The 116,485-nt window shown below is 41.2% G+C and overlaps 3 protein-coding genes across 3 annotated transcripts; all 3 read right to left on the bottom strand.

The window, feature by feature from the left end:
• Nucleotides 1-562: 562 nt before the first annotated feature.
• kif2c (kinesin family member 2C) lies at nt 563-7,499 on the bottom strand. Its single transcript, XM_070918733.1, has 22 exons — nt 7,439-7,499; nt 7,239-7,333; nt 7,001-7,102; nt 6,452-6,500; nt 6,329-6,364; nt 5,433-5,573; nt 4,993-5,106; nt 4,545-4,642; nt 4,314-4,409; nt 4,164-4,218; nt 3,853-4,015; nt 3,440-3,530; nt 3,275-3,338; nt 2,920-3,011; nt 2,671-2,813; nt 2,104-2,317; nt 1,750-1,860; nt 1,515-1,582; nt 1,299-1,377; nt 1,121-1,201; nt 919-1,012; nt 563-717 (listed from the first exon to the last, which is right to left on the bottom strand). The coding sequence occupies exons 1-22, from the start codon at nt 7,497-7,499 to the stop codon at nt 656-658; spliced, it is 2,109 nt and encodes a 702-aa protein (XP_070774834.1). The 3' UTR covers nt 563-655.
• Nucleotides 7,500-23,698: 16,199 nt separating this feature from the next.
• On the bottom strand, nt 23,699-51,437 carry ptch2 (patched 2). Its single transcript, XM_070918521.1, has 23 exons — nt 51,288-51,437; nt 49,437-49,629; nt 40,083-40,272; nt 39,910-39,979; nt 39,723-39,814; nt 37,228-37,336; nt 37,031-37,117; nt 36,790-36,911; nt 35,665-35,812; nt 34,418-34,549; nt 34,183-34,338; nt 33,985-34,077; nt 33,772-33,897; nt 32,547-32,934; nt 31,911-32,435; nt 31,255-31,397; nt 30,951-31,131; nt 30,575-30,855; nt 28,955-29,092; nt 28,282-28,424; nt 24,825-25,230; nt 24,146-24,719; nt 23,699-23,944 (listed from the first exon to the last, which is right to left on the bottom strand). The coding sequence occupies exons 1-23, from the start codon at nt 51,432-51,434 to the stop codon at nt 23,910-23,912; spliced, it is 4,479 nt and encodes a 1,492-aa protein (XP_070774622.1). The 5' UTR covers nt 51,435-51,437; the 3' UTR covers nt 23,699-23,909.
• An 11,645-nt stretch (nt 51,438-63,082) lies between these two features.
• eif2b3 (eukaryotic translation initiation factor 2B, subunit 3 gamma) lies at nt 63,083-93,161 on the bottom strand. Its single transcript, XM_070919193.1, has 12 exons — nt 92,901-93,161; nt 92,278-92,443; nt 90,112-90,269; nt 82,747-82,906; nt 82,337-82,448; nt 75,164-75,253; nt 72,056-72,192; nt 71,582-71,772; nt 70,983-71,045; nt 70,629-70,777; nt 66,659-66,762; nt 63,083-63,316 (listed from the first exon to the last, which is right to left on the bottom strand). The coding sequence occupies exons 2-12, from the start codon at nt 92,423-92,425 to the stop codon at nt 63,264-63,266; spliced, it is 1,365 nt and encodes a 454-aa protein (XP_070775294.1). The 5' UTR covers nt 92,426-92,443; nt 92,901-93,161; the 3' UTR covers nt 63,083-63,263.
• Between the last annotated feature and the right edge of the window lie 23,324 nt (nt 93,162-116,485).

Here is a 116,485-nt window from a genome sequence, read left to right as displayed (position 1 = left end):
AAGTTAACTGATGCTAATTAACTGAAAAGTTAGTTGACAGCTGTGTCCTTCTACTTCCACCTGTACTTCAGGCTGGGGATCAACTTACATTTTCAGTTGTGGCATAGGTGTCAATATGAGTATTTTCCACAAGAATCATTTGTTTCCAACTGCCAATATACTCAGCTAAAACAGTGTTTAATTATGGATTTATTCAAGTCCAAAAAGTACTTAACCGTACACATGTCACACTTTCACTGGGGCTTATGGGTGGCGCATGTTCTCTAGTCTGTCTTGTCAAATATCTGATCAAATAAACGCCACTGATAGAGGTCTTGCGTGTTTTCTTAATTAAACAAATAACACAGTTTTGTTTTAATAGTATTGCTGCTGCTTCCACATTAGCATCAAACTTTGCTCATGGTGTTGGACATAGGAAACAATCCAGTATCTATCCGCCACTGGATGTCATGGCAAAACATGAAAACAGCCACAGCGAAAAGTGCGGCATCCAACAATATACACCAGTAGTTCCCAACTAGTGGTTTCTTAAAAAGACGTTTGTAATGAGTTAGTGTCTGAATACATTTTATTTAATAAAGTCATTAATACAATAAAAGCAAAGGGAATTGCTTCAAAACAGACAGACAAACTTTGTCCAACCGGTGGGCTCATCTCAGTGGTTCAGCCTCGTCATTCTCTCTTGATCCACAGCAGACTGCAAAGCCAGCAACACGTCTGTGGATAACAGGTAAGACTGAATAAGTAATGGTAAAGCACATGTATCCAACTAGATTTTGGTCCTTTGTGTAATACAGTTTTGTCCCGGCAGCATGGTGGCACAGTGGTTAGCACTGTTGCATGGGAGGTGATTCATTTTGGAATATATTGCTAAACTAACGGACAGAAAACCAACATCAAGCTGTGGTTTGTACAAACCCAATAACTTCCGGGTATGATCCACCATGTCAGGAAGTCCTGCCTCGATGTTGTACGAGGTTTGCTCCATTTCCTTGACAAAACCATTTACCCTCTGAGAAACAAAAAAGTGATATACGTGTGAGGACAAAGCCAATAAAAAAAAGAAAAAGGCATCATCACTTGTATGTTGTAAAGAAGACCAGACTTAAGAAAGCTCTACCTTGAGCTCTACATAGACTTTCTCCTCCAGCTCTGCCACTTGGGATATGGCATCATACACACTGGTATCCGCAACAGATTCCTACAACACACAAAAGCAAACAGCAACATTTTAGCAAATTATACATAGTATATAATCAACATAATTATGATTTGGGACTCATCTTGTGCAATCTGACCTCCTCTGTGGAGCTATTTACAGGCTCTTGTGCCTTCGCTGCTCCGCTGGATGTGGAATTGCCATTCAGTTCCTTCACTCTGCCAAAGAGCAGAAAAGGTTTCAAGTTTTATCTTCCCAGGCATTATATTCTTTTCATAATAAGAAAAGACAGTATTTCCATTACAAAAAGAAAAAAAAAAACTATTTACTATAACACCATAAACTAAAGATGTACCTGTCAGCATAACGTAGCGTGTTCATTGTATATTCACATGAAGCCATGCCTGGAGACACCATAGCAATCTATGGAATAAGGGAAGGGAAAACGTGTACATACATTCTGTACTATACTCACACCAGAGTTTGTGCTTGTTCGGCGTGCATTTGCATAATCCGCTATAATGTATAACCCGACCATAATACACCGTATGTCAAACTGGGTGTGAGCCAAGTTCAGTGTTTTAACGTACCATGCAGGTCCTGGACTTTTCTCCAATGAAGGAATCCCTGAGGACCTTGGTCAAAGTGCTCATCCGGAAAGGAATGTGGTCACTGTTCATCCCCAGTGAACGAATGCACTCCTACAGGACACGCGAGTGGACAGACGGGTATGTTAGGTGTGATTTAGGTGCTGTGCATGCATATTTAATACATGGACAAAGTTGTGAGGATGTCAGAGAAGTTAAGCATTTTATCATTTTATCTTATGGTCTCAATTGGAGAGTGCCATGTTTACTTTATCTGCACCCTAGCTGAGGTGACAGAAAGAAAACGGACTCTTCTTACTTTGTGTCCACAGCTACTTATTTATCTAGTGTGTGTACCTTGAGAGCCAGCAGGCTGCGGTTGATCTCGGCAGTCTCAACCAAAGTGCTGCGGTCGTTGCTGCTGACATCTGTGCCGCGCTCATTGCCAGCCAGATCGATCAATGAAAATTTGCCGTGCAGCGTGGTGGCACGGTCATTGCGTCGCAGGACGATCTGGAGGATGGCGTGAGAGCGGGATGAGTTGGCGTTGGCAGAGGTCTGGCCTGATGTTCTGGAGAGACGGAAGGAAAAGGAAAGCAACCACGTTAATGTTACATATTTTGACACAACTGTCAGAAAAATAAGAAAATTCATGAGTGATTCATTATTGTGTTATTACATGGTTTGTCTTCTCAACTGCTAGGCTAAAAGTATTTATTTTTCTATTGAACCAGAAGTTGCATTTGAAGTAGTGATGTAAAAGTATTGTAGGATTTTAGTTTTGGGTTGCTATGTTAAAAAACAAGAAATGAACACTACATATTTAGTGCTCTTTCAGTCGACATTTCGTTTTAGAGAGGTATGAAAGTTTGACGAAGTACGTACCATGAGATTGCAACATACACGTTCTTAACACTCAAGTACCTGCATGCACTGCCCATCTGTATCATCTTGATGACCTCTTCTGCTGTGGACACGTAGACCTCCTCCAGGCCTACCACCTGAACCTGCTGTCGCTCGTCCTCCAGAACACGGAGCTTGGCCTTCTTGTTCAGCAGGTCATACACCTAAGATCAAAAAATATAATTCCCTTTAAGGATAACTTGAATATGCTGATTTATATGTCAAACATTCTCAATACATGTGTTTATGGAGGTAGGAGGTTTTTCTTACTTTTCCATTGTAAATCTCAAAGAAGCTGACGTAGGCAGAGAGATCCAGGTTAGCATACCTCCTGTGGTTGAGATTGGTGAAAACATCCTGGGCTACAAGGGAAAGACTCAACATTATTCAAAGATAAGTTCTCAGTTTGGACCATCCTGAATGTTTTGTAGTTTAAAAGAGTAGAGCAATATAAATGCAACGGGACTCACATCCTGCGTTAACTGGAACAAATACAAATTATGCAGACAAAAACAAATTGCTTTTGATTGATTCCCCGTTAGCTCGTGTGGGATTTCACATTTAGATCACCATCACCTCCCATGTGAAGTGCATAGAGAGCCACTGGGGATGGTTTCGGTCCTACCTGCCAAGGCGTAGATTCCTTTAGCGCTGTTCTGCTGCCTCCCTGTGAAATCACCTCCCATAGTCTAGGGAGAAAATGTGCCAAAAAACAAAAAATAAGTACATTTCACAAATGGAAAATACTGTTTCAAGACAAGTCAACCCCATACAGTAAGCAGAGACTCACATGAGTCTTCCCACTTCCCGTCTGGCCATAAGCGAAACACGTTGCCATACCACCTTCAAAAATGGACTGCACCAAAGGTTTGGCTGTGAACCTAAAGAAAAAATCTGTCAGAAGCTGAATTCTTTAAAACCAAGAAAAAGACAACAATCATAGCATGTATTTATAAGTACACTTTCTATTTCCAACCCTTCATCTTCAGACACATTACTGAACAGATACTACTACTTATTAATCACTGCCAGCTACACTTTCCTAAAAACCAAGTTATTTACAGCCTGTCAGAAAAACACCGGACAGATGACAATGCCTTTAAATCATCACACAGGAGGAAATTCTGAAAAAAAAGAGCTTGTAATCCCCCCTTTTTATTTAGAAACCTAGCTGCTAAATAAAAGGACTAATGAAGTAATTACTTGTAGACCACTTCGTTGGTGGTGGTCTCATTGAAGGAGTAGTCAAAGTGGAAGACTTGGTTGTCCAAGTACTTGGTAAGGTCCACCTTCTGTTTTGGCTCATGAACCAGCAGAGCACCTTTTCCAGGTACAGACACCACATCTATCTCCTTTTTATTAATCTCTGGAAAACACAAGAAGGTCAAAGTCAGCATTAAAAAAAAAACCCAAAAATTGATTATTAAAATAATATTTTTGCGCAGCGTCATTAATTACTCTTTTATATTCAGATGATAATGTATACAGGATGTTAGACGGCACTCCCAATATACCTTGCTTGTTAAGGGGGCGCTTGCGAACGCACACACAAATCCTGTGAGGTTCAATCTATAAAAACACAAGACATGCTGTAAGTGTGGGCTATAATGGCGCACCAGCATATAGCTTCATACAAGGCACATGCTTCTTAAGTCCAAACTTACATGGTCAGCAGCTGATAAGGGGGTTACTTCCAAGGTCTCTCTGAAGTCTTGGATCATCTCATAGAACTTCTGGTTTGGTCGAGAAGCCTCTCCAAACTAGAAAGAAAAGGAAACAAAGGGGATGTAAATTTAATGTGAACTTCTCGTGTCTAAAAGTTCTAACCAAGTCAAACTTTTCCAATTAAAATAAAAAAAGAGATAAATAGCAGAATGAGTAAAAAGAAATCTCACCTTTCCCTTCTTGTTCTGCATGTCAGGGGGCTTTACAACACAAGACAGCCTTTTGCTGCCTTTGTTTAGCTCTTGGGGAGCCACAGATTTTCTTCTGCCTGAAGAACATAGGAGATAATAACATCTAATAACACCCAATTACCTCACATCTCATCGTCACCATTGCAATATCCAACATATTGTATGCGCCTCATATCATGCACCTCCTGTTCTTATTTCTCATAGAATATGGAGTTGATATGATCTATGTGCGCATAATTACTAAATAATTTTGTCTAAAAAAAACAAAAGAAAAGAAAAACAACAATCCTTTGCAGGACAGAAAGGGAGGATGCACTTGTCACATTAGTGTGTAGAGCTTTCTTCCTCTGTCTGTGGGATATTTCTATAGATCCAAGTAATCAGTGGATACACACATCATCATGTTGGTGCAAAATCTGTTACTGACCTTTGACTGCAGGCGGAGGCATTCTCTCGGGTTCATCATTTTCCTTTATTGCCTCACGGACAAGCGACTGTGCTGGTTTGGCCTCATTCTTTCTACGCTGCTGATTAGGAACCGCTAGATAAAGCAGGAGAATGCACTTGAGTTCTTAAAGATGACAAATATTTCAAAATTACTGAACAAAGAAAACACTAAGTTGTACATGGAAAATACCTGAAAGTCTACTCTAATGCATACAACATATCTTTTGATACTATGTGTCATGTGACTGGGCATAATGTGGATGTGCAAAATATACTGTATGACCAGGATTCACAATCACCTGTCAAAGAGAATACCCAAATGTTAAATGAAACTAACATTTGGCTTGCATCAGTTTTTTGGAAAATGTTCTACTTTGTGAATTTATTTTTCAATGATGTTTTCAGAAGATCACAACCAACCAGAGTTTGTGAGGACTGATGAAGGGGGGAGATCAGGGTGGATTATCTCTGGGTTTTCCCGAGAACACTCAGGAACTGGTGCTGGAACAGAGGTCGGAGCCTGGAACAAACATGTCTGCCTGACTTGAGACCGATTGGCAACTGAAAGTAAGACAAATCCAAGTCAAACAGCTGCAGTATGAGTGTCAGTGTCTTAAAGTTGGGAATGTTAAATATTGCTAGCATTGTTCATTTCCGGGGTTAAATGTATTCAAACCCTGATACAATGGAAAGATAAACCATGTCTTTGGTCCACCAAATCAACAAGTGACCATAGCAACAAGTTTGCCATTCTAAGATGAAACGAGATCCTTCAGAAACCCAGAGTGACAGAGAAATGAGCCATAAGAGATTATCATAGGTACAGAAGAGTGTAAGATAAAGTGCGACAGTTAGTGGTTAAACATTTGATTATATTTGCATATGAAAATATTACTGACTGAAGATAAATAGTGTTACTTTCAGTCAATTTAAAAACTGGGTGTTGTGTCATCACAGAGACAACACAGAGAAATGCTGTGTTTGTGCTTTGTTATCAGTTCTGATGCACAGCACTCCTTTCCCCTCTCTTTATTCCCACCCAGAATTTAGAGCAGATAAATCGACAAAAATGGACAGTGCTGCGTGCCCAGAATTAGACAATACCCAAAGTTTGGGTATTTGCATCCCTGTGCCGCTAATCATTAAATTAATGCAGATGATTGCTTGTGTGTAATCAGTGGCCAGGTCTGAGCAGAGTTCAGCTCTCCAAGGATTGTGGATTTTCTGAATTTACACCCAAATCCCATTAACAAAGGAGTGATTCGAAAAAACGACTAATTTGGTTTAGAGAAGAGGAACATGCATGCCTTGCCGACCTGACTCTTCAGCCTTGGTGACTGCTGGAGCAGAGGCTTTTTGGAAGGAAACAAGTGGTTAGGAAAACAAACTTTAGGACATGGCAATCTAACAAAAAACAAAAGTACAATATATTTACATACAGGAGGCAGGGCCAGGAATCCTGGATGAGCGCAGTCGACCCTCATACTTCTACAGAAGAGACAGAGAGGGAGGGAGAAATTGTAATGCAATATAAATCATCTGTACCATTCAACTTTGACATTCTTTTGTAATTTATTGAGTGGGCCAGATTTATGTTGTAGGAGACACAAAACAAGGAAGTAGCTCAGACAGGATTATCAGATTCAGAATCGGGTTTATTGCCAAGTAGGTTTTCAGATACAAGGAATTTGCTTTGATATGTTGGTGCATAAATAAGCTTAGTAAAGAAAAAAGAAAAGAAAAAGAAAGTACTGTCAAAAAAGCAAGCCAAGAATACAAACAGACAAATAGAAATAGGAAGAAATATTACAAAATAAGAAAAATCTATACAATATATCTTATGAAAATGATGAGCTGTACAGTTTGATTATAACTAAACATTTGAAAAGTGTAAATGCTGAAATCCTTACAAATATATTCCAACCTGTTGACACTGATAACAAGCTGCTCCAGATCTTTGTTATGTGAAAAAGTAAGGTGGTACTTGCCTTGTCTGGAGCAGGAGGGGGCAAGTCAGCAGCTTTGTTGGTGACAGCATTTATATGATCCAAAAGCTCTGGATTGAGTGCACACAACTCATTCACTTCAACCTATATCAGCCAAGAGGAGAAATGCAGTAACCTTAATTTAACTGTCAACGGGATATTTCAAAAGACATTCAGTATGGGTGTTTATGAGAGAGTTCATATCACTAATGTAACTTTCTGTGTTTATGGACTTACTGACCTCCTTCCCCCGGCAGATGTTCCTCTCATGCCACTCCACCATAGCAGTGGACTTGCCGGCATCGACGGACTTCACAGTTGCCAGATGCACTCGACCTGGTTTGCACATAAACAAACAGCAGGTCAAAGTGAAGCTTTGTTAACGACATACAGCGTTATTATTTGGAAGGTGAAAACTGCAAGAACTCAACATCAGCTCACCATCACTTCGACTGATTTGAACAGATAGTCCCACAAGAAGTCTGGACAGGCTGCTCTCCATTTTATCCGTCTCTGTCCTGTCACAGAGAAATCAAGACTCAGGTAGGCTAACGTTAACGTTAGCGTTTTGGTAACGACCTAAGTAACTCGCACTATTAAGCAATTATGTTATGGTCGCTATACAACTACATCCTCCTGTCATCAATAAATGAACAAACAATTAACTATGATCGTATACTTATTATTTTTTTTGTTTATTTTTTCTCACCAACTAACGACAAAAATCAGCTCACCTTCGTGCCAAATTCACTGCCGCCCAAGATTTAAACTGGCATGACTTCCGGGTATTTAGGAATCTGATTGGTTCTCGTCATCGTATGCGTCCTTCTTCTTCTATGGCTTTTTTAATGTAAAATCCAAATTGGCGTTATACTGCCACAGCCTGGATCGGTTAGGATCTGCCTCTAATGAAAATCAACGGTAAGTTAAAAATCACAAACTGTAGGCTTCCTGTTTTAATGCAAACTAGCCGTCAGGGGAGTACAAGTGTCGTAATACATGCAAATATAACTAAGTAGCCTCTATAGGTGTATACATAGGCCCATCACAAATGCTTTTGAGAAGTCTACTATACATTTTATGACATTATACTTTTGCAGCACAAGGATACACATCAGAGAGAAGAATAGTTTTTACTTTACTACACTATTCTGATGTTTTAGTCACCAATTTGCAGAAAGAGGTTATATATGCAAAACACATGATGAGCTCATAATATTTGATGCACTGTTAACCACCATATGGAGTAATTAGATTTCCCACAATATTAAAATATTTCTTACAGCTGATATCTTTGATTACCCACAGTAACAGTGGGTAATAGCAATAGTGCATAGTTTAGATGCAGGAGTAACAGTAATGTGATACCAACAAAATGTCTACATGTAAATAGAGTTTAAGCTTATTTAAATCTGTTTCGTGGGAAATCATTTTCTGTAAGTAATGCCTGTTTACTGAACAGCTAACTATGTTCAGGAAGAGAGTTTTCAGATCAGGCGAATATTACATATATGCAACTAAAACAACAAAATAAAAAGTGTAAGAACAACATTACAATATAGTCATATGGATAAGCATATTTGCAATTTTCCCAGTGGTACAATTACTTCAGAAATGACACTGTTCATGACGGTGTTGTTGTCACCAAACTTCTGTAAACAACATGTCTCGAGTCTCGAGTAAGAGTCCTGACCATGGATGCAGCAGGCATAGCAACTGCTATGATTTTAGCCAGGCTAAAATCTGCTGTCTGATGAAATATCTCTGCTCACAGAGCTGGAGTAGAAGGTCAATGTGTAGCTTCAGGTGTGATTCCTAAGCTTCCTGGTGATGCATCACGAAAGGCTTTTTCTCATTTACTACATCATTGCCTAAGATAATTTTTCATATTGTTACTGCACTGCAGTCACACACACCTACTAATTACATATTTCAGATATGTGAATCCATGACTTGATACTTCCACAGTAAACTTTAACTGTTGCTGTGCTGTTTGCTGCTCAGTTGTGCCCAAATTCTGCTAAACGCTGATCCATTTAGCCTTCAGCATTTCATCCATGTAACCACAGAAGCCCTGTATTTGTCCACATGCTCCCTCCCTCCCCACACCTATCGCAAAGCAGGCACAACAGGTCAGTCCCCCATGACAGCAACAATCAGGGACAGCTGGAGAATGACCCATAATGCAGTTCATCCTTGCTTTCTGCGTGGGAGGCTTCCCATTTTTCCTCTCTTGTTTTTGCCCCCCAGCCTCCCCACTCCTCTGTGCCCACACCCTCTCAGCCTCCAAACCTCCTAACTATACACAAGCCGGACTTATGTATACACATTCCCCCGCAAGCGAACGCTGACACATGACAAATCAAAGGTCTAATAAACAGCTTGTGCTGAACAATTTCCCCCCACCACCAAAGGATGAAAAATAAACAAATCCCTGTCGGTTTGGCCCGGCCAGGCCATTTGGTAGGTCTGTCTGTCGATGACTGGGTGGCCCAGGGCTGCTCGGTGTGAGGCCTGGGATGGAGCCACAACTGTTTCCTGTGAGCAGCCCAACCCCCAGAACCTCTCCACAACTGGCTTAGTGGGTGGTATTCCCCCTCCTCCTTCTTCTCCTCACATCCCCCAAACTCCTACACCCTCCTCTCCTCTCCTCTCTCCCTCAAACACTGCTCTCTTCCCCGAGCGCTCCTCCCCCCTTTTCGTCCCTTCCAGTCAGTCGGTCCATCCATTCTCACAGATTCAGTCTCCGACTAAGCACTTCCTCAGTGGCCTCGAGTGGATGCAATAGGATAAACACGTTTTTAAACTTCTGTGTGCTGCATTAAAAAAAATAAAGTTTCTCGTCTGTGTGTTTACTTGTGTTTTTGTACACATGTCAGCTCTACAATGACATTAATAGTGATGACATTGTTTAAAATGATGCCATGTGGGCGCTTGAGCTCAATATACCTTCATCATTTACTGCCAATTATTAAATACTATTAAGAAGGAGTGATTGTTTTGCCTGCATACATCCATAGAAAACATTTGATCATTACAAACAACATCAGGTGTTATCAAAGTCAATTATATCCTTGCCAAGCTTTTAATTTTCTCTGTCTTTTATGTCTCTCTTTGAATTTATATTCAATGAAAACTCACACTTCCTGTTTTAAATTATAGACTACAAAGAGAGAGATCATCTGTGGATGTGTGGGCATCCTTAAATGTTGTTATGACTCTTTGAACCTCTATGGTATTTGGATTTATTTAATTAATTGTGATACATTTATTGGTTTCAAGTAAGTCATTAAAGTGTTTCCATGTGTATGTCTGTCTCTGTTAAGTTTGTATCAAATCTGAGTATTCTGGTGGTCTTTATCTTATCACAGCATCTTACACGAAGGCTATAAGTGACATTATGGTGATGATTAATGTTTCTTTTATTCTTGTCAGATTTATAAGACAATGTGCACGTTTACATTTGTGCCACGGTTGTACTTAGATGTAAAAGCATTCAACAGCTTTTTGTTTTTTTTAAGTTTTGTGTGCGTTCATTGCATAAGAGTTTGGGATCTTACTCAGCCTGTCATTGATTAGAGTTATCCATTTCATTTGATCTATCTGTACATAGCTGTGTGGAGATTACAGTCACGCAAAAGCAGCAGCAAAGTTTTGAGGCACTGGTTTCTCAGTCTGTAGGGTGGTGGTGGTGATTTTGAGGAAGAAGGGGTCTGTTTAACTGCTCCCCCTTTTTCCATCAGTCCAAACGCATATTTTCTCAGTGTAAAGAAAATTGGCAGAGGCCAAGGCTCTGTTCCCCTATACAGACTAAATAAACACACATGCATACAGTACGTGAGCTGAGCACACTTTACAAACCACCCAGGAAGGTTGACAGACTTGGAGAGGAGCAGGGGAAGAACAAAGAGTATTAAACTACTAACCTCCTATCACTTTCTTTTGGTTTCAACTAGAGTAAATAGTTTTAATTATGTCATTCTTTGACAAACATAGCATTTGATATCCATACTTTATGTCTTTAAAATTGCTTCAATTCAATTGCAAAAACCCCTCAAAAAGGGTCAGCTCTAGTCATTTTGGCTCATGGAGAAACTCTCAAATGCAGTAGACTTTTGATTTTTGACAGCCACCACTCACAGTGATGCTGGAACACAGAGCAATAAGATGGTATGGGAAGATAATAAGAAGAACTCATATATTGTTCAACTTGAAAAAGCTGCGTAATTCTGCTGGTCTAATTTTTCTTCTCTGAAGTTAATTTTCTTTACTAAATGTTTTGCATCTTATTTAAAGGAAAACCTATCTCACATCTCTGTAATATTAGGATGCCTATGTTGCATTATACAACATGGCCAGCAGAGAGCAATACAGCTACAAACTGAAAGAGCAACATACAGCAAACTCTGGACTTGGAAATAAAAGCACTAACAAGACATATGAGCCAATATTAGAATCACATTTTTCTAAGTGTACTTTTCTACAGTGTCAACCAATTGATGGTCTGGTGTGATTTATTGTTTCATAACTGAACTCAGTGTGCGTCCAACATAGCTACAGCAGGGATTTAAAACCTCTCCGGCCAAGGAGCCAAACTGAGCAAATACTGAGCGAGTCTGGAACGTTCACTCATTAAAGCATATTAGTATTCTTGGCATGTGGGGATCCACTGAAACATGCCAGTGACCCATTTTGGTTCCCGGCCCATCATTTAAGAAAAGCTGCCATATAGACTAAGCTTACTCTTCAAACACATCGTTTCAAGCAGTGCAGTAGTTCAGTTAGCAGTTTATTCACCTTTGAGCTCTGGCACACACACACGGCCCCGTGCCAACGGTCACCTAAGTTTGCCCAGCTGGCAAATTTTATTTTTTTCTTCAACTATAATTTTGTTTATGTGTTTGGTCTCTGCAGTAAAGAGGGGTCAGGGTAGTACACACAGCTGCTTGTACACTACGGGAAGGACTTGTCTGTCCACAGGTTGGTTACTTCTGCAGTATCACAGCATCACTCTGGCAATCAATTGGAACGGTTTCATACCAAAATAATGTTGATTTTTGAGATTAATAGAATCATATCAGAGGATGCAACATGTTAACTGAGATGTCAGTGAGCTGGTGTGTATTGCAGGTGAGGTTGACCTGTATTTGGATTGGAGTTTCAGTAACTTATGTTCTGTCACAACGTGTCGGCCTGTTAGCTCATGTACTCAGAAGAGGAGCACTGTGTTGACTGCTAGGAGTGACAGATGTCAGTGAATCTTTAAGTTGCTGCTGGTGATTATGAAATACTGTATAGCCCTGAGCATGTGTGAGTGTCTGTGTCTCTATTTTAACAACTCAGTGGTGTAATGAACTTTCTTAAAGGTAGCCTATAGAAATAACACAGAATCTACTTTTGCTGTAACTCTGCCCCCTGTTGGTCAGAGCATGTTGCAGATGTTGCAGGACACAATTGACACACATGAATACATACAGTATATCCAATGTGTGTATATCCAATGCTCTTCTAGCTTTAGTATAAAATAATACTATAAAATATTGAAATACATATCTAAAAAAAGGAACATTTTTCAAACATGCTTGAGCAATATGTGCACAAGTAACAAAAAAAGGTTTATAACCAATTACAAATTTGGCAGCCTGACATTTGAGGTGATATAATGTGACACGTTTAGTAAAAAACTAAACATGTAGGACACTTTTAGGGCACTTGTAGGACATTATAGGACTTAAAGATCTTGTGGGCTGCAGTATTGAATGCCATTAGTGTTATTGCTTCACACCCACAGTCACACACATGTTCAGTCACAGAGTGCAGCTCTTGGTTTCTCTGTTTCTCCATTTGGTCAGTAACTAGTCCACAGGGCCACTCTGTCACTCACAATTTCCCTGTTGGTCTTCATCAGTTTTCCATTTCATACTGGAGAGCTGTGCTACTTCACAGCAAAACATTAGAACAAAAATAAGGTTTTTCAGCTTAAAACTTGATTTAAACCTTTCCATTGAAACTTAAGTGACAAAATAAAATGCGTCTGAAACAAAGTTTCATCCATGGCTGTGACATTAGCCCATAAATTCTATTCTTGAATTCAATAAGTTTCTTTATATGAACCATAAAGATTGAGATACTGCAGGCCTGCATACAACCTCTTTAAGGGAACACCAGTCAAAACCGCAAACCATGAATAGCGTGGAAATGTGTCAGTGTGCTTTTGAAATTAATCCTTAAAACCCACCAGTGTTTCTTTTTTTCTTTTTTACGGGACTCACCAGAGAAGTCATATGCTTGCTTGCACAGTGCAGGGTACAACATGTGGACCCCACAGTTCTCAAAGAACAACTACACCTATATCCAGAGTTTTACAGCCCTCTCTGAAACCACAGCGATGGGATGCACTGAAAAAAAGTCATTTTTGTTTATTATTGAGTCCCAAAAGCATAATTTTCTGATATTATTTCTGGGTGAAAAAAACTGACAGCGCGGTGAGATAACTGCAAAATGTTTCCATTACAAATGAACTTGAAATGAAAATGAACTGTAATGTAATGTTGCCTTATTCTGTCTTCCTTCAAGATACTAACGCTGATTTCTACAAAAGTCTTGAAACAAGTTGTAATCTTACTTCACTGGCAGATTGTATCACCTTTTTTAAGAACAGAAGACTTGTAGGCTTCAGCAAATTCCAAAAATGACGTAATAAGATGAAGATTTTCTTTCCAGGGCAAAGAAATGAGCCAACACACCAGGATCATATTTTTACGTTGTGGAATTAAAGCTTCCTCTCCAAAAAGGCTGTGAACCCGACTCATTTAGCTTGGATCAATTTTGCCTGCATTGACGATTTGTAAAACAAAAACAGCTTCAGTTGCACACTATATTCCCTGGCTCATGTTAAGTAATGTGCTGTTTGTGAAGAAAAGCAGCCTCGGTTTGAGGCAAATAGAAGATTAGTAGTTCGCTTAACCACGAAAGCTGAATTGACAAAGGGGAGAAAAAAAGACTTATAAACTCAAATTTTATAAACAAAAATTACAGAAATAAAGAAACCACAGCACCGGCCACACTGTGAGTTCTGAAGTGCGGTTTAAAAAACACCACAGCAAACGTTGGTTTATCATCAAAGATGTCACCACCATTAAAAACAAAAGATTGGAAATAGTAATCTTGCACGTTACCACTTTAACCTCAGTGACAGCCATTTTAGTGTTGTGATTCAAGGCAGCGTACACACATTGATATATATTTGTACTGTTTTTATACAGTGCTTCGTTAAATGACCTAGTGACTAACTTTCCTGTATTATTTTATGAAGCATTAACTCTGTCAAATACTATGTCTGATCATTACTGGGTGATTTTCTTAAATAAACCTGAGCTGATTAGCTGATTTGCTTAACTCTTACAGTACTGTAATATGCTACCTACACTGTAGTGTTAGTTTTATTGTTAGTGCGGCCCAAATGTGTTAATGCCATTGTTTGCCTTTTCCATTGCATAGACAATTATTTGGCAGACCCGGAGACAAACGGTATTGAAAAACCACGCTTATGCATGGTGTCAATTATAGTTTATCCTCTGGTTTGCCTAACTTGCTTTCGAGTAAAGGCTCTGCCTTATTGCTCCCCAGCCTGCCCAGTCCTCCTCCTCCTCCTCCTCTCCTCTTCACCACATGAAATGGCTGTCTGTGCCAGCCTAGCGCTGAGCCTTCATTAGCTTTTACTACCCCACTTGGATGTGTTTAGCTTTGCTCTCTTTCTTTGCCTCTCTGTGTGTCTGACTGTGTGTGTGTGTCTCACCCTCTGTGTGTGTCTGTGTCTGCATATGTTTAATTACCAACCCCCGCCCTCCCTTTGGAGTACCCCTCAATGCCATGCCACCATATCATTACACTGTGGCTACAATTTAAACTTCAGTCACACATACACACACAAACCAACATACCCTGGCTGCCCTGCAAATTGTAAAGAGGAGACAGTGGGGTACTGTAGAGAGCTGCTTTAGCTCCTTTATTCTCCCCTAAAATGGAGCTCTCAAGTGGAAAAACACACACATGTACATAGAGTGATGCAGGGAGAGAGGGAGAGCATGAAAAACACAACAAAAAAAAATGCAGCGCAGCAAAACCCATCACGACTGATCCACAACTACGTCTGGTGTTCAAACTGTTATTGTTTGAACTAAACAAACCACTTATAAACACAAGGCCTCTGCCTTACGAGGCTCATATTTAGGCCCTTCTGTAAACAGCAAAGCACAGAATGAATCAATTAAAAGGGCATTACGCTGGTTCCTGTTTATTTAAAACATGTTTACACTATACGGGCCCTCCCGCCTGTCTGCATGATTGCCTGGAACTTCGTATTCCTCCTCCTCCTCCTGCCACCCCTCAATAGGCCCGGTCACGGCCAAGGTATATCAAACACACACACACACACACACACACACACACACACACACACACATACATACACACACACACACACACACACACATACACACACACATACACACACACACACACACACACACACAGGGGGGCATAGATTACAAACACATTTGTTACGTTGAAGAGCGTTTTCAGTAAATATTGATTTCGTTCTTCCTCTGTTTCTGGGAGAGATGATTAGAAGAACTCGGCTGGAGCAACAATCTGCTGCAGTGTGCAATCACTGTGCAGGAACACATACAAATACAGGCAGCAGCAGAGAAACTCAACTCTCAAAGGAGATTTCCACAGGCACAGAATGGCAAGGGAGCAAATGATTGTGTAATTAAGTGAGTGAAATTAACATGTGCATGGACTGATTAATAAAATATTTAACAGAGGAAGACTGAAGATTGTTTTAGAACATCATTGCTACATTAGAAAAGGTTGCAAATGGCTTCATAAATTAAATTGTGTGTCTGATGGTCTGAACTATTAGTACACTGTAATCATAGACTGTTTTGTGTTATTTACTCTCCTTATTTTATTGTTGCCATGTAAGATTAAAAAAAGTAATGTTAAAACAAATACAATGTCACTATTATTATTTGGACAAAAGGTATGAGAGTTATAGCCTCATTTGAGAAGGCTTAATATTAAACGTTTCATTGTAAAGCCGACATTTGTAGCATAAATTAATTAAGGAATAGGAGTCACTGATTGGGATTATTATTAGATTATAAGAGTTAGATCAGAAGAGCAATACCCCTCTGAAATCTGTGCATTAACTACGGAGCTAGAGCCAGGAGACAGTTAGCTTAGCTTAGCATAAAGGGGGAAACATCAAGCCTGGCTCTGTCCCAAGGTAATAAAATCTATTTACCAGCACCTCCAAAGGTCACTAATTTACACATTACATCACACATCTTTTTTTAATCTGGACAAAAACAGAAGTGTAAAAACTTAAAGTTGTAGTTTTATAGGGGTGTATGTGCTGGAACTGTAACAGGAGGTTTAACATGCTAATTAGTGAGCTTAAGAGATGCTGGAAGGCAGATTTTTAACCTATGGACAGAGTCCAGGCTAGCTGTGCCCCCCTGTCTTTGTGCTAAACTAAGCTAAGCTTTGCCTGGCTCTAGCTTCATATTGAACAGACAAACATGAAAGTGGCATCGGCCTTCTCATCTCACTCTCGGGAAGAAAGTCAATAATGTCCAATTATTACTTTAGTGAAGAACTTAATTAGATATTTGGCATTAGATACATGAAGCCGGTGGTTGGACATGCACCTCATGTAACAGGCCATGTTCAATTACATGAATTTCATAGTTTTTTCAATATAACTGTGGGGTGGATGTGGACTTGCTTACATTTGACATGTATTTTACTGTAATGTAAAGTACATGGAGTCTGCCTGTAATGAAATGTTCTATATGAAAAACTTTCTTTATTTCATTTTGAGGCATCAAACTCATCCTTAGTTAGGAGACAAAAATAATGTAAGTGCTAAGAAACTTGGGAATGGGGTCACTGGGGTTTGAAAGTTAATTAAAATTCCAGTAATGGTTTGAGTTTCAAACTGGGGACCAACTTCTGGGTTATTGTGGCTTTAATTTTCAAATCCTAAAAGAACTCTCCAGCAGATATGTCTCAGTTTACGAGCAGTGTTGCTTCTCTAAAAACACACATATTTCTTTTACATCTATCACTGTATTGTAGCTGCGAGAGAGTCATTCTATTGAAACAAAGCATTGCTGTGAATGTGGAGAGAAACAATCCCCATTCCCCAGATTTGTGTGGTATGTCACCCTGAAGTCTGCTTTCTCACTGGCTTTACAGCTAATTCCCCCATTCTTCTCTGCTGCGCTTAGTGCAAAAGTACAAACACATACACCACCCCCTGCCTCACACAGACACGCATGCCAGTGCATGTTTTTACACACACACACACACACACACACACACACACACACACTTTTCTTTACTAATCAGCCCTATTGAATTCCAGCAACAATGGGCGCTCATCCTCAGGCCACCCAAGCAGTGCACGCACTCACACACACACACACACACACACGCATACACACCATCACCAGCATCACCAGATCACGAGTTCAGTCTTTTGTTCCTTCATTGTGTTTTCTTTTCCTCCATTGATCTCACCTTCACACTCAGGTCAGGAGTTGGCACTGGGAGATCGTGTTATCTGGACTATCAGCTGCTATCTGGGCCCACACACTGCACTCACACACAGGAAGGAGGGAGTGAGCCCCACTGGTCCTCCATTACTGTGTAGAAGCACACATGTAGAGGATTTATGGTGTTGTATGTTCATGCTGTCTATGATGCTATAATGTATTGACTGTGGTGCTCCCTTATTGTTGTTATCTCTGTTCCTTTACAGATGTATGCATACACATTATTATCAAACTTTTTGTTTTACTTTTTCTGTTACCCTACTTTCACTTTTGAAAAATGTTCGGATCCTTTACTTAAGTAAAAGTACTAATACCACACTGTAAAAATACTCTGTAAAAGTAAAAGTCCTGCATTGAAAAAGTAACAGGAAAATTTACTTTAAGTATTAATAGTAAAAGTACTCAAAGCAGAAAAACGGCCGCTGTGACTGTTATTCTGTTGTATATTATATAATTAGATTATTATTACTCATGCATTAATGTAAAAACAGGATTTTACTGTTTTACTTGGTTGAGGTGGAGCTGATTGTTAACTATGTCATGTGGGATTAATGATTATTTTCATTATGGATTAATCTACTGATTATTTTTTGATTAATAGATTGATTGTTTTGTTTGTTAAAATTTCTGAAATAGTGAGAAATGCCGTCACAATTACCCAAAGCCCAAAGTGACATCTTTGACAATGCTTGCTTTGTCAGTCCAATGAATTGAATATACTGTTGGGTAGTTTAAGTTATAACAAAGCATCATAATTTGTAAAGTAACTAGTGACTAAAGCTGTCAGATAAATGTAGTGAAGTAAAAAGTCGCAGTATAAAGTAGCATGAGAAGATAATACACAAGTAAAGTACAAGTACCTCAAAATTGTACTTGAGTAAATGTACTTAGTTACATTCCATCACTGAAAATGTGTCTGATAATCTGTTTTGGAAAGCTTCAGGGAGCAAAGTAGAACAATAATGTGTGAAAGGTTTTACTGAATAAGAAACCCCGCCAAAAGACACTCATCATAACCATAAAGGGCAACCATCAAACCACATCACTAATTCTGTTTCTCGGCTGAAGTGGTTTAGCAATCATTGTTCCAATGATAGAGGACACAAATAAAAGATATAGGGACAAAAAAAATGCCAAGATAGAAAATAAAAACAGAAAAGGTTTGCTTTTACTGTAATGTGACAACAGGCGTAGATGATTACAGCTTTCTGTGTTCACCCTTTGGATCATTTCTCTTTGACATCGGACTGGTTTTGTGCACTCAGTCACAACAAGGAATCAATTCCATAGACTCTGACAATAATGTGAACAAAACAGTTTCACACACAAACTAATTAATTAATCATGAGAATGCAGAGGGCACATTAGACACATCTTTCATTCATAAAAAACACATATATGGCAGAATATTTTCATTAACCTCATACTCTGTCTATAAGCATCTAAACAGGGGAACAAGAAATTAAATCTATTGAAACCAGCCTGTGTCATCACATCTGTTTTTGGTTATTTCATTAATTTCTTTCTGGGACATTTAAAATAAAATGAATGGGTGCTGTAGAACAGTGGACTCTTAAATTAAAATGTTTCAGTATTACAGCCACATAAAATAGAATAAGTATTTTGACTGTGAAGATGTGGTATAGCTGCTTAGTGATCAGCAAGACACACCTAAGTAAAGTTGCCTTTCTTGAGTGAATGTTGAAGTTTTCTCCCTGTGTTCTCCTGGGTTTCTTACTGCTTATTGTTCATAGCTGTGAATATTAGTCCGAACAGTTGTATACCTGATTTCCACCAAATGTGTGCTGGGATAAGCTCCAGCTGTGCCATGACCCATAACTGGACAGCAGGTATTCATTTTGTTGTCACTGAGCTGTAACATTAAATACAACATGTGCTCCCCGGATGACATCACTCAGGGGGCAAATTTGTTGTAATTGACGTACAGCCTTAAAACTAAATCAGTCTGGCCAGTGTTGTTTGCCGCTTGGGTGTGTGTGTGTGAGATACAAACTAAATAAATGGAATTTAAGTTCAATTGAATTTAAGCTTGGGTTGAACCACATAGCTCGGTATGAACATTGTGTTGTACTGTCTGCCTTTATGTGTGTGTGAGAGAGCATGTGTGTGTGTGTGTGAGGTTTGGTTTAGAGGTGGACATGCATGACAGTAACTTCAAAAGACTGAGGTATCAGATTCAGACATGGGCTGCACTGCTTGGGCTGACAAACGAGGAGCTGTTGTGTGAGAAGCGAAGGAATTTACAGCATCTACCTTTCATCTACACAGGTGGGCCTGTGTGTGTGTGTGTGTGTGTGTGTGTGTGTGTGTGTGAGGGAGGAGCCCAGGAGGTGTACGTGTGAGTATGTAGTTTGTTTTGTGTTTTAGTTTAGTGTAGTGTACATACGCATAGTAGTGATGTCTGTGTGAATGTGAGTGTGTATGCTTGTGTGTGTGTGTGTGTGTGTGTGTATGTGTGTGTGTGTGTGTGTGTGTGTCTATCTGCATTCACAATGGTGGAGATTTAGACAGACGAGTCACAACAATGATCCAGGAAGCCAGTGATCCCAGACACTTTCCAGGTGGTTCAACGCTCCAGTTCAGTGGTTCTCTGTGTTAATTCATTGCTCATGAAGTGGAGACGTTTTAAACACGTTTTAAACGCTGTAGTAAGGCAGCACATATTGCCAAATGTTTGCATCCATGAATGTAATAAGAAATGTTACCAAACAAGCAGGAATGGGACAATAAAGTGTGTAAGGTAAAACATGTTGAGGGATTATTTCCTAACCCAGGCTCGTGGGTCTTTCAGTGGGTGTCAGGTGACTGACAGGAAGCAGAGCGAAATGTGTGCTTCCACAAGATGAAAACACTCACCTCAGGCACATTGAAATGAAAACCAATCTGATTCAATCCTGCAGTGAGTTATCTATTTAATAATGTTTAAAATAAATTAATGATTTTTTTTTCATGTAACCCAAGAAAGTCAGCAAATGGCTTCTTAGGGTATTACAGTAATCCTGACTTGGTGTCATGCTATAACTATGCAGTCTCCTGACTTCACTGATTGGATGTTGTGTCATCATAACTCACAATATGGAAGTGACAATTTTGGTATTCTTAGAGACGTAAGAACAGTGGTGGGACTGAAAATGTGAAATCCATCCTGATGGTGGAGGTAGAGGAAATGCTATGAGGAAATTCACTTCAGGCACCATGAATGTCCACATCTAATTCCACGGTTATCTGCCTATAGTGATTATGAGATATCTTGTGTGTAAAGTTGACATTTTGGCCTGAGGGTGGTGCCAGAGGAAAGTTGTCCAAAATGGAAATGTTTCATCCTCTGGTAACTATTAATGTCAGCAGCAACATTATATATTATATATATTTTATATACATATAGAAATCCAGTTTTTAGACTTGGAGATTACTAGTCATGGATTAGTGTTGGTCACAAAACATTTTGCACTTAACAAAGGTCGAAGATGTTACCAAAATCCTGAGGATCATCCTCTGAGAACCATGCAAAACCTCCATATCAGTTGTCAGACGTGTTGGAGGAAAGATGTGGGTGGATGGAGTCTAGTTATTAAACAATGTTTTGAGGCCTGATTCATAAAATCTACTTGGATATCAGTTCAACAGGTGCTGTCCTAGAAAGGCTATACTTTTCAATCTTTTGCTGGTGCAGTAATACCTTAATAATGAAGGGCTATTGATCGTCACGTGTGCATGATTTGTGATTTGTCCTGTATAAGTTCTCTTGAATGGGAATAGTTGTGCTTGTACCTGATTAATGAAGTTGAGAGATCTTAATAAGAGTCAGCATATTGAGCATCTAGCTGATTTCATTGTTTGTATGATTTACTGTAGGCCTTATATACATGGATATCAACGAACCTTGTTTGACACCTCAACAATGCTCCTTGATAATAGAGCAGCCCTATTGAACCAGTATATTTAACTAGCAAACACTGTCAGTTTGTATGTTAGCTCGTCTGATAACAGTAGTGTCCCTTTAGCTCTTCACGAGGTCACAGGCAAACACACACAAACACATACTCGAAAAGACTGGCAGAGACCGCAGAAGCACTTTTTTCATTCAATTTATTTTGTTAGTTAAATTTCTATAGCAGGTGAGGGAACATAACGGTCACACGAAGGTTTTCTTGAGCATAGTTTTCAGAAGTCACAGTGTTTTAGACATGGACAAGAACATTTAAAAAAATGACAATGAAGAAGGAAGGGCCAAGAGGAAACTTAAAAACAAGGTGTAACAGTGACACAATCCTACACACCTTCTCCTTCATGGTCCCCCAACTGCCCCCTTTGCTCCACCCCCCCCCAAAAAAGGCCTCTGCTCTAAAGTGTTGTCACCCCCCCCCACCCCCACCCCCCCTCCCAAAATGCAAACAAAACAAAACAACAAAACAAAAACAAACTTGGCAACAAATAGATATATTTATATATAATATATATTCACTCTTTAAAAATAGAACTTCAGTCTAGATACTAACATCTGTACAAACTACAAAAATAAAATTTTAATATAAATAATTTATATGGCATGACATTAACAATTTTTTTGAAATAAACTACAAACCAATGCAGGAGCCCCCCCCCCCCCCTCCCTTTAAACTCCTCACCACTGTCTGACAACGCCTGCTGGCTGTCTATGGTCTGATCGAACTGTAAATTGTGCTTTGCTCATTTTGCTTAATTATTCACAACTGCACAGTAGCTACTTCACTTTTCTTTCATTATTTACAAAAGAAACCAAAGCTGCCACTTTAAAAGTAATTTAAAAAATAGATCCGCAAGATTTTCCCTGCAATTTAACCTGGCAGTGATGAGACCAATACTGAACAACAACAACAATGGAAACTTTGTAAAGCAAATTACATGAAAATCCTATGAACGAAGGAATATGTAATGTGACATATATGAGGTTTGTATTAGCAAGAAGAGTGAGACATTAGAAAGTGAGTCAGAGCAGGTTGAAGCATTATAAAGACTGAACCAGTTTACATAATGTAATATTTGCACAGGGTCACAACAACATGAACGTGTTACAACCCTAAGCAGCCAGCGAAGAAAAAAAGGAGAAAATAATAATAATAATAATAATAAAATAAAATATAATCACTCCCTTTGCATTGGATTTTATAATTCCCTTTCAAAATAATACAAGAGGGTGAACAACACAACTGTCAAACACAAAGTGACAAATGTGAACTTCACCCACTGTAGAGCTTACAAAAACTGCAGAAGAAAAAAAAAATCTTATCACAGCTCCTTCAAGTAGTTTAAAACTGCAGAGGACATTGGGACGCCCAGACAAAGATGAAACATGAACATGAAATATGAATTAGGTGGGACTGTTCACATTCAACAATACTCAGACAGACGGACAGATGACGGTGAGAAGTGACAAACATTAATCTGCTGCTTGACAAACATTCTGCGTCTGGACGAGACAAAACAGGCAAAACATATTTACGCAAAAAGCGAGAACATAATACTGAGCTCTGAATGCTGTGATAACAAAGGAAAAGGGGACAAATTGAAGGCACGACGGTTACTACTGTTAAGAAAACAGTATTTGCTGTGTAATTCTCTGCTTCTTCTTTTTTTTATAACAGTGCACACTGTAACAGAGAACTTCTATTCTGAAAATACAACAGATAGTGTGTCAGAGGCAGAATATCTCACAGTACAATGCTGTGTACAAAGTTATACTGACTTAAACCAGAGGGGGGAAGAGGGGGTACTGCATTTTTTAAGGCAAATCACTTAAAATTATTTTGAAAGTGTAGCAGCAAAAAAAAAAGAACACAACAATACAAATAGAAATAAAACACTGACACTGACATGTATGTTCAATAGCCTAATATCTTAATAACATCTCACTTTTTGTGGACACTTTTTACATATAGCACATTTCTTATTCTATACACTGTGAGGGGAAAAACAAAATCAACCGCCCCACAAAAACAAATAATCTTTTACATCTGAACTTTTACATAAGAGTATACCCAAGTTATACAGTACTCTTTTAAATAGCTTCCTTCTTTTTTAGTATTAAAATATATACTCATAAATTTATATAATTCTTAAAATGTCTTTTTTTTTTACTTAATATGTCCTTGAAATAAATCCTCCTTTTTTGTGTGAAGTCTTATGTACAGTTGAGAGTTCCAGACGCGATGTGACGCCATGTGGCCGTCAAGGTGCTCTGGGGAGCAGCCAGAGAGTCCAAGGGAGAAGGTAGAGTGTGAGAGAGTCTAGCAATCTTTGGCTGCCCGGATCCTCAACCCACCTAGAGCAGAGAAACAGAGGAGAGAGAACAGGGTTAGACATTTTGCCAAACAAAGAGAAATTACAGCTAGAAATTGTTTCATCTCATTGAAAAACTACATGCATTTCTTGATGTGCTCTAAGGTTAAATGTCAGCTCTTGACATGCAGATTTAGAAGATTAAAAGTCAGGTAAACCTATGATTGACTGGCTGCTAACTTACCTTGTGTCTTGCTGGGCTGATGATCTGTCTGGCCCTGTGTTGTCTCCAAGTCCTGGAGCTCTAGTGAGTCTCTCTTACATGAAGAAAAGTTTGTTTTGTCACCACAAGTCCTCTTAGCAGCCTCAAAACAGTCCGACTCACTGTCTGTGTCAAAACCTTCATGCATGTAGCCTTGGTATGCTGCTCCTGGCAAGGTTGGATGCACAGCCACCGTCACGGACGCTGTGGCCGTTACCATGGTAACAGGTCCCCCGGTGGAGCCTTGTTGCATCGGCAGGGCGGAGTTGCTATTGCTATTGCTATAGCTTGGCCCTTTAGTCCTGTTTGGCTGAGGCCCTCTGCTGTTCTGCAGCCTGGGGCCGCTTTGACAAGTTCTCCCAGGGAAGTGAGCTCTGTCGCAGGGTAAGTGTTGGCCGGGCAGTGCCTGGAGCCTCGGGAGGCCCTGCTGCTGCTCCCGCTTGTTTCCATCCCAGCATGTGACCTGGGAGCCGAGAGGCGACTGTACGTTGTGGGAAGATTCGTTTAACGGTTCTATCCTTCCACCAGTACCATTTTCTCTGAATGGCTTCACCACCTACAACAAATGCAGTTTCATTGTTTAGTTTCAGAAAAACACATGAATTTGAAGGACATTTCAACATACAGGAAGGTTGTCTATCTGTGTGCTCATGCAGCGTACCGTAAGCTTGGGGAAGCTGGGGTTCTTGCTGGCTTCCAGCAGGATGTGAGATGTTGCAGGTGGAACGCTGGTGTGTGATGCTATGTATGCACTCCGGTCACAGTACTTATAATCCTCCTCCCCGATCCCTGACGTTGTGGTCATCTCCGAGTAATACTCAGAGTCTGACAACTCCGAGAAAGCCTGTTGACGAGATGACCGCGGGTTGTGGTGGCCCGTGTAGTACCCATGGTGGGTCATCGGCGGGGGCAGTGGGGGTTCAGGGGAAGGAGTGGGCAGGCGGCTGGCATTGTCAACCGGGGTGACCTCGGCCGGAGGGCCCATCATGGACAGGAGGACCGGCAGGAGAACCAAGCCATTGAGCATCCCCAAAACAGTCAGGATGGCCAACACGGCAAAGAAATACCTGAAGGATGGAAAGAAGAGGTATGTTAGTTTGAACTTGAGCCTAAAAAAGACACAATTAGTGCTAAAAAGAACCAATTTCTGATTAAAACTAGCTGGTAGCATCCTGTAATCGCTCAGTTGGATTTTAGTCGAGGTCAGGCAATACCAAAGCACCTCTGTGTTTACACTGAACAGGTCTGCGTGACCATGCATTGTAAAGTGCACATGCATGTGCTCACACTCACAGAGACACAATTTACATCTTAAGGTTTTTAGGAATTTGGCAAAAGTTCAGATGGATTTAGAGCGTCAGCCGAACTCATGACACTTTCACACAAAGTGGACAACAGTTAATATCTCACATTTTTATTTTAATGTGACAAAAAAAGGGGGCAAGACCACAGTGACATGATCTTTTCTGTGGACAAGAACACACATACACACATGCACGTGCACGGCTCCAAACACACACACACACACACACACACACACACACTCATGTTGGCACATGAGGAAGGGAAGTAGCTCAGGGGAAGAAGTCAGGGAAAGCCCAGTGTTTGTGTATCAAAGGCAGGGGGGCGGGGGGGGCAAATCTGATTCCTCACTCAGTCCAACTAAAACATGCTTTGATGCCTCCACTGCTGCTGCTACAAGACGTTCTCTCGCTCTGTTTTTCACTCACACTGTGCGTGTGTGAGTGTGTGTGTGTGCGTGCATCTCAGTGGAGCTCTGAGGAGGCCAGGGGTGGAGGCAGGCCACAAGAAAGAGCTCCACAAGAAAATTAGAGAGGACTCCACTTAAACACTAACAGAAAGCAGAAAGAGAGAGACAGTGAGATGCTAACCACCAGCCAGACTTAAAGAGGTAAAAGAAAGAAGGAGGAAAAAAATGATTGTTGGAATGAAGAAGAAAAAAAAAAGGCACCAAGGACGGGGATAATAGCTGCGTAGTGTTCTGGAAACATGCTTCTCTCCGCTGAATGGACTACTACAATTATTATTACTACTACTTCACTTGACAAAGGTCACTCTACAGGAAAAAGGTCACGGTTTGCATGTTGGGTGTGATTTCAGCCCCCCCACTCTCTCTGACATATTTTCCACTTTTCCTCTTTAACCGCTGTCCTTCTTTTCTTCCTTTATCAGGAGCATAACACATGTCATGCTAACCACTCTTGACAAAACACTTCGGGGAGATATTTTCAATTTCTTGCTGTCTGCTCAGACCATGACCGTCTTAACAACCACACGCAGATATTTAATCTGCGCGCTTTATTGAATTAAAGCACGTTCACATGCAGATGCTGAAATCACCAATAGGTCATCATCGTGTTTATGGTGTAGCATTGGCCTCCGCTTTTGAGCTGTTTTACTCCAAGACTACACTTTAACTTCTTTACACGGTGAAAAAAAAATAACAAGAGAAGAGTGAGACAGTGAGAAAAGAGAGTGAGACGTTGGTGGGACCTCCAACAGTGTCTCACTGTTAGGAATTCTGTTGTTTATATAAACTGTAATCTTTTCCATTTGTTGTCAGGGCCTGGGGAGCCGTGTGTGTGTGTGTGTGTGTGTGTGTGTGTGTGTGAGAAAAAGAGCGTGTTTACATGCCTGCACATATGTGCATTTCTCCTTGTGTGTGTTTGTGTGCACGCATATGTGCCCTGCATGCATGCTACGTAAGTGTGTGTGCGCGTGTGTGTGTGTGTGTGTGTGTGTGTGTGTGTGTGAGAGACTGTGAGCAGAGCTGAATTAGGCTTGCTGTTTATTCAGTGCATTACAAGGCCAGGAGATGTTTACAGCAGTATATTTATGCTGCTCCCCAGCTAGCCAGCTCTGGCTTGCCCCATTCACCCGACCACAGCTACAGCTACAGCTAAACAAGACCTCCAACAGAGATACCAGACCCTTCTGTCTCTCTTTCTCACCCCGTCTGAAAACGATCTCTCACACACAACCATGGGAGAAAAGTAGAAAAACAAGATGCTCTTGCTGACTTTCTTCTTCCCAATCCTACTTCCTATTTATTCTCAATTTGTTTCTGTTTCTACATATTTACATCATATTTTTATCTTTCCAATCCAACACTGTGGAGGATCCGTTCATCTAACACCCATCTACCCACCCACCAGGACGAGTACTTCTCCTCCTCTCTCTGCGTCTGTCTCTGTTTCTGCAGAAAAAACTGTGCTTTTTATGTCATGGAGGCCTGTTGCAGTCTGTGAGCTCAAGGTTGTGGTTTCGGGTTTTGGGCCTGGACCACATTCGGTTGAAAAACATCGAGCTATTCGCCTTTTTTCCACTCTGACCATGAAACAGTGGTAGAAAACACACGCACACACAGGAGTACACACAATTTATATGCGCGCACACACACATGCAGCAGGGAGTGATGTCTATTGGTGGGCTTCAGACCATCTGACTGCCCGACCCGTTCAAATTTAGCTCCACTTTTTATTACGGCACCCAACATGGAGGGAGAGAATGCCAAACGGATGATAGGAATTTTTACAGATTCCCTCATGTATGTGTGTGTTTGTGTTTAAGTGTGTGTGTGTGTGTGAGAAAGAGACCCAGAGAGAGAGAGAGAGAGAGAGAGAGAGAGAGAGAGAGAGAGAGAGAGACATCACCCAGTGGGTAGCAGAACACTTCCATGTTTACGAGCAGCTGCTACACACCCTTGATGTTTTCCCCATTTGTTGTGCTCTGAGGTTGGGGAGACGGATGTGTGTGTGCCCAGAGTGACAGAACCAGGTGCATATTTGTCACTGTGTGTGTGTGCATAAATAGGGGTATAACATTTCCACCTGCATGCAGCCCTGACCCCCCACACGGCTTCCTCCCATCGCTAAGTGAGGCTAGACAACTGGCTCCACACGCACACACTAAGGCGTAAAACCAAAACACTGCTTCTTCTGAGGGTAACAGATGGGCTGTGAAGGGTGTAGACACCATTGCTGTGTGAGTGAGTACTGTCACTCTCTCGCACATAAGCACAAAGTCAGCATGCCTTGTCAAATGCACATATATCGCCACACACACATACACAGATGCAGACACACACAGCGTCTCACCTCATGATGAAGTCAAACTCTGACCCTGCCAGCATGAGAACGCCCAGCAGCGTGGAGATCGCTCCGTCAACCACCGGAGCAAACATGTGCTCCAGAGCCACTGCAGAGCGCTTGTTTCTGTTGCCAATCGCTGTCAGGAAGCCCTGCGGCGGAGAGGGAGAAGAGAAATGAGTTGGAAATCTTGCCGATCACACAAACCTTGTGCTTGCGGCGAGGCTTGGCACGCCTCAGAATTCCTGCATTTGGTTTTGTCAGGGATCACAAGTTTCCTAGTAAGTCTTTAATCACATTTATTTTACCTTTATCACACATTAAGCCACAGGAATCTATGCTTTGCACTGATTTTAAAACAACCCAAAAATCTTTGCAAAAGGCAGCTTATTGGTTTTCAATGTCAATTAAAAATACTTAAAGCGAGAAAAATACATCTAATCAATGACATTAAACAATATTAGTGGTTAAATGTAATTTTCCCTGGAGTAGGCAAAGCCACAGAAAACTAGCAGCACACTTGTGATTTTCAAGTCTTATGTGGTCACAAGTGTAGCAGGTATTTAACAGTCAGACCAAAGCATCAGGTTTCAAGTAAAGTAGGTGTTTAATTGTAGGAGCTCAGTCCCCCTAACAGTTAATCCATGTGTGTGCTCTCGCTTTGTGCTGAGTCTTGACTTACCAGTGCGATGTGAACGGTGAACTCCACTCCGATGCCCACAGAGGCGATCAGGATGACCACAGGGATGGCGCTCAGCTTGATGCCAATCAGACCCATGATACCAAACAACTCCACCGTCATCATGGCCAAGATAAACACCTGAAAAGATGACGTTGGAAAGAAAGTGTTACAAACTAAACCGTTTTCAACTGCCAGTGCTTGAGAAACAAGCAAATAAACAAGAACAAAGGCATGTAAACAATAACAGTGAATATGTCTTTCCTCAGTGACTGAGTTGAGCCCTTTTGCCTCTTCACCCCACACAATCTTTGACCCTGTGCTCAGGATCTCAACCACATGGCATCAAATTACCCACCCTGAGGCAAATACCTCCCCCTTCTCCCTCCCTCCCTTCCTTCTCTTTCTCTTCTTCCCTCCCAGAGGTTGTTGAAATGATTGACAGCGCCTGAGACAACACAGTGTGGGCACTACCATAACACCACATCCATACACATCTGTCTCTGTTTGTGGAAAACAAATGCTTTTGTTTTTAACTAGATAGCTGCCTGTTTGCTTGTTTTATTGTTTCCGATATTTTAAAGCAGCATCATAGCAATGTTTCACTTTGCTAATGTCTTAATAGTAAACGCACAACTATAAACTGCAATACAAGTCTTAAAAAACAAGGAGGAGAAAACGGTTCCTGGCCAACGGGAGCTTTTGATCCCAGCAGGGGCTTCGAGCTGGTGCACGGTTAAATTGGAAATGATAAAAGCCATTTTACTGCTCGACCACATACAGGCCGGGAGAAACCTTCACGGGCGGGCTGATGCTTGGAAACCGTACATGCATGTAGCTGCGCTGGTCTCTCTGTCTGAGGAGACTGTGTTGTGTTGCTGTCTCAATCAGTGCTGCTAGGGACCGCTACTTAAATTAAACACATTCCAACTGAAACTGGCACTGTTGTTGTGCTACACTTCAGCCCCCCCCCCAATGGTCGGGGATATGTGGATTTGTGTATGTGTGTGAGTTTGGTGGGGGGGGGGGGCTTAAAGACCACCGGTCCCACCAGCTTGTGTGTGAAATGTTTTCCAACCGCTGAACACTCAGACTGTCTCTTTCTCTCTCTCTCTCTCTCTCTCTCTCACACACACACACACACACACACACACATACACACACATATCCCTGATGGATGGGTTGAGCAGGCCAAGGTCGCAACTGGGCAGATCTGTCCTGTCCCCAAGTCTCTCCCTCTTCCTCTGACAAAAGCAGTGAGGGAGTTTGAGGTAGAGGCTTCAGGAGGGCAAAGCCTTTCTTGCTCCTTTGCATTTCCTTTTCTAAGGCCGGCCCAGCCTACATTAGAATGACAAAGGTCCCCGTGTGTGTGTGTGTGTGTGTGTGTGTACTGGCCCTCCGCGGAGAAAAAGGGGCCCCCTAGACAGCGTTATTGAGCTGTGCTGAGAAGGGTGAGAAGAAAGTGAGAGGAAGAAGAGAGGGAGGAAGGGGCTAATGATGTTGTTGAGGTAGCATGAGGTGGAAAATGTAAGACAGAAGCAGGCATGGTTGGAAGAGAAGAGCAATAGGAAGGATGAGGAAGGAGGAGGGTAGGATGAAGAGTGAAGAGGGAAATCTGCTTACAATGATGCCGGCAGTCCAGGGGTTGAGCAGGAGAATCGCACAGACCAGGAAGGTGCAGGCCAGCACCACGCTGATCGCCAGCAGGAACCAGTGTCTGAGGCCAATGTACTGCTCCCAGAACAGGAAGGGGTATCCGTTGGGGTAGTTGAACACACCCTTGCGGCTGAACTCATCGCAGATGGTCCGTACACTCTCGATGGCCTCCACAAAGTCGCTGGCCTGGCGAAGGCCGTTCAGGTAGAAGGGGAACTGGGCAAACTCCAGGGGCTCTGCAGCCGGGACTGCACGAGAGGATGGGAAGAAAGATGAGATTTGAGATCAGATCATTTGCTGCATTTTCAGGTGTATCCACTCTGGCGAAAATAAAGATACTTACTGCGCAGATTCTCCCCTGTAGTGTCATACTTGTCGTGAATCCACTCTCTAGGGTGGGGGTAGAAGTTGGCCTGGGAGGCAGCATAGCCCAGAGGATCGTTACTGACCCAGACTGTCAGGTAAATGTAAAACACCTCCGGGGGGATCAAACCCTCTGAATCCACCAGCCGACGAGAAGTCAGCTACAGAAAAAAATCAGATTTCATGGTAAAAAAGACAGCTGATAATGTAGTTGTCCACAATGCCACACACAGCGTTGCAGGAATGACGTGGATTCGAGTAGTTCTTGTAGCTCGTGGACATACCTGGCTGTAGTTGAAAGGCTCTTTCTTGGAGCCGGTCTGGATGAGGAGCTTGTACGCCAGAGCTCCGTCCTCTGTGCCGTTACGATAGCTGTCAGAGGTAATCCGGCCTGCCTGCCAGTCAGCATCAAAAGCAGCCTGAAGACCTGCGTGAGAGGCAAAACACACACAGAAAAGAAAGGGAAGAAGGAAGTATTACTGTGGTTGTCATTTATAAATATTATGATTTCTATTAACATAAAATTATAAGAGCTCTCCTGCGTGTCTGTCTGTGTGGCCAGTGCTGTTGAAAAAGTTCCCTTTTCCATCTCTTTTTTTTTTTCAGCTGGCTCCGATTGACCTGTTAGCTATCACTTCCTCTTCACTGGGCCTCTGACATGTCCTAGCCCGAGGACCCACCCACACATGCAAAGATAACCTATGACCCCCCCCAACCCATCTATTGCACCACCCCTGAGCCCAGGTGGATGGGGGTAAACAGTGAGTGAACTCCTGCTCACCCTTTGCACATTCTCACCCCTGCACACACACATTCACTCCTGTCCTTAGTAAAAAAAAACACACCTGAAAAAACCTGTTGCAAACTCTCAGGGGAACAGAGAGTAACTTATTACCTGACTCACTCAAAAGAAACAACATCACTGAGTCTGAATTCTTACCTCTGAGCCAGTCCTGGAAGTAGTGCAGCCACATGCGGGGCAGTTTGCTGTCGCTGTCTCTGACCACGTATCTAACAGAGTTGAAGGCGTTGTGCAGCTGGATCAGCAGCCTCTGTGACCGGGCGTAATCAAATCCATCCATGGTCACCAGGTACATGTTGTAGAAGGAGAAATACTTGAACTGGGCGTCGATGAAATCATACTCCTTGGTGTCGCGTGGCACGATGTCGGTTAGGTAGAGGCCGTCGTGCACCATAGTGGTCCCGTACAGGCTGAGGCCCAGGAGGCCCAGAAAGAGAACCACCACGATGGCTTTGCTTTTGGGTTTGAGAAGCAGAGGCGCGTATTTCTCCCTGGCGAAGCTGGACAGGTTCCAGTGCAGGAAAGGGAGTGGGACGCACTCCTTTCCCGATTTGGAATCCTCCACCTGGGCTAGGAGGTCCCGTGTAGAGCTGGAGGTAGGGGTGAAGAGCTGGGAGCCGTAGGGGTCCGGTACAGAGGTGGTGGTGGGGGAAGGTGTGATGGCTAGAGGAAAGAAATACAAGCAGAAAATTGGTGTTTTGGCATCATGATTTATTTAAAATACTGGTTTTAGAGAATGCTTTGCACAAAATAACATAACTGAGCTTTATTTACCTTGAGGCTGTGAAGTAGGGCAGACGATGATGGATGGCGGGCTGGTGGAGATCTGTGAGGTAGGTGGGAGGATGGTGACGATATGCTGGCCCGCTGCGTCACACTGGGTGAATGCCTGCACTGTGGTGGTGATTTGGGTGCTGGTGGTGATTGTCGATCCCGCCGTGTACTGGTGCGTGTGCGCTGTTGCCGTCGTAGGCGTGTGCGGCTGCTCCCCGCCGTCTGACAGCTCGTGTGGGGAGAGGTGGATGACGCGGTCGGAGCAGGGGCTGTACAGGCAGCAGAGGACGTCCAGGCGCTTGTCCTCGCGCCGGTGGAGGTCCAAGCTGAGGATGGCAGGGAAGATGAGCAGCACCATGGCGAAGTTAAACACAACCACAATGGCCGCCTAGGGAGAAAGAAAATAGCAAAATAAAGTGAGAAAAGACAGAGAACAGTATGTGAAATTATAGACACCCTACTCCAGCTGGGGAGAGTCAGGGCTCCTTCTTTTTTTCCTTTTTTTTTTAGTATCTCAAACCACAGCCCAGAAAGTAAAGAAAAGCCTTACTCTAAATCACCAGCCAGGAATACTAAGCGAGCCAGAAGGGGAGAGGGAGAGAGAGACAGAGAGAAAAGAAAGAAAAGAGTGCCAGAATGAAAGAACTACTAGAAGGACTGAGAGAAAGAAACAGGGAGGGAATATATATGTTGCGAGTCTGAGCAAAACCATCACCCTTCACCACCACTGCTGCTGCCTCCCCGCTCGCCCCAGCCCCTGAAGCTGACATTCTAACTGGCTGTGGTTTCCAGTGTGTGTACGTCTACGTGTGTGTGTGTTTGTGTGTGTGTGCTTGTGTGTTTCAGACCACCCACAGTTAGTCACAGATCAGAGCAAACCGCCTTGACGGGCCAGTGATATACTGATCCACTCCTCCCTCCCTCTGCCTCTCGTTCTCTCTCTGTCTGTTCATCACTCTCTTTGCTCTGATTATTCCCCATTACACGCACACACAAACACGTATGCACATATACACACATGCAGAGACACAAAAAATGTTGGCCCTGTAGGTGCAACGGCAATAAAACTGGGAACAAAGGCTTTCCTCGCTCTGAATAAATGTCACCTCTCTTAAGTTATCTCTTTCATTTTCAAACGAGCCTCAGGCCTCTCTGTGTGCGATAGTGTTCATGTGTTCATGTCTGTGCGCATGCGTGCGACGGCGTTTGTGTGTGCAAAACATACCTGCAAAGAGAAAGCTCGCAAGGCCGGAATGGGTACGAGAGCGGCCATGAAGAACGCAATCATGTTGTTGATGGAAGTCAGAGCCACGCTGGTGCCGGTGCGACGCAAACAGTCTCCTGTCCGCTCCTTCGAAGAAAACACAGACAGCGTTTAGAGGAGAGGAGAGGAGAGGAGAGGAGAGGAGAGGAGAGGAGAGGAATATCTTAAAGGTACCTTAAAGGGGATGTTACTTCCAGCCTCTGTGAAGGAATGAGCCAACAGAAACATGTCATCCACACCAATCCCGAGTGCCAAGAAGGGAAGCACCTGCGAAGGGTCAGAATGAACCTTTCATCAAAATCTGGGCTTTAAATAATAAAAAAAGCCTTTCAGTAATGTATCATAGTAAATGCTGTTTCCTTTGTGTTGTACCTGTGTAGTGGCAGCATTGAAGGAGAGGCCGAGCAGGGAGCAGAGACCCAGTCCTGCAGCCACCGACAGAGCCACTAACAGCACCCCGGCTAGCCCCACGGCCCCCTGGGACTTTGCGCAGTCCCACCTTAGCATAGTCACACAGGCATAGGCCAGCTAGAGAGGAGACATCAGTTATTTTACAGCAAAGTTAAATATTTTTCATGACCTTATAGGCCATAATCAATTGACTTACCATGAGCAGGTATCCTCCGGCCACTCTGATGACGCTGACATCAGAGAAAGATTTCATGATGTCGTTGAGGGTGGTGGTGGAGAAAGCGTGGATGGACTGGCTGGAGTTAGAAGGGATACTCTGGTGGACCACCTGAAGGATTAAAGATCAATTAATCAACAAGTCCAGCAAAATACTTTCATTTCCAAAATACCATTTAAAAAAGAAAAAAAGGTGCTTTCTTCAGCACATTTCCTACATGGTTAACAATTAGATTGACAAAAAGATGTTGAAAGCACTGGAGTGATAGTCTCGTGTACCCTGAAGGGGCTGAACTGCTGAGTAACACAAGCAACACTTTTTCTTTCACATGAAAACACACTTCCTCCCTCTGACCAATGCTCGTCCAAGCCTCTCCTACAGCCCCATATTTTAGGGCCCTCTAACAGAAAAAGACCCCCGTCTTTCAGAAATGTGCGTGTGTATGAAAGTGACTATGAATGCCTGTGTGTGCGCGTGACATCTTATATGTGCTAGCATGTGTGTGAGTGCTTGTGCAGGTATGACAACTGAGGAGTAATGAGCACAGATGTCAGAGGTTGTGAGGTCAAAGGTGAAAGGGATGGGATCATATGGCTGCTCTACCCACTCTGTGCCATGAATGCACCAAAGCTCCCCAAAGCTATTTACCTGTCCGCATTAAGCCATCATCTGCAATCTCAGATAGATCTGTTCTTGTTCTTTAATGTCTCAGGAGGAGGTGTCATGTCGCTGTCAGTTTACGTTTGAGTTTGTTACCCCTCCTCCCATGCACATGTCCCTCACTCTCATCCCTCCCTCCTTACCCTCACCGTGGTGGGTGTCAGCTATCACAGCAACAGCTTGTTCCTATAACTAGGGCTCTGACAGAGAGAGATGGTTGGCCTACCACACACACACACACACACACACACACACACACACACACACACACGCATACACACCTCCTGCCCTGGTCTGCCCTGCGATTCGCTTTACAAGGGGGCTGAAGACTGATGGAATTCAGACACTGCAGAATAAGTCCCACGCAGCATGTATGTGTGTGTGTGTGTGTGTGTGTGTGTGTCTGTGTGTGTATCCCAAAGCAAAGCAAGACTGCACAGGGACAAGGAAATGCCTCCTAATTTTTCTCATCCTCCTCCTACTTCTTCTTGGTGGCAACAATAAAAAATCTTTACTTCTGACCTTGTTCTATTTGTGTATGTATGTGAGCATTTGTGTGTTCGCACCTCCACAAACTTCCTCTGCCAGGACTCGAGGATGGCGGTGGCCTTTTCTTCGTTCCAGTTTATGTCATGGATCTCGTAGTCGTCTTTAAAGTGCTCGTACAGCTGCTTAGGACTCATCAACAGGAACATGGTTTGGAGAGCCTCCGCGCTGCAAAACACACAAATGTAAGCTTACGACACATCAGAGATGTCAGACTCCCCCTGCAAACATGGTTTATTGTGTGTTGAGTTGAGCTGAAACCTCAACTGCATCATCCATCTCACAACTAGCACATTAAAAATCATCTAGTCAGACTGTTCAGACTGTTAACCTACACAGAAACATGCCTTTCTGTGAATGGCCAAAGGCAGGTGCCGTCTCTTCTAGGATTTGTCCGCCTGCCTGCCTGTCTGTCTGCCAATGTAAACAGCTAAAAGCAGGTGTTATCTAGTCTGCCTGTCTGCCGGTGTCTCGGCTGCGATCCCAGATGTCTTCAGGTTTTCTTGGCAGCAGTGCTGCTCAAAATGTGAAAGAAATGACCATAAATCACATCCAAGAGTAAGTGTGGCTCTTGCAGATGCGACTGGAATCCTCTTTCATTCAAGGCTCTGCTGGACCTGTGTGGGTCATGATCTGGGCTCTGACCCAATGCTGTCACTCCATTTGTATTGGCCATGCTTTTAAATCCAGTTGAAGTCAATAAGAAAAAACAAAACTCTGGAGAAAGCCTCATTAAAAGACTTGGGTCAACTGCAGAAAAAATGTTAATTTGAGTGATTTTTTCCTTCTTCTATATCTTCTTCTTCTTTGATCCATTACACAACAAATGTGTGACAATGTGGGGGGGCTTTATGTGGCTGTCAATCATCTTTAATTGGCCTATCCTGGACCTGGGTCATGCAGGAAACCGATCCCTCTCGGTATGAAGCATTCCTAGCATGTGTCTGTTGGGTTATTAGGGGTTACGCAGATTCCACAGTCACGGCGGCTCACAAGCTGACGGGCTGACTGGCTGCAGTGATCACACAGACCCCCCTCACTATGACATTCTCCAATAACACAAAAGCAAACTTATAACATACTCTGCAAAATCACCTGAAACCACAGTGTCTGATCTTTCTTTACATGTCTTAATAAACACACACCTCAGCAGAGTATCCTGGCTGTTCTTGACCCGCCCTCCCAGGATCAGCTCCTCCTGCCAGTGCATGAACTTCCGGCTGAAACCATGGCAACCACCCTTGAGACGCCCAGCAATGTCAGGACTCTGAATGGATGAGCAGACGGAAAAACACAAAGAAATACGTTAGGTGTTTCTGGGGCTCTGAGCGCTACTTTAATGTACCTACAACTTCTCATAATGTATATTCGTATGTGTGGGTTTACCTCTCCTTGCTCCTTGTTGGGTGCACTGAGAGGACAGTCAGGGTCTGAGGGGTCTAGACATGGCCTGTTCATGTAGGCATGTCCCACCTAAGGAATCACACATGTTACAAAAGTCTCTACGCAACTAGAAGAGTGACTAATTGTTCATATAAGTCTTTCATTCAGTAAATCCGTTAGTGTGCGTTTGTCTGTCTCACCTGGGCTTTGTCCAACATCTCCTTAAATCCTTCCAGCGAAGTGAACTGACTCAGTTCCTCCATCAGCTTGACTGGATCTAGATTCATCCACTGGATATCTGGCATACCTCTGGAGAGCAAAGACAGGCTTATGATGAACATCAACCCGAACATATTCGACAATAACTTGAAGAAGAAACTGTAAAATAACTCTGATGGCTTTGCATTCCTGCTAATCTTTACTGCGAGCAAAAAAAAAACTTTCAGTTCAGTTTAATTCTCTCTCCCTCGTTGTGCCGGGCTACGCAGGAGGCTAGCTGCAGATACAGGGTAAAATAGCGTTTATTATCCTGTTTCACGCTGCCACAATGCCCGGGGAAAAAGGCACGGTGGCTGCCTGCTCACTTCCATTCCTCACTGTCCTGCACTGAGTCATAACGATTACCTCTGCCTCCCAAACATCTTGATAAGGAGGGAGGGAAGGGGAGAGGCTGGGAGGATGGATGGGAGGAAAATAGGTGAGGGATGAGAGTAGGAGAAGCAAAGTGGGAACTCTCACACTGTTAGTTATGTGATGTTTCATGGACAAAGTATCTAATTCTGAGCCTCACCTGTACCGCTATCCTCCTCCTCCTGAAGATAAACCCATCTGCTCTATATTAAGGTCTTTAAATCTTATCTGAACTATTCAAATGAATGATGATGAATTAATATCCTGCTTTGGATAGCTTTCTGTAGTTTGGAAACTTTTTGTTGTAGTTTTTGTTTTTACTGTATTTATCTTTCAGAAAATGAATAAATCCACCTTAATATTATTGATTGCTGCTACTTAAACCTTTGTGTACAGTCCCCCAATATGTAAAATAGCTTAATTGCTTTCCTGGTTTAAGTCACTGGAAAATAAATCTTTCCTATCCACTGAATGGCAGAAACTTTGACATCTTAGACATGACATTGCCTTTTCACTAAAATACAGAAGAAAAGAAATATGCTTGCAAGATTTTGTGATTAAGCGCAAGAAAAGATGGACATGGATTTTCTGCAGTGAGACAAAGTAAGAAAGAAGACATAGGCTACAGAAAGAGGGGGAAATAAAAGAATCCCAAAGTATCTCAACTCCAGGCCCAATCTCCCTCCAATGGCTCATGAAGAGAGCTCCTCTCCTATTCCCACATACCAGGGTCCCTTTTGCTGCTGCTCGCAAAGACACACTCCTTTATCAGCTAGTTTTTGCTTGAGTGAACCAGGCCTGGGCCCTTTTGTTTTTTCATAGATTGCTGTCCTTTGTTCTCTCAAGTTTTCTCTCTCTCTCTCTCTCACTCTTTTTTTTTGCATTTAAAACCAGAGCTGAAGTGAAGTGGAAGCTGACTAGGAGCACACAGGCCTCAGTGACCACCACGAGTTCCCTTCAGCTCCACATGAAAAACGAGTAAAAAAGAAAACATGTAATAAATAACAACAGATGCCGCCGAACACTTTGTGTGATTTACAGGAATACTTGTGAAGACATGTGAATCATCAGAGACCCCTTTCTCTCTCTCTATCGCTCTGCTTTCACACAAGCCAACTGGGAGATGCTAAGGATGGGAAACTTGTGTTTGTTTCTGTGTGTGCTGGCTTGTCATGCAACATACTGCTGTCAGCTCGGGACAGAAATATAAACAAATAATTTGTTTGCAATGAAACATCTGCTATGATCTAAACTATCTTTTATAAGCTAAGGACTCAATTGAAATATCACTTCTGACGACGAAAAAAAAAGCTCTCTTTCAGTGACTCAATTTCTCAAGAGAACTTTGTCCCGCAAAAAAAGGAGGAGAAGAAAAAAAAAAGCTGAATCCCCAAATGCCCAAATACGCCCAGACTCCACTGTTAACCGTCTTGTAGCCTCTCTCTGTCTTTCTCGGGGGACTTGAGGCTTGAATACTGCCCATTTTATTTGTTGGACAACTTGGGAGCTGGGAGCCAGGGGCATTACCATGAGAATGCCGAGTGTTAGCCGTGAGCTGACAAAGCCGGCCCCCCTCCCTCCTTCAGGGCCCCTGCACTGATGGACACTCACTCGTAAACTGAAAGAATGCTTACCATTGTCTGACCCAAAGGGCTCCCCTGCCACCACCACCACCACCGCCTCCCCGCCCTCCGTTCTACCAACCCACCACCCAGTCGCTGCAGCAGCCATCTCCTCTCCCTCTCCATCCCTCCCTCGCCGCATCTCTCCCTCACTTTCTCTCTTTGAATTTCTCTGTCAGGACATCCCCCTCCGGTCCCTCTCTGGGCCCTAAAAGAACTCTATTACTGACCGCCGCTGTCAGTCACAGCGCCCACTGACAGACTACTGAAAGCGCAACTGTATGTCTCCATCGAGCATGTGTTAAAAGTTACGGACCCCTCCTAAAGCTCTAGTCTGCAGTCAGATGGAAGCAATGACAGCAAAGCGAGAGCCAAGACTTTCTATGAAATGTTTTAATATGCAAAAAAACAATGTAAGTTGAGTAAAATATTCCAAGACTTACGGTAAATAGGCGGAGCCTCCTTGTAGTTTGGCCCCTTCCCAAAAACAGTCCAATGGGGTGATTATCATACAGGGGAATAGCTTGTCAATCATCTGGGTAAGGAAATAGAAAGGGAGCATGATTAAAGATCACAAATCAGGAGAAAATACGTATAAATAGGACAAAAAAAAATCTGTTGTGAACTTACCCTTTCAATCATGACATTTTCTATAATAGGGACTCCTGACTTATAGCATATTTTGTTAAGATCCCACGATCTACAAGAGAGAAAGCACATTTTTTAATTCACAACTTTCATTGCTGACACAAGCATAAATACAAGAATCTTTTTTTCACATTACATGTCTGTGGTCCACTTACTTTCCAAAGAGTGACACCTGGACCTTGCTGGCGGACAGGGCGGCTTCCATGTGCACCAGCAAAGCCTCCTGGGTAAGAATATTGGTGCCCTCTTCTTTTGGGGTCTGGATAAGCATCTGTGAGGTAAATACTGACTCCTCTCCCTGCTTCTCCTTGGTGTAGCGAAGCTCCGTGCTCACCCGACTACCAGCTGGAAAACAAAGAATAAAGGATAAATAATACTGATAGATAGATACTGTCTATTATTCATACATTAGCACAGAATTTCTTTACGCACATACAAAGACACACACTCACATTTGGATCCTATAACAAAGTGTGTTGCGTGCGTATACTGTATATGCACACACACTTACACAAGAACACACACATATATCGACCAACGCCCTTGGCCCTCGCCAGTGTTGGTTTTGAAGGCACTTCACACAAGCCAGCGTCTGGCCAAGAGAAATGAGTAATACAGCTTCTCATTGGCTCCTTCTGCGAAACAGATGTGCCCTGTTAGTTAGGGAAACCAGCCCTCTGATGCCCCAAAACCCTCTGCCACTCTGCTCGGGGCAGCAGATATCCACAAAGAAACTGAGAATACACGAGAAAAGATCATGATGAGTAAATTACTTTCCATTCTTGTTCTTTATATACTGTGTCCACCTTTGAGGTATTTTTGTCCAAAGGCACTAGAACAAGGCCTTAGAAGACAAGATAAAGGGGAACAGCGATAGACAGTGGTGGTGTGTGACACACCGAAGTTGGGAATGAAAGACATCAAAGGACTTGGAGATGCAAGTAGATAAAGAAAGGTAAATAGATTCATAGAGAGATAAATATGGATGTCAGCAGTGGTGATGAACAAAAAAGAGATAGAAAACAAAACAGAGAGAGAGGGAGAGGGAGAGCTATGCAGTGCTGTGCGGTAGACTCCAGCCCCCTAATTACAGGAGGTTGCCCTGAAAAGAGTTTGCCAGCCGGGGGGATCTGTGCCTGTGCCAAGTGGACATGAAACATGCCGCGCTGGATCACAGAGGGCCCGTCTGCCCCTCTCGCTGTCCCACTACATGACAACCCCAGAGAGAGAAAGAGGGGGAGAGGAGAAGGGGGGGAATTCGGAAACAAGGGCTACCTCCTTCTTAATTCTAACTCTGGTCACTCTTTTACTCACTTTCCCTCTGCTGCACTCAATCCTGCCTGCATATATGGCTCTCATACTCTTAATACTCTCTATAGCTTCTGCCTCTGTCTCTCTTTTTCTTACTCTCTCTCTCTCTCTCTCTCTCTTTCCCTCACGCTCTCTGCACCTCCCCCCAGCCTGGAGCAGGCTCCTATAATTGATGGGGAGAAAAGAAAAAACAAACTATTCAGCCGACGCCGCGAAAAGTGTGAGATCAGGTTAGAACTCCGGGCCTTGGAGACAAAGTCCAATATTTCTAGGCTTCGCTTTCAAGGCTTTAATTACCTACACAGGGGCTTGAGAATATAAGGTCACCTCGTTTATTTGCAGTCATGGGTGTGTGTTGAAGTGTCTGGCTCAGTGCATCCCAAAAAGGAAAGAAAACTCAAAATGGGACATGTTCTTGTTGGAACATGTCCCATTGTCCTTTTACACATCTGGTCCTACAAAATGTTTTAAAAGTCGAGACATTTTTATAAAGCTTTAATTCCAAGGGAGCCGCAACAATAAAAGGATGTAGAATCATTTCCTCAAGACTTTTGGAGAAGAAAATATCTTTTAAAAGAGGACTGGTTCTTTGAGTTTATTTGACTTTTATTAAAACATCCACACCGTCAAGTACATGTACAAAGACTTGGTGTGAAACCGGTGCTTAGAGGTCCACTCCACTCAGTTTCCTTGCCACACAGATTTCCAATCAAAAAAAGGCTACTACAAAATGGAACCCTTTCCGTTCGTGGACCTCTTTGACATCTGTTAAACCTTTTTTGACATTTCGTATGTTAACCTCTGCAGTGTGGGGTTTTGATCCCAACAGGAACTGGGTGGCTCGGAGAGACTCTGGCTCTGTAATTACAGGCCTCCTGAAGTAAATTATAGCTATTTGTGTCTCGTTCCTCCCATCTGGACCACCCAGGCAGCCAGTCCTCTCTCTTCTCTCCCTCTCTCTCTCTCTTTCTCGCCTTCTCTCCTCAACCCCTGGTCTGGCCCCAACCACCCAACTCTGAGCTTCGCAACTACTCCGCTCGCTTCAGCTGTGCTCAGTTCACCGCTCGCTCCAGAAGAAACCTTGCCCCTTCTTTTCCTTATCTCTTTTTTTCTATCTCCTGGTTTCTCCTCTCCTTTTCCTCCCTCTTTCTCCTTTTCTACTTCTTTCTCTTTCTCATTCTTTTTTCAATCCCCCCTACCCTCTCCCTGCACTCCAGCCTGCGCTCCACACTGCCTTAAAGAGACAGTTCCCGGAAATTTTCCCACCCTGGGAAGAAAACGCCTTTGAGTGTGGAAGTTGGGGGTTTCAACACCCCAGTGGCTGGTAATTTTATTACACGAGCAATTTTGTAGCATGAAATATTAGTCCGTGTTTGGCAACATGATCAAAAAAAAGAAAAAAAAAGAAAAAAGAAATGATCACAAATGATCACATCTCCTTCTAAATCACATCCACAGTCCTTTCATTGGATGTTTTTGAGAAACTCAACCACCATCTTACAAATTTCAGCAAACAACTCGGCTCTGTTGGGTGCAACATGTGAATTCATTTACTAGCTTCACCACTAAAAGCATTTTCACAACAATTACGACATTGGGGAAGTGAAAAGCAAATGCAAAGTGTCATAACAAGCCCTGACATGGTTTCATGGCTATGGGTGTACAAATGTTTGTATGAATGTGTGTGTACATGTGTGCGTGGGTGTGCGCACCGGTGTAAACACTGGACCCTGTCTCCACCAACCTCAGTCATTTCCTCTCCACCTGACCCTTCCATCCCCAAAAGCTGAACACCCAGAATCCCCTAACTCTGTGAAATATGTGCGGCTACTCACATCTGGCTTCTAGGACGGAGGCAAGCCCACCTTTAAAGTGCTGTGTTTCAAATGTATTCTATTCTGCTCTATTCTATTCTATTCTATTCTGTCTTCGTGGCTTACAGGCCTAGTCCTGGTTCCAGGCCATGCTAGGTCAGACCAGGCCACCTTCAAAGTTCAGTGTGGTAGATTAGCTGGATTAGGGGGCCTCTGAAAGGCCCCACGCTGCTATGGAGGAAGACCCAAGACGAAGATGACATTTATGCTTTTACCTGCTACGTAGTGCGTGGGAAGTTACCTTCTCCTGATTTAGACAGAATGAGGAGAAATGAGCAGCTGATTTCTACACAGAACCTCCTTTAATTAAATATAGATTTAATGGGGAAAGAGTCCTGACCATCACAGAGTAGCAACAATATAAAAGAGAGGCAGAACGCTGTCCCTTGGCTGCCATCTTCTATCCATCATTTGCCTCTCAACTGTTTTTTTTTTTCACAATGTCCTACAAAAGCGGTCCTTTATTTCTTTTCATTTTCAGTAAAAGAGCCAAATGAGATATTCATTCTCTTGGCTTGGCACCCAGCATCACAAAAACACCTCTTGGTCCTTTTGTCACATGTGGACCCACCAGAATCAGGACTGTGCCCCACTTCAGGGTCCTCAGCCCGGCCCTGCCCTATGGCATTCCCTAGCCAGGGCACCGCCTAAAGCAGGCTGCCCCCAGCAGATGGGCCGTTCCTCCATACAATCCTTCAGTACAGCAGCTCCAGACTGAATGCAGACCCTTTTGTCATTCAACCCTTCAATTTCTTTCAGATGTTTCCCAACAAACAGCGGAATAAAATAAAGAGGGAACGTTTTTTCACAACAAAAGCAAATGGACCAAAACTTTCCCAGCCTGTAAAACAATGCCAGAGTTGGCTGTGGGAGGGTGAGGCTGGGGGCAAGAAAGAGAAGCTGGCACTTTGGTATCTTACCTATAGAAATACAGTGTGTGTGTGTTTTTGTCTTCAAACACGCTGTATCTGTTCATTAATCGTCAAAGACAGTTGTATTATTTTAAGAGGAGAAAATCCTAATTAATGTGTGAATGTGAGAAAACAAAATTGATCAGTTTCTATGTGTTTAAACCCTGCAGCTCCCACCATCATGAAAAAAACAACCACCCTGAGATCACACCTTATAAACAGTATAAAACAACGAAAACAACATGAAAAATCAGTTTCACTTACATTCTATTCAGATGTGCCAGTGGTGTTAGCCACCACACATAAATTTCCACCAGGGTTGGCATTTAGGCACTTTCTATTTCCATATGTATAGGCTTGCCTCTGCTAATTATGCTAATCATGGGCAGAGTTGGCCACTGTGAAAAATAGTCACATTAGACACTCCACTGACCGCTAATACTGCTTAATGTGTGGTTGAAACATACATTCATCCCTGCCTGAAAGGCAAAATTTTTCCACGTTGCTGGTCTCATTCAGACGAGAAATGAATTTATAGAGCCCAAGGACCATTTCTTTTTTCCCTCCCAAGTACCAAGAAAATGTTCAGTCTCTCTCCATCTCCCTCTCCCTTTACTTTTTATACTTTCATGGTCTAAAGACAAAGGCAAATGGTGCAAACTCTAAGGTGACTGGTGCCGCTTTATTTTCGGGCAGGACCAAAGACAAAGGTTGCTCTTCAGCGAGGAAAGAAAGGGCGCCACACTATATTGATTGAGTTTTCATTATCCTGTTTTCAGTTGCACTGCAGCCTTTCTCAGTATGTTAAATTCAATGTTGCAAAGAGTGACAGTCCAGTGCACCTTTTTTTAAATAACAGCTTTGGCAGCAAAATGAAGTTGTCACTGTAAATGTGGCTGTAACTAAAAGTCCACATGATGAATACTTTTGTTTTACAATTGCTACTTGAAGAGGGCAGGTAGGGAGCGGACAGTGTGTTTCCTGTAACACAGAAGCAAAAGCCATGTGTCTGTCATATGCACATGTATCTATAGCTGCTCAATCTGAGTTTATTTGTTGGGGGGTGGTCTTGGTCTGACTGTTCTAGAGTGTGTGTGTGTGTGTGTGTGTGTGTGTGGGGGGGGTTGCTGAAAAAAGGGATGGAATGAGGGAGACTTGGATTGAAGGATGGCGGGAAGGGGGGTGAAATAAACATTTAGAAGTGACCCAGGTTGACTCTAGTCTTGTTTGTTCTCTCTACCAGTGAGGTCCAGGCCCTGAGCGCTGGGAGTTTATTTATCTAGCTGGGGCACCACCGCGCACTATTCACCTCCAATAATGCCTCATAGAGCTCCCTTTCTCTGTCTGAACTGGGGCGCTGTGTGCGCTCTGATGAATTATAGCATTTACCTGCTGTGCCGCTCTGAGGTTTGTTTAGAGAAACTGCTCCAAACACCGAAATGCCCACGTGTGCACTCGCTCATTTGCGCAAACTCAAGACGTGTTTTCTCTCATCCAGGTTCTCTTTCTCGCTCTTTTAATCAATCTGTTTCTTGGTCCCTTCATATCTGCAAAAGACCTTGTCTGATTTCATTGCTAGCTGGCTAAGCTAGCACTCCAGTCTCTATGCATTCATGCTTTGTGGACTGTGTATGGTCTTTACCTCCCCCTTTCCTATCCTCTTTCTACATGGACCCTTTATGGGACATGTGGTGCGCCTGCTATCCGGATAGGCCATGTCTCACTGCACTCATATTTGGACAGCTTGAGTCTGTGTACATGTCTGTCATGCCTCACCCAAACTCTGCCAAGAAGGATGAGTTTAGTTAATATAAGAGTAAACACCACCACTTTTACATGGAGGCCATTTCTTTCCTGTCTTTCCCAAACAAGCTTTCCTTTGTGAAAGAGGAATAATCTGAGCTGAAGAGTCTTACCACTTGATGCAAGACTTAAAACAATTATCCAAACACATGGCAAAGAAGAATTCAGATTTTAGTAAAAATATCAAGGTTAAGCAAGCAGCTTCTCTCTCAGAAGAATCCTTTATGGTGAAAGAAAGACGTGCACGAGACAGTCTCACACTTATTGTTTGTTCAAGTGAGACAGGCAAAAACACAGGCAAAAAAAGTGTCAACTAGCCATAAACCTTCCACCCTGTTCCTGCCCCAACCCCCCAATATCTCCTCTTATCCTTCTCTTCTTCCTGCACCTCTTTTTACGATCTCTCTCTTTTCTGCTTGTGGACAATACAGACTGGCTCACACGTTGCCCAGATCACACCAACTTTCACACTCTCAAAGGTGGGCAGGCTGTATAAGCATAAAGCATATAGGACAGCATAATGTATGTTTACAGTGGGCAAAGTTAATTTACAGTGAAATTACAGAAATTGGGGAAAATAGAAATATAACGTTATTCTGCCACTTTTAAATAACTGGAGGAATGATGAAAACGGCTTCACGTAGAGTTCATCCATGTAGTGTCATCCCTCAGGTCTAGAGACACTTTCCAAGCGATACAACATTTAAAATGCAGCTTGCTAAACAAGATCTGTGTGAGTAACTGAATGTATTTTGATGGGTGATGTCTGTCTCAGATTCTCTCAGTGACTGAGCAGTAAGCCACAAATAGTCCTTAATCCCCTTGTCAGACTAAACACCCTGATACCACAGCTTTTATTCTCACCAACACAGGTGTGAGGACTGAAGGCATGATTAACCCTTTTGCTTTTTTGTTCCATGTCCTCCTCACTAATGCACAGGAATCCTTGAGGCAAACAAAAATGCAGGTACGCACAGCGCAGAAACTAACTTTGCACTTTGCTGACCTCCCTATTCTGTCTCTCTCTGTCTACTCTCTCTAGACAGACTCCACTGCTGTGCTCTGCTTCACTGTGTTTTGGTCCTGTAGGAGGGAGGAAGCAATTAAAAAAGCCCTGGTGGCCTGACTTCACAGAGTCGGCAGACAGACAGGTAGAAATATAAACAGGCATACACAAAGAACAGGCAGACAGACGGGCACGCAGTCAGGAAATTCGGGCGGGCAGACAGACGGCTAGGCAAGCTGTACACACCGAAGGTGGCAAAGATGACAAGTGTACGTGTTTGTGGATGCGTGGGTGGTGTGGGGGCAGCCTCTAGTATGAATAAATGATGGGAAGCATATGCCCCTATGACATTCACACACACACACACACACACACACACACACACATCCATTTTACACCCTGTTGGCAGTGTTAACACATTTGGTGTCAATTCACAGCTAGTTTATTCTGAACAAAGTAGGATGTAAGTGGGAAAGCTTTGTTTATGCTGCAATCTGGAAGAGCTGTTTCATTACATTACTTTTTAAATAAGAAGGAAATAACTTGCAGGTATGCATAAGAAATTACATTTCTTCTAAGTTAAGATATATACAAAAACAGTTCAATAAAACTTAATAACAAATGTAGAATAATATTTTGAGTCCCTTATGAAATATATATATATATATATAATATGAAATCAGCTGTCTTATTAGAGAGCATATCATTCCTCCCTCTTCTGGCTTATGTGCAATGGTGCATATGTGTGTGTGTGTGTGTTTTTCTGTGTTCGTGTGTGTGTGTGTGTGAGAGAGAGAGAGAGAGAGAGAGAGAGAGAGAGAGAGAGCGAGAGAGACAGAGGAGAACTAACCTCTCCTTGTTACCGAACCACTTTACTCTCCATTGAGGCCCTAGCAGCTTTGTCAATGGGCTATTGGTGGAAACAAGGCAGGCAGAAACTTTAGAAACATGGCCACGGCCTCTTAAAGGCACAGCATTCCTTTTCAGCCCCCCCTGTTCAACTCTCTCAATCCCGCAGCAAAACAACTGGCACACAAACATCTAAACATCTCCTTTAAGAGATGGATCTGCCAATTAGCTCAAGAGGTAATCCTGAAGCTTTACACTAACCAGAATGAAACCAAAGAAAAAGGAGACTGTGGAAATTCAAACTCTTGTTGCCTGCTTTTGTAGCAAATTCAGGCTTTTGCAACCTCAAGCTAATAACTCCAGTCACTACATTTACAGAGATAGTTTTTTTTTTTTATCGTGCCTGATACAGGGACTTATTTAAATTCCTGTGCAAGTGAAGCGCGCAGCCTCCAAACACTTCTCCTGACACCAGCAGTGTGTGATTTCTCCAACACCTCCACACAGCTCCTGTGGGAGCCGCCTGTCCCCGTCCTCTAGTGACATGGTGGGCTTAAAAACCCCATAGAGTCTGTTTATATTCACCAACTGCTGTAGCGCTTTTAGAGTGTGCAAAACAGGTGGGTAAACTTCAGCTGCATTCACTTATATTTTTTCTTCTTGTGAGGAGGAGAGGAGGAGGAGGAGGAGGAGGGAGGGAGGGGGTTCTAGGGAGGTGGTGCCTGCTTGCCTGCCTGCCTGCTTGCCTCTTGTTGAATGGAATCCAAGAATAGTTAGGGACCACACAGGGAGCAGAGGGGGGAGGGGTCAGAGCCCTCAAAGATGGCTAACCATTCACACAGTCCATCTGCTGCGGGGATCAGCCCCGGCACTGAAAGCCTGGGGGTTTAAAAGGAATTTGGCCAGTGTGAAAAACCAAATAAAGCTGCCTCTACCCCAGAAAATGTACAGATAACCTACATTTAAAAATGCACAGAGAGAGAGAGAGGGGGAAAAAAGAGAGCCGTGTCAAATGTAAAGAGGGTTTGTGAGTCAGCGTAGAATCACAAACACAGTCATGCTTATAAGTGAAAGATAGTGAGTGTCTGCATGACAGGAGGAGGGAGAGATAGTATTGTAATGCAGTCGTGTCACATGTGTTTGTGTTTCTCTGGTAAACTGTGACTTATTAAAACATGAACAGACATGAGCAAACAGCACTGAGCTTGCGGAATATAACATACAGCATATTCCCATCCACAATACACTGGAAACAGACACATGAACTACTATTAATGCTCTTTCTACAACTTAGAACTTATTCCTGATACAAAGTGGTAATGGTGGGAGAATATTTACAGCCCCTAAGCCAAGATGTTGATCATTCTCATTTTCATCCAGACAAACATGAAAATACAACTTCAAAGTAACTCCTTGTCCTTGTTGCTGCAGACTATGTATCAGTCACTGAACACCTAGTGCCCTCCCATGGCACTGAGATGACACTAACATGGCCACCCTGCATCTTCCCACCAGCCACTATTGTCTTTCAAACTCCACTTAAACACAAGCTCATCAAAATGTACAAACTGCTCTCAGCTGACTATTCTGAACAAAAAGCCAGTAAATCCAGCCACGACTGTGAGACTGAACTCACAGAACGATGGCTTACCTGAAGGATAAGTGATGTTTTGTATTTGTGTGAGAAACAACACCAGAGTCTGGCTCGCCTTCATGAGAACATCACTCAAAAGATCAACAGAGAGTTAAACTCACCTTCCACCCAAAGCTGTTCGATGTCCGTTTCGATGGCTGCGACTCGGAGTCCCACAGACAGAGCCCCGAATACTAAGAGTCCAATAAAGAGGACCTTCCCACAGTGCCTCTGGATGTGGCAGCCCAGAGAGAACAGGAGGGCCTGGAACCTCGCCCGGATCCACAGAGGAGCTTTCTGACCTACTGCCTTCCCCTGGATTAGAAGCAGGAGGGAGGGCGAGAAAAGGACAGCGTTATTATCCCTCTGTTACCATACATAAATAATGCATCATCGCACAGCTGTCCACAAAGGCAGGTTTCAAATTGTATCTCTATGTGTGTCTCTAAGTGTGAAGAATTTAGGCCAAATCGAAAGGACAGTGACAACTTACATCCAAGACACCAGATAACACAAGCGTCTGTATTGAGAGAGAGAGAGGTCTTTCTGTGGGATTTAAGCTTTGTGTAGGTGCTAACTAGCTAACCACAGATTTGATGCCAGTGCTGTCCTACCCTGAGTGTGCTGTCAGGTTCCTGCTAAAACCTCATGTCTATCACCTGAACTCAGTCCAGACCTGACACAGGCTCTCCCATGACACCCCATATTTCCATCCATTTTCCGTAACACAGTTGCTGCAATAATTTGGACTGATGCTCAGCTTTTGGGGAGCCTAGTACCTTGCTAGAGTCCAGAGAAACAGTGATGAAAAGGACAAACAGAGCTTAAAAATCTAAATTTTCATCCATATAGAACAAAGCCATGATTTAGTGAAAGCTACAGTAATAGTGAAAATTCAGATTGTAATATAAGAGTTACAAGAACAACAATACTGTTTAGTCAAAAGAGTGTCATTCTACATTAGACACCTTATACTGTATGAATCCAGTCTTTAGTGAGTATGCAGTTCAAAGTTATCACCATATGTGTCCCGCTGTTGAGCAGATTTTTGTTGCAACTATTTGTGTAAATGGACGTCTTGTCAGTATAAACTGAGCTGGTTGCAAAGAGAGTTCCAGCTGACATCTATCTCCCTGTACTAATCTACAATAAACTGTTTTCCTCCCTCTAATTTTCCATATAGCTGTTAGAATATGCAACTATTCAGCCCCTGTGCTACAAATGTCACTGCTGCAGAAGACATTGCACTGGTGTTGTGGTTTCTCTCAGCAGTGCTGAAACACGTCCAAGCATCCGGGCGGTCCAAAGATGCTTTGTCAGATCAAACTCAATCAGTGAATTCCTTTACAGGACCCACCACATTTCCAAACAGACCCCGGGCCAGTGCGCTCTCCGCTGCCTGCACAAAGCCAAAAACACGCACAACACGGCCGGGATATGGGAACGAACCCCCTCCCTGTCTCACTCACTCACTCCCTCCCGGTGGCTTTAACAACAAACGCGAGTCCGGTGTCCATTCAAACAAACAGCGAGGTTAACATGCTGCCAAATATGAAATCGCTTGTTAAATTGTTATCACTTTATTCCAGGGGCTTCCCTGACAATGTCATGCAAGCTCAGACTTCTATAACATTTCTATAGGACAGTAAACATTATAAGTATAAACAATATAAGGTTTCTGTTGTCTATATCAACCTCTGATGACATTTTCTACACTTTTGTCCGTTTTAAACAGTTAAAGTGAACTGCTCCTGACTTCGCTGTCGGCTCCCTCGGGGAGCTCCGGTGGTCCGGACCCCTGCTCGGGAGCTGCTGCTTCAGCCCACAGCACATTCCCACATGCGCCCTCAACTCACGATTAGATAACGGCTAAACCAAAAGCTGCCTTTGAAGACTTTTCATTCACATTTTCCGACTGAATGAAAGCTGCCCTCACAGTGAATCCACTCTATACTGCGAGCGTTGTATATCACCTTTGAGATCTGTTTAAGTGCGAAAGCAGCGTGGCAGTAGCTGGGTCTCCGGAGTAGGTCTGGGTTCGCAGGCGGCTGGGAGCGCGTATAACTCGGGGGTAAATCTCCATAGACGCCGGCCCCTGGGACCCCGCGATCCGAGGCCATAGTCCAAAGAGAGGGGACAGAGAAGCGACAGAGAATCGGTGCAAGTTCAGAAAAAGCGACAATAATCCAACATAGAAGGGGAGCGCATCCAGCACCGCCGGCGACAAGTTGGAGGAACGTTTTCTAGTCTTCCTTGGAGCCAAACAAGTCTCGAAACTCCATCCCAACATTATGCGCCGAAATCCGTATAGATCCTTCAGTCTTCATTCGTCCCGATAGTTCATGAAACGACGTCTCAGAGAGGAGTAGTAGCCGAGTTGTAGTAGTAGTAGTAGTAGCCTATGTCTGAGCCGTCCGTGTCAAGTCTAACTCCGATCCCGTAGCGGTAACATTTGGAGAAGTTCGCCTCTCGGCAAATCCTGAAAAGGGAGGTTTGATGGAAAAGTGCTCCGGCTCCCATTGGCCAAGGAAGAGGCAAATTACTTTGCAAACATCGCCTATTATTAGCTGCTAAGCAACAGCTCACCAAAGTGGAGAGAGAGGGGGACCACCCAGGCTGCTGCTGCCTGGGCTGGAGGGGAGGAGGAGGAGGGGGGGGGGGGGGGGGGGGAGGGAGAGAGGAACTCTTTCAATAAACTCTGCACAGCCGCGTACGCACGCACGCACACGCGCGCGCGCACTCACGCACACAGCTTGCTGCCTGCCCGCCTCACTTGCTCTCTGAACATTATTCCCAGTGGCCGGGCCCTCCAGTTTGTAAGACGCAATCGCACATGCCATCTATTGATATCACAGCGGCACGCAGGCACGCACACACACACACACACACACACACACACACACACACACACACACACACAACTTCCAGATTTTCTGTAAGGCCAATCACGGAAAGATTAAAAAAAAAAAAAGTTAATTCAGCTTTTTAGACAAGAATGTAAACATGTGATTCATTTTTTTTTGTATGGGAGAACTGCAGCTCTTTCAACACTGCTCACATCACTTGAGGGCATCTCATGTTTGATGAGGTTTCGGAGCCTCACATTTGTTACAGAACACCCTTAAAAAGACATTTTTACCCTCTGAGCACTGAGTGCAGTTTGTTATAGGCAGCTGGGAGAAGAAGTGTATGTGTAGGTTTTTAGCAGTAACAGCTGTAACCTCAACTCTTCAGCTTCTAAAAGTAGCTTGATAGGCTTTCTTACACCCTAGAAAAAAATAACCTCTCATCCCTGTAAAATTGCCCTCCAAAGATCGTTGGAATTATTCCACATATGCACCTTTTTCCATCGGCACCTCTGAGCCGCCTGGTTCAGTGTGACACCCTTATCTCTGTGGAGACTTTTTGGAAAGTTTCCATGTCTGGCCATGCATGATTTCATGGGTTCAGAGAGCAGCTCACCTAAGAACAACATTTGAGAAAGAAAGAAAGAAAGAAAGAAAGAAAGAAGGTTCTCAGACCACATTGTTTTCTAATCTCTCAAATGAAAAAAGAAGTTTGGAGTGTCTTAGTGGTTTGTTAATGTAAGCCCCCATTGGCCCCACTCATGACAGTATGGGGGTGAAGAACAAACACTTTACCAGATTACACAGTCGTTCTCTGCCTAAACACCAACCTGTGCTGCCGTGTAGAACATTTGTCAGGTGGCTGGTGCTAATTTGAGGCCCTTTGGGTGGCCATAAAACAATTTCGAGCTGAAGTAAAGCAATTTGAATATAGGTGTTGGTGCTACAAGCTCATTGTGTCCGTGACAGCTACAGTAGGCGCAGGTTCAATCGCAGACGCTGCTGAGCTGTTACGTCCATCATCATTGTTTACATGTCAAGGAGACAAAAGACACGAGTAACAGATCGTGGATGTGTGGTGATGTTACTATCATAGGGGCAGTATCTACAGTGTATGATGTGGTGCATCATAGAGAAAAGAGCATCATTAGGAGGTACTGTTGCAGCACAAACAGTCATAATTATTTCATATATATTTGTAAATGCTATAATGTAGTTGTACAACGACAAAGGAAGTCAGCTTCCCTGACACACTTCTCATTCAATTTACAACCAATGTTTATATAATATGAATTAAAATGATTTTGGGATCATCAATTGTTTACCCTTTAAAGAGTCAGAAGAAAGTGGAAAATGCCCATCACAAGTTCCCAGAGCCAAATGTGACGTCTTCAAATGTCCTGTTTTGTCTCATCAACAGTCCAAAATCCATCAATACTCAATCTATAATGATAAAAGAAGAAAAAGGAAATCTGTTCAAAATAAAATGCATACACTTTATATATGAACATATATGTGTGTATTTTGTCTTACATGATTATGGCCACTATCACAGATCTTATACATTGTTATATTTATATACAATGTTTTTGTACACAATATACTTTGTATGACATGTTAGTCTGCTACCAAACATATAGTATAAAGATGTGAAATTTGAATGAAAGTGGCAGTCAAGATAAAAATTAAGACCACATGTTCAAGAACAAAACACGCATATTGTACTTTTTTTTTTGAATGGCATCCATAAAACGTTAAACAGCAGTCAGTGTAATTGAATTCTAATAATCAAATCAGTCATATTAAATCAAATCAAATCAAAGATCAAAAGAGAGTTAAGACTTCAAGTCACCACTCAAGTTGCCGCTTGTGGCTAAATAATCAAAACATTCAAAGAGTTTGGGCCAATAAATACATTTAAATGCTCCCACAAATATCAGTGTAACTCTCTTGTATCATTATGAACCTTTATTTTATTATTTTATTCAGATCTTCATCTTCTTCGGTGTTCCTACACTAATTAAATAAAAGTGGGAGGTAATGGACAATATTTCGTTGTAACACTGCATCATTGGTTACAGAAAAGCAACAAAGATTGAGGTGAAGGTGCAGTTAAAAGAGATCAAACTGGAGTCAAGCATTCCTGCTGGTACGGAGCGATCCCCTCAGATCTCTTGTTGTATCTTGATGAAACAGGATTTGTCCTCTGACTGTATCAGTCTATCTATTGACTTGGATTGTAGGATCACAGGTACCATTGTAATTTACCACCACACCACTGCTCTCTGCAGCGGTTAAATGATACACCTACATACTGCATACACTCACTCATCCATCTGTGCAAAGGACCACATGGAGGCGACCATACGCTCTTATAACCCGCTCACGTTTCTAGAGTGGCACTGGCCGGCCTGTTTTATTCCGCTTTGTTGGAACTGGGTATAGTTTTCCTGGACTGGGTTGGGTCGGGTTGAGTGGTAGAGGGAAACAGGCAGCTGGAAATGGGAGCTAATGTGGAATGTGAGGAATTGGGTTGTGTGGTAGGGGGCCCCTTCAAGCCTAACAAACTCAGGGAGGTCCGAGGCCTGGTCTGGAGGCCTTGGATAAATAAACCATCTGAGATGACCATGCGCTGTGCAGATATCTGCCATCACACCGCCCCGGACTCCAAACACAAACCGCCCAGGCCCTCTCTCCCTCTCTCCCATGTCCTGTGTCCCACATGGTCCCTCCATCCCTTCCTCTCTTAATCCTCTCCCTTGTTCCATTTTTATCTCCTCTGCTCTTCCTTTATTTTCCTATTTATTTTCATCTCAACACCTTCATTTTTACCTCTGTTTCATCTGCTACTCTACTCCTGCTCTTCCTCCTTCCCTCTCCCTCCCCCTTATCTCCATTCCTCCATTTCATGTCTCCCCAGTGACTCCATCCATCCATCCGTTCATCCATGCATGCATGGCTGGCTGTCCGTCCAGGGTTCTGTATGTGCTACAGGCAGCGCTACGGAACCGCTATGGCACTCAGCCGTCGCACAACAGCCGAGACGCCCAGGGTTCAGGCCCAGGAAGTGTTTATTTATCGAAGAGGGAGGCTGCGAGACTGCTCACGACTGCATTTCTCTCATAACAAAGAAGTAAAGGTGGATGAGTGAGTAGAGCAAAAGAGAGATCAAATATATTAATGTTTTTAAATGGAGCAACAGTGATGGTCGTCATCATTTAGGAAACACAGGTAAAAATGAAATGCACCTGGGGAACATTGAGGAGGTTGAAGGAAATATGTTTGACAGAAATTGGGGAAAGTGGATCATTTACATGAAACAAGATGCCAAACGAGTAATTTATCTGATTCAATATGGAATAACTGGAAACAAGAATATCTATAACACATGTCTTAGTACCCACATGACAACTATTTCTTGTATGTTATGTTGTATATTGTCACATGTTGCTGATTCCAGATCTGAAAACCCAAATAAAATGGCTGGGAAAAGACAAAAATCAAACTTTTACTTTAAAAGTAAAACATTTTCTTCTTTTTGTGTCAGTCCTTTGTGTCTCATGGAGCTGTGTAATATGATATCGGTGTGTCCTCATATGTCTTGACAGATAGGACCTGGCCTGTTATCGCCAGTCGACAGTTATCCCACATAATTATAGAAACGTGTTTTAATTTGTTTTGCAGTGAGACAGAGATCAAAGAAAGATGAGTATATTTTTAAGACCCTTTCCACACTTGCCCATGATTGTCTAAAGCATCTAAATGACAAAAAGACCTAAAGCTTAGAAACTATGCCTCAGCAAACAAAAGTCTGTCAGGAGGGATGAGATCTAGAGCCCACAGTTATAAAGCTTTTACATCCTAAATAAAAAACTTGATCTTCTATATAGAAGATCTGGCCCCAAAAATCTACTAAAAAGTGTAAATAAGTGATTTCTGATGCAGGTCTGGAATAAAGATATAGACTATTCTAATTATACACTCACTGACAAATCTGAAGGCGATTGAGGTGGTACGATGACAATAATTGTTTTACCCTCTCATTACACCCTGTGTATACTTATCCATGTGTGAGGGCAACTTACAATAATCCCATTATGCAAACCACTTTAAAGCATAAAACAAAAGAGCATCACATCGAGCTCTTTAAAAAGATTGAGATATAACAACAACTCCCTGAAAGAAAAAAAAAAAGAAGAGAACAAATCACAAACACATTTTGGGTCAAGCCTTACCCAAATGAACAAATAATTTTCATGATAACCAAGCAGAATATCTGGCTGTGGGCCGGCTGCTTAGACAAATAAAGCTGCTCGAAAAACGCAAAGCGTTGCGTGACATGATGGTGGGAACGAAATATACACCATGTTTTAAATGAACCAAATCCTTTGGACTTTTTCAGCCATAAAACAGTTTCAGTTTGGGTGTTTGATTTAAAGTTCACAGAGTCATCTTATATATTGCTGGGAAAACCCATGAGATGTTTTTCAACTTTACTTGTCTATAATTACACACGTCTCTCTGATATCACTGAAAAGGCCAAAAAGCTGCCCGGTAGCAGGGAGACACTTTCTGCATGGAGCACCTCTGTCAGTCTCAGAGCAGAGTTGAAGCTGCCACCCACAGTCTCACACAAGATTAATTATGATAATGCATTTCTTTACCCCTTTGTCATCGTAATGAATGGTTGCCTTTCTGGGGGAAAAACACACAAAACACAGAGAGAGACAGAGAAACACACTTTTCTTTAAGTCTTTGTTTGTGCGGTTGTAACAGAGGTATTGTCAGACGCAGCTAGCAGGTGGTAATGCAAACTCAGACCTGTAGCTTTAAAAGAAAGCAGAGAACCTCACAACTCTGTGTGTGTGTGTGCATATGTGAGCAAACATAGCTGAAACGGTATAGCTTTTCAAAAAAAGCTACTCACTATTGTGATCTGTTACAAACGATGAATGAGCAAATCAGAAAAGCTGCTATCCAAACGCTTTGAGACAACACACAGCAGTCTTTTTATACACAGAAATGACATTTAGGTACATTTTTTTTTACAACTGTAGTGGAAAAGTATGAAAAAAGCCATTATTTTATCATACAGGAACTTTCTTCAACCATTTTTAATCTCTTTAACATTTATAACAAAAAATCTGGAATCCCAAAATCCTCTTTTCAAGCTCAATATGTGTTGTGTTGGCCTGAAACGGAACAGGATAAAGTGATTTTAAGGGGGAGCGATGGCTGTGCAAAAAAAAGGAAACATAATTGAGACAGGGAAAAAATGTTTATTTTTAATGCTTTGGAGTAGCCAATCTGTTTGCGGTTACAGCTGTAGATGTTATAAACAATCTGACTAATAAGATTAGAAAGAGAAGGTCACCTGAGGGTGTAAAGCAGGTCAGCCTTTTGCTTCTTCCTGTGATTTTATTGCAAAAGCAATTTAAGATGTGATCCCAATCAACCACCCAGTCAATGTTTAGTTAATTAGCTGCGGGCCTCCACAGTGACAGACAGGGATATCTGGCTTAGTGTGTGTGTGTGTAAGGCATGTCACTGAGATTGTTATCCCATACATGGGATCTGTGACTCCACACACACACACTCTTTGTTGGCTGAGCAACCGTTGTACCTCTAAAGCTTGTAAAAAGAGTGTTTCTGTGTGTATGTATTCAGATGTTTAAGTTAGAGATGGGGTGGTGTTGGTGTGTCTGTATGTGTGTGTTTGGGGGGGTGGGGGGTGGTAGCATCTTGAAAGGTAGTGTGTGGAAAAAAAAAAGAGGGAGGGAGGAAATTCATTTGTGGCCGGAGAACACAGAAGACAAATTGAGGAAGTGTTGTGCTAATGTGTAGGGGTCAGCAGCAAACACACACAGGTTTTCTGACTGACTGCCACTTGGGTGGCCTGCTCGCTCTCTCTCCCTGTCTCTCTCTCTCTTGCTCACCCACGATCAGCCCTCAAGCCATGAAGCCACCCAGCTACTCAGCCAACCCCCCAACCCAGAGCTCAGACTCCACCCCACCCCTCTGTGCATCTGCATATTTCTATGTAACGCACTTTGTTTCTCCACAATCCATCCAATCCATCTATCTAGGACTATGGTTCTTGCTTTTCAAATAAGATCCAGGAGTTCAGCAGAAGCAAAAGTCAAAATCATGTAGTCGCAGAAACCAGAGTTTCAGAAACCAGCATGTGTGAAGGCTCTCAAAATGTTTTAGCCTTTAACATACATTGTTCCTCTTTTGTTTCCCCTTATTTAGCTTTAAGTTTGTCGTATAAGCTTGTTTCACACTATTCCTTGAAGCTATATTACGTTCACACCGTGTTAGATATTCAACTCCATGTTTTCATGGTTGTGTCATTCCATCAAATGGGAATATTTTAGGTGTCTTGTGCATCATTTTATACACAGTTCCCCCAAATTTCAAAATGGTTAATAAACGTCTATTGGTTTGGAACAATGTTTGGTTGCAAAGGTTGAGTTTGTAATGATTGACGCACCAATAGGCCGCTGCTTAAAGGGTTTTAATGTTGCTTGTATCATTGGAGTGACAAACTATTTGGTTGCATATCTTGTGTTCATAAACTGTGTTGTTTGGTTGTTTCTTTCTGTCCACGTCTCACTTCATAAATCAAAGTTGAGGACAGTCAAACACTTCCTCCCCAACTTTATCTAACTTTCTCTAGATAATCCACAGACTTTATTTTGGACAGTTTTCATCGCCACTTCTTCCTCGGTAGAAAGTAGCTCCAATGAAAACTATTTGCAGTCAGACATTTGGATCTTTGGATTATCCAGAGTAACTGGAACATTGTTTCCTGAAAAACACATTGCTGCTGAGTTGTTTAATGTAATTTTTCAATACTTTGTGCACCACAAACTAAATTCTGTTCACCTCCATTGTATTAGGTGGTGGCAGAGGCAAATAACTCAAAACCATGGCCCATAAAACCAAATTCTTCATGGCCAGACACCATTTGAAATAACTTTGTGATAAATTGGAAAATTTATTTTTGTGATTTGGGAAAACAGACCCTTTAAACGACTAACCAACCAGCTGTAGTCTATCTAGAAAACTGTGTTTTAGAAGTACGTGTGAGATCCAAGACAATATCAAGATAACATGTCCAGAAGTGTCATATAATACATTTATCTTGACTAAAAGCATCAAACACTGACAGACATTTGAATGTTCCCCAACCCATTCTGGGTCCCTTCCCAGACACTGAAAAAACCCTGATGTGAACAAGCCTTTCAATCTCCAGACTGTCAACTTTTATGACATTAATGTCCTAAAAAAGCGATGTCTTCATGATTCACTCTGCACACAGACACAAGAAAACTACACATTATCAGGCATGAACACACACACAGCACAGAGTCACAGAAACACACTCAGACATCGAGTAAGTGCAACAGAAACTCATCTTAATAAGTTCATATTCTGACATAAAATAAAAGGTTTTAAATGCAGATGTGCACGAGCATCTTCATTTATTAACATGCTAGATCTCATCCTTGTTAAAACAAATCTTGTGGGCAAATGTGCTGCCAGCTAAATGTGATAATGGCATAAAAATGTTTTACTTTACAGATCACTTCTCTTCTCTCTGGTGTTACATGGATTTGTTTGGGATACATAATTAGATGAAAATCTTCTGTAGAGATGTCAGAAAATTACACAAGGCTACAAACCCAAAGAACGACAGGCAGCCTGATATATGATCTGCGGCTTGACATCTGATCTCCAGATCTGCAAAGCAAACATGCACATTTGTATACGCATGTGTGCACACGCATGCATTCACTCAAAGGGGGTGTGAGACAGCATTGATTAGTTTGTGTGACAGAGGATTAACAATGGTCACACACAGGTAAGCCCTGCACACATGTGTGCACGTACACCAGCAAACACACGGATGTGCTGAGAGGCGGGCTCAGCCGTGGTGGCGTTGTATTGAGGGGACTCTGGGGTCTTTGTATAAATATACAAACCCTCTACCCAAACACACCCGGCTGCCAGATCTCATCATGTGGCTGAAGAGAGAGGTCAGAGTGTGAGACCGCTAAAAAGGTTAACACAGCCAAGACAAAGAGCATGGACAAAGTGAACCTTAACTGTGGTTTTCACAACTTTTAGCTCAAAACTCTGGTGACAAATGTCGTCTTTCACCTTCCTATCTAGTCACTCTTGTTGTCTGAGGAAAATGACTACACCAGGTTGCAAAATCACATAAATTACTGGCTTGTTGTGATTCAAATTTGCAATATAGAAGGGATATATAGAAAATGTGGGTATCTTCCAATGTAGAATTACACAATGTTAATGAAAGAGAGTAACTACAAGGATGCTACTATAAAATGTGAAGTCTTAAACAAACAATCTTTCCTCATTTGAGAATAAAAACTGCAACCAAATACTGAACAACGTGACAGGAAGATGAACACAGGTAAGACGGGGGGCATGGAAAAGTACTGAACTATGAAGTATTTCAGTCTGTGAGCTGAAGCCACATCTACAGTAAACACAGTGGGAAGACAATTCTGTGGTGGGGCCCGAGTAGCCATATAGAGAACACTTTGTTTCTTTAGCAGTTCATCTTTTCAGCCCGGGACCCACATTTATGCAATGTATTCTTGTCGGGAAACCAGTCAAATGAAAGAGCGACTCCTTGTTTTGCATTCCATCGTGTTGTTTAAAGCTGAAATCTGTGACCATGTGTTATTGGGTTGCACCTGTTCTGGTCCACAATGCCAGAAATAAAGTCACATTAAATATTTGCACATTTGTCATTTGCTACACGGCTCACAAATCCATACTACATACTAATCATCACCACTGTGTACTCTTCAAGCTGTTGACAAATTCACATTATAAGAAATGGAGAAATGATAATATGTGTGTGTCCCTGCCAATTCAACTTGACAAAGAGAAACTAAATATGTTTCTACAGATTGTTTTTTGTTTTCCATGATCTTTGGGTTGTGGGTGGAGCTGTCCCACCACCACCACACACAATCTAAATTTTTCCAGCTGTGAGCAGCTTTTCCTTTGTGCGTTGCATTGTGGGGAAATAGTGTACATCAACAACACACTTAAGTAAGCATTCTGTCTGGTTTGAGTTTACTTCATTTAATCCTTTTTCCAGTACAACCACATATACTCCAAACCTGCGTAGACTTGTATGTAGTATGGAATTAGGAAAGTGGGACCCTGAGATATCCGGACTTTAAGTCTCTAGTATGGACCAACCTCTAAAAATGCAACCTTGTTTACAAGAAATTATGTTTCTATATGACTAAATTGTGTTCCCAATTATGTTGGGATTCCTGTCTGTGGACAGCTTTAGCCAACAAAAGTATTTGTTCAGGTTAGGAAAATATTTTAGTTTTGGTTAAATGTTAATAAATGTGTTGTGTTTTAAGTCACTGCAGAGTGTTTTCTGTATTAACCAGACCATGATCTTTACTTCACTTTAATCAAGTGCTGCCATGCCTAAACATAACCATAAAAAAGAGTGGATATTGTATTCGTCAGTTAACATTTTACTGATATGTTGAAAAATGTTGCATCCCACATTTCCAATTATGGAACTTTAACACAGGTCACCAACCAAAGACAACGTCATCAGGGTTATATTCTCAGACTTCTCCAGAACCACAGAAGACATTATACAACGGTTTCACAGGCTGAGTCGTACGCCACGAGTTCTTGATGTTGACGTGTAAAATCAATAAAATGCCACTTGAAAGAATGAAAAACCTGGAGTGTGTCTTTACTATATAAACAAAAAGTAAAAGTGTCAGGTTTTTTAAATAATGAAATTCCACTTTAAGGGTGAAAGTGTGTGGAAAGTTACAGATTTCTGCTTCAAGAATCTCTTCATAAACTAACTTGTACTTTGAACTGTGTTGGGGACTGGGGATGAAATCATAAGGAAGTGTTCAAAGTTCATGACTTATACTTTATTCTATGCCCGGCATTACTAAGAGTTTAGGGCAGTATACTGTACATAAATATAAACAGTATATAGTACAGACGAAAGGCAGGTCAGTAATTGTCATTTTTTTTAAGGTCCAATCATGAAAACATGTCAGTCTAACTGACTAACAAGTGCATCTAAAGGACAGTACGGCTGGAAGACATGACATCATAATCTCTCTCTCTCTCTCTCGTACTCACGCTTACACACACAGCAACATCACATAATAAGGCCACAAGAGACAGTCTAAATGACTCCTGCAAGGCCACAGACACAATAGGAAACAGAGGACAGTAAATCACGCACACACACGTACACACAGAGCACCCCCATACACATCCCTGTCCTCATCTTCTTCCTGCGTGACTAAGGAACTTCAAACCTGTAATTTAAGAAATGCTCTGCCGAAGGAATGCAATAAATCTTGTGACAGCAAAGGGAGCAGGAAGGGAAAGAGGAGAAAAAAGAAAGAAAAGTGTCAGGCGCGAGTCAGTTTCCTCCTCTGCTGTGTTCGTGTGAGTGTGTGTGAGGGTGGGGTGTCGGTGTTAACTGATACAGCATCAAGCTGGGTGGTCCAGGGCCTACACATACACCATTTTTGTGTACAAATAAACTTAACCCCCATGCCATTGTGGTCACCCCTCCCACTGCTTTTTTCTCCATCTCTGGTCTTCACAGCTGCACAGTGTGTACGAGTCCGTGCTCCTCCCTCTCAAACAGGGTGAAGTGAGTAATTGAGACCTGCTATTAGGAGACAGTAACGATCTGATAATAACTAGTGTGGTAAAACAATTACTCTGATCTACCTAGAACTGACAGTCAAAGTGTCTTTCTTTCAATATGTAACTTAATGTACCATTTTTGTTTATTTTCTCAAAGCAAAGCACTAAAATTCCTAAAAGATGAAAAAACCTAAACTAAACAAATTAAAACTCCAACATACTGATCATGGGTGTAAGCATTTGTCTTTATTTTGGACACAATGTACAAAAAAGCCTATGAGAAGCGAGCGTAGAACCATCAAGCAGCGTCCATGACTGGTCAGTCAGCCGGTGAATTAGTTATCCTTTGTGTTTTGCCGCTCTCCGATTGGTTAATGAGGCGATGCCACTCCTTCCCTGTGGGAGCTAGATCTCCATCAGCTGGTCCGTTCCAACGATGACCTCGTTAGTCCTCTCAGCTGAAAAAGACCGAGAAATGTATACATTTATACAGAAAAGAAAATATTATATCAAAGGCAGATATTGCTGGTGGTTCTAAAATGAAATCTAAAGTTTTGATGTTTCTCTGAGGACTTCGAAATCTGTAAGACCCTTCAGGTTTATACAAGTGGGCTACATGATATTCATTAATTCTTCCGGTTTCATGCTTCTCTGCATCGTTGGTGGTGGTAACGTCTAAAGAAGGGTAGCAATGAGCCCCCAAAGGCAGTGAAGAAGGCGGCTGCAAGTTAGCAAACATGGATGTAAACAATTCACAATTTTAAATATAAAAAAAAAGGCTTTGGAAATGTTTCATGAGAACGGAAATGCATTCAGCACGTTTGTTAGGCCTTCAGGATACACACAACATAAACACAACTCCACTAGGCACCTTTATTGCTGACCAAGTGTGTCATGGTACGCAAATTTTGAGAGTTGGCTGGCAAACAGGACTGTGTTATCAAACATGGATGTCATAAAAATGATCTTTTAGCAGTTTCTGGCATTAAAGAGATGTTGTTTGGCAACAACTCTATGATGCCGGAGTTTCCTCAAGTACATCCACAAGGAGTGTTGCTCCTTTGCTCACAACTTTATTTGCAGATAACCTTACTTTTGCCGGTGTTTACTATAATTGAATACCCATTAAGTCATTTGAAAATGACTGAAAACTGAAATGAATGGTGCTTTAATTTATTTGAACTCAGGTGCCAGATTCTTCTGTGTGGTAAGACTTAGGTCACCCTGACCGCTACCTGAACCTCACAAAAAGAAATAGATTATGCATGAAACCGAGTCTGCCAACATTTTCTCGGTATCTCTCTCAACCCAAAGCTAGTTCAGCATGAGGAGAGCAGCAGCCGCCGCTCCTCCCTCCATCTCCGAGCATCAGTACTGATCCAAAGCAAACGGTGGCTGAGAGCAATGTTCCGTCCACACAGACAGGTTTTAGTGTGAAGGAATCTGATGCTCAGAACAAGTTTATCCTCTGCTGTGTGGAGGGGAGGACAAATGGAGCATGGGACAGCAGGAGAGGGAGGGAGAGGGAGTGACTGGAGAGAAACGGAGGAAAGGTTTCTCAATTTGAGTCTGTTAATTCATCAGTAACCAATATAGTGTGTAAAAAAAAAAAGCCATTTGTTCAGCACTTCTAACCAAATATAGTCGATTGTCAGATAAAAAGATAAATGTAATCCCAATGCACCAACAAAGTGTCATCTTCAAGAGACGTTGGGAAGAAGAGGAGAGACAGTGTGTATTTGCCTAAGATGTCCACTGTTAATGCATGCATGTGTGTGTATTTATCAAAGCACTCAGAGGAGAAGTATGTATCTTTTAAATATCAACACCTGACAGACCTGTATCTGTGTGTATGTGAGCCTAACTGGCAGGGTGGTCCTTAGCCTCAGCAGCAGAGTGGGTGTGTAATGTCTTCAGCAGCCCACGGTTAGCCAGCTAGATTGGTGGCGAGAGACAGTCCTGTGCTTTCTTACAATGCAGTATAAAGTAAACAGGAGAGCAGGTTCATTTATTTATTAGTGCGATGTGTAATATTTATTAATCTAATCTGCCCCAAACAACTGGCAGATGGTGATTCTACCAGACACTGTTGAGGCATGTTTTTAAGTGGATTACAGTGGATAAATACATTTCTTTAAAAACAGCAATAATGCCAACTAATTATTCAGTATTTATGAAACAAAAAAATGTCTTTGTTGACATGGACAAGTATTAGTATTGTCGAGTATTATGTATTCATATATAGACACATGACAGTGACCATACAGGCTTGTATATTGATCCAAAATTCTGAGAAAAGATGTTGAAAAGGATTGTTGGATTTTGATATCAACCACATGTGTCCGCATGTGCCAGAAAGTTAATGTGCCAAATTTTCATAATCATGGACAACTCTACGGTTATAACTCCTCTTCAATCATGGAAGAAGGGCTGTTCCTTCTATTCCTGAGGTTTCTCCCTTTCTTTTTTGTTCTTCTGTATCCAAATTAAAAACAAGAATAAGAGACTGTTTAATGCTGTACACATAGTAAATCCCTCTGAGGAAAAACATGTGGTTTGGGACTATTTAAATAAATGAAAAAGTATACTGAGGAGACAACAAGGTGTTTTATAAAATAATAATCAAAAAGAAAAAAAATACAATAAAACAGTGTGTCTGCATGTGTGAGAGTGACATTTTTATGTGAGAAACTGTAAGAGAGACATTAAGAGAAAGAGAGATTTTCTGTCCATCAGAGGCTGCAACTAGCGATTGTGTGACTGAACTTTGGCTATACAGTGTACGCAAAACAATCACGTAACCAGGGGTCTACGTTTCCAGTGTTCAATAACACAACATTAGCACCTTGCTGCTGGCCAGTGAGGAAAAGCTTTGCCAAAAAAAAAAAAAAAAAGCTGACGTGAGATCAGTTGCAGTGATTGCTCACCAGATGCTCCAAAAAGTCTGAACTGTTTCAAACATTTTTAGGTAAGTTTAGCTCAAATTCACACTGTTGTTACTTAGAGCACCCTGTTGTTCACTCAATTAGGCTGCTCAGTCTGGTCGCCGAGGCTGCTCTCTCTTTCTCTATATGTGTGTGTGTGTGTGTGTGTGTGTGTTGGATGTGGCTGGAGGCTGCTGCTGTTGAATTCCGGGTGGTCCTGTTCTGGCCCTGCTCTCTAACCTCTCCATCAATGTGACACACACACACACACACACACACACACACACACAGACACACAGACACACAGACACACACACACACACACACACACACACACACACACACACACACACACACACACACACACACACTCTCTCACAGCTAGCTTTGGGGACAAGAGGATTAAGGAAATAAAAAAAAAATCTCTGACAAATCTCTCTATCACACAGACTTCAGAATGAAGAAACTTTCCTAGTTGGCGTGAACGCTTGGCACGTACCAACAGATACCACACACATACATTAACACCTTACCGGAGTCAGCCGGAGAGAAGTGCTGGGGTTGGACAAAATAACAGCAACAACCAAACATGGACATTACAAGCTTTAACAGAGAGTGTTTATTTGTTGTTGAACTGAATGGTGTTATAATGTGAGGTGTTTCTGTTATTTTATCCAATCTTTGTTTATTGTCCTTTCTTTCAATGTCCAGTTGATTTAATTTTGAGATGCAAAATGGTCAACAACTGTTTGTTTGCTCCATTCAAAAAAACCCAACTGTGAGAAGAAATTAAATACAATCAATAAAATAAAGGAAGAATAGGACTCAAATATTTTGGGGTTATTTTGTGCGTGTGTTTATGTGAGTGGTCCTCACCCTCTGGTTCGATCCGTTGTCCGTTTCCCACCAGACAGTATTTGAGGTCTGCTCCTCGGCCGATGACAGCATTACTGCAGATCACACTGCCCTGGATGTTACACCTAGAAATCACACACAAATTACAATAATCACATTCTTCTTAAATTTTCTACACAAGTGGTTCACAACCTGGGTGTCGAAACTTACTTTTTCTTCCCTGTGGAATAGTTAAAACTTTCACTTCTTTAGGAACCAAAAAAATCCTTCAAATGAAATGATCTGAGAAGGAAAAATCACTCACTGGTTGAGCTGCTCGTAACTCATGTCCACATAAAGGCCATAACCAGTGATGTGGGGTCACAAGAAGATATTGCTTCATTTTAAGGCGTCACAAGCGTAAAAAGTTGGGAACAACTGGCTAACAGGCTACATTTGAATTATATACTCTCAGACGTTTATTAGGTAACAAATAATGCAGTCTAATACAACAGACCTGACATAAATGCTTCATAAAGGTTTAATGTTCAGTTTTGAGAGGTGTTGATTCAACTTTATGATACAAAGAAAAAAGAATTTGCAGCCACTCAATAATATCCCTAAACCTTGATTTAGTACATGCAGACCTGAAAGTGGTGAGCCAGTGGCTCATTTCTGGTACCAACTGATAGTTTTCAAACCTTTGAGTAATTAAAGATTAATATTTTGCTGGGATGGGTTTGGTACTGTTAAAACATGATTTTCCGACTCTGCTGTTTGCTCTTTGGGCCCGCTGGAGATTCAAACATGTTTATGGTTCACATTCTGTTTTCTTCCTCGTACCTTATGTACACACAGGTACACACAGTTAAGAACATTCATACTGGGAGCTGCCCAGTGCAGCCACAGCCTTCCACTGTTGGCTGTTCTACTCGCACAGTTGTGGAGTGAGTGCCATACTGGAGGTCAAACTGATAGTAGGGACATTCAGCCTGTTTCCCCCATCAGGGATCCTCCCACCTGCTCCGAAGACTCAAACACATCCAATCAACTGAACTTAATGACTTGACATTAGCATATATATTAAATAACAACAGCGGGCCACGCTGTGTGCACGTGTGTGTGTTAAGACATTGTTGGCCCTGCGCTACAGTCCCACCTGAGCTGGCAGTGCCAACCCACCGTGCACGCTCACATTCAGCCAAACCATCACCATAAAATTCTTGGAGGGGAGACACAGACAGTCTTGACACAGACAGTGTGTCCTGTGTCGGCTAACCGTGGAGGGCGGGTGTGTGTGTGTGTGTGTGTGTGTGTGTGTTTCAGTAGCTTGGGGAGCCTGGTGGAGAACACATGTTGGTCTTGCCCAGGCAGTGACGCACACACACTTGGCCCTCTGCACCTCACACACAGACAGGTTTGTATTGGCCCATTCTATTCAGGTGGTTAGGCCTGGAGGGAGAGGGAGAAAGGAGTGAGTGTGTGTGTGTGTGTGTGTGTGTGTGTGTGTGTGTGTGTGTGTGTGTGTGTGTGTAAGTGACTACCTAGGAGGTGGTGGTGGTAGTTGGTGATGGGAGATTACAAGATTCAGAGTTTTGTAACATTAGAGAGAGAGGGAAAGAGAGAGACCACCAAAGAAGCTTTCGGAGCTGAAACACCACTAATTACTAACACCAGGGCTCCTCCTTGCCATTAACCCCCCATCCTCTCTCACACACACACACACACACACACACACACACACACACACACACACACACACACACACACACACACACACACACACACACACACACACACACACACACACACACACACACGTCAACCCCCACCTCCTCTGCCAACCCCCCTGTAAAGTTGACCCCTACTATCCCCCTTCCCAAACACGCAGCGCTTTGTCAACAAGTTCTGGTCAGCTCCAAACAAAGAAACCAGAAATGCGAGGGGTTTCTGCGACATGGCCGGGGTCTGCTAATCCCCTCACACTGGCTCTTTCTTTCCTTCTTTCTCCTTCCTTCTTATGTCCTCAAAAAAAAAAGAGAAGAAAGAATTGCAATTTCTTTCTTGCGTGCTAGCTTGCTTTCCCCTCGCTTCTTTCTTCCCTTCTCCTGTCTCTCTCGTTCTTTCATGCCTTTGTGCGTGCACCTACATGGGCATGATGAGGGTCCCCATGCAGGCTGGCTGGGGTCCCTGAAAGGCTTAAGAAGAGATGGAGAGAGACAGAAAGAGAGAGAGAGAGAGAGAGGAGAGAGATGGCGTTGATGCCTTGATGGAGAGAAAAGAGAGGGAGGAGTAAGAAATTGAGATAAAAGAAAAGGAGCCTGTGAATGAGTACATTAAAATCCAGACTGGAGGCCAAGATGAGTCTCTTTCCACCAGGAACTCTGGCTAAGAGACTGAGCAGATCAATCTACATGCTAATTCTACAGTACTGACACTCTCTGTACAAGTCTTCTTTTGTTGCAACAAAGCAGTCAATTATGACAACTTTAACTACTGGACAACACTGACTGATGTGCAATGATGAGGCTGATCGTGATGCATCACTATTCAGACTGGGTTTTTTGTCCCAAAGTGAAATCATAATGTGGCAAATACAAGATCTTCCATGTCCTGCTTCTGAGATTTCCTCAACCAAGTTGGAGTTGTTATTCCTTCCTGGTTAATTGAGGTGATATTTCAGCTGAAAAGAGTCTTGGGTTTTAATATTTCGCTGTAAAGATCATATAGCCAACCTTAAAGCTAATGAAAATGGGGGTTGCATGAAGGGGTTAACCTAATAAATGACTTCATAGATCATCACAATTGACACATTTTCTGGCGATTGATTAGCGGGTATTAATATAACTGAATTAATCATTTCAATGACACTTCAAGGCAGAATGAGTAGGATTTGTCGGTTGCGGTTTTTTTTTTTTGGAGCTGCATTTTCGTAACTTCCTCTTGGATGCGTGCTTACAATCTGGCACCTGGTCGCAATGTTTTTAGAGTCCCATCCTCACACCCTGCGCAGGCCGTTATTGGCTGGAGGCTTCACACCCACTGGCCAAAGGTTGACGCCCAGAAATGTCCCAAACACAGCAAAATAAGAAAATACAGGCAGAGGGCAGTGTCACTGCAGACACACTGCCACACACTTCTAGTGGGTCATAAGTGATGATTGACAGGGATTACTTTTGTCTACACATTGTTGAAAATCCTACTCATTCTGCCTTTAACTTCCTAAGAGAATTATCAAATAGCCCAGACTTTTGCTGTCTGGACGACACCTTTCAAGCCCCCATGGTGTTCCACAAATTCCATAACCAGTGGGAACCTCGGTATGGGCAAGTAAATTAGCGGCTAAATGAAATATATGGATGTTGTGTGTTTCAGTTCAGCAGCTTTGTGTTTGTTTGGAACTGATCTCTGGCTGGTTGCACACCAATAGATGCATTGTTAACTCAGCGCTCCCTCTTTGACCCCATAGAGCACAGAAAACAAAACCTGTTACACCTCCCATCAACGGACACATACATGCACAAGCATCTGCCAAACACTCACACACACGTTTGCATATAGGAGCACCTATTTCAATGGAAAGATATGCAGTGAGTGAAGAACTACTACACTAGGCATACCACCAAACAGTGTTAACACGTGAATGGAAAAAGGGTTTAGTTGTTTTTGGGACAGTGAGACTCAGCACATAAATGGTACTACAACACATCAAGTAATGGAAAAATGTGGCAATCTGAATAGAGATAAAAGAAGTTTTTTCCTAAAAACACAAGATCAGTCATTTTGTTTTGAAATCTTTGTTTACTAAATTCCACTGCTTTGTCTCACACTGTGTGCATGTACTAACCAAACCCCTAACTAAAGCTGACATGAGGATTAAAATTCATAAACATGCCTTGAAGGCAGAATTCTTTTTTTTCAGGCTAAATTAATGTGTTCGCAGCAGCACTTCAAAGCACATGTCATCAACGAGTGTGTGCTCGTGTGTGTGTACAGATGTGTGTGTTCTCACCCCTCCTCGATGGTAACCCCGTGCATGATGATAGAGTTGGTGACTTTGACCTTCTCTTTTACAGCAGTGGAGTTTCCGATGGTGGACCTCTTTATGGAAGTCTTATCTGCTACCTGGCACAGCGCTCCGATGATGCTGTCTGATCCCATCTGAGGCCAGAGCGAACACACACAGAAACATAACTCATGAACATGAACAGGCCTCTCCAATGATAAAGTGCAAATTGGACTCTGAGAGAAATAATAGTGAGCAAGCTGTGATACAGGACAATTAGTAAAACTGCAAATTAAATCTGATCAAATATGAATCTGACTTGTGGACTGACAAATGGTACTTCTACTACATTGTACTCACTTGACATCTCTCAGAAATGACAGCGGATGGGTGGACTGCTGGCTCCTCAAACAGCTTTGGGGCCTAGTAGAGAGAAGACAGGAAAGAAGGAGACATGAGATTAAAAGCCCATGGAATAATAATAAAGATGATTTCATAACTTTAAATGATACCGCAGGAGGAATTGAGCCATTGGGCAAAGTATGCAACATTCAAATAAGCATGCAACAGTGACATCCACAAGAATGAGGGGGATAAGAGATAATACTATGTCAGGGTTACTGACTAAAATAAGATATTATACACAATATTCAATTTATTGTCATATCTGACAGAGAAAAACTGCAAATTGTCACATTAAAGAGGCTGAAACCAGAGAAGGTTTGGTATTTATACTTGAAAAGAGAATATTTGCATATTAATCAACTAATCTTTGCAATTCTACTACTTAATGTGATGAAATTAAAGCCATGTATACATGTACATATCTAGGCATATAAAACTGAATTCCCTCCAAAAAGTACACATTTACATATGCACGTTATGTGTACAGAACACGCACATAAGAAAATGTGTATTTAACAAAAACCCTCGAAGGAGCAGCTTAAAGTCTGACTCACCAGTCGATTTGCTTCTATATAAGCAGCCAAAGTGTTGACGCGGCAGCAAAGGCCCTGGTCCATAATGTGAACATAGCAGCGGAGCTTTCCTCCATGGTAAGCCTCGCTCATGTCACCGCGGTGGTCGTTCCAACAGGAGCGCTCCTGGGCCAGCTGGAGGAGAAGCTCGTCTCGTGATGAGATGAGGAGCTCTGAACAAAAAAAAGAGGGAGGAAGAGAGTTAGGAGTTAAAATGATGAAACGTACACGCTGTTTGGGGGGGGTTGCCTTCAAATAGGCAAAGTAGTCCTTTTTTGTCAACTGGTTACGAGGTCTGTGTTCATTTAGAGCAAAAGCCAAACCCAGATGTTCTCATGCTGATGGCTTATGAATAAGATCAATAACTATTCTAAATAGGTTGCAATGCTGCGGCTGTTTAATGTTGTTCTTCATCTGCTTTTGATGTGTGAAGCTGTGATGCGTGCAAACACTGACCGTGGTTCATAGAGCCGTCATTCTTTTTCTGGTTCTGATCCTCTGCGTCGTCTTTGATTTTCTGGCTGTTGGTTGTTTTGGAAAACTGCTTTCGCACCAAATACGGTACCAACTCACCACGGATCGATGAGATTGACCTATGACACAAAAAGAAGAAAGATAAAACAAGATTTCAACAAGCTGCAGATGTCAACCATCCTATAAAGTCATCAGTATCACACATGAGCGGAAAGTCAATGATCCTGATTTAATGTGCTGCTTTTAGATAATGATACGCTTCCTAATCATCACTTGGTGAGGAAAGCTCAAGTGTGAGTGAAATACTCAATAAACAAGTGAGGAAATGAGTTTTTTTGAGGGGGCTACTCTCTGTATCCTTTAGGTTCTGTACATCTAAAACATAGAAAAGACAGCTTGGATGGTTTACACATTTACTGTGACCTTGCAATTATTTGACTCCGTAACTTTTCCATATTCACTTCCTATTTAACTTGTAATGTCCTTGGCAAATGCTTTGCTGCCACTTGGGCTCAACATCTGATTCTATATCAACAGAGTAGAAAAAGGTCACGGTCGTGCCAGAAACCCGCACTACTTTAAAGAAACAGAAATCCTAAAACGAATAAATAGATTAATTTACTTTGCTAATGCATGTCATGTCACTGTCATGTCCACAGGAATATGTAATACTTCAGGGGGTGACTGCATCAGCCTCATGTAATTGTATAAAATTAATGAACATCCATCTAGTCAGTTAGAAACAAGCATTTACCCAGGCCACAATATAAATAGGTCACCTGCTATATATATAGGCATTATATTTATTATCTTTCTTGTGATTGTGTAATCCTTAAGAACGTTTAGTAACTGCAAACAGGAAGTCAAATGATGCTTATGTATCATTATTGTAATAGGGTAGATTTTTAGTAAAGGCAAAGGAAACTAATACAAAATTAGGAATGAAAACAATTGCAATGAATGATGTATAATGCAGTTACTGTTATTATTACTCAGCACCTCAGGTTCTTATGTTGACTCTTAAAACAAAAGCAGATAAAGAAAGCTGAACCCTGCTTTCAAGTCTCTCTCTCTGTAAACCAGGAGGTAACTTCCCCATCTTAATTTCTTCTTCCTCCCCCTCTTTGCACTGTTCTGTGCTCAGTGTTCCTCTCCACCACCACATACCCCCCCCCTTCACTTGCCCTCTCTTACTTTCTTTTAAAGGGAGATTAGAATTTCCATCTGAATGACAAGAGAAAAACAACAGTTACTCTGTCCATTTCTCTCCTTGAGCAAGAGACAGAGAAAGAGCATGGAAGAGAGAGAGAGAGAGAGAGAGAGAGAGGAGCTGTTCAAAGAAAGTCCAAGAAAAGCTGAAGAAGAGCTGAAGAAAGAAATGAGTCATGTAACGAGAGAGATGATATATGGTGGTGGCATTTGTAATGACGTAAGATTTATATCTATATCTCTAAGGCAAATTACTATGTTCAAGTGTGGGGTTTGTCTTAACCAAAAACATTCAGCAGGGGAGAAGAGATGGAGTATAGATGGCTTGGCTATGGATTTATTTATGTGTCAACTAAAACGAGCATGGTGAGGACACACTCCATTTAAAATTGATAATGTAAAACTGGGCAATAGCCGATTTCCTAAACTTCAGCCAAGCGCCCACTTTTCAATGGGACCATTTCCAAATAAATTTCATAATACACGTGTTGGCAAAGTCTCACCACTACCCTGTTTTCAGAAGTTTGGCGCCATGTTGTTCTTAAACTCGCAACCTTGTCAAAACATGCAAACATAATTGATATTTTTGTCAGCAGTCTCTTAATGTGCTACCACAGATCTCCTTATCAAGTGCGCACAGTTGATAGCCAAAAACGTATTATTAATGATCAGAAATGAGGAGGTAAGACATCTTCTGACAAAATATCATCCAGAGGGCTATTTAACATAATGTAGCACAATATTTTGTGATGCTTAAACATATCAGTTTATCAACATCAGTTTAATCTCATCATTTGGCTATTTGGTCAGCGCGGAGTGAAATGTCTTTTTTCAAAGTTGCTGTATTTGTGTTCTCTCTTACTACAAGATAATGAGCATGCGGCATTTAGATCCAAAGTACACTTTCATTGGAGTGGTTATTCAGTGTGTGTTTTTTGGCCACAAGCAGTCAGTGGACGAGATCCTTAACTGATGTTTGCTGTGATGACAAGAAGCTCAGACTGCTTGATTTCCAAACTTACCAGGAACTCCCTTTTCGTCTTATTTTCCTTCTTTTTCTGGCAATCATGCCACCTCTAAATATCACATTACCATCTTTACTTTGGAAATTACTGAGCAGTTTGAAGCATTTTACCCAAACAACATTCCAACATTTGTTCTTTAAACTCTGAGGACACTCTTGTCGACACATCTTATATTCTTAAGTCAATTCTAATGAAGGTGAAAATCTACTTGTAAAACAACATGACTTGTTCATTCATTCAAGAATTCTGCACCTTAAATCTCTTAAAAAACTATAGAAAAGAATTTGCACCAGACTAGAGAATAACTTTTTTCAATTTCAACACCTTATTTCATTCATACTTAACAAAATGTTAATGTTGTGAGTGTATCAAACTATGAGACCTGTTCATGAGGTCCACTAGCTAACACCATTATGTGATTACACCAGTTTTAAGTGCAAACCTTTTAATATGAGCTGATATCATATAGAGTCTAACCATGCATCTAGCGCCTGGCTGCTACAGAAGGCTCCCTGTGACACTGCTCCACTTCAGAGGCTAAAGGCCTAACAGCCTGCCTCAGTGGCACATAGTAAAACAAATTAACACCTCGCTGGAATACCCTGCTAACACGACCTTTCAAAGCCTTACACACCATGCAACCATGTTTAACACTTGCTACAGATTAAGCAGCGAATGTGAATGTCTGTGTGACTGTGTGGGTTCTTGTCTAAGTGTATGCGTGTACTTAATACACAAACGGGTCATTTTCAAATTATTTTTAAAGATTCAGGGTTAAAATTCAAGGTTGGATAGCTTATTGTCTAATTATATGTTAGTTCCTATATTCATAATGAGATTTAAGTGAAGAACTCACTTGTTGTCAGCGAGAAAGTCCACCACTGCTTTTTTCAGACAGTAGAGGTGAGCGTCCACTAGGCCTGTTTTGATGTGCATCCTGGGATGTCTGCAGATAAAGGGAAAAACAGACAGACAGGAGAGGAACATTATATCAATATTGACATTATAAATACTCATTAGGTTGCCTTGGTTTGCAAAAACTCACACAGCACTAAAAAAGGAATCATCTCAGACATTTTACACACAAAGACTGAAAGAATACATCAAGATTTTCATCAGATTATTCATTTGTGGAGTCCTACCGTACTGCACGACAAACAGTTTCACCCTGGCTGCTACTTGGAGGACAATTTGCTTTGATTCTTTTCATCACCTGCTGTTTTTATGTTTTATGTTTGCTTCTCATTTACTGAAACCCCTTTTAATTTGCCTCTGCTTTGCACATAGGGACAGGAACATTTGATGATGGAAACCAGACGAACAGCCATGGGCTTACATAAAAGTCAGAGAATAGTGACATCTGTCTATTGTCCTCTGTCAGCTACCGTAGATGCCGCCCCACAGAGCTGCTGCCATGAGACAGGTTTATGTTGACCGGGGGGGCCACATGCACACAGACACACACTCACCCACCCATGCATTCACTCATTCACACATTTACTCACACACGGACACACAGTGGCCTGAGATTGAACATGTGACATTTACGAAGCGAGAGCCAAAGAAAACCATTTTATCCTCCAGGTTTCAATAAACAAATCCACCTTCACCCCTTCACCCTCTCTGACTAGCCATCCTCCTCTTCCTCTGCCCTTTCAATCATTACATAATAAAAACTGCGGGGTGCATCATTCCTAAAAGGACCACGCCAGTGCTTTTACGTTTTAGCCCATTTGCTACAAATCACATCTACCTTCCATTACTGCTAATCATTTTTCAAAGCATGCTGCAGTGATTTAGATTGTAAGGTTGTAAAAGCAGACTGATTTGAAAAGCCTGTGTCTCATTACCACACAACAATAACGTAACTTTGACAAAATTGAAAGCAGACATGATGTTCACTGCTCACAGTGATGTTCAGATCTGAGCAAACTGATTTATAATTTCATACTGAAATAAATAGAAACTAAAGGCTGGTAGCCAAAACTAAAAATTACACCAGTTCACCTCTCTGCCAGTAGTGTGGCTGTCCCCAAAGTATTCATGCCAATGAGGAAGTAACACAACTGGCTAATATCTTAGCACGGTAACATTTGAGGGAAAGTTCTGCTTGCCTGACAAACAGAATAAAACGTCTTGTGAATTAATGGAAAATCTACATGAAGTGTCGAACAGTAGCCAACAGAAGAGCTGCAGTGCTTCATGGCCTTGACTGTACAAGTCTCTACAGAGGAGATTAACACAATTCTTCCAAAAGATATTCCCTCATTAAGTGTTTTGATGTGATGGGAAGCATCTGCATTTGTTGTGTATTTTTCCTTTAATTTGTCATCCATCTGTATACACACATATTGTTGAGTTACAGAAACACTCGCCAAGCAGTCTGGTTTCTCTATTGTTCCCATTATTGTTGGTATTGTTTTTTTTTTTCCAGTTTTGAAAAGAGCCACCAGCACTGGTCATCAATACCGGTAATGGGACCAGATGATTGATTGATTGATTTTACACAACAAAGGCTTAAAATACTTCTTTACTGGAAGCACTTCTTAACAAAAAAAATTAACAATACTGAATAAATGAATGTCAAATGAAATATCTGCAATGATCCAGGATAGGATACTGAAAATGGCATGGGATTGAATGAAAAGTGAATGATGACAAACATTTTTCAACTTCTTTCTCTCTTCCTCTCCGCTGCTCATTTCCTTCCTCTCTTTCATCAAAAACTATTTTCTACAATTTTCCAGCTTTCTCCTCTCCCCTCCTTTCATCACTCCCTCCTTCTCTTCATCAGGCTTGCACTATAACTGGGGTGACTCAAGAGGATTGCTTGGTCACACATATTTTACAACCAGATGCAGAAAGCCATAAATCAAACTGTGTGTGTGTGTCCGTCTGTGTTAAGGTATTTTATTCAAAAGCATAAAAACACATGTGCGTGCACACACAGACACGCTCTGTGGGTGTTGGTCAAATGTATTTATTCATACAACATTTCCCAGGTGTGTGCCTGTGTGTGTGTGTATCGTGGGATTAAAGTGGAATTTATGGGAACACCCAGCATGTGACATCACTGTTTGGCACCTGCGGGTGGGCGAGAGTCGAGGGGAGAGAGAGAGAGCAAGAGTAGGAACAGGTGCCCTTAAAAGTGCAGGGCAGCATGGTGAAGAACAGGTATAAAGACTTAAGGCTTTTCTTTCATATCAGTAGAGTGAGGACTCGCAAGTGTTAGTTCTGCCCACTACACCCAGTCCAACAACAGCCACTGATGATATAAATCGAAATGATTGCGACTGACTGGGCTGATCGTCTCTATTTTCCCAACATGTAAAAATTCAGAAGGTTTTCTTTCTGTGTTTGAGCAATTATTCACCTGCTGAGCTGAATCAGACAGATACTGTCGCATCTCCTCTCATTATCAATATATTTATTAGAAGACAGTTCAAACTGTCGCCTCAACCTTTAAATATGTGGCCTTTGCTGTGTGATGTAGCACCACTGCTCAAAGACGCTTAATAAGCCCAATACATTTCATCAAACTGTATAAATGAATTCTGTCGTTAACAAAGGCACTCGCAGGTGAGGAGGGGCGCCTCCCGTATGAAACACAGTGGGAAACCCTGCATTAGCAATTCTAACTACTACTGTGAGTTTTTGATGCAAAAAATAAAAAAATGCAAACCAATTGCAAAAACAGTGTGATGACACTATGTCACAGCCAGTTTGTGATGCCAAAGGACTCCATTGTAGTGGAGAAATCAACCAGTAAAAATTGGACACATGCATGAGGACAATGAGGGAGTATAAAAGTACAGGTGCTGCGCCCAATATAGGAAATGGTTTGGGCAAAGTAGAGGGTACCTCAGAGGATGTGGTGATTAGACGTGATCTCAGTCTGTCAAATGACCCATTCAATACCAGAACATAGCAGATGTGCCAAAGATAAAGACCCAATTTTCTCAAAAATACAAGACCCCCACATCGGAGCTGTGTGTTTTTGGTCAGGGAAATACCAACACTGGCCTTACTTGCACCAGTCCTTGCACTGAAACTACATTAAAGACCAAAAAGTTTAATTCAATCTACAACCTTTTATTTTACTGAAATATTACTTTAGCACTATTGAGACACTAGCAAAATCAAAAGATCACAAACCACATTTTTTATTAGGCTAAACCAATAGAAATGGAACTACTGAACCGACTACTACTACTGAAAATGCAATGTGTCACTTTTTCTACTATATTTCTATCCAAGTTTAGTTTCATTACTCACAATATCCAGACCTTCCTAATCTTCAATCTTAAACTAAATCTGTACCAAATCACAACACCTGATCAAATGGGATTATTAAAACAAGTATTCACACTGACACTTGAAAACATCTTTTCCATTTTTTAAGGACTGCTAGTCCTTCTGATTCAAAACTCTGAGCACTGGCCACATGCTACTTTATTAGTTTACACTTTTTGCAGAATCCAACTACAACAAACATCTTGCATTTCCCAAACATGGGTAAACATCTTGCCTTTCCTAACAGCAGCATCATGTGATTTCTGGTTGCTGCGAGCGCTGTAGAGCTCGGTGTCGAGGGGAGCAGGAATTTAGTGCCTCTGCAGGCAAGGATGACTCAACCCTTGGATTAATGACTGACTACTAAAGTATCACTCAAGTCCTCAGTGGGAGAGAGGAGTCACATATCTCTCGCTCTCAAACACACACAGCATAATGTCTTATTTAGTTACAACTAAAACCCCACAGCGCACGATGACTCAGACGCAGCAGATTGACTGTTAATACCCTCATTAGTCAGGTTTCCACTACAGAGCCAACAAGGCTGAAGGGCTTACGACTGATTCAGGGCATTCAACTATTGCCTCCAAAATAAAATGCGTGTGATTCCCTTAATACCATGCTAGTCTAATAGATACTTTCTTAATTGAGCTGACTCACATACACAAACCTGAGTTATAAGTCTAAGGTGCACATGGTGTGGTGCACCTTAGACCTTGGTCTGCTGGTTACTCTTGACGACTTACAAAACTTTGCGAGATCATATCTTACCATATATGTATTGCTTAGTCTTTAAAATGTCAGAAAATAGTAAAAAAACAAAACAAAAAAAAACACATTTACCGAGAGCCCAAAGTCAAGTCTTCAAATTGCATTTGGGAAGATGTAACCAGCCCAACCATGTGTTTGCCATTTTTGCTTTGTGTGTGACGACTAATCAATCATCAAAATAGTTTCATTAATTTTCTGCCAACCGACTAATCGATTAATTGACTAATCGTTTCAGGCCTAATGTTTATGTTTTGAAGAATCACAAATGTCTAAAGAAAAAGAGAAATGAAAAACAGACTGACTTGTATGCCAGCACTTAGATTTCAGCTTTCAAACCTGCCAAATGATTCAGAGGTTTTGACATTTTCAAAAAACTATAAAGAGCCAGCAAGTAAACAAATATCCATAAAACAAATTAAGTGGATGTAGAAAATAACTGCTATATGAGTGTATAAATAAAAGACAACCTATCCCTTTATGGCCTCCAGTCTATATAGACATAGACATAGACATAGTAGCTTATATTGATGGTACTTGTTACATTTAGTACAAGGTACAGTACATAGAGTACTGCATAATCATAAGTTATGCAGTTAACCTGTTTGAAATATACGTATTTTGTTTCATAAATGTGTTATTCCATTAAAGTAATCCTGCCCTTTTGTTGCACTGCAATGGAAGTTATTTAATTTTTGGAAGGTACAGCATGTGGTATTTGTGTTGATTGGGTTTTAGCCCCTCTGTCTTGTGCCATCATTGCAAACAGATGCAAACAGACTCCTGGTCCAATATCTTAAAGGTCACTGCAGTTAAGATATGCTTCTGAAAAAATCAGTTTTTATTATGATTTGAACCTCAGAACAAAAAAAATATCCCAAGCACATTAACCATGTTAGTAAAGGCACATGATACAGAAGTATTGGAAGTAAATTTGTGATTTTATACTGACTGCAACTAATGACACTACCCTAACATGAACACCAATGGTTCTCATGATCCGAACAATTTTGATTTTGAATCGGCCTATAAATACACAGTCAAACACTCCTCCCCTGTGTCCAGGAGACTGACAGGCGGAGCTGTAATGTACGAGGGGAAGCTCTGCTGGAGTCCTTTCACACCGTTTAAGCAATTTCCAGGTCAAACCATCTCACATGTGCAGAATGTATTGCGCTAACACACCTCAACCATGTGGAAACCGTAGATATGGATGAATTAGACAGGACGGATGTTGAACAAGGATGGAGGATTGACAGACTGGATGAATGGTCGAATGGGAGGATGCAATGGGGAAAAAATAACTCTCCAGAGACAACGGGAAGACTTTTAACTTGGACAAAATAAAAATTATATATTTTCACGTTTGAACAGTGGATTGACAGGCTGTGTCAGCACAAAATCAAAAAGTGATGAGGTAAAAAAAAAAAACTTGGGATCAAAACTTGTGATACAAACTTTTCATGAATGAGAAAGTGTGCACATGTAAAAAACAAATTACAAAGGAAGACACCTGTAGTGTGTGTGCAATGTGCCATGACAACTTGACCTTAGACTGGATAGTACTGATGTTTAAAACAGTCACGTCTTGTAAAACTATCTAGGGTGGGTTATAAAAATCCAGAACTCTGGAATTGATTCTGTTATTACCTCAGCTGATAAATACTGTATGCCGAGAGATTTTTTAAAAACAGTTTCGTGTGGATGTGTGACATGTGTGTGTATAAATGATCAGAGGTGATTTAAACATTATAAGTCTTTCAATGTACGCCATAAATGTTTAGCTTTGGGCTCGTGTTTCCATAACACTGTGACAACGTGTGAGTGTTTTCATCAATGTCCACCTCAAGGTTGTGTTACGTGTTTCTGTGTGTTTTCATATAAGCATTTCTGTGTGTGTGTGAAAAAGACGGAATGTGTGTGTATATATCTGTGTGTGTGTGTGTGTGTGTGGCTGAAGATTTCCTTGTGCAGAGAAGCATGCAAGCAGCTGCTCTGGCCCCCCTCTTATTGGCCAGAATTTACAGTGGCTTTGGCTCCATGAAGTATTTACGAGCTCCCAAAACAACCGCTCTCACACATACGTGCATTTTAGGTCTCAGAAACGAAAACCTACCTAGAGTACTCTTCCTGTAACAAAAATCCCACACACCCACCACAGAACCATCAGCCTAAAACACACTGACCCTGATTAGAAACCAAAACATCTGCTCTCCAAAGCCTAACTAGAAACTACAGATGCACAGAGCATATTTACCATCAGTCAAACCTCAAACACTGATCCCCACTGACAACATACTGCAGAGGGTTAGCAACTCATGGAATTAATGTTAATTAAATATGAGTGATGAAATTTGAGATGACAGATATAATTTCAACTGGCAACATTGCCACTGATGGCTGGTAAAAAATGAGTCATGTTAGAAGATAGTGACTGATTAGATCAATGTTGAACTGAACATTAAACAGCTTTCATAAAAAAGTATCACAAAATGCTGTTACTCACTTTGAAATAAACTTAAACATCAGTCAACGTGCAGTAGAGGGTCAGTTCAGCTAATTGCAAAAAATATTTCCCAGCAACATTAGCCATGAGTACACCACAAAGTTGCACTAGAGGTATCCACAGACCAAGTTGTGAACTGTTTTCACTGGAACTACTTTCTACTGAAGAAACAGTCCCTATGAAAACTGTTCACAACAAGGTCTGCTGATTATTATTATCAATATTGGGTAACAGAGACACTGTCTCTGAAAATAGGCGTTGTTTTCATTTTTAAATGTGATTTTTTCAAAGCTGTGAACACTGCAAACAAAATACCATTCACCTCCATTGTTTGGGGGGCAGGGAGGTAATTTAGAGATGGATAAACCTGGACAAATTAAACCAAACCATCTATCTGCATGTATATATACAAATAGAGACAAGAGACAAAATATGTCTGTGATTGATTTTTAAATTACTTACTTCCTCATGATAGATTTCCTAATTGATAGCCCGTCCTCCAGATCTGCTTCATTGGCCATGAACAGCAGCCTCTTCCCTGACTGATCCACTCCCACAAAGTCTCTCTGCTCAGCTGGGGAAAAAATACACAATATTTAACATCAACACAAAATAATAGAGGCTAACAGTGAGTGACACATTTAACATTAACATTAACGTTTGCTTTGCTTAAAGCCATGAGGAAGCCTGTTTCCTTTCTATAATATTTGGGGAGTAGGCAATTGCATAACACAATGAACGAACAGCTTCACTGAAATAAATTAATTAAAAATGAATATATAAAGACCAATCATACATCATATCACATGTTAGAATCATGTCATATCTACAATAACCTATGAAACAGTCTCATCTGCTGTTCTTCCTGTTACCTGTCTTTTTCTTGCCCTTCTGGCCAGGGACGGTCTCTGTGAATTCATGGGCTTTGCTCATTAGCATGGCCAGTGTTGCATTGTGGGCTCTGAACAGATCGACCACCTCGTGAAGCGCCACGTCTGTTATCAGGTCACAACTCATCACCAGGACGTCCGTCTGAAGAGGGAGGATGGACAGAGAAAAGAGAGAGTAAAGACTGATATATATATATACAATATATATTTGTTTCACTGCGTGAGATATGTCAAGATATGACAAAATGACCATAACATACTGGATCTGCTGTGCTGGACTATGGTTGCTTCATCAAGTAAAGACATTTCCGGCTTTCAAAAAGAGGTTTCTGGCTTGTACTCTATTTTGGAACAAAATCCTCCAACCTGTTGTGATGTTAAAGACATTTCCAATGTCACCCCTGCAGGCGCACACACATACACACAAAAGCCCACAAAAACACAGAAATGAAAGCATGAAATATAGTTTGAAGGGCGAGTTATGTTTATTAAGTGAGGTTTGCTTTTACCATGCAGGTTTTGTCATTCCTGCATGCATGTAGACTATACATAAATATATGTGGCGACAAATGCTCCACATAAACACCTCAAGACATGAGAGCTTGGAATGTGTTATTTTCAATATTCACAACAGAAAATTGGCTCACTGACCAGGATTTTGAGACAGACATATGGACAGAAAGAGAGAGAGGAGAATGAAGGGATAACTGTTCTTGGTCAACAGTGAGCTCTTCCAAGTTTAGTATTGCTTGTGTATAAGCCAAACCCAAACCCAAACACACACACACACTCACTCACACTCACACTCACACTCTAGCAGGGCCTGTGTTAAAGTGACTTAAACTCTGATGACAGTAAGTAATAAATCCTGCTGTGTTTCAGTGTTTTTGTATAAAAACGTGTCTGTTTCTCCTCAGCTGATCCAATCCTGTTGCTTGAAAGTGTGCGTCATTATAGGTTTGAATAAGAGTTGACTTATTCATTAGCTGCATAAATACCGCAATGGGTACAGTAACATCACAACAATGAATGCAGACAAATCACTGAAAATTGAAAGTTGTGACATTACTGAACCTTGTGATGAGATATTACACATCCAGCTAGTGGTAGGATTTACCACAATAATAATACAGGTATCGGATATCATAACACCAAACAGTAGCAGTAGTTGACCTTTCTGCTGCAACAAATAACTGAGGCCACTGTTACAATATAAAAACAGCATTAGCAGCTGTCCTATGTAGAAACTACATAGGACAGTGATTATATATATTAAAGTAGAACTGGGAAGTATGACTTAAATTATTTGTACCTGTAGATTCTTTAATATTGCATGGTAAAAATATACAGTAGGCTATATCATTTTTTAATTATAATTTCAAGAAAATGTGGTGCAATAAATCAATATCATGGCCCATAGCTCATCTGCTGTCCAGTGCCCACTATAATTGGAGCAGATGTGTAGTCTTACATTAACAGATACAGCAATTATTGTTTTAAAGTTTTGGATTTATGCCAAGAGAAATGTAATATGTTATTAGGGTCTGTAAACATTACAACAATGTGTGGAAGGAACCATCGAACCTGTGTTTCCTGAATGTATTTGAAATTGTCTTTCTTTTTACCCTTAACAGATGACATATCTTATGTGTTTATTTTTATGCCTGTGTGAGCAATCATATCTCTGAAAAATAAGCGGGTAAAATAAGCCAAGGCCACTTCAAACCTTGCAAATATCCAAATACGTTTGTATCCAGGCCAGGTTCATTTTTATATCATTCTCCTGGCAGGTACGGACACGATGTCACATAAATAACTTCCTACTGTTCTCTTTTATCCAGAACAACGAGCTAGACTGGCTGGCTTTGAGCACCTTCCTATGAACTGATCCAAAACCAGCACTGATCAAACATCACAATGACAAAAAGAAAACAAGGATCTTGGTGCTTGATTTCCAAAACTCAAATGACAAAAAAAAAGAAACCCTCCATCAAGATGGACAGAGAAGGAGTTTTCTTTTGGCATTTCACCCTCTGGAGATTATTTCCATCATAAACTAAAACTCAAACTACACAGCTTGTGAATTCCATAGGCATATCATGTACTCTACCACCAACGACAGGGAGCACCAAACCTACATCAGTCATTTTAACTGGCCTCTGAGGATGTTACATGTGTGTATGTGTGTTTACATGTGGGTGCGCCCACATTTGCGTGTCTGTGTGCAGTATCCATCTGTCTGTCCAGTGATGAAGGCTGTCAGCATGAGAACTAATCCCACCATTAGCACCAGCCGCCCTAATGACAGAGACATCTTTACTCTGTCTGTGAAGGGGGCAAAATGGAAAAGAAAGCGTGAGAGAGGAGGGGGGGGCGGCATTAAATAAGGAAGAAAAACAACACTGTCATAAACGAAGAAAGAAAAAGGAAGGCACGTAATGAAAAAGCAAAGGTGGATGGAGGGAAGCAGGACAGACTGAAGAGAAAAGAGATGATGGAATTCCAGAGTCAACTTCTGCTTCTCATCAACAAAATACTGGAGAAAAAAAAATACTGCATTCACTAAAACACATCAATATATAGCCGTATTTTATAGTGTATGTAAAAAGATGCATCTTAAGATATTTCAGAAGTCACAATTGCCTACAGTTCAACCTGCTTTTGCAATATTCAAAACTATACTAACAACAATAATATGGCATGTTTAATTTGTGTAAATTACGTTTGATTTGTGTAAATTACCAGTTGATATGAAATACTTAAAAATGAGGATTAAGGGTTGGGGAAACTACAAAGAATTAAAGAATTCACTTGATTTTGTAAGTAATGAGCACTGTGGTTGAATGTTGAAGAGCTGAGTGGAGGGCTGGTATCAGTGGGGTCAAGGGTCATGTAGTTGACCTAGCGGTAACTCCCAGCATAACCTGGTCTGGACCTGGCGACAGGAAGCTGCCACGGCAAAGCTGGAGGTGTCTGCAGGAGATCTACTGACACTGCGACTCGGGAGACCTTTCAACCCACTTCTCCCTCTATCACGCACAGGCAAGCTCGCACACATGTTCAGAAACAGAGCACACAAGTAAGCACACACACACACACGCACACACAAATGGGCAAAAACATGCGCCTGCACAATCACCACACACAGACACACACTCAGGCGACAGCAGAGTGGAGTCAGCTGGAGAGACAGAGACACTTCGGCCTTTCAACAGCCATGATCTCTGGACAGGTCAGGACCACACACACTGATGCACACAAGGACACTCAAAAAACACACACACACAAACACACACACACACACTTGTCCCAGTGGTAGCTGACATCAATCCAAAACTACTGCTTACACAATCTCGACCCACTTTAAGAAAACTTGCCTGATGCAAGCTTGCCTGATGCCTTTTTTAAAAAGCAGGAATCAGATGCTATTATCAAATAATGTCTACATGGTTGTTGCCTCCTCTTTGTTGCTGAGGATTGCAAGAACTGTCAGTCACCTAAATATTTTTAATCATTTATACTAAATCAAACATTTTTTTTTTTCAAATTAAAGCTCTACAAAGAAATATTTTTGGTGTTAAAAAGAAAAAAAATTACTAGTACTAGTACTGTTAATCCCACTGCGAAGCAACTCCCAAGTCTGCAGCTTCATGCAGTTTTTATTTGTTTTTGTTTCATTTTTTTGGTTGGTTGGTTGGTCTATAAAGATGAGCAACATTGACTTGAATCTATCCCCTATATAAAACTGTGGAAAACGGCTCCCTATTTATAAGCTCACATTAGCCACTTATAAAATACCTGTTCAGTGCTTAACTGCGAAGAACAGGAATAAATAAATGAACATTTTAAAAAACTCTAAATTCTCTGTTGGTATTCATGTGTATGAGAGTGAATGTGTACTCATGAGAACTGAATATCATCTTCCAAGATGGCGCCCATTCATTGACTAATTTGTTCCCCATACAGAAAAAGACTACGAAACATTTTTCATGTCACATTGACCTAAAACCAATGCTAGCTACTTTTAACATGAACTGTGTCCAAACCATGGAATATGAAATTTAAACCATTGTGTGTCACTGGAAGGAAAAAAATAGTGGATGGGGTTTGCACGTGGAGCGCAAGAAGGTGAAAAGACGGAAGGGAAATAAAAAGAATCCAAGTCTCATCTAAGTATGTTTGCTGTGTCCCTCTCAAATGAAAAGCCTCAGCTCCATCTCTCACTCTTTTCTCTCTCTTCACCTTTTGTCTTGAGTCTTACAAGCTTACTAACATATGTAGACTAAGGGTGAACCTTTGAATCAGCAACTCGAACGTACTGTATATATAGTTTTTTTAGCCTGCATACACTCATTCTGCCAGGTGATTAAGCCTGAATGATAATACAAATGTCAAAGAGGCTTTAAACCATACAAAGCAAAAAGTGCATGTAAAGTACTCCTTTCACTAGTTTGGCTTATTGTGAAAGACCTCAGTAATAATCAGGCATATCCCTCCACTTTTGTGTAACTTCACTGTTTGAAGAGTGAACAAAATAAAATATGCTGCTTGTAATCTCTCTTTTCAATAATCAAGAGGAATGACCTACTCTGCTTACCCGGAGTGTACACTGATTCCTGTAAGTATTTTGTTTGATAGGTTACACCAAATCCCCTCATGGGAGGGTGTTTGTATAAAGAGATGAGTGAGTGTGTGTGTCCATACTGTACTCATGCATCAGTTTGACAGTTTGAGTGATTTCTGTGCTGGGATTTGGCAGGCCATGGTTACAGTTCTTCACTCATCACCCTCCAGTGTGTGAGTGTGTGTAACTCAATGCCTCTAATCTAGCTGGCTGCTCAAAGGATTAGGGACTCGACTATTCTCAATGGGAGCATGCTGGAGCTAGTCCTGTTAAAGTGTGTGTGTGTGGTTATACTATTCATCTATTAAACAACTCTTGAGCAAAGAGAATAATAAGAATCTGTACAGACCCATTCAAAAGCCAGAGGAAAAAACATTAAACTCACTTGTCACAACAAATTCAGCATTTTAAGTCTCTGATAAATCTGTTTTCAAAAGCAAAGCCGACTGATTTTGCTGTGAAGAATGTAATGAGCTGCAGTGGCAGGACACTTATGTCTTCAAATGTACGTTTGATGTGGTACGCTCCAAATAGAGAGGGTATCTGGAAGCAGTCAGAGATTTTTGAACTGAGACTGGTGGGAGTGGGAAACCTTGGGAATTTTATGATACATTTTTTATTCTTGGGATCACGATACAGCCTAATTCAAAATCGATCTTTGAGCAAAAATTGATTCTTCAGTTCAATACAGTTGCTACTCATTTTAGATGCGTAACTTAGTTTTGAATGACAAAATATCCGTCTGAACACTACATGCTATTCTCTGCTTTCTTTCAGTCAGATTTCTCCTTGATCAACATTATTTAGCTTACCTGCCAGTTATGTTTCAGATTGCAGTATAATAAATCCTTATTGTTTTAGCGCACATTGTGCTGCACAAAGTAGGAGTCTGAAAATAACCCTAAAAACTTGCGTATTGAGTCATGTCAAGCTCGTTCCCCAGGAGATTATTAAAAAGAAAAAGTATCCAAAAGCTTGACTTCATAGGCAGGGTGAATTCATTTTTCCTTCTCCACAGCATCACAGTTGTGTGTACTTGTGATTTCTGTCTTTCCTCTACTTGGTGTATTTACATTCACAATTTTCTTGGTATTAGTAAATTAATTCAGAATCATGAAAAATGATAATTGTGATTGTTAAGTAAATCAAGATTTCCCCTCACCCCTAGAAATTGTAGAGAAACCAAACAGGAAGCATTAATTATACTATAAAGAACAGATCTCTATAAACTCAACAACACTAAGCCGACCCTATGCAATCACTGATAGTCAAACAAACAAGAGCGATTGCTTTAGAAATACATCAACGGTTCTAAATTATACAATACCTCATAAAAACATGCCTTCATGGTAGAGCAGGTCAGTCAGAAGCATGCCGTATACAGAGGGACGACATACACACCAACATACCCAAACACAAATGTTGCACAGATGTGCATGACTACAGGATGAGAATAAATGGTGCACCGGGTAAACTGGCAGCACAGAAAGTTTGAGTCGTAACCATGACCTCATCTGTTTAGAGAGAATCGGATGAAGGGATCAGCCGGCAGGATACAGAGGGGGGTCTGGAAACTGGGGTTGGGGGTCATGGATACCATGTCAGCGTGCGTAAACGTGTGTGTGCCTGTGCATGTTTGTGTGTATTTTAAAAAGGTGAAATGAGGCACTTCAGCAGCCTTGACCATTCAGGGGATGGAAAGGCACGGATCAGTGGTCACCAAGCAGTACACACAACGCCCACCTAAACCTCCCCCTCAATCAGTTTTCTGCTCTACCTCCAACCTCTCTACAATTTGCTTTTCTAGACGGTTAACATTTCACAAGAAAACAGTCCCTCTCGTTACAAAACTCTGGCTTACAGAAGACTGGCTAGTATTGGTGGGTAGTAATGTATTTTTGGGCTCGCCCCTTCTACCACATAATAAAGCAATACTCAGATGTTGCAGCTTTCATTATAAACAACTTAACCACGCTATCTTGCTCACATTAAGGTCGTATGAGTCAACAACAATTAATTAACAACACTGGAACATGTAAATCTCAAACTGGCGCTCTTTTCATTAATTCATAACAATCTGCTTTCTGTTGTAACAAAGCTTGCATTAAGGTGCAGGGTGAATTAATCAATATGAAAAACAACCAACCAACCATTTTCCTTTATATTCTTATATCATTTAGCTCCTGGCCTAAAACACTGTTTTCTGGATATTAAGTTAAACAAGTAAAGCAACACATTTAAACTCACAATATTGTGGCAGTACGGTTACAGCAAACTATTTAAAAAAACACTGTAATTACTGTAATTATTCAAAGAAATCTAGTTGTGTGCAAGTAAATATCCTGAATTTGAGTTTAAGGTTTGTGTTGTTGATTTATTAGTTAATTATCTGACTAATAAATAGAAAATATCTGAGAATGTTTTGGTTTGCATACTTGCCTAACTACTATAATGTATCCCTGTCCAATTTGGTTTATTACAGATTATTTGATTTACCAAGATTACATATTTGTGTAAGGGGTTACACTCCTAGTTTAGTCACTTTCTTGTCTTTTAAAATTTGCTCAAACTATTGCTATTTGTAGGCATAATAAGTACAATGTAGTATCACATTTTCCACTTTTCTGTTTGAGAGAATTTAATTTGACTGGCATGCCCTTTGCTACACCCCAAAGCAGTTAATGATCAATACTCTGAGTCTACATACACATAAATATACACACCTTGATCTTCTGCTGGATGTGTCTGAGAGCGTCTGCGGTGCCCATGTCTCCATCTTCCTGGATACAAACCACGTCCAGTTTCATCTTCACGTCCAACTTCATTTTAGGGTCTATGCTCATCATCTTCTGCACCTCTTTGGTGGTGATTACTATCACCTCTGAAAACACAGGAGAATAAGTATTAGACATTGTTTACAAGATAGATACAGATAGCGGCAAAAATGTCAAGAGAACACATAGCAACAATGATCCATGGCGTTTTTCTCTTTGTATTTTCTTTTAAGTTAATATGATCCCTTTCTTGCAAATAAGCTATGTATCATTTCTTAAAATGATCAATTTACCAATGAAATCCATAAGAAATGTGTACATCTTAAGAAAGCAATACACATACAGTGCACACAGCAGTACACTGTATTTTGTTTCTAATACAAAGACACGTTTTTATAGTAGTTATGATATTTTTGTATTTTCAACAAAAGAATTGTAAAAATAATGGCCTTTCTCTCTGAATCGTTCATGAATAAGAGAGGCCATATGGACCTAATAGGTGAACCTAAATTTTATTCTTGCTCACACAGAGCTAAAAACATTTTCTGCGAATAACAATAGCAAAGATGTCCAAGAAAAAGTCCACATAAGATATCTATTTGACTATGATACATCCTAAACCTTAAATCAGGCTTCACGTTTTATGAAGTTGGTAATAACATTACTACACCACTTTATGAATCTAGAACATTGCAGAGTCCGTCTGCTTTAATTAGCCTTGTCTGCATAAAGTGTTTTCTACCGGGCATTTGTTCACTCTAGCTGTGTCAGCCTAGTAAAACCAAATTGCAGGGCTTTGGCTAGCTGGCTGCACACAATAAACTGCTGGCCACACAGGATGATTATGTATAGAAAGCTAGTTTTATTTAGGCTAGTGAGGACCTACAGGCTTTTATAACAAACAGCCCTGTTTACTGGCAAGAACAGCGTACTGCAACAAATCCCTTTATAAGCCCAGAGTTTCTGGACCCACTGCATGCTGCAGCGCGAGAGGCAGAAATCTGGACTGTAAATCTAGACAGGAAATGCACACCTGACAATGGCTGATGATGTGATGACAAGCTGGCAAAATCACAACTAGACAAAGCAGCACAGTTGTAAACTCAATATGTTTTATGCAGTGAAAGGAGCAACCCCATGTTGCTGGGAGTAATTTGCAAGTGTTTCCTGGGTACCAAACAGCCAAACAACTACCGCTGACCAGGAATGAAATAAAGAATTATAACTTGGTGTCGTTATTAAAATGTTCAGCTTCAAAGAAGATGTAACACATTTTTGAAGTAAATCTTGTCCTTTTTATATCACAGGGAAATGGTAAAATGCGACAAAATCATTTTTGCAACAAAATCTTTTTTTTCTCAGTGACTAAGTAGTAAGTAAGTAAGTATCTCAGTAACATTTGCTCTCTAAAAACTGTTAAAATCTAAGGGACATGAATTTTTACTTGGGTTTTTAGACCTATACAGTACATATGTCTAAAATGAAAAGCAGTTATAGTACTTGTGTACTTAAAAGGTTCTCTTTCCACATTAATGCTAAAACAAAGTCTGCACATTTTTTGTTCCAGGTTTTCCAAGTGGGCCATATAAACTTACACTAAAAGTTCTCTCTGTATTTTTGCTTCTTTACATTTTATGTGGAAACCAACCAAGAAATGCCAAGTGCACTCCTGTAAGACTTTCCACCCCTGCCACTGACACACAGTATGAATGGAGGGCTAATCAGCCATCAGATCCGTTTAATGTGTATTAGACCTGCCTGACAGAATATTTCTTTTCTAAATTTAATCTTTTATCTTGTTAATCATGTGTAGGACGAAATACAAATTCCACACACATTCCGTAATGATGATAAATAGTAAGTCTGGGAGGGAAAGGCCTTCATTTCTTTTTTTCTTTCTATTGCTTTAAATGATTTAAAGGCCCTGTAACCCCACTATTACTCTGGCTGATTAGACCTTTGCTCAGGTTGAAGGTGCAACAAAACTACAAGGAGAGTGAGGGAGATGTCACGTATCAAGCACAGTCCATACACGCCCACATAGTCCTGAGAAGAGGACTAATTAGTAGACTAATCCTTAGATATGCTGAATAATACCAATAAAAGTACTCTCACCTTCAAAGCCCACCCTCTCCAGCAGGTTCAGTGGGTACCACATGAGGGGCTTGTTGCCGACAGGGAGCATTGGTTTGGGGGTGTTGTATGTCAGATCAGGCATACGAGAACCCCCACCAGCCGCCATCAACACCGCCTGGAGCTCCATGATGTCTGCTGGGGACGGCTAAGAGAGAGGGACATATTACAACAGGATTATAGTCATATAAACTGAAAACATATTCAGATTAATATATGTATATACATATGGATGCTTTTATGTGTTTAGGTGTTATATAGAGACAGGAGGCTCTGTATATAGTTTGTGAAATACTTTAGTTGATGCAATTGATTGACTCTAAGTGGAGAGACACAGCTCTGAGGTTAACTATCTTACCAAAGGTAGCGACTTGATACATCTGTTGTTAATGAACTGAATGAATGAACACTATTGGTGACTCACACTAAAGCTAGATGACTATTGCACACCGAAGAAGGTATGGCTGACACTTATCTGATACTACTAACGATACACTGGCATATAACAAGGAACACTACCAACTGAATCCACAACATGGCATTAACAAGAATATTTAATTGTCATGTTGACTCGCTCAGTGGTAGAAAAATTAGTCTAGACGTACCTGTCAGAGATCCCTGTTGATCCGCTGCCACTTGAATTGACAGCAACGGCAGACGCATGTAAGTTGGTTGCTGTTAACGTTACTGTTGTTAGCACTTGGCTAACGATTAGCACAGAGCAGCAAACGATACCGCTGCTTCAAAGACAGCTCACAAGCAGCCAGACACGTCCCTTGAGAAGCAAACACCCACTCAGATAAGCGGCGGTGGCAGAAGTTAAGTTACTCGTTAAATTCTTTGACAGGGCTCACGTAAACGAAGCTAACAGCTAGCATCGTATGATGACACCTTGGTGCTTTCGGTGAAATATGTCCGTGTAGGAAACTACTTCCTCCGCAAAGTGGTTCCTACAGAGCCGATTACAGAAGTGAAGAGGGGTGAAGCGCAGGACAGGTCTGTGTTTACATTGATTATTTGCATTTTATAGTAAATATATTTGTAAATAGTCATTGACATGAGGTTATAGTTTTCTTTATATACATAAAGGGAAAAGAATTGAACAGAACAATTATTACAGTGACTCAAGAACCTTGTTGACACCAAAAAATTAAAGGAATCGCCCATAAATTTAACTATGATAACTGATGATTATGGTGACGATGATGCTTGGAATGCTAAACTCCTACCACATAAGCTCCACATAAAAGTACATCCAATCATTAATGGTTAAAACCCTCATCACCATTACCATAAACCAGTTGTTAAATGGAAGACTTGTCATCACTCTCCACGATGTGCTGGTCACGCACAGGTGCACCTTCAGCAGTAGACTCTTACCACCATGATGCACCACAGAACGCCACAGGAAATCCTTTCTTCCTGTGGCAGTCAAACTTTACAATTCATCTACCTCATGCGAGAGATGGACAGCAGAGGCATGGGGCTGCTGAGGTGGCTCCAGCCTCCATTTCAGCCATGTTCTGCTCTGTTTAGTTCCTCTCTTTCTCTCTGGATTACTGTCTCTCCATGAATCACAATCATTACAACTCTCTGACTGACGGGACATTATGTGCAATAATGGGACATTACGTGCAATATCATTGACACCACTGAACATTTTCAATTAACCATATATACTGACCTGTACTTGAGATTTGATTTTGTACATACATAGCTATATGCCACTTCTCTTACGTGTCTATATGCAACTCACCAAAAAGCATCAGTGAGATGTGAGCAATTTACAGTCCTTACCATTAACCTTGGCAGTGTGTACATTTTGGATTTTGTTGATCTGTTTATTGGTATTTCATATTTGCGCTCTTTCCTACTGCTGTTGTTTTTGATGATGACATTTTATCATAAATTTTTATGTCACATGTTTTAATTTTTTTTTTTCTGTTGCTGTCTTCAACTGAATGACTACTGTGCCACAAATATAGAGCTTGAAATAAACAAGCATTTTTTCCCTTTTGACCGTAGACGAACTGATTCCGCAGGTTCACACACACACACACACACACACACACACACACAAAGTGGTGTGAGCCGATTAGCAGCCAGAAGCCACCCAGCTACTCCTCCAGACTTCAAGCTTGAAAACTCCCAATTCACAGAGCTGAGACGTAACAGCAAATTGAGCTCGGGGAATGTGGCTTTGGTTTTGTTTGCTCTGGCCAGGAGATGAGCTTGACTGCTCGTTGCTGCTTTCTCGAAACCAGAAGAGCGGGAGAGAGGAGGGAAGGAGGAAAGAGAAAAAAGAGAGAAAGAGACAAACAAGCTTGTCTGGCTGTTGTTGCCTGTAGTTGTCCCATTAACACAGAGATAGTGATAAATCCACTTTTCTGTTCTGTTTTCTATTTAATTTATTGATCTGCAGATCATAGACTGCTGTGTATACAACAACATACAGACAGAACAGATGTACTACAACAAAAAATCTACAATGTTATATTAAAACCAGCCAAAACAATGGAGTTACAATTTAAATTTCTTATAAATGACCATCTCATCAGTAATCCTAGCTCACTACTAAAGGTTAAGGACTCATGTTATTGGTTAAAGTACATTTATTATTTATTTAACATGTAACATATTTGCTGACAAAACAGAGAAGCGGGTTAGACCAGACAGATAGTGGAATCAGTTTGGAGATACCACTCTAATCATTAATGGTTGCACAATTAAGCACTTCCATCAAAATTGCTGGTGTTACATTTAAAGAGGTACTCCATCAATTTAGCATTGCATTTCCATAAGTGTTTCAAAAGACATTAAAAAAGAAAGGTCAAGACTGACTCCTGACTTCTATTCAAGCTCATAAAACATTGGACTTCCCATAATACAACCAATAGCAGTGTTTCGTTAGACCATCTCTCTCTGAAAAATGGAAACTTATAACCAAGGAAAACAAAAACCAGATTAAATCAATTTATGAATAAACTCACAGTAAATTTCAATATAACAGATTATGCTTGTTACCTGATATGTTACAAGATACAAAAGGTCCTTTATGTATTTCTGTTTCCCGTCTTTACCCGCCCACTTTACAAGGTGTTGTCAGTGTGCAGGTGGCATCCCTCTCTCTTCATAAAAAAGGGGGATCTGGCAAAAAAGCGAAGCTGCAATAAAAGTCAACCCAAACCACTGACACTCACAGAGATTACTGCTTGGCTGGTTTACCACAGAGCGTTGATGTGTGCGAGACATTCCACATAACTATACTGGAGAAACTGGACTGCAGTTTACTGGTGTCACAGAAAGCTCACATGACAAGACGCTAAGACACAAAAGGTGGATGACAGTGTCCCTTTTTCTCTTCACACGACAGAAGAGGCCATGCCAGCACATGCAGCTATAGGCATATTTTTTTCCACACTGCTATTACATCATCTTGTTTTTCATATGGCATGTTCATTATAAGAAGAGAAGTGTGTGTGAAAGACAGAAACAGATTGTTATCAAGATTTTCTTTCTCCCTTTTCTGTGGGAAATTAGAAAAGGAGAAAAAAAAGCTGAGAATGAGGGTGAGAGCCTTCACAGGCAATTGAAAATCCACTGATCCCTTGTATTTTGCATATCGTCAAAGCCCGGCTAATTTGTCAAATAAAGACATCCGTCTGAGCGATGAGTGGGGGGCAAATGAAAACGACACAAACACAGAATACCACAGCTCTGAGATAGAAACAGATGGAGATAGGCATGAGAACAGACGTAGAGACAAGTGTGTAGGTCGAGTCACAGAAATGACTTGAAATGGAGCCCTGAGATTTCCCTCTGATTTCCTCCTCCCTCCTTGGCCCTGTTGCTGCATCTTGTAAATCATTCTCAATTCACTGAAACAAGCCAGTTGGATTAGCTTGGTTTAGATCATAAACATTTGCAGCACAGACCACCCAGGGAGAGAGCCGAGCCAAGGCGAGAGTGTGTGTGTGTGTGCATGCATGCATGGGTGTGTGAAGTCTCCCCTCCGAGTTTAGAGGTGGGCACTGCAGCAGATACACACTCAAATGTGGTCCCACACATGCGCGCACACACACGTACACACACACACAGACGTACTTATACTGTGGTTTGTGCTTGCGCCACTTCCAGGGCCAGTGCACTGTGGGGCCCTCACCGCTGCCGTGGAAACCAAAACAGGCCTGTTCACCCAATGTCAGAGATTAACACACACACACACACACACACACACACACACACACACACACACACACAGATAAAGATGTCTCACTGCACTGCTGCTTAACAATGCTGCAGGTATTCTTTTACTGTAAGAAGACATTCCTCTTCAGATGTTCATTCATTTTTTCCTTCACTGATCAGTTGATTGGCTGGTGTATGTGTATGTTTTTAATTAAAGTATTTTCCTTTATTGTGTACTCAGACTCAGAAAGGTTTTACAAGACACGGGTCATCGTCTTATTGGAGCAAAACCCCATAACCAAATAGATTTGTTCGCCATCACTTCTTGGAACCAGCTGCAAAACGTTAAGTGTCATCGACCCAAACAACTGTGATATGAAGCATGTTTTCCAAGGACTTTCACAAATAAATGCATTTGTTTTTCTTCCAAAAGTTCAACAGTCTGCGTCACCAGACCTTGAAATTCATTCTTTTTCACTTGAGCACAGTCGGAGTAATTCTTCTCTTGTGTCTCTCCACATGCAGGAGGGATCTGAGAGCCAAGCTGGTGTCAGAACCAGGAAATATCTGGGCTGGGTTTGAAGAGCCAGAGTGGGAAAAGCGGGGCAACTCCCTGCCGCAAGGCGCTGGCACTTTTCTCTGTGCGCTGCTTGTCTGTCTAACTGTGTGTCTAACTGACTTTCTAACTCTGTGTGTGTTGTCCATTTACCTGTCTTTTAACGTAACTTCTTTTTAGTTTTCTTGCACTAGTGGCCAGTCGTGTCTGTCTCACAGCCACTTATTTCTATGTTACCTGTTTATATCCTATTGGCCCCAATGTAATAAGCTTTTTTCAAAAAAAAGTTGGGGTCATCTTATATTCGACGACTTGTATACTCAAAAGCAGGTGTTTTGAATGGTGTGAGTAATTGCTCTTGTGCAACAGACTCAAGCTTGTGGTGTTAAAAATAGCATATTTTCCCACCTTGTTTTATTTGAGGTGTTTTCTTTTCTCCACCAAATATATGTGTTGCAAAAGGGGTTGTCATCTTATAATCAGGCTTGTCTTTTATTCAGGCTCTGTGATATATGTCAGGTGTTGCTATTGCTTTATTGATTTTCGCAAAGTGAAAAGTCATAAAGAAAGATAAATATAAGGAATAAGGAACAATATAAGATGAAGAATAGAAGGAAGAAAGGAAGAAAAGACAGAAGTAAGGGAAAGGAATCCCATCGTGATTTACCCACACAGTTTTAACAGCAGCTTCCCTGTGTGTGTGTGTGTGGGTGTGTGTGTGTATATGTGTGTCTCTACATGTTTGCCCTGTGTGGCTGAGAGACCTCCCAGTCAGTGGACAGTCCGTAAGACAGAACGTGGCCACAGAAAGACACTCACAGACATAGACAGACAGACACACACACACACACACACACAAACAGACTTTGTATATATTGATAGTTGGATATTGTAAATGTTACATTAAACATGTCTGTGCTTTGGGGTTTTTGGGAAAACGATATTGGGATATTGTCAAGTCTGCTTTGCTCCTGTCTTTCACACTGTAACATAATAATTCATATTATTCTATGTTAATGAAAGATTTTGTTCAGTGGATTTATCGGGAATCTGTGGTACTTTTATTAGTTTAAATACAATTAGAAAAAACAAGCCAACAACAATTAATTAGGAATAGATAGACATTATTTTCTTGCAATATGATAGCTAGGAAATGTTGCGCTAAAACATGATATATTTGAGGACAAATTAGGGCATTACTATGTTATGATTTAAATGTAACAAATTAACTTGTAAGCATTAGCATTAGCATTATAACATTATTGTAAATTCAGAGGAAAAAACGTCTCTGCAGTATCATATGTAGTATATAGTAACATATTGTCCCAATCCTAACTCCTCTTCTGTTATAGCAAACTCCTAAAGGGACTAAAAGCACAAATTGAGGATGTTCTGGTAAATCATTCCTTTTGAAATGTTTCATGGGTAAGCAATGACTCAGCAAAGGGTTTAGCTCTTTTTATATATAAACCTGTCCCATTTTATAGACAACACACCCAAAATATTTGGTCATGTTTGATCTCTTTCTATCTGGTGGCCTGCATGTGTAGTTAAACTTTCCTTTGGTTTCAGCAAAAACAGAGTGTGTGCACATACACACACATGCGCGCATACACATACACACACAAAAATTCTTCTTTTGAACCGAAATAAATGTTTATAGCATTCCAAACATTTTGTGTGTGAGACAGTATGTGTGGTCCTGTCTGCACCTAGCATGAGGTTTGAGGTTAAGGTGTTTGTCTGCTGGTGTGTGTGTGCATGTCAGTGATGTCTGTGTGTGTGTGTGTGAGATTGAGATGGGTGGGGGGGCAATGAACTGAGGAAGAACACCTATGCTTGCTTCTAATATGTTTTGAAAAGCGATAGATCGAGAAATAAGATCACGTCATCATTGGAATTGATGACATGCCATATTTGTGGAGGATTGGATCAAAGGTCTGTGACTGGTTGGCTATTAAAAGCAACCCTCATGTTCACACTGGCCATGACATTAGCATACAAGTGTGATGAGATTTGGACAAATATACATTGGAGCACATAAACTTTAACAATATTAAAACAAAAAGCGAACCCTCCAATGGAGCCACTGATGGAGGGACACACACACTATTGTTTATATGCCTACTCTGTCAGTTGACACTGATAATTTTGCAGTGACACTTATTTGGAATGAATGAATGAATTTAGAGCTTGACAGTTCATTCTTAACCATGTTGACAAAATATCTCATGTCCACTTCCTCGCTTGTTACGTAGCCTTTGACCTTTTCAAATGTCTTCATCAACAGGTGAAGGTTTCTTAGTTGTTATACTTTAGATGTTCAGAGCTGAATATCTGAAAGCGTCATAACCTACATTAACAAATGCTGGTGATTTTGCAGTGCAGAACAATGGCTCAATGGTCAGCACAATCACCTCACAGCTAAAAGGTCCTTGATTTGCGTCTGCTGGTCTGCTGAAGGTAGTTTGTATATTCCTCCATATCTCTGTGGGTTTCCTGCAGATCCCTCCCAGTGTCCAAAGACATGCAGATGAGGTGAACTAGTGACTCATCATGGACTCTAGGTGTGAATGTACTTGTCTGATTATATGTATTATCCAACATGCTGAAATAAACAGCAGAAATAAAAATGTTAAATACATCTACACCATGTATGAACCAAAAGGCCATGTGTTTTTTTTGCAAATAAAACAGACATCATGCTGTAAAACAATAATAACCCAGCCCCAATAACAGTGAAGCCATTCAGTAACAAATAGCACAGCATGCCTTCCCAGCATTTTACAAATCTCTGTTATTTCCCCAAAGGACTGTAATGCCAGGCACTATAAAATACGTGGAAACAGTTGTTTGCATTTAGAGACCATTATACAAGTAAATAGCACAACACACACACACGTACATGTGGGCATATTCACACATACACATGACCACACGCAATTGTCGATGCAAGGACACACAAATTATACCACCACCGTTCACTGTCAATGCCAATAGAGAGCTGTCATCGAACTTTGATCTTGACTGAAATACCTCAACAACTATTGGGTGGTTTGCCATCACATTTTGTGCAGACATTCATGGTCCCCAGATGATAAAACCTCATGTCTCATGACAACCTTTTTCCTCTAATGCAGTCATCAGGTCAAAATTTCCAATACGTTCATGACCAAATACCAAAACTAATGACATTCCCATCATCTTCATCTTCCAGCACTTGTTAGTAAATGTTAAAATGCTAGCACACTAAACTAACATGGTGAAGATGGTAAACATACTCTACTCTACTACTCTACTACAACATATAAGCATTATCACTGTGATCATGTTAGCATGCTGACATTAGCGTTTAGCACAAAGCACCACTGTGCAGCTAAGTACAGCCTCACAGATCTGCTAGCATGGCTGTAAACTCTTAGTCTATAAACTGGTTACCTATGGCAACAGTGACTTTTTGGTTGTTCAGCCTCACAAATCAGTATCATGTTTTGTTCAGGTTAACAGACACTAGCACAGACACTGATTCCGTGTGAGGGTGTTTGTGTATCGGTCAGTGCAAGGCCAAATAGTGTGTGCAAATAAGTCATTGTGTATTTTGGCAGGTATTAGTAAGCAGATGGGAGAGCCCCAACACATCCAGGTATTTTGAATAGTAGTCACATAAAATTTACTTTCTACACTCACTTCGCTAACCTTCCTGTGAACAAATAAATCATGACAAAAAAGTCTGACCAAGGTGTGTGTGTGCCGAGGGGTGGATGCAATACAATATGTGTAAATGTGTGTGTTTTAAGGAGAGTGAGAGGAAGAGGGAGGAAAGAACAACGTCTAAATGACTTGTTGTTTCTTGTGAAATATACTCATTTTGCGTGGGGGGGCTGAGTATCATTTCAAGGGTTTAGGTATCAAAAAGAAGATGGGTGCACATGCTTGCACGCACACAGATACACACGTATGCTCCAGATGTTGAGAGTATTTTGTTTCAGTGAAGGTAGTGCAGCCTCACACCGGAGAGGAGATAAATCAGAGCCCCTGGACAGCAGCGAAGACACTTTTAGAGGCGTTCGCAAATCCACCGCGTTCATTTTGTTCCCACATGGCAATATTCACAGATGCTGTTTGGAATGACACTCATATACAGTACGCAGTAGAGCACAGCGCCAATTATTTTCAATGCTACTCATCAAATTTTATTTTCTGCTCTGGAGGAGATGAAATGGAAATGTTGCACCACAAGATGACAAGATGCTCAGGCAGTTTCTAAAAGTCATGACTTTATCAGACGTACTTTACACGGTAAAGAGGTGTGAGAATGATGTTGCAGTGATATAGTAGTAACATTTATTGTTATTAAGACCCCCTCTAGATGCAAAGTTGACAACATTTCCAACCAATGCAAGAGCAACCACAACTCAGTCATTGTTTTTAAGATTACACACACATTATAAAACCCAACCTTTTAGACTTCTCAAAATGAAGCAACGTCTACCTGTGATCACAGGTTACGGCCTTGAGTGTGGACATGAGTTGTAAGCAGTTCAACCAAAAAGTGATTTTTCTATCTTGGATAGAAGAGGATTGTTGAGGCTATGTGAGGTGAATGTATGTTATGTTTGAGAAAAAATACACATAATTTTGTGTAGAAGATTTTTTCCTCGTCCCTTTAATTCCCTTGTGAGTGTGTGGAAGTTCAGTATCGGTATTGACACTATGCATTTCCCACACATGCACACACTTTTCCAAACCTGCAGTAATCCAACATAACCAGCAGGAAATTCAGTAGGATTCACAGTAATACTGTTGCTGATCATGGGTGTCTGCCAAAGTCATTTATTAAGATGAAAATTGATCATAAGGCCATTTTTAGGTCACTTCCAGAAATGAATACTGTGTTAAGATCTGTTTGTATATGCATAAATATAAAGTATTAAAGTTAAAGAAATAATTCCTTCCCTCATGCTTGTATGAGGAAAGTAGAGGTCATATATGCCTATCAAGGTTATTACACCATATTTGACCCAAAAAGCCAGATGTACAATGCATCTTATCTCTCTAAAATCACACTGGGTGATGTAATTTGCGGCCACAAAGTTGAATTTTATCACAGTGACATAATCAAAAGAAACTGTCACTCTGACTGTGCTCTTATTCTTCTCTTCTACCCGCAGCCACACAGAGAGCTAAAATATGACTCCCTCCATTGGATATCAGCCGATATGAGACACTTGTGGAGTAGCCTCAGACCTTCATTCATGTGGGGGATTCAAAATCACCATTGTGGTTTTGTGAATGACAGCAGTTTCCTGGCCTTGACCACTAATATAGTTGTTTCTCCTCTCATCTCGATATGCAGCCTTTTTGAACAGAGGAGGTGTCATCAATCATATATTGAAATGTGGTCTCTCTCTCTCTCTCTCTCTCTCTCTCTCTCTCTCTTTCTCTCTCACACACACACACACACAAACCTCATATGTGGTCTAGTCTAAAAAGTTAAATGAAATGTAAACATTAAAAGAAATTCCTCACTTATATGGCCATTTCAGTGTGTTGCAAAGGAACAAACTTTAGAAGATAGGTGAATGCTGTTATGTGCTGACTCTAAGCACTCTGTGTAATCTTATTAAAGATGGAGGGGTCATCTTTAGAACTCACCACAGATAAACGCAACATATCAATAAAAATATTACTTTATTTGCATTTTGCCCGCATTGGACTGGAATGGATTGAAGGCTTCGTGGAGCACTGTAATAAGTGATAGGTGAGCCATTAGGTCACACTGTTCAAAATGTGGACGTAAAACTCTGCTGAAGACATTCTGCTTCGGCATGAACCAGTGAATGAGCACCATCTGCTGGTCTGGTGGAAGTATCGCCGTTAACTTGGTAGTGCTTGACTTAAAAACTGATCTCACTCTGTTTTCAGTTTCTCTTTTTTCCTTACATAATTAAGTGCTTGAATGTCACAAATTAAATTGAATTACACAATGTGACTGTAAGATTACGTGGTTCCAACAGGTGTTATCGTGTCTGCTCTTCCTCTGTCTGTCTTGTTTATATCAAATAATTCTCTGTCAGGGCATTTCAGCCATCTTGCAAGCATTACAGTACAGTATTTCTTCAGTGTTGTATTATAGACGTTTCAAAGAATTTTTCATTTAATTTCTTAGCTGAAGCAATGATGGAAAAGAAGACGATGCTGCATCTATTTCTCCTTTGCATTTCCAGCATTCATTGTGCACTGTGTGAAGAGACAGGGACTTTTCTTTTAGACCATAAAACGACAAAATCTCGTGTCATTCTTGTAGAGGTCATAATGCTCAACACCAGATTTTTTACCATAATTCCTTTTGGACTGCCTAAAGATGTCATGATCCCTCTGTGTGTCCCATTTACATGTGGCATGAATGTTTGAGCGGGGCTACAGAAAGGAAACTTGCTGCTGAATTATTAAAAGTGTGTGTGCTGTCTGCTCCGAGGGGGATATTCTCTGGACATGATGTGACTGACCTTGTTGCTTTCAACCCATTCATGCTGCTGCCTTGCTTCACTGGTGGATGTCACAGTGTCACCCACAGGGATGAGGGAGAGGGAGAAAGAGAGAGATGGTTGGTAGACATTCCTACACTGGTTGCTACTTACAAGTTCTGCATTTATACACACAATAACCCCCCCCACACACACACACACACACACATACACACACACGCACAGCAAGTCACAGCATCCTCACGTAGATCGCCTGGCAAAGCCAAAGCGATGCAACTGCTACTCCATTGTCAAACCCCTTAACTCCCTCCCTCCCTCTCCCACTCTTTCTCCTCTACCCCAATCCCTGGCTGGCCCCGCTCTTTTCTCCTGGTTGTCATGGGGACAGCTAACAAAGCCATCACTTTTACCAATTTCCTCAGAGACAGGTGCTGGCACAATGACTGCTTCCTCGCCGGCTGAAAGGGGAAGGGGCAAGAAGGGTCCATGGGAACTCCAGGCGGACACTCTGAGGGCTGTCCAAGTGTCCTCCTCCCCAGGCCTTGCCGAGAAAAGAAGGCTAATTTGTTGTCCCTGTTTTCCCAGGGAGGGGGGATGCAGGAGGAAGGAGGAGAGCGGGGTGGGGGGCTGGGGGTGGAAGGAGGGCGAGCAAGCATGAGAGAATGAGGCAGTGAGAGAGAGAGAGAGAGAGTGTGTATGCAAAGGGGTGTCCACCAGTTTTCAAAACAGACCGCCTAATATCAGTCTCCTCTCGCTTTCTCCTGCCAATGGGTGGCAAGGTCCTCCTTTCTCCCCTTGTTCCTTCATCTCCTCTCGCTTCTCCTATTCTCCTGCTACAACTCTTAACAATGGCGAGTCATGGCATCATGACTGCAAGATGTTTCAATTTAGCGTTCAGCAAGCGTTCACTTCCCTCTTTGTGTGTGCCTTGTGTGTGTGTGCCGTGTGTGTGTGTGTGTGCAAGTGTGTGTGTCTCTGTATCTGGATTGTAATGTTTAGTGACAAATAAGCCAAGCAGTGAAAAGAACACTTTTGTTTTTTTCATTTTCTTCCAATTACTGCAAGTGTGTTTCCAAGTATCTCTATAACCAAAAACAGACTTTTCCCATTAAGTACATTTTTTATTTCTTGTTGTTGTTTGTCTGTATAGCTGATATTTGTTTGCTCATGGCCATAACTTTACATTTTTCCAACTGATGCCCTTTCTGAAGGTAACAATATGAGGGAACTGCCAGTCTACAGTGGAAATCATACATGTTACTGAACAACCTTGGACAGTTCAGACTTGAGAGTGTTGCTGTAACATGAACTTTTTGATATCAAGCTCTTGACAATTGCTCAGTTGTTGCCTCAGTGATATTATAGGCACTGTACTGTAAGTACTGTAAATAAAACATTTACATTTTGTTTTGGGGGAAGATTTTTACATGACTACTTGATAAGCTGATGTTTTCTTCCTGGTTTCTTTCAGAGCTCGGCCGACACTCTGAAACTGTCTGTTGGCTCAGCTACAAAGTATTTATTGCCCCTTTTAAGGAGAGAAGCCATGGGCTTTCAGTTTGTGGGAGGTATGTGTGTGTTTGTGTGTCTGTACATGTGTGTCTATGTGTCTGCTTATTAAGTCGTGTGAGTTTTTGCATGCGTGTGTGGGAGCTCTTGTTTGAATAGACCCTACAAACGTTTTGTTGGTGGCACAAAACGTTTTGAGGCAGCATGTAAAGCACTTACCTTCTGTTAAGGACATGCCATTCAGCTGCAAAAGACCCTAACGGCTGTTGTATTGGCCTGGTCTAAGGCCTTGCGATAGATCAGGGACATTTTCAGGGTGTTGCCTGCTTTGCACCCCAGTCCATGCTGAGATAGAGCTGCCTGTAATTGAGTGAAAATGCTGCAATGTGGCCAGTTTCTCATGTCAATATTCAAACATGCTACATTTACAAGTTTATCATTTTAGCTCATTTATTTATTTAGAATAAATCAATTACTGCCTCTATGACTGAAAGTGTTGGCTTTGGCATCTATCTTGGTTCCCTGATTGTTCTCATGTATCTACCTTTGTGAGACTTATAATAAGACGTTTCTGTTCAACAATTTCTGTTCAATACATATAAAGATGACTAACGCATAGCATACAATTTGCACTGGGCTGTAACTTTCTTTGTTAGTTACATGTTAGTTAGTTACATGTCAAAGCTCATGACTCAAAAAAAATGTTAATTGTCTCAGCTTCAAAACAATAGAGTTACAATAGACTGCCTTTACAAAGCAGGCTGGAGCCCTATACATCAACATCATTTCCATCCAAAAAATACACACTGGCGTTACCATCTTGCCATTAAAAAGAAACTCCTGCAGTATTTCTTCTTCGTGTCATTCTGTAAAAAGAAGGCTTTTCTCTAGTTTCCAGTACATTCAGATTGAGATAAGATTCAGGTTTCCTAATGGTGTTGCCTCCTTTTTTAATAATAATGTAAGAATGACAAACTTCCATATGTGACGTTTGAGCAGGGTGCCGTGAAGTTTGCATCTTGGTTGCCATAACACCATCAGCTGACCAGCAGGAAGTTTCTCAGCTGTCAGGGAAATCCTCGTGTGTCACGCTCAGATCTATGTTTAGCATCCATTACCTTCCTTCACAGTGACGTGAGGAGTGAAGTACCCGACTCTGGGGCGAAACTGGGCCAAGGAGATGAGTAGCACATGAGCCAATAGTTTTCAGTGACGACCCAGACCCATACTTTGACACAAGTCACAGTTTTCTGTAGTATTAATATGTTTATTTATTTAGCTTTTTTTTTTTTTTTTTACAAAGCTGTGGACTAAATAGAGTAACAGACTAACAGCAACAAAATATAAAAGCCAAGTTTTAAAGCATGAAACAAAATAAAGAAAAATAAACTGAATCAATTGGAAGAAATTCTTCAGATAAAAGTGAATTTTAAGAAGTAAGATGATAGTGAATTAGTTGAGATCCTGAGGCAGGCAGAGGGTCATGGACTGAAAAGGCCCGGTCACCCTCAGTAATCCCTGTAACATCACGTCCACGATTTCTGACTCATTTTGCATCCTGTTTCCAGTAGGGTTGGTTTGTTGGCAGGGTTGTGTCATTTCATAATATTTCAATATAGTGCAAATAGTCATGCGTCATAAATCTTCTGAGCTGTCACTTCTTTTAATAAGTTCATCTATGGTTGTCACTGATGCCATTACAGCATGTGCCTTACGTTGCCTCTGCAGCAGTTCAATAACCAAACACTCAGCATGACAGGAAATGGTCAGTGATACAGAGGCGACTCACTACTTGTTAATATAATAAATAAGAATTAGAACCATGGCAACCATATTTAATTGATTCATTATCTTGCTCAAAGTAAGTATTCATATATATTATTCATAAAACATCATTCATCTTTCATTTATATGTGACCTCAAACAAACCAAGTCTTAAACTATGAGCCAAAGTCAGTTCAGTGATCAATGATCTCTTTATTGTCTATATTCTACTTTTTTCAGTATACTACTTGACAAATACAAAATGAAATTCCTCTTATTTTCTGAATCTCTGAGATTAGAAGAAAAGGAATTCTGAATTAAAATAATAATAAGTCTTTTTACAAATGACCTTTTGCGCCTTTAATCATTTTAGACGTTTCAATTCTGTCCAGTAGATGTCAGCAAAACACCAATAAAGAAATGTCTCAGTGAAGAGGAAGCCCCACAGCTGACCCTGAGCATGATTGACCCTAAGGTATTACCCAATAGTCACCGATAAAGTCAATACATGGGAGTATTTTTATGCATTGGGATTCATCAACATCATGTCAAAGCTTTATATTAGTTCTTGTCTAAGCTTGATGAAGATATTTTCTTTTGTGGGATGTAGTCTAAATACAAAGCAAAATCTACAACAGTAAAGTTCAGCCTGCTTACTTGTCCTGTACCTGCAAACTAGCCTCTACGCCTCGAGCTGGAATCTTACATAACTGCTACAGTTTATCCAAAATCTGTGGTGAATGTGGTAGGAAAAGAAAATATTTTCTCTCTTAAGTGAAGTAAAAAAGCACTCAAAATCGTCTGCATAATTCAATTTTCACATGTCCTCTCTAGTTTCAGGAAACTCACTTTCACCAGCCACATTGAGAATCAAGTCATATCCACTGTGGCATCTGAGAGAATTCAGATCAAGCTGCTGTTCTCTTCCAAATATTAATTTAGTGACGACTAATGGGAGACATCATTAAAATTGAGCTATGTCTACTATATTTTGTACTCTGGCCATTACTTTATACTGGTTATTATGGATTCTGATGTGAATGCCAAGCTGGAAGATGCTGCAGATCAGGGAGACACTGAGGAAACTAACACACACTTTGTGTTTGATTTATTTTCAAAGGCTTTTCAAATGCTTCAGGCTTTTTTTCTATTCATCATGTAAATGTTGACCACCCTTTAGAATAAGATGTTGTGTTTATCCATCAGGGGGAAGCATTGCGCAAGTTATCTCTCTGTCTGCCCAACTGTCTTTTGTGAGTGCAGCTGTGCTGCTTGACCCGGGCCATCCATCTCCTCCTCTCTGTCTCACTCCCTCCTCTATTGGACTGTGAATTGATCTGTTTATTAGCATTCCAAATGAGAACAGTGAAGTGACCGTGAGGTGGCCTGATGTCAGGACAATGTTGCGTTTGCGACCAACAATACTCCTGTGTGCAAAACCTCTTTTGGCTGGTTTACATCCTCAGCTCCTCTGCAGCCCTTGTTCCAAAAATGTGTTTTATTCGCTCCAGTGGTCCAGAACCTGAGAGGGCCAAACAGTGGCAGCTGTGGCCAGCTGTGACCATCTACTGTAAGATGTTGTTGATAAGCCTGATTCAGCTGGGGATCAACCAACGCTTAAACATGTATGTCATCACATCACCGGTTACTATTATATCTTCTGCTTTTCCTCCTCGTGTGTTTTAATGGGAGTCGAATGTTGCTGGTACAACTGGCCTACATACACAGTTTGCCTCGCATGCTTAATCACAAATTAATATTCAACAGTTCACTGTTTTCACTGAGTGACCTGACAAACACTAATACATGCAGATTCAAATGGTCATGAGACATTGGTTGTGATTTATAAAAAAAACAATATTAGATGATTTTAAATGATATTTTAGATGATAAACATCACTCTGAAGGTGTTTCAGTGTTGCATGGAGGTTAGTATCTAACACAACAATCATAATAACACTGAATTGATGTAAAGCAGGTGGATATACAGTACAAATACTAAGTGCAGATTTACACAATGTTCATGGTTGTGAAAGAAGAAGATTATCACAGTAACATCTGAGTCTCTTCTTGTGCTTTCGTCATGACATGAGATCCAGTATGTCAACTGCTGTTCTCGGAGCTACACACTGGTGCATATTTGGTCTCAAAAAGAGCAGAAGCAGAGCCGTGTTTACTTTTGTCATTGTGCCATTACAGTGATAACCCCTCTCCTTCCTTTGCTCTGACCCTGCAGAGTGATTCATAGACGCAGACAGTGCAAAGCTAAAATAGAAGCATTCAGTCAGTCACCCACTCTGGAGATTATCTGGCTGTTACCCTGCAGGACAAGGCAGAGGCAGAGTACACATGGACGCACACACACACACACACACGCACACACACACACACACACACACACACACACACTCTCTCTCTCTCAGCTGATATAATGTATGCAAAATGTGGGAATCATTTGTCTCACTCTTTTAAGATATTAACAAAACATCAACTTATTGACATATTTATTATTTCTATATCACAAACAGGATTTTGTTGTGTTGGAAGCTTGAAAGCGCCTGAAGTTGGAAATGGCAGCAGTTCTATTTATGGTAAATTGGCAGTTTGGTAAGTCCAGATGTGTTCACGCCTGCAGATTAATCTGCAGACTTACTGTGCCATGTGGTGATGTAATCAGTGATGTGTTACTCCGTTTCTGACCCTTTTGATCTGGACTTTTATGTCAAATGTGCCTTTTCCTCTTTGCTTTTAATCTATTCATATCCTGCGTCACCGTCCTACTTTTAGTTATGCATTGTTCTATTCTGGTAACATACACAGCAGGCAAGGGATTCACACACAGGCAAGCTACAATACTCACTCACAGAGACTGTCTCAATACTTGCAGAGACTAAGTGCTGCAGATGTTTCAGGCAAAAATAGTAAAAGAGGGAGAAAGGAACACTTAGTTTGTTGGGAGGATTTTCTTCACAGGTGTTCAGAACTATGTACAGTGTGTTTTCAGGTGACCAAGACAGAACTACAGAAAGGCTTGCATCTAAATAGAAAACCAGGCTGTAGTGTTTTTGTTTGTTTGGTGTGTCATGAGCAGGACACACATAGCTGAATGAGATGAAGTCATGAAGTGAGGACAGAGTGCAGTGTTAAATGTAAGTGACAGAAGGATGGTTCTCTTGGACTTGGTTCTCTGTCGTAAATTGTGAGATCTGTTTAGAAGTATTAGAGTTTCATAAAGACACATTATCATTAACCAACAGGATGCAGGGGATGCTGCTGCAGTGACATGTGCAAAATCAAACAGGAAGTCAGTGCTGTGCTGTCTGGAAATTTCAGAGAATTTCACTGCTTTATGGTTTTCACCACGTCATCTTCTGGTGTTATTTCTCTTCTGTCAGTCGGTTGAGACCTCATTTGCATTCACGCAGGTTATGTTCCTCATTTCTATTCAGTTGTCCCTCTTAAAGATTCAGTCTCACCGATTTATAATTGGTTTCACTTTGTTCTTCATGTTTGTTATTGGATATTTGGCTGTTTTGGACATATTAGATCGATTGATTTATTTCTTCCACACTGCAAAACACTAAATCTTCCTGCCTTATGCTGTGTTCCACAGTAAACATAGTGGTACTTTTCTGTGCAAGGTGGGCCCTGCCACATTAAATGTCTTTACACACATACACTCTCTATCTCACTCTCTCTCTCTGTAACACACACAAACACACACACACCGCAATCAAGCCGCAGTTGTGTTAGATTGATCACTCAGCTGGCCGTGCTCCAGCATGCTCTCTTTTCTATTATCCATGGCTGCAGCAGTGTGATAGGGATAGAGACAGTGTACATCAGTGTCAGTGAAGTGTATGTGTGCATCCACCTGGAACAATATAATGTTGTGAGGTCTCCCTTCACTCCCATTGTTGAATATAACCATGCCTTACAAAAGCAGATTTGTTCCAACTACGTAAGAGTTGTTGCTTATTATTTACTTATCTGGTGCTTGAATATATTACTGCCAAATCTTTTGTTGGATAACATTTGTAGATTTCTGGGAAACAATAGTTTTATTTGGTAGAGGAAGTAAAAAGAGGCCACAGCACTCTCGTGCTTAGCTCAGCCTTCATCCACTTCATGTTGACTCATTTTCCCTCTAAACTGTGATTATATAATACAGCATGCAGTTGTTTTATCAGATGCCTTCATACAATTGCATTAAGGGCCTTTTTACAATGCTCAGGGGACAGTTCAATGTGCCAGAATTGTGTTAGTCAAAAAGTACTGCTTTCACAATGCACCATCTGCTGTCATTTTCTGTTTTTGGTTACATGCAGTCTGTTCATATTTTGCACAACATTTACAAGTCGTATGACAATTTCATTCACTGTAGCACATGTAGTACCATGCATTTCTGATATGATTTAAAAAATGTGCGTGAGATGTGACAGGTGTCACCCCAAGTCCACTAGTTGTGACTGACTCACAGCCACAACAAGCAACAAACCTGAAGATAAAACCAAATACTCATGTCACAATGGTTGCAAGACATGTCATTGTTTTTGGCAAACATCACAAATATGTTGGATTTTTAAATCTTTACTTTTGGCACTGAACTTATCTTGGTCATGTTACTTCAATGCACTGAACTGTGACTCACTGTTCAGGGAAACTAATCCTTACAGCACTAGCACATTGCTTGAACCAGTGAGCTTTTTTTTCACTCTCTTCAATCTTTCATCTCTTCCTGAACTCCATCAGGGGACAACTGGCCATATGGAGAAGCAAGAGTTTTCTCTGTGGGCAGGTGGAGAGAATAAAAGCTCCAATATAAAAAGATGGCTGAGAACTGTGGTCTCCAAGTTCGCAGGATGAATTTGAAACTTTGTTGAAAAGAAACTTCTGCTTCAAATGATAATTTTATTTTAATGAGATTCTACATAAAAAATAGTACAGAACATCTAACACTTTCCTTTTGCTGCTGTTGTGTAAGACCTCCACAATGAAGCATTATGATTAGAAAAGACTGCACTGTGATGATATACAAACTCAGTTAATGATGATTGGACCCTCTTTCTGGTGAATGTTATGTAAGACATGAATGTGTCTGTTGTGCTCTGTTGACACGTAATTCAGCTAAAGCTATACAAGGGGAAATAAAAGAAATTTTAAAAGCCTCTCCATCAGTTCTGTAATGAAAGTAGAGTGTTGTCACTTCAGTGCACGCTACTCTCTCTCTCTCTCTCTCAAAAACAGACACGTGCACAAACACAAGTATGCTGACACAGTAGATGTAGCCACCCATATCCAGATATGCACCTGATGTGCAAACACGCTCAGCAGCCTGTTCAGCAAGTTAAGTAATGAAACATACTCCATTTCAGATGTGTTTGAGCCTCTGCTGCCAGTCCACAAAATGAATAGTTCTTCTGTGCTGCTGCCATTGTCTCAACAATAAAAGAAAAAGGACCATTCTGTGAGCAAAGAGACATGACATTACACCCTTCAAACATGAATTCTTCATCACTCATGTCTGCTTTAATGTATTTGCTCAATACTCAAACATGAACTTCTATTACTGGCCTTTATACACACACACACACAAACTTATACTATACTGACTATAATTTTCCTATTGTTAAGACTCAACGACAATTACATTTTGCTTGTTTGTATCAGCATGTTCATTTGGGGTATAATGTATCTTGCACCTTGTGGGGTTTTGAAAGTACAGGGTTTCTTGAAAAGAAACAAACTCTTTGCAACTTTTTACAAACTAGCCTGAAAATAAAGCTGCAATTTCTTGATTACAGATTCAGCTCTTGTGTTACTGTAATTCTTTAGTGCATCTGTAAAGGTAATTATAGAAGTTCACTGAAATAAACTTGGAGTGGATTTATAGGCTGTGTAGGACTCTTGAGTCTTTGAGGGTCAAATTATGTGATTTCTGTCAGATGAAAAACTGGCATGTTCAAGGTTAACTTTTTGTAGTTAAAAGTTTTGAGTTTATTTAGTGGCATTTGAAAAGATTTCTGTAAAGTCAACACACAGAGGACTCTGAAGGATTTATTTTTGCTCTCTTAAAGATTTTTTCAAATTAGCTATTGAGGTGAATACCAAGGAAAAGCTACAGATTCAGCATTGTTCCTCTATAACATTGTTGGACTTGCGATGGAGAGTTTAAAGTAGTTTCAAAATCGATGTAGCAGAACCAGAGATATCGTCTTTTTTATTCCACGCCTCCTCAAATCTAGTGCCTACATTACCCACAATGCAACTCAATTGCAGACAGTTTCATCTGAGATTCTGGTGTGTTATGCTAGTAGCAGCTAATGTAGCCTCAAGCTGCTCGCCTCAAGCAGAGATGAGGAGCTGGCTGTGATGTCACATCGCCTCACATACACATACACTTGAGGTAATGTATCAGACTTCACACACCTCCCTCTGGAGCCACAAAAGGCTTTATACGACTTTTCTAGTACTGTGCATTTTGCCATTAAGATGTTGGTACCACCGACAATTTGCTCTGGCTGCCGGGTACATTGTTCAGAGGGAACAACGTAATGAAGGTTCAGAGGTTGGTTGACTCTATTTGTCGATAGACTTTTTACGTTAGTGCTTAAATAATCAAATACATCATAATTTTGTAACAATCAAAATATGACACTCGTGTGCTTCACTACATCAACCACAGTTGCTTTTTACAGTAAAGTTTAATGGAGGTGAAGATGAAAGTTTACTTTGAAAACTGCCTCAACTGAAAGTTTTATGCCTCCTCAACAAAGTGACCATGTGGGGACAATCAAAGCAACGCATCAACAGCACAATATCTCTCTGCACGCAACATCTCTTAAAATCTCCTTTTCTAACAAACACACCTCAAAGCTCACGAGGATGTTTACAGCTCAGTTTTGGGCGGTTGCTCTCCGTTTCCCTTCTAATCTCATTGTGTCTCTGCTGGCCTCTGATCTTTGGCATTTTCCACATTCCAGCCATCTGCTGGTCTCTCATTTGCCTGGCAGCACCCCAGCAGCACTAAACTAAACAGACTGTGAGCAACCTCAGCTTTTATTTCTCTGTCTGTCTCCTCAGTCCATAAAGAAAGAAAGAAAAACTCAAGAGTCTGAATGCCAGTGTAATATCTTTTACAAGAAGACAGTTTTATCAACACATTCCATTGCGTGCTGTGAGAACCACAGAAAGTGATGAACAATCATGCGGAGGGCACGATGACATGTCACACTGGAGATTTATTTTGCCTGGCTTGAACCAAACATGCACTGGGTCATAGCCGCAGACAGAAATGTTTTCTCAAACACGATATTAATCTGAAAGTGAGAGTGAGTGGGAGGGGTTCTGAAGCCGGACGGAGGCAACAAATAGTTTATTTTCGTTTTTAATGGGTCACCACTCCACAAACTAATAACACTACAAAAAAAGGAATGATGAGCAATGAAATGCTGCCGTAGCGACAGACATTTTCCACAGAGAAAGGTTATGTTTGTTTCCTCTCTGGTTTGTTAAAGGTGAAATGCATTGCTGTGGTTGAGGAGACAGGATGTTAGAAGGTCATACAGTGCTTTTAATCACTTTCGCAATCCCTCCCCACCTTTATTTTTTCTCACTTTCTTTCATATTTTCTTACATCAGGAATTTTTTTTACTCTTTTTTTTTCCCGGTTAGAAAACTTTTAAGTTGTTAATTTGATATAAATATTCTCAAAACAAGAAAACAGCAATTGGATAGACTTTAAGTAGCGCAATAATCACACTGAAAACTACTTTGTTTCAATTCCATATAATTATATACACTACACTTTAAAGCTGCGCTAATCAATATCTTTATATTAACAAATCTTCAAATTACTACGTGCAATATGAAAGAGGCCACTCATGAAAAACACAGAGACCACTAAAGTTCCCCTCAGTCCTATGAAGCATTTTAACATCTTTCAGCTCGTTGTTTTGGTTTTACAGTTTCTGCAACTTTACTGTCTTGGTTCATTCTCAATACTCCTGCTGATAAGCACTACCTACCCAGTACCAAACAATGAGGTTAGCAACTAGCTTATGAACATAGTCGAGCATTTAACTAATAACTGGCAGATATTTCCCTCAGAAGTTAGTGGAGACCTAAACAGAGCTAAAAGGAGAGTGAATATTGGTCAATATGTCAGGTGGCCAGAAGTACGTTTTCAAATGAATGTTGCTCAGTGACTGCTGAATGTTTAAAAAGTTTACATGTCATAACTTTCTGAGGTGATAATATGTCAGTGTTGTGTTTACAGCTTGTTTAACTCGTTTAGCTCCCAAGTAGCCAAGAAATCAATAAATGCAGCTCTAAGTGGGATATCCAGTGTTCATCAGTAGGTGTTTATCAATGTAGTTCCAGGAAAATGTAATAAACAAGAAAACCAAGACTTTGAAATGCAAATGTTTAAATGTTATTTAAAAGACCCGTATAATCAAAACTACCTCATATTACACCCTCATTTAAATGGCTCATCATTCAGAAACTTGCCAAAGTTTTAGTAAATATTCATTTACAGTAATAAAGATCAGCTTATCTGAGGCACCTGAATGACAAGTAGTCTGACTGTCTTATCTGGTAATAATTGGTAGAGATGCTTTCAAAGGTCAGTCTTCAGGGGGGAGTTTTACAGGGCAATATTTGAATGAATGTTTCATTGTGGCAGGTTCGAGACACACAGACTAACACAAACACACACACACGTACACTCACACAGTTTAATCCAACCACAGAAGCGTCACACGGTATATTTTGTTTGGGAGTGTTTTTTTGCATATTTGACTGTGAGTGATTACAGTATGACGTGATTGTATTTTATGAATTTGAAAGAGATGGAAGAAGAAGAAGAAGAAGAAGAAGAAGAAGAATGACAGAAAAAGAGAGCAAGCAAAAAAAGCACTCAGGGTAAAACAACACATCTATTTACAAGAATCACTGACAATGATGTGAAATGTGTGAGACTGAAACTCAGACTGAGAGAAAGACAGAAAGAGAACAAAGAGACAGAGAGAGATGAAGTGGAGGAGGAGGGGAAGAGAGGGAGAGGAAAGAAAGGGCTGGGGTTTCCTTGCCTCTCTCTTCTGCAGTCTAATCAGGGTAATGACGCAGGCACAGGAGATGATACTACACACATATGCATACACAACCACTCTCTCTCTCTCTCTCTCTCACACACACACACACACACACACACACACACACACAGTGCAGTGCAGTTGCCCCAAACCATCACCCAGCATTTCGCAAACCGCCCACGGCTGCTCGACTGCATCACTCTCTCCCCTGCTTCTCCTTCCCTCTAGGCAAGTTCTCTCTCACTCTCTCTGTCTCACTCTTTCTCTTTCTTTCGTTCCCTCTCTTTTCTTTTTCGTCTTTCTCCCAATCTACTCCCTCTTCATCCCTCTCTTTCCCTCCATCACTGCATTCATGTATCTTTTATCAGCTCAGCCTTCTACAAGACCACTTCCGGTAAATGGATTGTGTGTGTGTGTGTGTGTGTGTGTGTATACTTACTTCGTCCCTATAAATCCACCATCCTTCACGCTGCCTCTTGACCTCAAGGCATCACCAAGAAGATGATTCCGTATAGTTTCTAAATTTGTTGAGCCATTGTCCAATCATGGCTTAGCATCTGTAACTTGTTACGTCAGGTCTGTTAAGCTTT

The sequence above is a fragment of the Enoplosus armatus genome, chromosome 14 (genome assembly GCF_043641665.1).
Source record: "Enoplosus armatus isolate fEnoArm2 chromosome 14, fEnoArm2.hap1, whole genome shotgun sequence".
Lineage (NCBI taxonomy): Eukaryota > Metazoa > Chordata > Actinopteri > Centrarchiformes > Enoplosidae > Enoplosus > Enoplosus armatus.
The sequence above is the reverse complement of the archived record's forward strand: the minus strand, read 5'-3'. Positions and strand labels throughout refer to the sequence as shown.

What these genes read in the sequence shown, in the direction of transcription:
- kif2c (XM_070918733.1), bottom strand. Translation starts at nt 7,499, where the DNA reads ATGGAGAGCAGCCTGTCCAGACTTCTTGTGGGACTATCTGTTCAAATC. An exon ending in CGGGAAGTGGGAAGACTCAT is followed by an intron (nt 3,339 to 3,439) that starts GTGAGTCTCTGC and finishes TTTTCTCCCTAG; the next exon opens with ACTATGGGAGGTGATTTCAC. An exon ending in GCAGCCTGCTGGCTCTCAAG is followed by an intron (nt 1,861 to 2,103) that starts GTACACACACTA and finishes CGTGTCCTGTAG; the next exon opens with GAGTGCATTCGTTCACTGGG.
- ptch2 (XM_070918521.1), bottom strand. Translation starts at nt 51,434, where the DNA reads ATGGCCTCGGATCGCGGGGTCCCAGGGGCCGGCGTCTATGGAGATTTA. An exon ending in GGCAGAGGAAGTTTGTGGAG is followed by an intron (nt 34,550 to 35,664) that starts GTGCGAACACAC and finishes TTAATCCTTCAG; the next exon opens with GTGGTCCACCAGAGTATCCC. An exon ending in TCAGCCCAGCAAGACACAAG is followed by an intron (nt 23,945 to 24,145) that starts GTAAGTTAGCAG and finishes TCTCTGCTCTAG; the next exon opens with GTGGGTTGAGGATCCGGGCA.
- eif2b3 (XM_070919193.1), bottom strand. Translation starts at nt 92,425, where the DNA reads ATGGAGCTCCAGGCGGTGTTGATGGCGGCTGGTGGGGGTTCTCGTATG. An exon ending in ACATCCAGCAGAAGATCAAG is followed by an intron (nt 82,907 to 90,111) that starts GTGTGTATATTT and finishes CTCCCTCTTCAG; the next exon opens with ACGGACGTCCTGGTGATGAG. An exon ending in TGACGGCTCTATGAACCACG is followed by an intron (nt 71,773 to 72,055) that starts GTCAGTGTTTGC and finishes TTTTTTGTTCAG; the next exon opens with AGCTCCTCATCTCATCACGA.